A 144,179-nucleotide genomic window follows, 5' to 3' on the forward strand; every position below is an offset into this window, starting at 1 on the left:
GTATTGAATTGAAAGAACAATGTGGTATTTTTAAAGACAAATGTGGCACCTATTACAAAATAACTGCAGTGCCTGTGAAGTTGTATCTGCATATAAATGCATCTGTAACAGAACTCTGCTTAGATAACTGTTGTGATTCTTTCCATCATTCAGACAAAACTTTCTATCAGGAAAACTTACTGCAACTTTACAGTGGGAGTAGATTGTTATTTTAACTTTATGAAGAAAGGAAGATGGTGCAGAGAGCTGTGAAAAGCTATCAGCAGAACTGTGAATAGGTTCCAGATCTCTAGTCATTGCCCAACATTACTATTGATAAATTTTGTAATAATTTATGCTGATCTTTCTATCACATATGGATACATTATGAGATACTGGTGTACAGCAGTGCAACATTTGGAGAGTAATACCTGAAGGGGTATGTGACAGAAATCACCTATGGCATAGATGATATAGACATTAATTAATGGCTTTGGGAAAAATACGCAACATAATAAACTTGCAATGTATAACCTCTATCCAATTTCACAGATAGCCCTAGCTTATCTTTTACATATATAGAAAAAGCATGGGGCTCCACAGTTTGTCCAAAAGAGAAGACACCACCTGCAAAATAGTCTTTTTGCTTGAAGTCCCAGGGTCTCCAACACAGACATTAAGACAGAACACTTGGAAGTATTCCAAGTCTCATCATCTAGGACATCTGTCCAAGAACCAGCTCTCAAATATATTTGTTTCAAGGGTCAGCTTTTAATTTTAAAAGTATTCCATGAGCCTCTTTTGTGTTACTCAAAAACTCAAAAAATTTTACCTGAGAAGACCCTAGTAAACAGCATTTTCCTAAATTGTGGATCTCAGTGCTGCACGTTAATTTTTCAGTAGAAATACAACTGAATACAGCATGAGAAACTTTGTACTTTGATGACAAATGCACTGCTGTGCAATGAAGCAGAAGTATAATGGTCTGAGAAACAAGATATATTAGTATTGGCTGAACAACGCTTAGATAACCAAGTCACCAAACTCGCTCTTTCACAACATGCTTGGATATCCCTGCATGATATTGCATCATACATATATAAATCTAGCAAAGTGTCTTCAGAGGAGAAAACATCTTTATGGAGGCTCTATGACATATTTCCAGTATCGCTAGAAAATGACTGGCCAGTCATGTCTGACTATATCTAGATGCAAAACCAGAAAAATTATAGAATATTAAAATCAGTTTTCCCTAAAATATCAGGTGAATTATGCCTCTTCTCATTAAACTGATTTTTCTGGAGTAGTGAAATAATTAACTCTACAATTTAAGCAACATTTTCTGTGTGTCTGTTGTTGGACATACCTGTATGTGTAAACATACCTGAGAAATACAGAATTACAGCAATTATTTTTTTCAGTTAAGATTACTCTTCTGCAAATGTTATGGTCTATTTGTTCCACATTATCACCCTCACCTAAGACTAGATAGATAAATCACTACTTTGAGTTCAACTTCATTACAAAGCCATTGTGAAAGACCAAGCCTGAAATATCATTTTCACCACATAGGACTGTGAATCCTCTAGCAGAGTAAGAGTGCAACCTAAAATTTCCAACCTATTCTTAGCATATTAGTCGCCGTAAGTGAAAAGCATACTAACAGTGAAATTAACTTATTTTCCCTCATCTAGTGCGGAAAATGTAAACTGTCAACACTGAGCATTGCCCAATACAAAAGACCCAGGGAAAAATATAACAATAGGCTTGATAAATATTGAGCTTTATTCAGAATGCACCTATTTATCCTCCGTTTTGAGTGGTTTTCTGGTATAGATGTATGGAGAACATTGACGTATAGGAACTGCAAGTGATTAACAAGCTGGGGGTAATGCAAGACTGAAGTGATAAGTAAGTTTCATGCTGCCAAAAGTTCTGACCTGGCAAAACTCCAAAATTTCTATTACTTTTGCCACCCAAATTCACATGCAATCTATAGGCAGTCTCTTTTTCATTCCTATCTTGTCAGCCAAGTCTCTTGTTCTATATTATTCTAGTATGATCACTACTGAATTAAATGGTTACAGACTACACTTTCTAAAATTATTGCAGTAAGTCTACTATTTTACAATGTGTACATGCTTTAGGAGGCAGCATTTCATTGCCCATCAAAGGGGCAATGGCATTACATTTCCTTTTTTCTTTTTGGAAAACCTCTTTTCAGTAAATGTCAGAAGGGCTTTTGATGGAAGCATCACTGAAAACTAATGAAAGATCCACAGAAACCTTTGATTACAGTCAACTTGTTAGTCTAAGGATGTTTCTTTTTTTCTTTGTGAAGACAGCTTCTGTATTTTCGGCCTAAATAGATTCATGTTAACTTATAATAATTTGATCATACACCAACACTATCCTTTAAGGTTAATACTTTTTTTCTTCTATAGCTTATATTCTTTCGATATATTTATAAATAGCTAAAATATTCTTTAACAGCTACCCTTTTGCTCATGCAGTACCTGCTTATATACTTATTCGCCCCTCATTCTAGTCGTTTACACATTTATAAAGTTCAGCTGCCCTGATCATCACAACACAAATGTTTCCTTACTGTGCCATTCCTCTAGATAACATCCATAAAGATGTTTTTCTACACATACTGTATCTAATGAAGTCCCTGTAGTTTTCAGTACTGTCAACCAGAGACCCACTTCACCTTACAGACAGCCTTGAAATTCTCAGCTGCAACACAGTGAAGTGTTTTGCTGAATGTGGTTACCCAGTCTGGAATTTAAATAAAATTATGTATCCAAATATGTTACACTGTGGTATCTGCATGGAAAAGTTTTGTGGAACATTTCTGAGCCCTAAGAGATTTCTTATACTTTAAAAGGATACTGTAATAGTCAAAGCGAGAAACCTAGTGTTGAACTGTATTATGTACTTTTTCCTGAGGACAGAAATTACACAAGAAAAAAAGAAAGAAAGGATTCATTCTATGTCAAACCCTTGATTTAATTCTTAATTTTAAATTATTATTAAAAAAACGCATAGAATACAAAATAGCGTAGAATACTTTGCAAATTGAAAGGTGCCCCAGTCTTCAGTTATGAGATGCTAATGCTAATACTAATACTAATTCAACAGAAATTATTTCAACAACAAAATGCTTACTGTGTTTGTCTTCCATATCTCCTATGCAGCCCAGTGATATTACCAACAGCTGAGGTTGCATTTATTGCAAAGAGCAAAGAGAATTTTGGGGGAGCCTGATATGTACTGGCTGTGACTGCAGTCTAGGTTAGTTTTCTACTGGTCTCTTAGGAAACTCATGATGGAAACACACGCTCTAACACCGCTTTATCATCTGATTCCTGTACATAAATCCTCATTAGCATTAGAGTTTCCTTTTCGATCGCCAAGGTATTTCCAGGGGGGAAAAAAAAAACCAAACTAAAAAAAAAACCCCCAAAAACCAAAAAAATAAAACTAAAAAAACCCCAAACCCCCAAAACCCAAAAAAACCAAAAAAACAACCAAAAAACCCCCACCAAAACCCAAAAACAAACCAAAAAACCCAAACCAACCAACCAAAACCAACCAAACAAAACCAAACCAAAACAAAAAAACCAAGACCACAAACCGATGTCTCTTACTTCATATTCTAAAACATGCCTCTCTGGAGGTACTTTTTTTCTCTATACTTACACTATTACTACAGTATATGGAGCTCTGACAAAGAATACAGCTTTGTCAGCAGTAAACTGACATTATTACAACCTCTTCCACTCATCAGGGAAAGAGTATGCTACAAATTACAGACTATTTCTCATCAGACATGGAGCTTGAAAGATTTGCCTGGGGACATAGAAGGTAATACCAAGGAGTTATCGTGCAGCTTGGATGTTATAATAGTAGCTAGTAATCCAAAATACTATGAACTTATCTGTCCTTCAAAGAAAGGTGGAAAATGTCTATAATTAAATTTCATTTCCTATAGAAAATACTTAAAGGAAAGACATGAGATAATTAGCAATCACACAAAAAGAGACTTATTTCCAATCCTGTTGCAATTTGGTATGTACTTTTATTTTGCAGGTATTAAAATTTCAGAGATGTTCTTTATTGCTAAAATAGCATCTTTTTTATTAATGACTTTTTCTGAAATCTCTACATGGGGATAATGTTTAGTCAAAATATGTTTGCTCTACTTGAGCTTTCTTTGTATAGTTTGGCTTCTTTTAGTCAACCATCATGCTCCACTGACTGGTTTCTCTGTTTTACAGAGGTGGGATACATGTCATGGCTCTTGGCTTGATCGTCACACTTCCAGATTTCCTTTTATGTTAACTAGGCCACAAGTAGGAGGGAGATAATGCACTCCTGGGTTTTTTGGACACAAACACACATTTATTTCTGAAGAGGCAGATTGGGTGTTCCAGGATTATATATTTTAGGCATGGTTGCAGGCAGACATTGATTGCTTTCCTAAGCTAAAACTTGATTTCATTTTCTGAGAGCAAACTAAAAGCTACAAACAGAAGATTAATTTCAGTAAACATGTTTTTTAACTATTCCAGAATGTCTCACTGGAAAACTGATTCGGGTTTTCCCTGTAAAATATTTATTCAACTGCATAAACATGTAGAGTTTATCCTGTCAAATACAATATTTTTCTGTGGAAAAAAAGAAAGAAAAAAGCCACCAAACCTTTTCAGAGTAATGTGTATATTTCTCTGTAACAGCATATAGACACAAAACCCAGCTGTTTTGAAATTTTGCAATTACATGAAATCTCTATGAGTATGGCATTCAGCATCTAGAACAATAAAACAGAAGCATGTACTTTCATGATGGCAGAAGACTAAATATTCTGCAAGGCATAGTTTATCCTCTGAGATTATACCTGCAAGTTTAAACTGGTTGACTGTCTTCTCGTTTTACGGAAATTCTGTTCATCTGCAGTAACTGTTCTAAAATAACATTAAATGTCTAATCATTGCAGCTGTATTTTCTTATTCATTCAAGCATATGCTCCTTAGAATCTCATATGTTGAAAGAACATAAGGATTTCCTTTCTCTTTAACTTCTATAGCTTTCTTTTGATCTCTTTCTGAGCTCTAAACCTGCTGATTCCAGTGTTACCAGAAAACATATTACATTCATTTCTTTGACAGCATTTTCACAGGAAAGTGAGATTCTGAAAGATTGGAGAAGTATATAAAGACACACTGCAAATGGGGATTTTGTCAGTCATATTTGAAATGTTAATGTTTTCACTGTCATGAAATTTTATTATAATCATCGTAGTTTATATATGGAGTCTTTTTTGATGCAACAAGAATTGCTTGCTCTGTTTTCAATGGTTATATGATCTCATAATTTAAATTGGTAGATTCAAAACTGTATTAAAATATATACGAATGTATGTATGCCTATAGATGTATGAATGTGTATGTGAATATCTGTGGGGGAAAAAAAAAAATCCAACAGAAAAGCTAGGTAATACTTGTAAATCACATTCTGGTTGAATATTTCTAGTGAAAAATGAAAAAGCATTACTTGGAATGGAAATAGATCTCTTTAAAATATAAACCATTTATTCATAGAAATGTCATAATAGCCATTACAGTAATACCAGCATGCTAAGAGCAAATTATATTTAGGAGCAAGGCTGACCTTTTCTGTTACTGACTTATTTTTCATTTTCAATTTTGTTAATAATAGTTTTTCAGAAAAACAGAAGAAATATTGTAGAGTTGATATTGTAGCTTATCAAAAATTAAGAAACTGAATATCTGTAAGACAGCTGTTATTTCTTCTTGAGACTACCTGTGTGTCCAATTTAAGAAATATGTAACAAAAGTAAAGGTTTCTGAAGCAGGAACTCTTCTTTTGGAATAGACACACACACACACACACACAAGATGACAGGCAGAGCTCTGGACTACATGTACCTCAGCCTAAATAGCTGTTTTCCCCAAGACTGGAGCTGTAAACTCCCTTCTGAAGATGGGCATTAGAAATTACCCTTCTCCCTTGTCTTTTCTTTTGGAAGGGGAAGAGAACATCTACGAACCATCTTTTCATGTCCCTGAAGCACATATAGTTCATTATGTTGTAGAGATGGAGCAATCTGTCAAGAAGGGAAAGTAATCGTTAGAATTCAATTTGTGAATTCTCTGTTTAAGATAGGACTTGGGAGAAAACTGCTGTTCTTTTTTAATAGGGATATTAGGCCAATTTGCATGACAGGAAGTTGAAGAATGGAGACCACGCATAGGTCACATGGGTATGAACGGAAATACTTGAAAAATGAGTGGTCAGGTGTCCACAGAAAACTGTTCTTAAAAGAGATGTTTAGAAAATAAAGCTGTAAAGATTCCAGATAAGGTTTAATCACCCTGAACATATAAGATGGGGAAACAGCTTAAGCTATGCCACCCTTCATTTTAGGTTCAGAACAAAAAAAAAAAAAAAAAAAAAAACGGGTTTCTTTTTTAATCTTGGTTGACCAAATCTCATGAAATCTTATAAAACTTTCTTAGTAAGTTATGTGCTCTCAGTTAATTTTCACTTCCAAACAGAACTAAACTATTACCTCCTCCTCAACCATTTCCCACATTTTTTGCTATCCAATAACATGGTGTACATTGCTATATAGGTTACTTTTCCATGCTTCCAGCATGACTCTGGCTGTATCCAGCCATGGCCTCTTGACAAAGCATTGAACTTTGAGAGACCGTAGATAATAATTCTGAAAAGCGATCAGATAGATTTAAGAATGAGTCCAATATATTTTGAAGTTTCCTGAACTCACCTGCCCTTGTACGTTCCAGGTGATTGTCTTAAACATTAATATCTCTATGTAGTTGCTTCTCTTCATATAAATGAACAAATATTCTTGATTGAGAGAGAGAAACTGAGAAACTGTTCTAAATCTAGAATTCACTCCTATGAAGAACAATGGTAAGTTTGAAATCCCTTCTTCAGTTAGTATTTATATATGTGGAAAATTAAATGTAACAGGGGACACGGAGACAGACCTTTTCTGTTTGGACAGCTGTCTCATGTTTTGGGTATTAATTTAAGAGGCAGTTAGGTTCAAAAAATATTAGCTAATGGAGGATGGACAGGTCTCACTTTGGAAAGGAAAAACGTTTTCATGAGGAAAAATCCGGAATGTATGTTGTTTTGAATTGGTTTTTATTGATTTGAACTTTGCAATAAACTGTTCTCTCAGAAAGACTCTTTCCTGTTTCACTTACTGCATAGAAGTTTAGTTCTGAATTCATGAGAGTTTACTAACTTCTTGAAACAGTAAAATATTTTTGCTTTTTTGTTTTCTTTCTCTCTCTAACTCCAGCTTTGATGTCCCATGTATATACTGACACCATACTAATAATATCACAAAACATTTACAAAAATACCAATAGCATTCTGTGATAACCTGAACACAGAGAAGCCCAGAAAAGAACTATGTTAAATACAACAGGTTTCTACTGACAAAATTTACGACTAAATTTGCTGTGGGAGAACCTATTTTCTCATTAGCAAGTAAAAGAGCAAGGCATTTGTTAAGATGAAAGATAATCTTTCCTACTTAATAAAAAACCAAAATGTAATAGTTGCCATAACAAAAGGGGCACTCTAATAATGAAATTATGACATCTTTCATATTTCTGATTCTAGCACAAACAATTTCTCTTTTTTATACTACAAATTATTGTACATTTTCCCCAGTACTGAATATAGATAATAATAATGGTTTGGAATAAGATAACTTTTATATTCACTGCTTAAGAATAAAAAGGATAATGTTCATTAATTCTACTCAATATTCTTCCATATCTAAATCTGTACTCACTCCTCCTGATACTTCTTTTTTTCTCCTTTAACATAAGACTGTGTTTTCACTGGACCTGATTGAACTCCTGTACTTTTAAGTTGGACTTTTGTTACTGAATGTAAAAGGCTCAGGTTTGCAACCTTACTGTGTTGTGTGTAAATGTACAATAAAAGGCATATTTATGCAATTCATTTCACATCAGCTTCCTAAATTCAGCTAAAGATACATGGTAATGCAAAGATAGGAAAGGCAAGAAGCAAAAATATCTGATAAGGGAATATGGAGAAAAAAATGCCTTTCTGTCCAAATGTTCTGAGGTGATATTTATGACTGGCAAACAGCTGACAGAGAAATACCTCACAGTTTTCCATTAGGAACATGCAAATTGTTAATACAAAAAGGTTCCAGACCAATAAGTATGCTAAAGTCAACAATAATTTATTAAATAATTCAAAAATCTGACAGGAAGGCTATGCAGTGTCTGAAGGACAAATCTTATGCACTAGCAGTGGGTTAGTAGCATTGTGAACGAAATATGATAGAAATAAACTATGCTAGAAATAAACTATGCTAGAAATGGTTTTTCAGGTGACAATAGATATAGACATACTACAGCCTTAAACTGGTAAAACCATGCAGCAAATAAATAAGCCGCAAAAAATAAAAAAAGCCCAAACAAATAAATAAGCCACATATAAAATGTGATATTTTGGCTACAACTGGCTTCAAACTTTAATTACAATCTTTGCAACCAAGTCTATGCACTCAGATTTTAACACTCAACATTTACCATGGTTTGCTAGGGAACTGAAAAACTATTTCGTTAACCCATTACTTGTTAGCCATTATTACTACTTTATGTCTTCAAATTCCTTTCAAAACACTACACTACACCCTGTAATTACTAGCATCTCTTGAAACAGTAGAAGTTTCTTTGAAATAAGTAGGCATAATATAGAGGTAAGCAGTAGATACAGCATGCAAACTTTCCTCTCTCTCTCCACTACTATTGCAAATGAGTGCTAGCAATAGCTTTGCATCCTCAACCGATGTTTTTTTCAGTCTTTTCTCTTACAAACTGTTAGTTTGTTGACTTCTCCTCCATTACAGGTTGTATAATAAAATAATGGCTAATAGTTGATGGATGACAAGTTAGCCATCACAGAAGTGAAAACTGATCATCCTTTTGTCTTTACAGAGAAAAATGTTGGACATCAAAGAGCTATCACCTCTATTCACACACCAAAACAAAAAAAGTCCTTGAGCTGTCATATGTATATTTTAGATAGATGTTATGTATATGTTACATGGGTATGGATGCTGCATATATAGTAAATAAGCAGGAACACATATAAGTGGCAGAAACACCAGTGGCACATTACTGTAGCTGAGGCAGTCACTCTACACCATCTTTAAAATTAATGGATGGAAATAGGTATCTCAAGGGCAGTTAATTGCAGCAATTTTGGATTACTATGTTGAGATGAAACTCTTCTGCAGTGCCTATTTTCCCCTATTGATTAGATAGCATAGCTAAGGTGAATAGCTAAGACTTAGGTGTCTAATTTTCAAACACTTAATTTAGATCAAATATATACAATCCTAAATCATAGATTATGTCAGGGAATATACTAAATTATATTTTCTTTTGATAAAGAAACATGTCAAGCATGTACTGTGAAAATTATCTGAAGGGAAAGCAATCAGAATTTGGAAACCCCAAAGTCTTTATTTTATTTTTCACTTGTCCTAAGCAATTTCTTACCTCTTACCATGCCACATACCCTCCTCCATGATTTTTATGTGTTTGGAGGGGTTTTATGTGTTTGTATTTCCAGAAATTAATTAAATATTTACAACTTGCAAATATCACTTTTACACATTTGTATAATTATGTTTCCTGTTTTGCTGTACATTCCTTTGCTAATAAATCATAGCACTGTGTTTGGTTTCTAACCATTAATGAACATCAAACTCAGATTGTCAGCGAACTAACCAAAAAGCTGTCAAGATCTCTTTCCAAGTGGAAACAGGAACACTGATGCATGTCATTGTATCTATAGCTAGAATTGGTTTTTTTTCCATGTGTATTTCTGTGCAATTATTGCTGTTGAAATTCAACTGCAGTTTTTAACATTCAGTCACCTAGATCATTCTGCAGCTGCTCAGAATTAGCTTTAGAAACACTTGTAAGTACGCTTACATATTTGTCCTTCTCTTTATATGGTATTCTGAAATAATTCAGAAAGAGAAAGAGAAAGGTTTATTTCTTCAAATTCCTTACTATGTAAGCAGTTATATAATATATTTTTTTATCCAAGTACCACCTGCCCCTTGCTTTTGTTGTTTGCTTTTTTTTTTTCTTTTATTACCTCTCTGGCATAATGCTATTTTTTACTATTAGCAGGCTCCATTACCATGTTAGAAAATCTGCTGATAAAAAGCTATGTCATAAAATATGCTGATGTGTAATCTGGAGTTCTGTATTTACAGCTTTTACAATATATTAATATAGCTTATAGTGACAGCATATCCTTATCAATAGGAATTATTAATTTGTTGATTAGAAAAATCATCCCTTTCTTGGGTATAAATTACTGTTTCTGTAGTTTTTACAAATTATTAAATAAATGTGGGTTCAACTGTTACTGATCCTGTACATTTTTTCCTTAAAGATGAAATTCAAATTCAAATTACAAAATAAGGAGGTTCTAGAAAAGAATGATAGATTTATTATCCATGAGGAGAAAGGTCAAAGCTATTTGTAGAATGGCTTATCTTACACAGGAAGCAATGAAAAGCTTCACTTTACATTTCTGAAGTCAAGAGGGCCACTCCTTTGTTTAACTGAGAGACATCCATTGAAATTCTTTCTTTGGGTATGGTCATAACATAAAAAAACCCTGTGATGTGTGATACTTCAGCTGATTTATTAGCTAGCAAAAGAATGCTGTGGGTATACATAAGCAGGAAAAATGCCAGTGAGTTTACCACAACTACTTGCAAATAAGGTATGAGACATTTATGTCATCAAGGGAAATATCTGCAGCAAACATTCCTTCCCAGTTACTTGGAAATATGGCAGTTATTAAAATAAAATTCTGGGCCAAATTCAGCTACGGTATAACTAGGCCTATTTACATGATTACACATAATAATAATTTATCCTCATAGGAGTTTCTCAAAGTAGAATTTCTGCAGAATAAGACAGACATTTTAATTTCTGCTCTGAATTTCATGGAGCCGGAGGTTGGATGTGACGCTCTCTACTCCTCAGAAAAAAATCTATCTGATGTTGAGCTGTCCCTTTCCCTTTTATTAATCTGCTTTTTCTCTCTCCTCCCAAAAATGATTCATATTTGTCCTGACAAGGGATTCACAGAGTCTCCCAAACACCTTGAGTCAAGACATCTGTTGTGTGAAGTGTATTCTTTCCTAGGTGAAAAGCATTAATACAAAGGACATTTCACCACCAAGTCTCACAGCAACGCCTTCCAGTCCTTGTCAGTGCATTTTGGCCTTCTTGCTTCACCCACAGTGATATTTGTACACTTCATCTATGCATGTTCCCTGTCTTTTAAGATGCAAGGACAGAGAAAGGTTTTCCCAGTTTCACTGTCAAATAACACCACCTGTGGAGAGTGCCTTATTACAGTACAAACCAGTCTCTCTTGCTATCTGAAAATATCACATCAGCCCACCAAAAAAAGAGTATCAGCAGTAAGTTGTTTAGTTCCAAGATGGATTTACTTTTATATGAGAATTAAAAAGATGTTTTTATGGTCATTTAGAGCCAACATTTGTCTCTGCTGTTTGAGAAGGAGAACTGCACATAGGTGAGGAAATTAATTTCAATTATATTTCCTCATGATTTAGGGTCTCCAAGGCAGCAACTCACAAAACAGTAGCAAGCAGAATCCGGACGCAAGTGACGGTCTTAATAAATTTCTTGACTGGGTTGCTAAGGCTGATCATCATCATCTCATCTATACAGATCAGAGCTCTTTCTAAGCAAGACAGTTTAAAAGCCTTTTAATACAGTATGCACACACTGCACTAAAGCCAAGTTTATTGAGTTTTGTGCTAGCAACCTGCCATCAAAAGAAGCAGTACAGCACCATTTCTCCTACTTTCAAAGGAGACCTGGATTTCTCAGGTTCATTAGTATGTGATTGCAGTTCTTTGAGCTACATTCTGAATGAGAGGTTCTTATGGTACAAAGCTCTCATGATAGATTTGTTCTCAGATCTTCATCTTTAGATGTTAATGTGGAATGTAGAGCTGCCATTCAAGCTTTTCCCACTGTCATCTTTGCTAGTAAATAATGATTCAGTACCTTTGCAGATTTATATGGCTGTCAATGCACTAAAAAATAACAGCCTAGTGCTCCTGCCAGAAGTAAATAGAGTTATAGTGTGGTGATAGCCAAAGGAATTAAACGTGTTAAAGTTATATCTTATCCCTTCTTTCCAATTTGAGTTCTTGATTTCTCAGCAGACATTTGCTCATCCCCTTGAAAACTGGAATATTTCTCACAGTATAAAGCCATGTCCATGGCTAAAAACAGTGGGCTGATGATTTACCTTACCATGACAAAAGGCTTGATCAGCACTTCTTTGCTTCGGGCCATTATTCTGTGAATCACCTCTCCAGCTAACTCTCAAAAATTATAACAGAACTGAAAGGTAAAAGCACTGCATGGAGGATGATCTGCCAGTTCAGTCTTCCTATATTTCTACTCTACCCAATGCACCTGGTTGAGGGTGTAGTCTCAGCACTAAATTTGTCTTACTGAAATAAATAGTATAAGCATATAATTAATAACCACCTACACTCTTTTAAAAAGTGATTTAACATTCATTTAAACAAATACAGCACAAAACAAACAGCATGAAGTGTTGTGAGGACTATGACATGAGAAGAGATTTTTTTCAAGGAGTAACGATGTTCTGCATTTTTAAAACACTGTTACAACTGAATTTGAAATTAATTACAATTATTTTACTTTTCTTTAGGTATTACTTTGTTTTGTAAACCTGCCAAATGCAAAAGTCTCTAGTCATTTCTGTTGCTATTAGTGAATTGTCTACAATAATTTTCAACCAAATATACACAAGTAAGAGTAAGAGTAATAATAAGAATAAGTATAATTTGACAATCTACAAAATCATCACTTAGAATAAAATGATAATATGAAGATCCATACCCTCAATAAGAACTAATTAAACTGCCATATTTTCTATTCATATTCTGAATGGGTAGTTGTTATTTTATGGACAAATTGTCTTAAGACCTTTCAAAGAAACAGGATGACATTTATTTTCATAATTTTTAAGACAAATAGATTTGGCCACCACGGTTGGCCAAAGATGTATCAGTTCATTTTTAAAAATCAAGATATTTTTCTGTTTTACTGACATATCGCTGGACTCATTTATTACTTTGATCTTCTGTTTAAAACAAACAGCTGAATACAATGCAGTATCACAATATTAACATCAATAATCCTTCTTAAAGATCTACTGTGGGGTAGGATGAAGGTATTATTCCAATCTTTGTGATATTTACGGAAGTCCTATTTAAGACTCCTCTACACCCATTTCTGTAGTTCTTGGTTTATAACATGTTCATAGTTCTTTCTCTGCGCCTCTGTGCTCCATTTTCCTATTTTTCCTTCTATTTCTGCTCTGGTGTCTCTGCAGCATTCCCATTCTAATAAAATCTGCTAAACATGTATGTGTAAGAGAGAGTAAAATCATAGTTTACTTCAGCTGTGAAGAGAAAAAGCAAATATTTTCTGCTACCTTTGTTCAATCCTTGTTACTGAAAACAGCCTGATGTTATCTGCCTCTATCTCCTTACCTAGTCATGTTTGAACATTTCTTTGGATTAGGGGAAAATGAGCCCGGCACTAAAATGTTATCTCAATTGGCTATGTCTGCAGTGCTAAATAAAACAGGACTAGAGAGCAAGCTCAAACCCTGAACCCAACCACTCATACTACTTAATAATTAACAAACTCTCTGGCATGGTTTTCGCCCAAACCATTTAGCACTCTCCTACAAAATGTTTGGGATTGCATGACTCAAGAGCCACTCCCACACTAAGAGCTTTCTCTGCCCTGCTATCCACTACTAACTTACTACCCATCCCTCTCATCTCCAGCATCATTGCAGCAAGTCTTGTACCTTGAATGCAGCCACAAGCCCTGTCTATGACACCCCTGAACCTATAACAGATGCCCTCAGTTATGGGCTGCAATGTTCTTTCATTATCTCAAACATATTAATTGAAAAATAAAGAAAAAAAGGTCATTGTTATGTCTATGGATCCAGGGATACCATCCCAGGCACAGGCCCAAGGATAAGAATATTGCGTGGATGTGGCCAGCCTCTGTCAGTTGTTCCTTAGAGCTGTTTACCAGTACAGGTGTTACCAGCTGTCGCCAGAGTGGGGATGCAGGTCAGTGCTACTGGTGATGCAGAAAGTCACTCAACATGGCAAGGCTTAGATATTCATGGGCCACACATTCTCAATATGGAGGTCTGGAGGAGTCTAGAGAATAGAGTAAGGTTAATAGGTATGTTTGACCGATCACTTTTTTCCCTTTTTTTTTTTTTAAAGAGGTTTCTCTAAGCATTTTGGATACAGGTTCTAAGTCCTTTCCTTAGGCTAAACACAAGCAATCAAGCATAGCTCACCTTTTTTAAAATACATCTGATGGTACCTACTCTTTGAATGTAGCCCATTTTATAAATATATTGCAGAGAATTATTTATTTCCCTTCAACTTCAAAAAATGTAATCGCACAGCTTTCATACCTCAAGCAAATGCCCTCACAACAAGGCCATAGCTTAGCTCGAGGCTGACAGTGATATAAAAAACACCCTGTAGAAAGGTTAGTTTTGGATCTACTCCCTACTGAGTGAATAATTTATCTTCTTCTTATTTTTATTATTTTGTTTTAATCTCAAACAAAATTTAATGTGCGTAAGTTATATAGGCAGCAATGATTAAGACCCATATATACTACCTTCCACCAGAATTCTCCAACTTCTGAACAACAAGCCAAGTGCACGCACCACAGTAATCACATCTCTTTTCCCAGTCATTTTTTCTGAAGGAAGCAGTGATGGCTTGGCATATGTTGAACTCTCTGTTGCCAGTTCAAGAGGCTGTTCAATGTACAGTTACTAGATTGGATCCTTTGGGAAACAGTTTTAAGTTTCTAAATCCTAATGCAGTTTAGATGTAGAGAAGGCAACGCGGTTCAAGATGAAGTAATACTGCAACCATATATGTGTGTACCAAGCTTTAGACTGAAAGAGGGGTGCTAATTGAAGACAGACATCTCCAAAGTCAGAAGTAACAGAAGAGTGTGTGCCTTCTGAGATTTAAATATCAGGTATGGAAAGCAGGGAACCCAAAATTCAATCTAAGAGCATAATGGAAAATCAGTTCTAAAAGTCTTAGCAAAAGACATGGCTCCATCAAAATAGTATAAACGCTACTGTGTGAATTAGAATAACTGCAGGGAATAGGGAACTCACAGCTGAAGGAGATCAGAATTATATTCTTGGTTTGCATAGGAAATAGAATGGAAAAAAAGTGCTGGGAGGGTATCTGCCTGGCTTCTGTAAATGCAGCAAAGGATTATCAACTTTGGAGGGAATAGCTACTTGTTTTTTGGCAAGATTATTATGGTGTGCTTCAAAAATAGTTTTGTGCATGAGTCACCCCAAGACAATTATTAAATCAATAGCTGACTACTGTTGTGAATGGCCTCAATTAAGAATCACATAAAACTCAATGAAGTAGTGAAGATACTTGTATTCATACACTTAACAGATAGCTTGATCTTATTACATAGTGCAGTGAAGGAAAATATTTCACTCTCAAATTTATATTCCAAGGTCTTTGAATAAATAAGTTTTACCATTTCTTGAGTCAATAAGTGGCTAATAGGCCACTAATTACAGGGAGCAACTTGCTGCTTGAAAAAAAGAAAACATATCTTCAAAACAGAGGTCAGAATTTAATTTAAAAAGAGCATTTTCAAAATAAGGTAAATATAAATATGTGAATAAGGAGAGAGCGAAAAGAAACAGATGTGGTTGATATTGTACCCCTTTTTAATATAAAGAGATCATGACACTTAACAGAGAGAAGTTCTGAAAAGCATCTATCTGAAGTGAGGAGCTGTGGAAAGAAAATACTGAGGAACTCTGGGAACAAAAGTTTATTTTAATGTAGAGTCTAAATCTTACAAATTATTGTAACAACATAGTAATAGAGGGAGATTGAACTTGGTTGCCAAAGTTATCCTTTGAAATCCCATTTCTGATATCCCTAAAAAATAAAATGCTGATGGTGATGTATATGCACACTTCCTCTCGACAAAATTTTAAGTTGCCAGTAAGACACTTTCATAACTTCCCTAGAAAACCTGAAACTGCATAACCAAGAGTTCTTTTAGTTTAAGCAAATATAATTTACATCACTCATGTTCCTTCTTTAAAAAACAAGTTTATATAATATTACAGGTTAAAATGATCTCTTGTTTCCTCTTACTCATAGAATCATAGAATCATAGAATAGTAAGGGTTGGAAAGGACCTTAAGATCATCTAGTTCAAAACCCCCTGCCATGGGCAGGGACACCTCACACTAGACCATGTCACCCAGGGCCCTGTCCAGCCTGGCCTTGAACACTGCCAGGGGTGGAGAATTTACCACTTCTTTGGGCAAACCGTTCCAGTGCCTCACCACCCTCACAGGAAAGAACTTCTTCCTTATACCTAACCTGAACTTCCCTATTCAAGTTTGAACCTGTTACCCGTTGTCCTATCGCTAAAATCCCTGATGAAGAGTCCCTCTCCAGCATCCTTGTAGGCCCCCTTCAGATAATGGAAGGCTGCTATGAGGTCTCCACACAGCCTTCTCTTCTCCAGGCTGAACAGCCCCAACTTTCTCAGCCTGTCTTCATACGGGAGGTGCTCCAGCCCCCTGATCATCCTTGTGGCCCTCCTCTGGACTTGTTCCAACAGCTCCATGTCTTTCTTATGTTAAGGACACCAGAACTGCACACAGTACTCCAAGTAGGGTCTCATGAGAGCAGAGTAGAGGGGCAGGATCACCTCCTTCGACCTGCTGGTCACGCTTATTTTGATGCAGACCAGGATACGGTTGGCTTTCTGGGCTGCAAGTGCACACTGCCAGCTCATGTTCAGTTTCTCATCGACCAGCACCCCCAAGTCCTTCTCTGCAGGGCTGCTCTGAATCACTTCTCTGCCCAACCTGTAGCAGTGCCTGGGACTGCCCTGACCCAGGTGTAATCCAGGCTCAAATTCCATCCACAAACTTTTAAACCATCAGGTTATGCAAAACCACCAATTTTTATTTTTCTGTGTGTATGTGTGTATATGGGACAGAGAGAAGGGAGAGTATTATATTAAGTAGGTACTAATGTGGCAGGAAACAGGATCCGTTGTAATTCTGACTGATGTCAGAATTTTGCTCAGTCTGTGGAATACACTGAGAGACATGACAAAGGAATAGAAGGCTTTCAAAATAGAGTCTGAGAAGTCACTAAACTCCATGAGCAGAGAACTAGAGGGAGTGACTGCTGTGTTACCAAATTGCCCTCGTTCATACAGTCATGTTGCAAATTTGCCATGTACCAGCATCTTAACTTCTTTTTTTTCTGAATCTGCATTTATGCGTTTCAATTTAATTCTGTAACTGCAACATTTGGTGCGTTTGAGAAACTAGAAATAGTTCTTCTCCCCTTTCCTGTAACTGCAGTAACTTAGTAACATGATGCAAAATGAAGCCTACCCTGTATCACACACGTTTATTGTACTAAGTTCCCAAAGGTATCCTTGAATTCTGCTTCACCCTAATACATTGAAGGGCTGAGGCTAAGGCAGATGAACAGAGATGAGTAGAGATGATGATGATGTTGATGATGATTTTACAAAGTATATATTGCTCAAAAAAATGCAGTTTTAGTCACTTTGAAATGATGTGAATGCAAGCCAAATGTGCTCATTTGCAGAATTTTGAAAAATTCATTACACACAAATGTAGAACTATCATTATGCCTGCCTTAATCTAGTGCTCCTGACATTCATACAAAATTTGGCTGTCCCTGCTTAAATTCCCAACTTTCTCCCAGATCCTAGGTTAGCGTCCTAACTTCAGAGTATAAAGCACAAATGGGAGATCATCTTTACCTTTTGCTGTGCTATTTTGTATTAGTGCTTTTAAATCAAGTGGCTCTTGAAAGGTTTTCTGAATCCAATACTATCAAGTATTGCTCTCTCTGACTCAGTGATGATATCTTATAGAAAATGGAGTACCTCCAACATACGTATATCCTATCCATAAAATTCCCAGCCTTCGCATGCTCCACATGTCACCTGTTACGGTGTTTTTCTGACTCAGATCTGTTCTCTTTCTGATTGGGGGTAGGATTCTGAAAAAGTTTATTTCATAAGTTAAATTAATACATTCTCCCAAGGCTATAGGTATTCTGAGGGTAATGCAGAGAAGAAAGGTCAGACTTCTGTTACTAGAATTGTTCTTTTTACAAAATGATTCGCAGCTTGGCAATTAGGATTAGAGGAGTTTAAGGTTTAATTCTGCTAAAGTGAATTGAAAACAAAACCTAAGCTGCGCAATGCAGGTGGATGTTCTAACACTCCAACAGAAAGAAATATGTGGCTTTCTCCAGCAGCTTCATGTGGATATAGTCCATCTTCTTTGCTTTTCCTTACCTGCGTTCCAAGAAAATTGTTTGTACAAGGCCGCACAATGTTTCAATCTCAAACTAATTCATTTTTTTTCATCTGTTTGGGACCTAAGTAAAAAAAAAAGGAAACACAAAACACTGGCTTGTCAGAATAAAAATTATTTCTATTGCTTAATTCAGAAGCTACAAATCAATTCTTTGCACAGCCTTAAAACATAGTTAGTCTCATTGCCACAAATATGCTGAGATACACAAGTGAATTGAAACTATATTTCTCTATTAATGCTGAGATCTGTCACAAGTAATTTTAGAATCACTTATTGACCTTTCATTACTAAGATTTAGTAAAGCACTCATTTGCTTTTCATCTGGGCATTTCTGACTTCATTCACAATGAAAACATTACCATAACACCACCAAAATGAAACAGACAAACAGCAATAAATTACCCCAAATATTACTCCAGTGAGTGAGATTTTCTTCATTGGAACTTTTGCTGGTTTTGGAGGAGTCAGGATTGCAAGTTTGGGTTTTTTTTTTTTTTTTTCCTTTTTTAAGCCACTCTATCTTCACCCCTTTTATTCAGAATATTAACAGGAATGTATGACAAAAAATTAAACAAACACAGTTCTCTAAGATGCAAAATTAATTGTATAGTCATATATGCATAACATAACATGAGCGTTTGTTTATAAACAGCAAACCAGTCGCATTGTGCTTGATCAAAACAAACATCTATAATCTTTCCATCTTTCTCTCCTTTAAAAATTCTCACTGAGAAATAAATGGAAATTGAATTCATTATGTATACATCCAATTTGGTGCCCTTTGAAAATCGTGCCTTATTTTATAATTCTAAATGATCAGTATCGCTAGCTAGGTTTTTTTAATGAATATTACTCCTTTTACTGTATTTTTGCAACTATGTTTAGCTAAGTATTTGATCAAGGCTCTAAGAAACAGAGAATACAGTTTTCACATGTGGGAGAAAAAACTCACGAAGCACCAATATTTTCTATTAAAGCAGAAAACAGCTGAGCATCAAATACTTCTACCTGTGCCAAGGATGAGTACACTTGTCAAAGAGATGTTGCATGCAGGAGAAAAAAATATCTTCTCCATTAATATCACCTATCAGCTGCCAGCTATGGGCAGATCTGTTGTAGCTGCATTGCTGGCCTGGGTTCATCAGCTGTAGCTTTGGACTTGTAAATGCATAAAACACTCCTGCTCCTGCAGAGCTTTATGGGGGTTCAAGCCACCTGTAAGAAGATTCTTTATACCTTACAGAAATTCAAGGGCAGCAAAATTGTGCCAATTTTTTGTGCTTCTATTGTATATTACATCCACACTACAGGATCTATTCAAAGCACACTTTTCAAGTAATAGCCCATATGGAGCACATAAAAGTAGCAACCTGCAGTTAGAGTACAGTGAAGTGACCAACAAAGATTTAAGTCTTTATGTTTAGGGGCACACGCTCAGGGACATGTAGAATCAGGATGAAATTTCTCTTACTACATCTAAATATTGGGAAAGACAACACAATCCATGTCTTCTCTGTCCTTGTCACTGTTCAGCATTGGAGACTATAGGAGAATGTCCATTACTCGAGAAATGTATAAGTTCTTATGCATAACTTGATGGCTTCTTGTTTTCATTTTCTTCAGCTTAACTAATGTGCTTATTTAGTGCAGAACTATCAGCCAAAATTGGAAGCCTGTGATGAGTCATTGCACTGTGGGGAACAAACAGAGTGGACATAATGAACTATTGAGCAGTCAAAAACTAGCTAAAGGTTGATGATCAATTTTTCCCTGAAAAAAGATGGCAATATGCAAACAAGGGAAAGGTTAGGATGGAAGTCATTTCACTTAACTTCAGATTTTTAAACTGCAGATGTTTATACTTGTACTAACACTGTGGGTTGTCTTTGTAATCAATAGAGACGAATGAACAGTTCCAGAACACAATTCCACTGACCCATTTTAGACCTTTTTTATGAAATTAACTAACTGTGTACTTCAGATGCCTATTTCTAACCACTGAGAATAAAAGTAGCCTAGATGCCTAGCTCTGATGTAGCTCCTGCATTACAAAAGTACCGTTTGAAAAGTTCACATGAACCACACGTAAAATAACTGAAATTCAGAATGTGCCTGGCAGAGGCTTCCACCTGCAACTGAACTCTTTAATGTGCAGTGTTTGGGACCTTGGTGACCTTTCCTATGACCTTCCTACACACACAGAACACTACAAGCCCTTTGGGAGAGACTGCTGTGTTTCACTCTATCTGTCATCACAACTGATCCATGTTTGAAAGATAAAGGATAGGAACAGTGGCTTGCAGTCATAGATGACGGGTCATCTTGCCCATTCTGTCGCCCTCAGCCAAGATCAGGTACCAAAATATATATTTACATGAAAGTTGTTAAATGGTTGTATTAATTATTACTGACAAAAAAACAAACCCACACTGGGAAACCTAACTCTAATGTTCAGCTATCTTAGATTTATGAATAGGTAGGCTCTTGAGAATAAAAATCCTGACAAAGCTCTATTCAAAGACTGGCCATTCTAACTGCAGTAATTGTAAAATGTTCCTACATTCCATTTTATGGCTATGCTGATCTTCTATAAAACCTATATCCATTGTTCCAGTGATTTGTATGGGACAGAATATCTGTAGATCTATCTGGTTAATGTGCAGGATAATGGGAGCTACAGGGTAATAGTCTGCCCTTAATTCACTGACTGCTTTTAAAGATCCAGCTCTCTGTGCAGCCTATTAATCTACTAATGAGTCAAACCATTTCTGAAGTATACAGCCACTGCTTCCAGACTTGCTACAATTTGTTTGCATCTCCCTGGTTTTCTTCAATGTCAAAGTGCTATCCACAGCACAAGCTAGTCTATTTTAAGAAGTACTTTCAGAAAGGATGCCCTTATCAGGAAAGATTTTTGGATCTATGAAGAAAAATATACACAGTATACAGCACAAGTGACTTAAAATTTAATGAAAAAAAATTCTATTGACATAAAAGGAAAAGAAGTAAGGAGTTGTTTCATATCTGATACCATAGTTCTGTAGCATATTTTCATAATGGAAAATATAAAAGATATAGAGGACTGATTTTGACATCATCTGCAATCTACGGCTACCCCAAACTACCTGAGTACATGCTACAGAGAATAATGGGGAGCGTCACAGACAACTACAGGTTCTCTGCAGAGGTCTTTTTGCACTGTATTTCTTCTCCTCCTTTTCAGCTGTTTAATTATCTGGTTTTCAACAGGCCTTTGTGTCAGAGTCTGCAATTATTTTGTAAAGCATTAATATGCTTTATAAATAGGATAGGAAAAGTAGCATTTTCAGCTAGTGGAGATGTGCAGAGTGTATATATTATATCTGAAAAATGTACTTTCAGAGATAAATAAGGCTTTCATAAATAGTTTTTGCTTGTTCAAAGAACAATGGAAGTACAGGAGACACAGTATACCATCATGAAGAGTGGGCTAGTTCGGATACTAAAAACAATATACTTGGCCTTACAGATCCTAATTCCCAGCCAAAGAAGGATAACTAGGATTATCTTTGCACAAACCGAAATGTGCCTGTGAACTCATGGCCTTTCTTTAACGACTCAGCATATGATGCATTTGAGGGCAAAGATTGTTTATGATGTACCTAGTGTATTCAATTTTTGGAACTAAGTATGTCTCAAAAGCTAATATTTTAAAAATAGTTTTGTTATGAGAATTTCTATTTGAAAAGTTGCACAAGAAGCTTCAAGAACTCTGTTTTGAACTAGCTATTGTAATTCTTGTCACAACATGTAAAGTTCTTATATAGCTTGCTCATTCTATATCAGAGTACCCAATATCTGAGATTTAAGTCCTCCTCCTTTTGGCCTCACCTTCCCCTGTTCAGGAGCACTGGCTGGCTGCCACTGCTCTGCAGCTGTCTAGGATCCGCCTCTGTAGCTGCCCTGGGTCAGTAGCACCCTGTGTAACCTTAGTCCAACCATAACTTGGACTGTGTCCTTTGCTATTGGTTTCCTTTTCTTATTTGATAGTTGGATTCAAGCTTGCTCTCTGGTATATTAGCTGCTGGTCTTCAGATTAACCCAATGCTCTAGAACAGAACAGGTTGTTGGTGCTATCAGAAGTAAAAATCTTTAGGTTAAGGGACAAATTACTTCCCTTCCCCAATATATGCAATCACTACAAAGGAAACGAAAAACTGTTTACAGGAAAGTGTTTTATTTGCATGGAACAGGTAAGACAGACAGACACTGGAATTCAGAGTAACCTTCTGCATCAACAACTGTAGTCTCCCATTATTACAGGCTACCAACTCAAATAATCCTGTTAATATTTTAAGTGTATTGAATAAGCCTAAGAGATTTGAGAACTGGCATCACGGCACTGATACACATTATCAGGATAAAGGCACACAAAGATTACCCAAGATTGCTTTCACTTGGCCAAATACATGTTACCAGTTAGAGTACAGAGGTGTATGATATGCACAAATCACAGCAAATGACAAGAGAAGATTTGACAATTTCACATAATCTTAATTTACCTTTGGGAGAAACTCAAGAAAGTTCTTTTTACTATTTTTGTCAGAAACTCAGTGATTACAGTAGAATATTTTTCCGGTTTCTGGGAGATGCGTCCTTTAGATGTGTCCTCTGCAAGACACAGATACTGACGGTACATTTTACAAGATGACACAGTTTTATTCTGTGTTCAGATGGAGCCTAGAGAACAGCCCAGATCACTCTGCAACATATGCAAAGTAGTTTGTCAGCTGACAAGGCCATGTGGTGGTGCATTCCCCATCACTCCTTCCCTTCCATCCTATGGACCGCTCTACGACTTGAGGAGTACCCGTCAAACCTTTGTGTAATGACATTGACCATTGAGCATTCCTTGACCATACCACTAATTCTTGCATGACTCAGGAAGGAGGCACTGACCGTACCAGGGAGTCCTGTTGTGTGGCCAAGGTGGGAAGCGAGAGCAGGGATAATCAGTCATCTCCTGACAGCCTTGGAACATTTCTCACCTTGGTCATAGCCTGAGTCTAACAGTACCATTGTTACTGGAATTTTGAAAAATTCTGGTAATTACTGACTCAGGTTGTGGTCAGGATGGAAATTTACTAAAGCAAATCATCTTGCGACACTATACACAGTGGTCCTAAGTGAGACTCTTTGAGCTCTCCTAGACTGCAGAAGGCTGTGACCAGCACCTCCCTCTGAGCAGGATGCCTCTCAGAGCTCACAAACTCTCCAGGTCGTGAAAATTGCAGGACCATTGACAAAAGCTGATGATGGGACCTGGGCTGAAGACTCCCCACTCCTGGAGGCTCAACCCTCACCCACTGAGAAATGCTGAGACATTTGATGTGAATAATTCACTGAACTCACCACCTTAAAACTGCAGCCTACTGCTAGGTCAAAAGCCATGTAAAAAATCTCATCTGTAGTGATTTGGTACGATGATTCTTTAGGCAATCCTAATTGATTATACATGTGGCTCTAAACCACTCATTTCACGACAGGCACTGAGTAGGTTACATGGATTGCATTGACTCTGTTGTCTAGAACAGGATTTCACACATATAGCTTACACTTGAGTACTTCCATATAGATGCCTAGGGTGTCTTAACCTCCACTGGTCTCACCTTTGACCACAATAATTCAAGTCATTTGATAAGAAGTGGATATTTCAATACAAAATACAGTACTTGTATATTCAAAGACATTACTGGCAATGAGACAAAGACTCACAATAAAATGGAAACATGAAGAAAGACATTTTTATTACTGATCCTATGGAATAATCAAAACAGAATAGTGTGATTCCAAGGCACCACCAGAAGCTCCACCAGGCCTAATTGTTACAGAATAAGAAAGTCACTAGAAAGAAGTAAGAGCACATATGCAAACACCTGCAAACACACAGCCGCCATGCCTTGTATCTGTTGGGGAAAATAGGGTTTGGATTAGCATTCTGAGGCCTTCCACAAAAAGAGAGTTGACTTCTGCTTCCTCAAACTTCTCTGTAGAAGCACACACATTTGTGCTTCAATTACTGTGTGGTTTCTTCTTCAAAAGTCTCCTGGTGTTGATTTGTGTGTTGGGAGAAGGACCTGTTTGGTATATAGACCCCAAAACTTATATCACTATATCTGAAATCTTTTATAATACCTTTACCTTGCAAAACTACATTTTTTATCTAATCAATAAAGAAAGTAAATGCATGATAAACTGAGGATTTTTACAGTTTTGAAGTATGCAAAATTTTATTTAATAAACAATATTTTGGCTGCTTCTCTTTCATCTTTTTTGAAAAAGAAACAAAAATATGTAAGAAAGACAATTCTGCTACCTAAGAAGTTTTGTAATCTAATGAAGTCAGGCATATCTTATAATACAGGGGTAGCAATTTACAGTTGTATAACATCTAAAGTGAGAAATTGATATAAAAAATGGATATAGACTGGCCCAGAGTCTATCACTAGGATTATACTGGCATAATGGAAAGATGAATCAGGCCTCAAATTAACAAATGGTCATTTTAAACTTCTGATGTATATAAGCTCTAAAACTTTGACCTTTTCTTGTTTTAGCAGTCATAGAATGAGATATGAAAGGAAAAACACACTCAGTAATCACTACTTTGAGGCAGAATTTAGAAAGGCACACAAGTAATTCATGTCCAGTGGCATAGTGAAACAAATATTAAAACAATACATAAAAAATAAAAACATGTACAGCAGCTACTTTTTAAGAATTACAAAGACTGTTCAAACGACTCACATTATTTATGCAACCAGTAACACAGACACATTTAAATTTTTTTAATGGGTTTTTTGAATATAAGAAGTTGTTTTCCTGGTTAGGACTTTGACAGTGGTAACTAATACTCTAAAAAATATTTGTTGCACATGCTTGGTTTATGTCATTTCAGTGTAAATGTACAGGATTGTTTATAGTTGTTGTGGTACAGACAGATCTTTTTAAAGCATCTTCCAAAGCAAATTGAGAAGTTTTCTTTTTAACCTTTGTTGTTGTTGTTGTTGAACTCCACAAGAATTCACATTACACTGACATCAACTCCTTCCTGTGGTCCACCTGAGTGGTTTAACAAAATAAAGACAGATGTCAGTGGAGTAATTTGAGCACTTCTTTGGTGGAAAGATACTACTGACAGACTTTTTTTCTGTGTCCACTCTCACTAAAATATTTCCTGCTGCTGTTCCCCAACTACCAATGAAGTCATACAAGATCTCAGAACCCAACAAAAGGAGTTATCAAATGGCATCAGTTTCCTTGTGTGTTCATGCAAGATTTCACACTCACCATAGACAGGAATTTGAGAATTACAAGAGTGGCTTGATGAGGAAGATGTATTGCATGACTGATTTAATTTACAGCTACTAAGAACAACACATTCTTTTACTCATAGACATAAGCCTTTCCCTCTCTGTGCTCATAGTAGGGAAAACGGAATGTCTTAGCTATTTTAAGACAAGTAGAAATTACACAAAAAAGAAATCAGGTGTTCCGCAGAAAACCATGGCCAGTATGGCAGGAATACTACATAATGGTTACACTGGCACTACAGACACAGTAGCATGGAGGATAAGAAAGGGCTGTAACTAGTTTTCTATTCTGGCAACTGTAATTTAATAGAGGGTCATGGTGTTCCTGGGGTTTTGGTCACCTGTCTTTCAGCAGTATGATCCTTCTTCAATCCACTACAATAGTGATTTTTATAACTGAATATGTCAAACTGCACTTCCAACAGCATCTTGAATACTACTTCAGCGCTGGCAGGCATGGATTGCTACGGTATTTTCAGCAGTATTAGACACAGAACTAATGTGGGAGTTGACTTCATCAGTGACTTACCTGAGTTGTTACCTCCCCTCTAGAAGAGAGGTTCATCATCTCTCCCAGGTTTCCAGATTGCTTTTCTATTATCTATTTATCTTCTACAGTTCTGACTACCTGCTTCAGCTGATAACTGCCAGCTGCCTCAAGTTCTCTGTGATGCCTGGTAGAGATCTTCCGCAGCTGAGTCTATTGCTGTAGTTAGAAGATGCTGTGTTCTGTGTCCCCGGGAGCTGTAAAAGAAAAGAATTTTATTGGGCCTGGAATAGACAGGGTTGATGCTTATAGACAAAACTGTCCTCAATATAAAAACATGCTTTGGCTATATTTTATTGTGAAAATTCTACAGTCTATTCATACTTACATGAATTTTATCACAAAATTTGAAGTATGCATATCTCACTACAGAACTAGGATTAAAGTTTTATGCTAGTGAAAAAGCTATCTGCTTGAATGAAGGTAGAGTGAGACACAGACTGACAACGATTAGCTGTTGATATAAAGCCTACAAAAGCTAGCCTAAGTGATTCACCAACATAATTTTAATGATAATATGCTGCATATTTGCTGCAGATGAGGAGAATGCACACCACACCAGCCTGCATATGGACAAGAGAGAAGTCTGAATTGAATATTTATGGAACAGAAATCAGTCCAGAAAAAACCTAAACCAACATAATCAGAATGTAATCTTATGTAGGCCAGAACACCACAGTCATAAACATGCACCCCTTAGATTCGGACTCTGCAACTAGAACACATAACCTGTGATGTAGCAGAGGAATCTAAGGTTAGAAGAGGACCTGTAAAATTTTGGGTTCAAATGAAACTGCGTGACAAGTGCCATGTGGGGAAAATGGACTATTCCAGTAGGAAAATTACCCAAACTATTAGCGGATAGACTCACAGAAAATGCCATCAGGTATTCTACATTTGCAGCACTTTTTTCCCTTTTTTCTTCTTTGTGGTGAAAAATAATTCCTAAAACCTTTTTCCGTTAATATCACTAAAAAGACCTCAAGCTGTTATCAACAGGAAACAGGAGAGTGGATAACACACAACCTCCCAGAAGCCTGTCTCACTATCAAAAGGACACAGAATGAGTAACCCAATGTGTGACTTCTTTTCACACACATTCTAGATAGATATGTTTAATTTCTTCTTTACAATTAGATCACTGAAAAATGCGGAATGCCACCCTCCCATACACAGACGCATACACACATGCACATGCAGTTCTGAACCTTTGCTAGCTTCTCGAAATTCACAAGGAAATTATTAACTGCTATCACTAATACATTTTTAATTCTTACCCTGAGAGGTTAGCTACGAACATTTTGACTTAGAATAACGGACTTCCTACGCTGAAGATGCTCCAAGACTGGAAAGATGCCAAATGACAACAACAGGTTGTTTTTTGTTTTTTTTTTCAATCTGCAACTGGGAACCGAATCACTTCAGAGTCTTCATTCTGCAGCACTCGCAGAGGAGAACATTCACTTAAAACCTGATGTCACTGCACTCGAGGTCAGTATAAAAAATAGAATCATACATCAACTGTTAGACTGAGGGCTCATGGTAATTCCTGTCACTTTAAGCAGGACACAGACAGTAAGCTGTATCTGAACTTGTGCAAAATGTAGGCCAGAATCACACATTATTATATTTGCAGCTAGCTTATATTCAGTCTCTGCCTTGGACTAGAAAATGCAAAATGTGATGAAGTGCACAGCAACATTAAGTCAAGATGCATACACCTTTCCGAGACATGGTGTTCTGAAAGAGGTATAGAAAGAAACTGCATGAGGCACAAACATATATACAGAAAATGTATGTCTATGTCGTAGGTATAATCTACTTTTTCTATATAGGTATGTTCATGTATGCTGTAGTAAGATCAACACAAATTCATTATATATAAACACAGAATACATCCATTTGTACTGTATGTAGCACTGTCCTATATACAATGTGCAGTATATTCTATGCAGTAAGTAATGTGATACTGTGTAGTACAGTATGTGATATACCTTATCATATATATCGCTTTGCAAAATTTATTGTCTATAATATATAGTATATAGTTATAATTAAGAAAAAATATATAACTAGATATTTTTTCTAGTTAAGACACATCAACGGAGGAAACAGAACCATGCAATGAAAAAGTTATCATTTCTATCTTAACCTATTTATTTTTCAGGTCCCTTTGAAAATCACTTTCCTAACATTCTTTTAAAAAGTACGTAAATTGTAATATTTCACTGTAGAAGGCAATGTAGCTACGCTCTGCATTTCACAAGAACCGTCTGAGGTCCTATACGGCCTATGATTTTCTTCAGGGCATACAAAGTGTCTGAATGTGGAAGAGAACTTAACATCACTGTAATGCCAAGTTTAAAACTTTGATTCAAGCATTAGTAGCCTCTCTATGAAAGATCTTATATCAGATTTCATGCTAATTTATGTGTTTTTAATCCTGTAATCGTGGGCCTGCCTGGAAGTGAAGCATTTGTACCCAAGTTGTCTTTGCTCGTATGCCCAGGAGTTGCTGCTTACTGTTTGCTCTTCCCTCCGCTCGGCTTAGTGGGCCCTTAGAGTTCTTGCTGGTCTTCCAAAACCCATAGTGCAACCTGCTGCTAGGCAGACTGGCACTGACTCTGTGTGGGGATGCTGGGCACAGACTCCTTTCACGCACTTGCACAAGAGATGACACACCACTACCTAAATTAATGCAACTGTGACTTCCATGAGCTGCCCTCATAATCACCATAGATGTTTGCTCCTAAAAACGTCCCCGCACTTAGGTACATAACTCAAATATTACTTAACTTATGCAAGGGCACAAAAATAACTCCAAGCTGTTTAGCCTGTTTCTGGAATAAAAGTGTTTGCTGTCTCTACCAGTGAACTACTTACTACTCCTTATGACTACAGCACCAAAATCTGCCCAGAGACTGTAGCGACCTGGCTGCTTTACAAACATGTGACAAAGCATTCTCTCCTGAATCTGAAGAACTTGCAGTGGAAGCATGTGATATAAAATATTAGAACAAAAAAGAGAAGGAATGATAAAATGTTACATTACTGAGATTTCTGGGTCTGTGTCTTCCAGTTTAATGATTATAGTTTAAAACACAAAATAATTCCTAACACTTCTCACGTAAAAGCCAATAGATTCATAAGCCATGAAGACAAAGAAACCTGACTTCTACGAACTTGCGCTGCAAGATGGCAGTCCTCTGTGGATGGATTCTTTGACGTGTAATAGGTATTGCTATTCATGCTGCAGCTTTTCTTGAGGGGTGGCATGCTCCTTTCCAGATTATTTTTCCAAAAATTTTAGTTCATTGTAGCTGATGGTAGTTAAGGGATTTAAATGTTATCAATGGAAAATAAACAGACAACCCTAGCAAGCCCTTCCCTCCTCAACTAGCAGCTCAGCAAACTGCAATATCCTCAACTACAACCCAAGTTCTCCCTCCTCTTATCCATACACAAACAGTTTCAGCTCCTAACATGTCTGTAAAGATCCTATTCATAAGCTCTTAGAAACAAAGTACATGCCATAAAATTAAAAAAATAAATAAATAAGATAACCAGGTTTACTTTTGTACATGTTTTGCAACATAATGTCAACAACTGTAATTACTCCAGCCTCCTCACACTACTTTAAATGGTGCACATAATGTGCAACTTTTACCCATGAGAATAGGCATTATGATAAAGGCTTGAATTATGCAATTATATGATTATCTTCTGTCTCCTTCCCTACAGGATTTTAGCCTCAAGGACACGATTTCTGGAGAGTTTAACGGTCACTTTCATAAATACGTCCATGTACAAAACAGTTGGAACTTTGCTTTTTCTTAAGGGAGAGAGAAAGGGGGCAAAAGAAGAGGTGACCAAGATTTTAATCGACAACTCATTGCTGACTGGCCAAATTTCAGTCCCTGCTTTGGAAGACGAAGTTCCCGCGTTTAGCACAAAAATATGTCCGTTAATTTTGGGGTTCTTTTCCTTCTAACCCCAGCAAACTCGTGCCTTTTTGTAATCTTTCCGTGGAACAGCGACTGCATCAGCCTTATGGTGTGAAATACTCGGCATCCTCAGTCCAGAAGAGGAGGAGAACGGGGTGGGGCCGGGGGTGGACATGTCTTGTGCCGCCAGCAGCGAGGCAAAGAGCGCGACAAGGGGACGCCGGGGCTCCCCATGTCCCTCCACTCCTGGAAGAGCGCCCACCGTCCCGGCCGCGCCCCCCAGCGAGGGGTCTCCGCGCTCTGTGGCCCCTGGCGGGGCAGTAGGCGGAGAGCCCGCCGGCGGCGAGGGCTCACGCCTCCGCCGGAGGGCGCGGGGCCCCGGTGCTGCCCATCCTCCCGCCCCAGCCCGGCGCGGCGCGTCCCCTCCCGTCCCACGTCCCACGTCCCGCTCTGGCTCCCTCTCCCCGGGCCGGGTGCCGCGCCCCCGCCGGCCCCGCGGAGCCGGGTTGGGCAGCCTGGGAGGCGTCGCCTCCGCAGCCCCCGCCCCCCCGCGCCGGTGCTGAAGCGCCTCGGTCGCTCCCCAGCAGCACCCCCGGGACAGCAGCGTCCCGTCGGCCTCGCAGCAGCACCCGGGCCTCCCTCCTTGCCGCCCGGCCCGGGCTCTCCCGCCGCTGCTCCGCTGCCGAGGACACCTCATGGGAAATAAATAAATAAATTACCCCACTCATCCCCGCGGCAGGGAGACGAGGCGGTGGTCGCGGGATTAGATCCAGCCCGAGCTAGAAACCAGGTAACGTAACCTACCCGCCAGGAGGGAGGAGGAGGAGCAGCGAGGCCTCTGAGGTCGCCCCCGCCGGGGAGGGCTCCGGGGGACGGAGAAGGGGCTGCCGCAGGCGGGGCGGCCCCCGGCTGGCGGCGTGAGGGCGACTGCTCCCGCGGCGTGCGCGCCTCCCTGTCAGTCACACACGCACACACGAGCCGCCGCCCACGCAGGGATGGATGGACGGACGGACAGACGGACTGAAGGACGGACACCCCGCGGGCGCTGCCGCCCGTCCCCCCCATCCCAAAGCAGCCACCGCAGGGAGACGCCGTCCGCCCCTCCGGCCCTGCAGCGAGCGGCGCCCGGCTCCGAGAGCGGGGCCGGGAGGCGGGTGGCGGGGCAGGGCTGAGGCCGCAGCTCCGGGGGGGGGCGCGGCGCGATCCCGCCCCCGCCCCGCTGCGCGCATCCCCGCGAGGCGCTGAGGCCGCTCCCCGCCTCCCGCCGCATCCGCGGGCGCGGCGGCAGCGCCCATCCCGAGCGGAGCCAAGGTCCGGGACGCACCCGCCCCGGGGCAGCTCCGCTGGGAAATGTGGGCGGGAGCCACGGCGGAGACTGCGGCAGCGCTAAAACCGTGTTGACGCCCTAGCCGTTATCAGAACCGGGGCTGCTTGTGTCATAGCACTGTGGTAGAGATGACCTTGGCGAAGGTGGGCCTCATGGACCCTCCACTGCACCACGCCAGCTGCGGCCCTACTCTGAGCTGCTCTGAGCCAGACAATGCCGGCATTATTATCTCCAGATACTGCTGGCTTCAGTTAGTGTTTGTGTACTGAGCACCCGGAGTGACTGGTACCAGAGGTGGGAAAATACACCCTCTCCATCGTTGTCTTTACTTGGCCTCTGCTAGCACTCAGTGAACTCAAGGTCCTTGAAGGGAGTAGTCTGAAGAGCCTCATGGCGAGGGGCAATCATCCCAACAGAAAAGGAATTCTCTCTGCTCATAGAGAGCTCTGTGTCCTTGGTTCATGGTTGTTGAAGTGGCCCCTACAAGACACTGAAGCAATCTTGGGCCAAGAAGTTTCCCTGCTCACATTTTGGAGACTGGAATGTCCCCTGGTACCCTTGGGAGGACATATAACCTGTTTGTCCTGCAGGGACACAGAACCCACATGGGTTCTCCACTGCTATTCCAGTAAGGTGGACGGGAAAACAAAACAAAGTAACATTTAGAAATAGCTGTTTCTTTCAAATGCCAGCCTGAGCTTTCAGCAGAGGAGTCTTGCCGAAGTTATTATTGAAAGCTGTTTTGGGAAAAAGAAAGAAACTGAAGGAGGCTGATGCCTCGTGGAGGCATCCATTCTTGTTTCCACAGTGACATCCATCCGTGCCTCTCAAGTTACTTATCAAATAGTAATGAAAGAGGTGCTTGCAGCTTCCATTGCAGGAATGGGGCCATAAACTTAACAGCACACCAGTCGAGCCAACAAAATAGTGCCTGAGCTCTGCCTAGATGAATTATGGTACGGAAGTCAGATTTCTCTCAGAGAGAGATGTAGACTGATATTTAAAGGAAGCAGAAAACTGACAAATAGTTCAGTAAAAGTGGTAAATGTTTTTATGTACACCTATTCAATCTAGGAATAATGTATAAGTGATTCACTTCTGAAAGACGGGTCTCTCCTTCTTCCATTATTGTCTGCTAACTTTGAATATCATAATTGAGAACAAGTGCTGAATATCTACTCCTTCCACCTGGAGAAATAAATTCAGAGAAGAAAGTATACTCCAGATGTTTCTATTATTTGTGCAATTTGTGCAACTGTAACTCTATGCTTGTAACTCTACCTAAGGGCCCCGCTAGCTTACTTTGCGACATTGTGTTTGCAATGTAAATGTCTTCAGAGCAAAACAGCTCATCATTCTGAATAGGCAAAGGGTTATGGATTATGGGAGGTTATGGATTTTCTTTTATGGCAGCAGTGAATAATTTTGGTTGATGAAATCAACCGTATTTTATTTACATTATAGTGATGTGGAATGTCCTAAATATCAACTGTGGTCTTCATGGAAGATGGCAGAAAACTAAATTCACTGTTTTGTGGGTAGGAAAACTATCGATAGGGTTATATAGTAATACAACTGATCTGAACAGGCATTTTACATGTAAAGGGGGAGACTTTGAAATTCAAAGGGAAATATCAAAGAAAGATTGTGGCTCTGCAACTGCAGGGAAGAGAGGTGGAATTCTGTTTCAGTAATTTTCAGTGTGCATGCATCATTAATAGTATATAAAAAAGTCTCCTTCCACCTCTTGAACCTATTCTATCTGTCACTTCTCTGGAGTGAGTCAGGTATATTGGATTTAAGATCACTCAGCTCTTGCTATGGCAAAATCCTCATTCTAGAATCCCAGTTTTATGGAGGCAGGAGATCCTTTGGGCAACCTTAAAGGACATGCTGTTATTTAAGGGCAGGCAAGTTAAGGGAGATAAAAGAGCATTTCACCGTGAATCATAAGCTGGTGTTTTATAAAAAAAGTTTAATTATTCTTCTTTCTTGGATTTGGTTCACTATGTCATACTTCTCGTGTATATGTGTGTGTGTGTATATGTGTATATATATGTATATATATATTTCTGGCACCCACTCTTTTTCTTCATTTTAGGAAAAAAGTCCTCTTTAGTATCCTTTGTTTCTTAAGTAAATTATCCTGTCCTCCTTTTACAATGAGCAGGTGGTTTTGTTTCTAGTAACTCTGGTTATTATTGGACTGTTTCCAGTTCAAGAAAAGAGACTACAGCTCACCTGCTTTTATTTTTTTTTTTTCTCCCCTACTACAACGTCACAGGATGATTTTGCAATGTTGCATTTTTCTTGAAATGTTTGCTTTTAGCAAAGATGGCATCTGAATATAATTCTCAATTAATTGTATCTCTTACACCATTTGCCAGAGTTAAAGCTCTCCATTTTCCTATGTGAGGATCAAAAAAAGAAGAATGTTCTTGGGCTATGCTAATAATCTGTGCTGTTAAGTGAATTTTATGTTCAAGGTTAGTATGATTATGAAAATGTAATTCTGATTTTTATTAAAATATGGCTAGGTCATAACCATTAATCATTAATAGGGAATGTTACTGCATTTGTTCATGTAATACCTATGGCCTCATGTTTGCAGAGTACTGAGGAGCAGGTTAAATAGGAAAATAGGACCTCATTGACCAACTGGTTTATGTGTCAAATGAACGTGCTACATCCCACATATACATTTCAGTCCAAACCTGCATTCCTTGACTTGCATGTGTTTGTGAGCTGTTGTGCCAACTTCCATAATTTTATTGTGAATCTTGGAACATCTGAAGAAAAGTTTGTAGTATTCAAACAAAAATAATTGGAATATAGGAGTGAGGAGATAATATTCCATGGCTTGAGGAACAGAGACTGTTAGACAAACTGACCGGGGAGCTCTATTTGGCTTTACAATGTCACATATTTCTGATATTTCTGATAGCTCTTGGTCTTACAGTCAAACATTCAAAATAATGTTAAACTTTTTTACTGAAGAGCAAAAGTCTGGCAAAACCGGTCATGGTGGCTGACAAACTAGGAAGAGTCTCAGTTTGGTTTTTTTCTCTTGCGATCTCAAGATTTTTAATTCATAATATTTGTGTCTGGGGAGGGAGATTAATCATCATCAGCTTGTTCTTTGGTTGATTATATTTTTATTTTTAGTTAATGCAGTGTCTTTAAGTAGTTCCTTTATTTGTTATCTTCAAGGTCAAGCCCCCAATAATATACTAATATGTTTTTGTTTTCTGGACATGGTGCTTTCCTGTCTCATGACACTTGCAGTAATATGTAATCAGAGGTGTGCATTAAAAGCATTTGCTGATAAAAATGGAATAAGCATTTCTAAAAGGATATTAACATAAATAGGGCAATTTAAAAAGTTCCCTCAATTGAAGGAGGAAAATCTATGGAAAAAAATGGGGACATAGCATGATGTGCTCTTTTCTGGTTGTAAGACTTAAGAAATTGAATTAATGTTAATTCACAAAATCAGGAGGCACTAGAGAACAAACTGAAGCCTGTTTTATTTATTCCTTTTTTTAAATGTAGCTGTTGATGCATTTTCTTTTAACTTGGTGTCATGATTATTGAATGTGAAGTGTTGAATGTATTTTGGTTCCACCCAACAAGACAGCAGTGCTCTGAATCATAGTTTAAATTGTATAGAATTGGCTAATAACTTTAGACTGTAGGAAACTTTTAAATGAACTATTGATAAACTGCATAAAGCCCAAACATTTTAGAAGTTGGAATATTTCAGAATGGGTGGATTTGACATTCTTTTCATATGGTAACAAGGAAAGATATTTACAGTATGTGATTTTAATGGTCAAAGCATAAAACTCCATGGACTTGAGTTGCCCAAATGTACAGGATTGTTTAAACAGTGTTTGCTTTCTTCTAGCGTGAACATTTGTACCCCCAAAAGAACACTTTCCAGTTTTTTTGACAGCAAGCTTGGTAACTATTTTGCTTTTATCTCTCTTGAAGATTTTTCAGTGGAGGATTCAGCTGTAGGTGATGATCAATGTGCTGTGGGAACATTCAGAAAGCATGTTGCACATGGCTTAGAACGCCTCCTGTATTTCGTGGCTTTTCTTATCTTTATATATTTTTGAAAGTTGTGGTCCTTTAGAATAGCTCATCTTCCCACGCCTGCTAGCAGACTCCTGCTGCTGCTTCAGGCATGACCATTGTCTAGTGCCCTCCCATCATATGGCCTCAGTGATAGTGAACTGTTGGCAGCACTCCGTTTGGCACTTAGGCATACCATATATGACAAAGAGTTGTAATGGTGTTCAAAATGTGGTTGGCATCAAAGAACTTTTGTCATTTGTTGTCACTACAGTGGTGGTAATGACAATGCAATGATATACATTGCCTTTTGCATGTGTTCCATGCAATAGAAATCAGTAAAATTAGCTACAAAACAGCACTACATCATCCCAAAAGCTAGACATTTTTTTTTCCCCCACAGAAATAGATTACTTAAGATATTAGAATTCATGCTTGCCACTCATCACTTAGACACTCTTGCAGTCTATGGTACAAGCAAAAAGCAAACAAAAAAAGAAGAAATCGCAATTTGTCTCTGTATTAGATTCAGACTTACAGTGTCAGCTTCAGACTTGTACTTCTCAGTGCTTGTTTTCTGAATTCAAGAAATGCTGAGAAGAAATATGTATTTTACAGTATTAAAAATGTGAAGAAACAAACCAAAAAGAACTTACTATTTCTGTGCTAACAAAAATGGCAAAAGCATACATGCAAAATGCATATTTGATTTTTTAAAGAAAATGAGTTCCTACTGTAATGTATTTGATTAGTATTGCAGATAGAGAAATGTGTTTACTCTCAGCACATGCGTTTGAAATCGATTGTATTAGAGTAGGTTTTTAACATTAGAAATGCTTTGTGGCATTTTTTTAAAATCTCTGGTATAATGATATAAATATTTGGCAGCAAAGGTTAGAATTTTTGAAGGAACACAGGACTATGTTCAAACTACCAACTGTAATAACTTGGCTTTTAAGAGACATAGCTGCTTTTCTTTGCTGACCTATTGAGAGGTGGAAATTGGAAACCCTAAAATTTAGGACATCTGAACAGTTCACCATGCTATTGAATTAAAATGCCATTTTAACGGAGTTGCAATTACTAAATTGAGCTCCTATAGTTTGCCGCATTGGTGCGGGTTCGAAAAAAGAAAGAAAAAAAAATCCCCATCTTAATGATGTAAACTAGCTCCCCATGGGAATGTAGGTGTCTGATTTCTTAACCATCAGAATTTTGTATGTTAAATTCCTTGACAATTCTGCCTTTGCTGAGCACACTCTTCACTGGACAAATCTTTTCTAGAAGTTAACTACTTTTGCATGCTGTTCCGGGTTGGATTTGGGTCTGAAACTAAGTACTGAACCCTGTGTTCTCAGCAGTGCCTCCTGCTGGTGATAGAAATGGAAACTGGTTAGCTATAAACTGCAAACTGGAACTGAAGACAGGTTCCAGAGGCAGAAAAAATGTGCCTAGGGCAGAGACTCCAGCTGGCTGAAGAAGGGGGTTGCATGTGGGAGCAGCTGGAGAGGACAGAATAGACTGTGAAGGGAAATTGGTGCTGGAAGCTGAATGGGCCTATCATCCAATTACCAATCCTTTTTTAGGGTGTACATTTTCATAGTAATTTGTACATAGCATTAAACTAAAGGCTTCCTTTCTGCCCTGAAGAATTTGTGAGAAAGATCTCTGCTCATTGTCCTAACTCCCTGTCTTCCATTAGGCAGCCCTTTCCTTTCTTCTCACCAGCACTACAAAAGGCAAAGCAGGGGGCTCAATAGCCCATGATTAGAAGCCACAATATCAGATTTCAGCAAGGAATGAAAAAAAGCTTGTGTATTTTGGGACCTCTGGGTTGTATATTTAAGGAAAATAGGTAGAAAAGAATATGCCATAATAGCCTATATTTACAAAGCATGAAGTATTTATTGTATTTGTGAAGAATAAGAAAAAAGGAGATCCTGTTTTCTTGTTCAGATATAATTATGTTGGCTGGAGGCATAAAGCTTTTTTCTCATGCTTTTCCGATGTAGTTCTCCAAAAAGAGATGTTTTGATGTAGTTATGCTGGATATGAGGGTGCTTTATTTCAATTTAGCTTATTTTGTTATTTATACGTAACAACACTAGAGCATCATGAGTACCGTGCATAGTCTGTTTCAGTTTTATCTATATTAGAATAGTGAAAGAGGTTTATAAGCAAAGCTAATAATATAAGAGCCAAACTCACATGAGGTAGAGAAATCCAGGAAAAGCATTTAAAACTGAGACCAAAAGTACTGTGGTGTTTTCTCACAGCCAGATGTCTCAGTTTTGCTTGATTGGCATGTCCTCTGTTTCTGTGATTCCAGGTCCAAACTTGAGCTCCCTTCCCCTCATGGAGTTCCACTGGGTTAAAAGGGTTTATTCATGGTTTACACTCCGTGATGGCTGAAGAGACTCTTTTCACTGCTTCTCAAGATGCAGTTAGTTAAGTCTTTTGGATCCCTTGCTTTGATGTGCCCGATTAGTTTAAATGGAAATTATTTCTCATAATGATTACCAAAACGATTTCTGTTTCCAAACAAATACTTTAATGTGTCCATCTTGTCTGTCCTCTCTTCCCAACTTACTTTCTGTGAGAGCATTTTCTTTCTCCCCATGTATTAGAATAAAAATCTCAAAGTATCAAGTTACTATTGTACTTTGCTCATTCTGCTGGCATACTGTGTTTTCCACGCTAAAACTGGAAACTGTTGGAGAAATGCTCACTTGTAGGACAGCTTTTATATGGCACAGATGATGCTCCTCCATAGTAACCAGTATTTCTATTTTACTATGCTACTTTTATCTTTATAGTTACATATGTTTACATTCTTTACCCTTCTATTTTTTAGTTCTGCCTTTCAGGTGTTATGATTAGGGTAGAGAAAAAAGTAGCCTTAAAAAATTACAAATATGGAAGGTGAAATCAAAGTTAAAGGGAAGGAGACGTTAACCTGAGGAAATATTATTATTTTGAGGAATTTCACAGAGGCAAATGTCTTCAAGCTAGCAGAAGTGGAACAATGTGTCATATTTTCATTCAGAGCGGGTTTTAGTTGTCTTCAGATTTTTTTATCTTTTTTCTTTTTTTTAGAAGGGACTAGAGAGAAAGTTGATCTTTGCCTTTACTATTTCTGTGTGCTAATTGTAGGACATAACAAGGTTTTTGTTGTTGATGAATAGTTGTGTTGTGATGAATAATTGTACACAAAATGGGCATGCATTCTAGGCAGTGCTATTGTGTACCAGAATATCCGTCAAACAAGATGTTAATAAAGAAATGAGTATGAAATATGATATGAGAAAAAAAATAACAAACTATTGAGCACTACAGTTCTCAAGCATTAATATTGCAGCCTTGAAAATAAAAGGCAAATGTTGAGTTTTATAGTCATGGTTTAGCTTGGTGGTTGAGAATATCTCGAATTACAGAAATACCTTTCAAATAGTAAGACACATTCATGGCCATTAAATTTAACACTGTAAAATTAAATAAAGGCTAAAACCATCATCTTGAGTAATGATGGTCTCTCACCTCAGTGGGAGACAACGTGGACTCCAGTATGGATTTGTTCAGGTGCTTTGGCAGTGAGTGGGTGAAAACGGGATTGTTCCTACTTATGGCTCGTACAATGCCATGAAGCCGCCATGGCAGTGTGCAGTCTGTCAAGTTGACCTGTATGTGCACAGTCCTTCTCATGTGTGCCATGAAAAAGGAGTTCTGACATATGAAAAGAGAATATGTCACATGTACGTCTCTGTGTCCAGTAGCACCCAAATGCATATGGAATTTTGATCTAGTTGACAGTTTCCAGCTCAGCATTATTTTTGTAATTAAAAAAATAATAGTGGCTTCCACTGTTATGCTTAATAATAAAGCTGATTATTTCACGCAACCTGGAAACTGCAGTCATATTGTGATCATAATGTAATAGGATACAAAAGCCTTCCTTTCCACAGTTCAAATAGGTCCTTCTTCTGAATGTGGTAGCATACAAAGGTATTAATGAAGCAAGATGTTCTTACTTAACTAGGTAATCAGCTTCCACTTCTGGATATACTTTAGCATTGCTGAAATATTGTATGCATAAAATGATGATTTAATTCTTATTGTTCTCAATGCAAATGTATTTTAGCTATGAGGTCATGATATTTTTCTTTTCTTGTAGCTATTTTCGGAAAAATTAGCAAAGCAACATGTAGTTGCCATGTCCAAGCTTACTATTAAATTATTATACTTAAATTGCGAGTCTAATAGAATAGGATTCTTACAGAATACTGAAAAATGTTTTATTGAGGATACAGAATATGTTTTAAACATATTCTTTTTAATATATGTTTTAAACATTTTAATAAGATAGTTACAAATTCCTTCTTTCTTTCCTTCCTTCCATCTGTCCATCCATCCGTCCTCTTCACTGTGGTACTTACACTTTATATTGATCTGCCATGAGTACCATATATGCATGTAGATCTATTTTCCGTATGATCCTTTTGACTCTTTTGGAACACTTCTATGACCAGGTGCATAGAAGGAGTAGTCGATACTGACAGATAAAAAGAGTGTTTCATACAAGGAGAACAGTGTGAAAAAAGCATGGGAACGAAGGAGGGAAACCTGCATGTTGGCAGTATGGGAGTGTGAGGAGATGTGGAATCTGGACTCAGAAAACAAAGGGATGAAGTCCTTGGAGAAGCCATTTTACTGCCATTTCTTTGACTTAGCATATGAACTGTCAGAAGTGAATGGGTGATTCGTTAGTCAGTATTTGATAGTAAATTTAGCCCCCTAAACAATGAAGGACTCCTGAAATCAAGGAAGTTTTTACTCAGTCAGCCAAGCACTGTTTTCCAGTGCCAAGTGGCTAAGGTTGTTTGCTTCAAAGCTGTTCTCGCTGCTCCAGAGGGGAGTTTGAACTGTTTGGTCAATCCCTGCTGGGTTCATTAACTTTGTGTGTTTGTTTCTGTTACCCCATTGAGAAGGGAATGGTTTGTATTTGTGTTCCTAAAAGATTGGACCTGAATTATTTAACCAAACCCCAGTGAACATGGAACCTTTAGTATTTGGTTGAACTCGTGCTACCTGGGGTCATTTTCATCTGCTCCTCTGACCTTGCCAGAGGGAATCCCTGTTTATTTCTTCATGTGGTAGAACTGTTTATCTGGGCCCTGCTGAGAACAGAAATGGGCCGCCTAATTTCTGCAGTGAACGGGAATCACAAGAGACTATCTCTTGTCCTAAACAGAAAAAAGCTTATGGAAAACGTTTTGTGTTTTTTTTTTTGTTTTTTTTTTTTTTTTTTTTTTGTGTTTTTTTTTTTTGTGTTTTTTTTTTTTTTTTGTTTTGTTTTTAATATTTTCCTTCAGAGAATTGGTAATTTCTTGCCTTGGAGGGTGTTGCAATGATTCTTTAAGCAGGAGTAGGAAGGCTGGTGGCAGCATTGAGAAGATGCAAGGTCTTGAAAGTAAAGAAGGAAAGGTATATGATACAAGTTGTCAGGCTGGTGGGCTTTAATTCCCAGGCAGTCCAGCAATCCACCAACTCATTTTCTGCCCTGCTTTTGAGGAAAGCCGTGGTAGCATGCATTACCTGAAAACCCCTCAGTGCCTCAAACTGGAGGGAATACATAGTGCTGTCAGAGCAGTAGTTTTAATTTCAATGCTAAAATGCAGCAGCATGAGTATTAGAGCAGATTGAGCAGTTCTGTTGTGGACCATGGGTTGACTTCTGAGAGGCATTTTGTGTTACTGCTGGGATTACCATCTTTAAAAAACCATGCATGCACAAAATAGCTGCTGTAGAGCCACAGTGAACCTGCGCATTGATCTGAATCTTTTACCTGTGGTAGCTAAAAGTGTTGTATTTATCTCAAATAGACATACTCAGCTAGAGTAGGTGGCTAGAAAGAAGCTGGTTAGTCCGGAGAGCAAAAAAGAAGAGTGAGCTGTAAGGGAAAGTTGCTGCTGCTTTGGTATTTGGGCCAGCTGGGAGTTGCATAAAATTTATCTGTCTCCTGAGGAGCCTCAGTTGGCAGGATTTGTGTGGATTTCTGCCCGTAAAAATAAACCTGCTTTACCCTGGGAGAAGCTACAGCCAAGAGTTGATCCCTCAAGGGTGAAAGCTTCTGCCAGCATAGCTGCCCCTCTAGACAAAGTAGAAAGATATTATACTACACCCTTTAATCACCATGGGCTATATCTCTTTCTTGTCTTTAAACAAAATTATCAGTTGCTGAATATTTTTATCACTATGCTTATATGGTAAAGTAATATATACCCAAGTACAACTGTCATGTTCCCACTATAATATTCACCTACATTTATTGCTTACTCTTTTTAAATGCCTTCCTTAATCATGGTCCAGATCTGGCTGAAAAGCTGACTGCATCTCTGAAAAATAAAACACATATTTGGCAATTTATATATCTGTATGTAAATCACAAACTTTCAAGCTGGGGACCATCTTGCATTTTCTTACAGGCTGGAAACAAATAATTTTTGCTAAACATAATAATTATGCACCTACAAAGATTTTTTAAATTAAAGCTGAGTTACAGGCTTTCAGAAGACATATACCATTAAAAATTAAGATGGCAGTACAGGCAGTACATTCAAGCTCATTTTCGTTTTCACTTATATTTTGCAATGTCCTCATAGCATCCTGTTATCTCTATTGCATTCTTTTATTTTGTGTTCAATTATATCTATATTTATATAGATACATTTAAATACAAGATAGTGAGAATGACTGAAGAGAAATCAAGGCACCAGGGGAAACGTGAAATATCAGACTTGTGGTGAATAAACCTTAAGCCAGTTACAGAGTAGTTTTTCCTTACCGTGGACTTTGTATGCTGGTATGTTTTTGAGTTTCTAGAGCTTTAGAGCAAGAGCAATGAGACTGCCAGCCTTTGAAGAGGTTGGGGATTAGGCAGGAAGAGGGGAGGGAAGGCAGTGAGCATTCCCATGGGGTGGGCTGAAGCAGCACTTGCCATTGAGGAGGGTGGACAGACTAAGGGACTGCTGGGGGAGCATGTATTTTCACCACAGTGCTATTGCAATGAGTCCTAAACTGCCAGCGGTGAGAAAGAACCTACTGGTATTTCTCTTTAGCCTGTGTGTTTGCAACTTGTGCAGAGGCAGTTTTTAACCCACCAATGTGTCTGGCTCGTTTTGGAAGGTGGTGTACAAGAGAGGAGAGTTATTGCCATGTTGGAGACAGGTGGGAAAATCTCTGTGTTTCATATTGCCTAGGTACAGCAGGTCTGGTCCTGCTGTTGTCTATTCATGGTTCCTTATGGTCTTCTCCATTCACTCCTAACTATGCCTTGATGCTAACCACTACAAAGAGTGCTTACAGGAGAATAAGGCAAGAACCAGCCCAAAAGGCTGCGTGTTGGGCAATGTGATATGCAACATACCTTTCAGATTTGCATTTTCTTCATTCCTAACACACTCAAACTTGTGCACTGTCACACCCAGTGGCATGTCATATTACTCAAGCTCTTGTGTATCTGCAGTTATCTAAGTCAAAAAACCCCTCACGCCTGAATGATAATACTTTTTAAATAATTCACAGAGAATAGTTTTAAATTAATATTGCCTTTACTTTCTGCAAATGGATCTACTATGGAATTCTTGAGATTATTCAAAAAAACTTGGCAGTATCTCTGGTAAGGTTACTGTTTCTATGGTCAGTTGCGAGCAGTCCCTGATAAATATTTGGTATCTGCATCATCAGAGACAGCCCTGTCTACTTAGTTGTCTTGAGTAAAATGTATTCTGCTGCCACTACTCCAACATTTGCAAGAAATCATCTTTAATACCAGGCATTTTTATAGAATTTTAAAATACCACGTATTCAGCTATTATGGAATACAGTCTCACAAAATTCCAGAAAAATATGAGGCAAGATATTTATGTGTTATAAAAATTAATGTCTTATTAGCAATTTAATCCGTGTAGTTGCAAATTTGCTCTAAAAATGCTGCCCCTTCAATTCTGCATCGCTGGGCAACTGTCCAATTTTTACATAAGGTAAGCTGCCCTCTAGGTTGTTCTGTAAGGAATTGAGCTGTGTTTCAAGTTTTAGTTGGATGGCTTATGCAGTGACTTAGTTAAGTAAATTGTGAATTAAAATTGCACTCAAGAGATTTGTCACTGCTTTTTGTCTGTCAAGACAGAGATTTGCTTTTGCTATAGAAGATTCGAAGATTTACTTTCAAAAAGGGTAGTATTAGTTGTCTGTGGTATGTACATACAGCATGAGATAGTTTATCTGTACCTTCCATAAATTTTCTCCTATGCAGCCATGATAGCCGCAAAAACGTTTGTAGTGCAACATTCCTGAGTTGCACATTTTACAAACACAGTAACGAAGTATAGGCATTGTAGCACATGCTTTTCAGAGACTCATTACTCAGCTAAACTGAATATATTTTTCTCAGCAATACAGAAAAGATTGCAAAATTTCAGATTTCAACACTATGCTGTTAAGATGTGGATCTATTTCAAACATGGAAAAAACATTTTTAGGATCCAGAACATATATTATTCGCTTTCTTATTTTGTAAAAGTTAAATAAACAAACATGAAACCTGTCTTCCTACCTACCCCAAAACATTTGAGATTTAAAAACATTGGACTGGAGTAAGGAACTGAGTCACTATTTTCAGTCCCCTGCAATACCAGATATAGGGCTGGGTTCATCGAAATGCTGAGTTCAGCAGCATAGGTATGTATGATTGAGCAACTTATTTAGACTCACTTTATATAAAGGAGAGATATAAGCACTTGTAGGCCATGTATCATTTCATTACAGCTTAGAGGTCAAAAACAGGTCAGGGAGATATGTCCCAGAAGTTCATTTCTGCCTATTGACTGTAAGTAGAGCATAGGTCTCCAGATCACATGCAGATATGTGTTGATATCTAAATACGGCTATGATGCATTTCTCCCTTAAATCAGAAAAAGTCACAAATCATGTGTAAGCCAAAGAATATCTTGCAGAGCTTGATTACAAATTTAAATCTTCCCTAAAATGTGGAATGCTAGAAGTATATACTGGTAAGAAAACAGGAGAAATGGAGATTGTCACCCAATATCTGAAGTCTTGCAGGGGATTAGACAAAAAAATTATAAAGTCACACCAGCAGAAAACAGCTTGTGACCAAACCTCCATTATTAAAACAAACCGCTGCGTAGCTTTTGGATTGTGACTGAAGGAAAAATTGTGCTGTAATATTAATGATATCACTTGGTTGTCTGCAAAAGACATTTTTTTTAAGTGTCTGTTGATAAACAAATGTACTGAAACGGATGTTAATGAGCAGCAAATGTGTGCTGAAGTTCATATTGACATCCAGACTAAATGGTTATGGTGAACTTCAATTTTAGCAATTTCAGCTCATGATCCTGGAAGAAAACCTAGCCTTTTTCTGGTGCTTGGCACTCTTCCAGGAAGAAACAGTTAAATTTAATAAGTATGTGCCTATATGCGAGTGGGCAGCAAGGTGGAGTAAAGTAACTACATTTAGGCAGCTATCTCAGAAGATCTCTCAAGTAGCTATATTCGTGTTATATTTAAAAACCCACTGCCATTATTATTCATGAAATACGCTGCCAGATTAGTTTCATATAGTGAGTTGAGTAATAGCCCTCTTGGTATTCCTATGTTTTTACAGACAATGGTCCAAGAGAGCATTAACTTTTATTTTTGTCAAGTTCAAACTGACAGTGCACTGCAGGCCAAGTGCCTGCCACTGGCATGCCCTGTGCCAATTAGCTCTGTCACTCAGAAACACTCTTTAGCATTAGCTCTGACCTTCTACCTCATGCTCAGTTCCCTGAATTTAGAAGATCAGCCTCGATGTAGGCACAGATTTAAGCCCTTCTGTTTGCTTTCTGAAGTGGATGGACAAAAGGCAGCTATGGTCCGTTGCTGTAATGCCAAGGTGCTGCTGTGCTATGCTCACTTGTGTTGACCATGCAGTCAGCATCCCTAGAGCTGTGGGCTCACCTTTTAAGGACACCACAGTGGTACCTGCTGTTAATCCCTCTTTCTGTGGCTGCTTTTCATGGATGCAGAAATCTTGAGGCCAGAGGTGATTTTCTCTTCCCCTGCTGCGGTGGGATGGGGATCCTGTGGAAGGAAGGGCCTGCCCCTGAAGGGCACGGCAGGGGAGAGCAGCTTTGCTGACATAGTGAGAAGCCGTACCCAGGACCAAACGCAAGTTGTCAAAATCTAACAGGGGGTGTCCAGCACGAACAATGCCTGGCTTCCTATTTCTCTCCAATAATAGGAAACACAGTATTGTTGTCACCTCAGGGTCTCTCTGTGAGTTCAGCAACCCATGTTTACTTCCTTTTTGGTCCTCTTCTTATGTGCTTGTGTCAGCAAACATGTTCCCTTCCTGCCGTTGTCCTCAGTGCTGAGGAGAACACCCCTTGCAAATAGTGCTCCACACAGTTTGGCATTAGAGGTTTATGAATCACTGCAACATATTATCTCCATTATATTTCATTCTTCCCAAAGGAAGATTTCAGGTTCAAATTAAAGTTTTAGACAGTACAGAGATCAATTAAATGATAATATTTTCTTGTGATTAGGCTGAACTTTTTCTTTAAGCAATGCTCATACTGAGTGTGCCTCCAGTAGTTCTGGAGCTTGTCTCACTTTTCATATGAGATTGCCACAGGCCTTAGAAGTGCAGATCATCATTAGCATCATTTTTTTTAGATAAATTAAGAAATTCATTGAGAGAATTGCTTCTTTCCCTGTGAATATTCAAAGTGGTGGGCAGAGAAAGTAACAGCAGTTTGCTCATAAAATCTGTACGAGAGACTGCCTAAAAATCCCACATAAAGCACTTTTAAGAGCTTTGAGGCTTTAATATCAGTTGCACAGTGCATAACGTGGACAAGAAAAGGTTTGATTTTTTTAACCTGAGTCATCAGAATGCTTTCCCATTTCATTTGGCCATGTGTTTCATCCCTTCCAGCATTTATTGGGTCAAGGCAAGTATGGTGTGTGAGACTGGAGAAAAATAACAATTGTAAGGACACATACCTTTTTGTTTGCTTCTCTAACAAAGTAGTTAAGGTCATTTTTGCAGTTAAAAAGGAAAGGCTTTTGATGCGAACTTATAAAAGCATTTTGCTCAGAATTCTTGAGTGAATTTATGATCTGATCTAAGGTACAACTTGCCTTTTATATATGCATGTGTTTTATCATGAGTATTGCAGATGATTCATTTTTTTTCCTATACAGAAATGGTGAGTCTCTGTAAAATTTAAGAAGTAACAGAAAATAATTTTTGTGGCTCTGAAGCAAATTCTGCATTTTCTCCAGCCAAATGCAGCTTTTTAAATAATGTAGTGGCTAGGATTGCTTATTAATACAAAGAAGTTTCTAATTACTCCATAAAGCCTAATGCAGTATTTTACTATGCCTGTTAATGGAGCAGTCTAAGAGTCCAAGTTAATGGCATATTTACTGTTAATTGCTGGACAATTTTGTTCAAATGAGAAAAAAATTAGACTTCTGCAACAAGTTAGTTGCATTGAGTGCCTCCAATTTTGCTTTTAAGCTTTTGCTGATGATCTTTAGAGCATTTTTATTACATTTTTAATTGGTTGAACAAAATCATAGTAATGCTGATTTTAACTTACTATACATTTTAAAAGGCAGGTTCACACCCAGCATCTCAGTACGTGCTGAACTCCTGTGGCATTAGGCACAAACTGTGTTCAGGTGTTCCCAGATACTAGCACTCATTTTAAAGGCTCATTTTAAATATACTTTTGAATGTGCACAGAGGATGATAAGGGAAAATCCTACATGTCAGACAAAGAAACTGGGAAAGAAACCCTAAACAGGCTAGGTAATGTTTGTGAACCAAGGATACCTTTCTGTGGGATTGTATTCCGAATGCTGAGCTTCACCATAACCTCTTGCACCTCAGTAATTTGAGATGCTTGTTGGTTTGGCAATTGGTCACACAAAATAAACTGTCTAAACATCACATGTGATAATCAGCCAATCAGGTCTCCAAAGAGTCTTTAAATGTTCAAACTGAACTCACTCTGTATCTATCAAGTTGAGATTGTTGTCTTGGACAGCAGCTCTCTGCCAGGTAATGTGCTATTTTTCCTATTTACTTTTAGCTTTACTTAGTAGCAATAGGTAGTTTTAGATTATTGTGATAATCCATGCAAAACTAATTGACTAATTAAATGCAAGACAAGTCAATGCACCAGTGCATGTTGCACAATATTTGCTAGTGACTTTTTAATGATTACCTAGCATATATTAACAAAAGAGTGTGAAGCACTTTGAAGAAGAAATATTCTTTACGCTGTCTACTCCTAAAAAGTTATAACAAGGATTAATGACTGAATGGTGACTCCCCAGTCTTGTCAGGCTTTATACATTTGATTGACATTTTTTGTTCATGTATTTTGCCAACATTTCTGAGAAAACAGAGTTCAAAGATGGATCTTCTAAAGAGAAAATTTAAAGAAAGGGAAGCATCAGTGTAGCTCAGGTCAGATTTCAGGACTGGTGGAGGTGAAATGTACATCAGAGTTAGAGTAAAGGGTGTGCTGAAAGTGGTTTTGTGACTATGTGAATTAGAGGAACAATAGGACAGTGCTAAAGAGTGCAAGCAAGGTGTTTGAAGTGTTTGAAGATGCTCAAGAAGCTCACAGCTAATATGGAAAAACATGAATGAGGGCAGGAGAAGATTTGAAGACAAGTTGGACATAGCTGAGGCAACAGGCAAGGTAGATGATTGCTGTGGAAGCATGCGTGGAAATGAAGACTAGAGCCTGGGCTGACATGGACAATTAATCCCATTTGTTCTGAAGTAACATGTAATTTATAAATGTAATATCAGTTTTACTTTCAAGGCAGATCTTCGTGATAAACTTCTTATTTTCATAAGGATTTGGGAGGGCAGCCACAAAATAAGCGCCCTGCCTGAAACTGAGCTATGGAATGAAGGCTCTTCAGCTCTGCTGAGCACTTACACAGTCGGTTCTTCTGCAGTGCTAGAGATTTTTATAATAAAGAATAAGGGTTTGCTTTAAAGCGAGCAGTGTGGGTGTATACTTCACTGGCACAAGTAACTCTGTTTCAGTCTTTTGCAACCTCAGAACTCAGTGTCCTATGCCTCCTTTTAGCTGTAGGCACTTTAAAATTTATTAGATTTGTTTGACTGAAGCAAGTGCAAAAGTAATTTCCAATTCTGCTTTTCATATATAACAACCCCTCTAAAACCTCCAACCAACCTAAACAGTTTCGCCAATAGTTAATACACTGGTGGTTTTACAATGGCTGATTATACATGATTTTGGAGAAAAGTTTACTGAGTTTATTTCATGGAGATAACCTGATGATTTTTGGTGCAATTTTTGTCATCCCTGTTATCAGAGCTTAAACCCTCAAGGTCTAATTCTTTGCTTTCTGAGCTCAAAACTGAGTGCAAAGCTGGTTTTGATTTCACTAGAGTAGGCTGATGGCTTAGAGGCCAGAATTTTGGCTGTCATCTTCACAACTCTTCTGATGACAGCAGCACTGTAATGTCTTACCACATAGTAAGAGTATGGACTTAACTGGGTCAAACTGCAAAAAAAAAAAAATCTCAAAACTGGTTAGTGGTAATTTTTATTATAAAAAATGGGTATTTTTATACCTTTTTTTATTTGCATTTGCTCATTTTATGATTCTCTAAATCTACATGAAATGTTATTCATAAATTATTTATAAAAAAAAAATATTGGTGAGCTCAAAAAATAAGTGCTATTTTGGTTTTTGCCAGTGACTAGGACCCAGTGTATATTCACACAGTCCCATCCTCATGTAGAACTTAGCTATGGTAACTCTTCAACAGTAAAAGCAGTCACTTCCACTTAGAAGGAAATAACAGAAACGTATTCTTACAGAGTACTGGTAGGGAGGTCCCCGAATCCTTACACAAAGGAGTCATGTTTAAATAAGTGATTTTTCATGATGCTGCATGCAACCTTAGTGAAGTTTCAATACAAGGAAAATTCCTTTTGCTTTAACTTCTCTCCTAAAAAACTGTTTTTCAGTTACACAAAATTGATTTAGCAGCACAACTCCCTATCCCCTTAAACAGTTAGAAGGTAGAAAGAAATTGAGGGGAAAAAAACCACATGAGCCTGTCTCTTCTCCCCAGTCACAGAGAAAGCAAGCACTGTGCTTGACCCACGTAACAGAAGAAAGCAGGAGAGTGAAAGATTTGTGTGCAATGTAGTTACAGATATTATAAAACAATCACTGCATGATGTTTAAACATTGCTTTACAGTGTTTCCACTGAGATATTCCATTAGTATGTGATGATAATGAATCATGATTGTACTTTGCTGAGAGCTCTTGCCATGCCATAGCTGCATACTTATCTGATTTTTTTTTTTTTTTCCTTCTTGTGGGTTGCACATGGAAACAAGGGAGAGAAATTACTTGAAGAACATAAGAGGAATAGGAGTAGCCCAATTATAACGGTACTTAGAAGTGGAGAATCTTTTCAACACAGTTTTATTTCATTTTGTCAATTTATTTTTATTCAAGTTAGAAGTGCAGCTATAAATACAGTCCTGTGGGGAATGTGAGAGAATGCCTTTAAAAAATGTCCCTGGGCAGTGCATATGTGTTGACAAAAGTGGGGGATTTTAAATTCTTTTTTTTCCGCTTCTGTAGACGTAGCTTGTCTACAGCAACTAATTTGAGAAGGAATATTTTCAGCTAAAGAGAGAGAGATTGAAATAAGACAAGTACTTCTTTACTGGTGAAGCACTCAACATCTATACAGCGTCTCAGTTCAGCTGGCAATGTTTCTCCCAGATCTAACTCCTACACACTCACATGGTAAGTCTTTAGAGCAGGGAAAAGTGCCATCTGGTGATTCAAAATAATACAAAACTGATGGAATCAACTTTCTGTAGATGACAAATGGAACTGGTCATCAACCTCAAATAAAATTGCCATATGTGATATTTGGTCCTGAAGATCCTGGAAACTGAAAAATGCTCAACTATCCATTATCAGATTTTTATTTAAAATTCTGTTCTTTCATTATACTGCAGCAAATTAATATCAAATGTTTAGCAGCAGTAAATTCATGTGCTTCTATAATCACAAAAAAAGTCAGTGTATATGATGTATGCTGATAAAAAAGCTATATATGATATATATAATGATTAAGATTATATAATTATTATATATATTGTATATACTTTATATATATACAATTATATAATGAAGATTATAAACACGTTCTTATATTTGTGTTTTTACATTAGATTTTGGACTCTGATATAGGGTTTGTGATTTACATGGATATTATATAGCATATGTCATGTGTAAAACAGTAATATAAATATAAAATATATAAATATACAAAACCCCCATAATGTCTGATGTAATTGATGTCATTACATCATCTTTAGATTTCCTGGGAAGAGCCTTCTCCTGTATTCCACTTTATTCTAGGAGGCTATCTGTCGTGGCCATATGAAGTGTTAATTCATTTTTCCATTCTCCCTTATTGCTATCAGATTCATTAAAGCTGAAGCACTTGCCTTGGTTGACAGTAAACCTCCGGAATTACGATAGAAACGGATACTGCCAAATGGGGTACTTATTAGATAACATAGCATGAACCTTTTTGGCTTGTGTGTTTGTTTTGCAGCCTGCACTTCCTTGGGAATGCAGACATGGAGACACGCTGGTGCAGCCTGGGTACCCAGGTTATTGGTGGAAGGGAAGCCCTTGGCAGGCTGTACACAGCAGCCAGCGCTCCCAGAAGAAGTTAGGAGGTAACTCGCACACATGCCTCCGCTGCTGGCTAGCCCTTGCCTGAAGACATCTGAATTAGGGCTCCAGGAGAAGAAAAACCTTATCTACATTGTAAATGACAGGTGGATGTAACTTCAGCCTGAGGTCATTATAATTTCAGCTGACAACCTGATGGTGGTGTGCAGCTCAAGCAATCTGCACTGGTAGTGTACTAGGTCGAGAGAAGGAGGTAGAAAAGCAAAACTAGAACAGTTGAGCTGTGGGAAAGAAAATCTTTTTGAGCCCCTTAGGTTTTGTCCCTTTGCACAAAGAGAATGACAGCAGACATGGACTGAGGTGAGACCTTGAAACATGCTGTAGAAAGGCTAAAAGACTGAGGAGGTATCTGGGATGAAGAAAATACGATGCACGTGAACATACAACATGAACAAGGTTCCATGAGGGGCAACCAAAAAAACCCTTCCTTTTGGTGTTTTCTGGATTAGAATAATTGAGATGGGACTACTCATCAGAAGGAGAATCAGATCTTTTGGGGCATGGTTATCTGAGCTTAGCTACTCAAATGCTGAAGTCTTTAAGCTGTGAGAGGTAGAGCCACCCCCCTTCTCCGCAGATAGCTTTATAACAACTGCTCATCTTAAGAGTAGAAGTCAACATATGAAAAGACCTATTTGAATGAGGGAAAAATTACACCTACTGCAAATCAGAAGATGTAAGCATAGTGAGAGCAGGAAGCAACTTTTCATTTTATGCACCTTTATCCCCACAAACCAGGTATTTAAAATAAAGATACTGAATAGTGAAATAAAGAAAAATGGAAAAGGGAGATGAAATCCCACCTAATGACAAATCTGGAATCTTTAAAAGGTATTTTAACCATATTTGGCATTACATACACTTTAAATCACTAGTCATAAGTAGACTGTCATTATACTAAAATACTGGTATAATAAAACAACAATTTCAATGCTTTTGGGTGTCTATTTGTGTATCTTAACTGGCTTGAATTCATTCTTTCTTTGTTATTTTTTGCAAGACTTTTCAGAGAGTATGAGTTGAATTTTAGTATCATTGCAATACATAAGATTACTGATAAGTCCTCAATTTCAAATTCCAAACGAGTTTTTTCTGACTTGGAAGTAAGAAAAGAGGTGAGCAAGAATGTAAGTCCATAGAGTAAGAATTTTTTTTTTAGTAATGAACTCTTGTCACATATTATTAGGAAACTAATTTGTATCAGTCAGTATGAAATACACCATTGGAACAAACATTAATGATTTTTGCTTAGTAATTAATCTCTGAATTACGAGGAAGACTTTCTGTAATGTATAAAGATATTTAAAGAGTTAATTTCCCCCTGTACTCGGTGCTGGTAAGGCTGCACCTTGAGCACTGTGTTCAGTTCTGGGCCCCTCACTACAAGAGAGATACTGAGTTGCTGAAGCTGGTCCAGAGAAGGGCAGTGAAGCTGGAGAAGGGCCTGTGAGGAGCAGCTGAGGTAACTGGGGTTGTTTAGTCTGATGAAGAGGAGGCTCAGGTGGGACCTTATCACTCTCTACAACTACCTGAAAGGAGGTTGTTCTGAGGTGAGGGTTGGTCTTTTCCAAGTAACAAGTGATAGGACAAGAGATAACAGCCTCAAGCTGTGCCAGGGGAGGTTTAGACTGGATATTAGGAAAAAATTCTTCATTGAGAATGTGATCAGGTATTGGAACAGGCTTCCCAGGGAAGTGGTGGAATCACTGTCCCTGGAAGTGTTCAAAAACCATGTAGACGAGGCCCTTAGTGACCTGGTTTAGTGGTGGACTTTAGATTGGACTTGATGATCTTAAAGGTCTCTTCCAACCTAGTTGATTCTATGATTCTATGAAATTCTATGAAAGTCTAGAAAAAAGCCTTGTGGGATGCATTGAATCCTCCATGTAAGACAGATTGTTTTCTGTCCCTCAGTATGTACTTTATTTGTTCAAAATGATCCCAGGATATGAATTTCTGGCTTGGCAAGAATGATATAGATCAACAGTATGTACTAACATCTGGCCTCATAGTGCAGCTGAATTACTCGTGCGATAGCAATAAGAGAAGAAAATGGCATGCAAATATACAGAATTTTAGGCTCAAGGGCCCAGTATTCTTGTGCAATACTGGTTAAACAGCCTGACAGAGCAGAGACATTTTGAGTTGTGTTAATATGGGAAAATGTAATTAGTTCCAAAATAGAAGTTACTGTAATTCAAGCAGTAGATATAAACTGAGGAAAATAGTGCTAGCCCTTTGTGTAATCAAATCATACTGTAGGGTTGATGATTTTCCAGGTATTGTAGAGTTGAACTAGAAGATTTGAAGAGAAATTTCTGAAGCAAATCCTTCACAAATAGACGTCTTACACTTATCACAATGAAATATATCAATGACAGAAATGCAGCTATTGCAGTTATTGCAACTGTCCTATCAGCTGAGTCACCAAATTGCTTCTAAAGGCTGGGGTAACAGTTGATATCTATTCTTGAGGAGCATTTCATTTCTAACAGAAAAGTGTCTGAAGGGCAATTTAACCATAAGTTCATAGAAAAGTAGGTATTCATTAATTTCCTTATGTCACTAGGGGAACGTATTTCTTCAGCTAAATATAAATTCCTCATCTCTCCCTCCCAGCTACCTGTAATAGTGAAGAAGTTGAAACTGCTTTTCCTTGTCTGCCGATATTCAATGAAGAATAATTAATTTTCTTCTCAGGTATCACTTTATCTTTCTTTCTCTCCCTCTCTCTTTCTTGCAAGTTTGTTTTTTGTTTTTTTCCTCTCACACCTTTCTTCTCTTTCTTCATCTAAATACAGTCATGTTAGCCTTGTCCAAGCAAGATACTATTAAAGCTGCTTTTCTAGGTGTCACACAGCCCATTGTGTGGTTACCTGGTAATAGAAGCCAGTGTCATGAAAAGATGCCAGTTCCTACACCTGGGTCAGGGCAATCCCAGGCACAGCTGCAGGTTGGGCGGAGAAGAGATTCAGAGCAGCCCTGTGGAGAAGGACTTGGGGGTGTTGGTCAATGAGAAACTGAACATGAGCCAGCAGTGTGTGCGTGCAGCCCAGAAAGCCAACCATATCCTGGTCTGCATCAAAAGAAGCATGATCAGCAGGTCGAAGGAGGTGATCCTGCCCCTCTAGTCTGCTCTCATGAGACCCCACTTGGAGTACTATGTTCAGTTCTGGTGTCCTCAACATAAGAAGGACATAGAGCTGTTGGAGCAAGTCCAGAGGAGGGCCACGAGGATGATCAGGGGGCTGGAGCACCTCCCGTATGAAGACAGGCTGAGAAAGTTGGGGCTGTTCAGCCTGGAGAAGAGAAGGCTGTGTGGTGACCTCATAGCAGCCTTCCATTATCTGAAGGGGGCCTACAAGGATGCTGGAGAGGGACTCTTCATCAGGGATTTTAGCAATAGGACAAGGGGTAATGGGTTTAAACTTAAACAGAGAAAGTTCAGGTTGGGTATAAGGAAGTTCTTTCCTGTGAGGGTGGTGAGGCACTGGAACGGGTTGCCCATGGAAGTGGTAAATGCTCTATCGCCAGCAGTGTTCAAGGCCAGGTTGGACAGAGCCTTGGGCAACATGGTCCAGTGTGAGGTGTCCCTGCCCATGGCAGGGGGGTTGGAACTACATGATCTTAAGGTTCTTTCCAACCCAAGCCGTTCTATGATTCTATGACTCTATGGATGTACTAGCTTTCTATGAGATACATGAAATGTCCACAGAAAGTACAGACTATCATGATGTCTGTATCCTGATGGCTGCAAGTATGGGGTATCAGATGAAAAAGCATTGCTGGTGTGTCTGGTGATACTTTTAAACTGAGCTAGATCTTGGCCTCTGAGATATCCTTTTGAGGATATCTCAAAATGGCAGGTAAGAGAGAGGTGTTCTTTCACACAAAGGCTTACTCCCACTATTTCCTCATTTCTTATGAGGACAGTGACTGACCTTGCTTTCAGAGCATTGTTTGTTAATTTATTCATGGTGAGTATATAATTTCTGAAATATGTTGACTCTCTAATGAACTGGAAAGAAAATTTTTCTGAACTTGTAGCATGCATCAGAAGTGCTTAGCTACTGACATTTAGCCACTTCTCGATCTTTTCTTTTGTTGCACAGTAGGAAGAGTACAAATGTGATTCTGCCTACTCAGAGCTGAAACGGTTTGTCCAACATTAGAAGTGCTAGCTTTCCAGAGGATCCTCATGTCTTCATAGACAATGTTTCTGGGAGGAGATGTCAGGGAAAAATCTGACAGCATTGCAAGTTATAAAAACTATTTTGCATTACTTTAATATTGCCCCAAAGTTAGCTGTTGCTGTATCAGCAAATTTCCTCTATTTATATTTTTTTTTCTAATGCTGAATTTAATTTTTAAACTTCTGTTCTTTTTTATTCTTATTTGTGTTTTCACTTTGATTTCTCTTTCTTCCATCAAATTCACACATCTATATATAAATGACTAGAAGTGCCTTACCTATTTAAACAGGTATTGGGATAAAATTTTATTTCATGGACATCTCAAGGACACAGCCACTTTTTCCTGGTTTTGATCATTCTAGCATCTTTATGAATAAAGAATCAACTTTATTTCTTTCCTATGCACTACAAGGGAGGATGAAGTCCATTAAATATAATGGATTGATGCTATCATGATGTAATAATCAAATATCAACACAATCTTGTAGCCTAAAGCCTGCTTTACAGAATTCTCATTGCAGTATCTAATATCATATACATACATGTAATACTAATCAAAAGTATTTTATTGCAGAATCAGTAATGTACAGAATAACAGTCATGGAAATGCTTGGAAGAATAGCAGTAGTCCCAGCTTCAGGGAAGGAGTTATTTACTGTGACTTTCAACTTTTGTCACATGTGATTTTCACAAGGTTTCTTTTATTACCCTGTTCAGTTGCCATAATAACAGCATGTCTGTTGTTGGAAACCTCAGGCTGTGTTTGTCACAGGCATACCATGCAAGTAGGAAAATTGTACTTAAGCCTTGACATAGTATGGTATGACTTGGTTCGTTTATCTGGATTCAGCCAGCTGAGGGTGGTTCAGCATGTTGCTCTGTTAGTATAAAATTTGCTTCCTTCTCATTTTTGATGGATCATTAATTACCCGTCAGGTAGTAGCAAAGGGTTTTGTAGTGTAAGTGCTGCAACAAGTTTTGTAAAATGTAGGTTTGTTTCTGACGTGTGGAGTGTGAAATAAAACTAAATTAAGACTACTTTTGTTTTGGTTTTATTCCTTTGACATAATTTCCAATGCTTGTCACTGTGCTTTAGTTGCCTTGTTACTCACATTTCATAAAATACTATATACCATATGTGACGTTTAAAATTAATTTTGCTATATATAAATCAATGTCTTGGAAATGACATACTCTGATCCTATTCTTCATTTGCATTATCAAGGTGAAGTTTCACATATTTCCTTAGAAAGAAACTTTTAGTTTTGAAACTGGAAAGTGGACAGCATTGCTGCCTGATGAATTCTGAATTAATAGATTATTTTTAAATAAGATTCTTTTGCCTCATCATAAAAAGAAACCATAAGAAATTTAAACACATACAAGCACAAAAAATAATCCTTTCTAAATGCTATTTATTTTTTTATATGACAAAGTGATGAAATTTATAAATATTATCTAAACTATTAGAATAGACAGAGGAAGGGTTAATCTATGTATTTCTTTTCATTTGGGTTATGTCTTAGTGTACTGCATCTAGGAGATATTTGTACCCTGATGTGCAGATCCTTGTTTCTCATCTGGAAATGTTTTCAGGTCAGAATTTTAGGACTTCTGGCAATTATCCAGAAAGCTCAGATATGTCTCTTGTGGATGCGCAATGATCTCCTGCAGCTTGGTACCTGAGACTCACTGTTTCTTTTGCATATAAAACAGTTGCTCATATTTTTGTCCAGAAATTCTCAGGCAGAAATATGCCAGGCCTAGGCAGCATTAATCTAAAATCTGGATATTCAACCCATAAACAGTCAAAAGTCTGTTTTAAGCCTAAGCCTCCTATAATGTCTGGGATCTGATGATGGTGGGAGTTGTGTTTGCTTTCAAAACAGAAAAAGGTATGAACTGTTAAATTTATGTGAAATTCCATGTTGGTAAATTCTGTGAAATAAAACCAAGCAGTTTGGCCAGATCTAAATTGTTTCCTAAATCCATTGAATGATTTCAATGTTGAACGTTGTTTGGTATGGCACTTCTTCCCCAGAAATGCTGTGGCATTCTGCACTGGTCAGCTGAGGTGAGAACAACTATTGGAAAAAGTCCTGCAGGGTGACAGCAAGCCACAAATAGTTTTTTAAAATACCTGTGACAGTGCTATACTGTACAAAAGAAAGATACCTTAATTATTTGTGTGAAAGCACAGCGTTTTTCTCTGGCTTGACTAGAACAGAAAGGAAGAGGCAACTGAAAGACTGCAGAGAGAAGCAAACCCTACTGAGAGAGGAGAGCCAAATGCTTGTCAAAGAGGTGCATATGATTATACATGTTATTGAGCCTGCCCACATTTTCTTGTGTAATCCATTCCACCTCTTTGCATGACTTAACTCAGAATATAGTACAGGCAGATGCAGTGAGGGTAAATCAAAACCTCTAGTCAGGAGGCTAAAAGGTGACCTTGTTCTGCTGTGATGCCAGATATTTCATCTGAAATCTCAGCTAAGTCCTCCTGCGGTATCCTTGAGTGTGAACATAGATATTAAAATATTGGAGAAACATAAGACAGTTCAAATAATATAAATGTGATGATACAGAAGGCAGAATGGATGACAAATACAATCTAGGCTTCAAAAAATGTTATGCATGCCATACAAATGCCCCACAATGCTTTCCTGTTCTCTTTATGGCAACTTTTATTTTTTTTTTAGGAGTATGTAATACTTTGGCACAGAAAACATGCTAATCTGCTCCTCTTTCTGTGTCTTTTTAACAAGCTCATGCTGCAAATTACAAACAGACAATAGCTTGGCTGATGCTGAATGTATGGACTTTGCATATATGATTTCAGCTGAGCAATGTATAATACCAAAGCCAGCATTGATTTTAATTTTTCCAGTAAATCCTTACATTTTGGGATGAATACTGGATCTTTTACGGGTTGTTTCTTTCATTTGCAACAAGTAAAAGGAAAAGGTTATTGCTACATCATGATTTCAAATTTTCAAAATCAAGACATCATATTTTTCCAGTAGGAGAACTTGGACATTGGATTTCTACTTGGCCCACTGAAGATGGAATCTGCTGAATTATATATGTAAAACATACATTTCTTTGCCTAGAAGAGAGAAATAATGTGGGATAAACTGTAGGGAGAGTGTTGCTATCATACGATCAACAAATTTTCACTGCTACTGGGCTTCATTCACTCTCAAAAATTGATTGGCATTGAAATTGCCATGTTTGTACTGAGGACAAAGGGGAGTATTTTTGCAAAGTCTGAAACACTGGCTTTGGTATTTTATTGTTTCTTATATCGCTAAAAATTCTCTTCATCTTAAATGTTGATTTTAATGGGTTTTTTTTTGTCTCTTTTTCAGCTAAAAAAGACGTTATTGTTCAACTGCAAAATATATGCATCTATAAATCTTGAATGAGTGTGCTAGATAAAATAAGAAAGTTGCATTTAAAAATCTGAGGGGTTGTGTTGTTTTTTGTTTTTCTTTTTGAAAGAGGGTGAGAAAGGATGTTTCTGAAATAACCTTCTCCCCACTGAATTCAGGTTATTTGTGTAAATAAACCTTTGATGCTTTTCCATGAATATTGGAAAATAAATAAATAAATGCATACATACATACACATTAAGAAACTCTTTTGAAATTAGGGATTCCCCACTACCACTCTCATTTTGGAAAGTTTTGTTCAGAGCCTAGTTTTTTCTGCCTCCTTTGATTGTTCCAGAGAAACTTCATGGTATCACAGCACTAAGAACACATAGATTCCACTGCCTACCTGCAAATAGCCTGCCTGTTTTTTTTCAACCTTGGTACACCACTCTGGGGGCAGTGCCACAGTGATAAATGCTTTAAAAATACAGATAGATTAAATAGGTTTTGACCTTGGCTTGTACAAAAGGTAGTTTTAAAGGGCAAAAATAACACAGTGTTAAAGACCTTGCCATAGAGAAGTATACATATTCTCTCACACTGAAGACTGAAAGATGAGAGAAGCAGCCTACAGACAGTATATTCTACAACAGTTCCACTCATTACTGAATTCCCTTAATGGACAAAATAAACGTAACAAAATTGATCATGTATAGATGCTTAAGAGGAGAGATTTTCATGGCTGGAGAAAAATGGTTTTGATTGCTATTTGCAATCGGAGACATGTATTTGGCCAGTTCTCATCATCCCTCAATTCACTACAATAAAGTTTGATACAGAAAGGAGTATAAGCTTCATGCATAATGATAATAAATATAAACTTATGTATGAACTTCAGTAATCAAAACTTCAAAGACCTGCTGCATGGTAGTGCATGATAGTGAAGGCCCTTAAATTTCTTTTCCTAGTTGATTCGGAGTGCTAACATTCTGTTTCTCAGTATGGTCAGAAGTGCCCCAGCCTTGATTGTGTTTGAATATCTTACTCCCATTGGGGTCTGTTAAGTAAACAGCATGAGGTCATTTGATAAGTCTGGATTGTTCTACATTTTTAAAGGTACCTGGTCAATAGGATGCCATACTGTTGGTTGTGTTAGGTGACACTAGCACTTCTTTTTAAAGCATTTGCTCAATGATCAGAACATTACCTAACATTCAACTTCGCTTTCTATCCAAGAGAATTCTAGCCAAGATCTTTTCCATTTCAGGAGAGTACTTCGGTTGTGAGACCAATCAGGAGGATGTTGCCAGTCCATCTTGATAAAATTGTTCTATTTCAGAGGCAATAATCTCATATTCCTTGGCCACTGAAAATGCAAGTACTAGCAAAATTCAGCCTGAGCAGGAGAAATTTCTGCTTTGGAGGTGGATATGCAGACTTTATGTTTTCCTGAAGTGACTCTCTTTCTGCTACAGACATACTGACACCTTTAACCATCAACTAGTTTGCAAAGCTCTTGAGCCTGTTTTGTTTGGAATAAAAATGTGTGTATGTGGGTTCTTAAGCCCTTTGTTGAACTGAGACATGAAAGTCTTGCCTAAAATGATAAGAAAAGTTTGATGCAGAATGAGAGAATGTGTTCAGGTCACCTGAAACATAAGTCATTGCCTTGACTGGAAGGCATGCTTCCAGTCAGGCATGGAGTTAAAAATAGTCAGGTGTATACATAGTTATCATTGGTACACTCATATGATACATGTAGATCATGAAAAATACATCATTCAGATCAAAGAATAAATACAGTGGAATCCACTAAAACAAAGAAATTGCAAAACAGGAGGAATGATATATGTCAATCAACTTGACACGTACTAATCAACTCATACTGGAATGGATGTATGCTCCAGGGTGAAAGAGCTGATGTACGCCTTGAAAGACTTAGTACATATCTCGGCTTCATGTTCCCTGTCCTAGGTACATCAGCCTATTTGTAAAACAAACATCTACTTCAGAAAGCTGCATATTTTTCACATTCAGGTACTCATCATTGCTATTCAGAAGACACAAAAGTCTATAATCAGTTATTATATTTGAATTTATCTTGATGCCTCATTTTTCTGTGAAGTGTAATATCCTGGAATGCACATAATAATACAATTTTGAATAGTGATCTTTTGATAAAATATGTGTTTGTAATTGATAAGGATAAAGACTCCATCTTAGACTCTATCGTAGACACTTTATGTCAGTTCCATGGTGCAAATATGCCCTAGAGCCATCTTTGCTTTGCTTAAATAAGCACTTTATTTCAAGTACTTCATTGGCAATTCACCATGATTTTGGATTTACTTGGCAGCAAATGGTACATTATTTCACATCAGAACAGGTATGTATATTAGGGCAAATAAACCAGTGTTTTGCTCTGTTAACAGACAAACAAAATAATTTTAATTTGTAATTTGTAATGTATATGTCCTGCAAATGTATGCATGACTTTACAGAATGCAGCTAGCCCTACAAGGCAGGCTTAGGTGTGTTGCATAACAGAAGCTAGAGATAACTGAAAAACTCATAAATAGCCCGAGCTAGACTCCTCAAAGTCCTATTTTATTTTGCGAAGACGAGTCATAGCTTTACTCACATTTTGGAGATGGAACCAGCACTATTTGCTTCATCTTTTTGCACTCTGATATTTGCTCAGGAAATCTGAACAGGTACATTCGGTTACTGTCCTTTTTCACTTCCTAAAAATTCCAGGTTTATTAGTGCTGCATCTTTTAACAGTCAGCTTTATTCTGCAGGGACCAATCACACATTTCCTCACAAAGGGCAAATGAAAAATTCTGTGCATTCAAATTTAATTTCATAGGTACAACCACCTACATGCATTGTACCATTTTCTGAGGTGCACAGGCACAAACCCCATATTCTTTCTAGACATGAAAGCCATAAACATTTATTTGAAGTTAGTTAGGGTAGAGTTCATTTTACCATTAGTATAAACACCTTGTTTGCTGAAAAGATGAATTTTGCCCTACATAACTTGCAGGGGTGGGGGGAAGGGAACAAAACCCAAATTCCATGTTTAAGATACAAAATGCAAAATATCATGAAAAGATTGAACAGAACACAGATTTTGTACTTGAATCAGATTAAAACAAGTATAACCTCCCCTCAGGAATACCTTGCAGCACCTCCAGTAATATTTTGAGAGATAAGTGAAACACTGAAAAGTGTGTTTGGAAAAGGAACTGTAAAGAAAATGAAATGCTTATTTAAATGCAGTTATCCCAGAAGGTGATTGTTGTTTCATCTGCAGATGTTGACTGAGAAAGGATCTAGCTAAATGACAATTAGAAATATAGATTTGTAGTTCAAATCCATCTAAGCCTCTTTGAAGTCAGTTGGGCTGTGTGGGAAAGTAAAAGCCTATATATAGGAAGTCTATGCATGGTCTATGCATACCTATGCATAGGTGAGATAATAGTTAAGACTTCACTAGAAATAAGTAAAAAAGTTGTCTTTAAATGTTGGGTGTTTGTACGCAAAGAAAAGTATTGTCTTGAAGACTAAAGTGTAATTTTCAGTGGACTATAATGCCCTTAGGCTTTGAATCCTAGCATTGTATTGCTTTCTCAAGGAAAATTGAGATTTACAAAACTCCACTGCCGCTTCCTTGTTTTGTTATCAAGACAAAATGAATAGATGATAGGTGGAGTGTGCTGTACATGTTTTTAGATATCATGAACCAATATAATCTACATGTTTACATGTAAAAAGTTTGGCTAAACACTTGGTTTTATGTGTAAGTTGGCCTTCAGTAGAAATCGTATGATAACAAATGTGTGTATGTATCTGCTTTTCATGAGGAAAAAACACAACTCAATTTTTTGCCTCTGAACCACTTAAACTTCTGTCCTGAAAGGGACAACACAGTCATTGCTTAGATTGATGAGCTCATTGCCCTACAGTCGATATGGGTTACTTTTGATTTATTAAGCTTCCAGGTAAATATGAATTAATTATGAATATTTTTACTGTGCCCTTTTGCTAATTGGAAGCATGCAAATACCACAGAGATCTTTATATTTCTTGTCTCATTTGCTATATATTTTTGTAAACTGAACTGCTCTTTCTATTGCGGCTTTTCTGGTGAAATTTTGAGGATTTGAATTATTTTAAGCTAAATTCTCAATAACAAGAATAATGGGGGTTATATTATCTCGGTTCACAGGAGAACTATCTGAAGTGTAAAGCTTTTCTTGAGATGATACAGAAATGTAAAAGCTAGTGCTTATGAGTGTGTTTACTTTGGTGTGGTTTTGGCAAAGAAGGGTTATGCAGAACATTGGTACATGGGAAAAGTTTTACAGTCAGAGTCCAGCATATATCAACAAAAGTGTATCTTGTGGATTCGTCAGGTTGCTTTTGAGTAATGAAGCAGTGTTACTCCGTATTCTCTGTCAAAAATGATTCATTTACCTGCTAAACCAGAACTACTGCAATAGCAAGTTCATAGCGCATAATTAGCAGGCTGTTGCACTTCAGGACTTCAGTTTTCAACTCTGCTTTTTGGGTCTGCAACCTAGAGAGTAGCCTATTTGTATCATCTATTTGTAGTAAGACAAGGAGTTCATCCTGGCTTAATGTTTGAAAGGAGCACTTTTGCAACAGGCTAAGATAGCTGGTAAATTGTAGTCAAAAGGCTGGTTTCAGAAGGTTTATGATCCCCACTGTAAACTGGGGGAATGTATGTTATATAAGATAAATACGTAATGCTGGGATTAAATGGAAAAATCTATAATTGGAAATTCAAATATGGAAAATATTAAAGATATGGGGGGGGGGGGAAGGATTTCTAGATTCTTCAGAAATTCCTGATGCCAGCATGAGGGGGAAGGGGTATCAGAATTAGGTAGCACTTCTCTTGCGTCCTTCAGTGGTTGGTCACCTCTTTATCTCTTTGAATGTATCAAAAAGTACAAAACAACTTTTCAGTGCCACTGTGCCAGAGGAGAACCACAGGATTCATGTGTATATTCTGGACATTCCATGGGGATTTAGTAAATGGAAGAATAAAAACTTGCAAGCCATGCAGGTATAAACAACACTATGTATTTTAATCTCTTGATTAAATTTAAACCTTGCTGAAAATTACTCAAAGATTGTTTTAGCTGTAGCACTGTAGAACTACTGTCTGAAAGCTACAGCAGTGTGTTGTGCTCTTTGTATGTTGTGTACTGTATTAGGAAAAGGTGTCCTCCATAATAGATGAGAGGTTTTTTGATCTCCCCATGTCCAATTTCTCACAATGGGTGAAGGAATACACATCAGAATTTGATTAAACCGTCTTGGTCTTTAAAGTTGTTTTGTGTATATATCAACAGGTCACCTCATTAACACTTGGACAAAGTACACAGTAAGTTTGTAATTAAACATCCTCTTCCTTCCCATGGAAATCAAATACAATCATAACTTCTTCCTTCCCTGTATTTGTTTATGCTAAAATATTGTCATTGCCTAAATTATTTTAGTTTTGGTACGTACTTCAAATGAATTTTTTATCATCATGTTCCAGACTGGACAAATAATCATCATACATATACTTATTTTATGCAGGACAATGCCATGATACCCAAGTAGAGCGAAGTTGCTTCAATGGGATACTGAGGTAACATAGCTGTTCTGCTCCTACTAGCCATGGTTAGCCATCAAGAGACAGCATGAATATGTGTGTAGTACTACACTGTCCCATGTAGATATATACCTCCCCATTTTTTTAGCTGACTGCTCAAAGTTATGAGCTATCAAATAAGAATAGACCTTCTTTTACAATCTTTTACCAGTGTAATCAGCGTAAGAAAGGTTGAAAGTTGAGTGTGCTGGACATAGCTGTCTACTTTAAAGCTAGGTGGTTCGAGATCACAGATGTTACCTTCCCCTGCATATTCCTCAAGGTGCTATTAAAATCTGATTTTTGTACTTAAGAAGTGGCAAACGCATCTTCAAGGATGGCCCATGCATGGCCCCAAATACGAGCACCGTGATAGCATATCTGCATGATTGTCTATCTGCCTGGAACAGGAGACGGAGGAAGGAGCATATCTTGCTGTCTTGCTTTGCGTTTTATGTGCCATGGGTGTCACTGGTCATGAGATTAACAAAATGAAAATTAATGTGTCTGGTTTGAAAAACTCTCAGGTAGAGTATGTCTGTGACAAAAATGTTGACATTTTTAGAATTCTTCCACTTTGTTTTATGAAGCCGCACTGATTCAATTCTCAAAACACTTTTTATAAATCTATAAATCTAGAGATTTATAAATCTATAAAAAGTTTTAATCTCTGCTAAGTTCTGTTAAAGCAGATGAAGTTTCCCTCCCCTCCCCTCCTCTCTCTCTCTCCCCCTCTCCTCCCCTCCCCTACCTCCCCTTCCTTCCCCTTCCCTGCCCTCCCCTTCCCTTCCTTTCCCTGCCCTTCCTGCTCTTTCCTGCCCTCCCCTTGCCTTGCCTTGCCTTGCCTTTTCTTTCTTTTCCTTCTTTTGACCTAATGTTTTAGTAATTCTGGAAGAACCTCTGGATTAATTTATCTTTTGGCTATATTGTGCTTGGAATCAGTGGCTCACATTTTAGCTTTCACTGGCAGAAAGAGCTCACATATCAAGCCTTTATGAGCACAGCTGTATTGATTGGATTTTTCAGTTTGAATTATCTGTATGTTTTTAATTTTATTTCTTACAAATAGATGGCTTACTTTCTCTACTTTCACAGAGCTTTTAAAACCTACATTAACTGAATAGCTTCTTACTTATGACCTAAATCCCAGTGAGTTTTTTAGACTGGATACCTACAATTGCAGAAACTATTCTGGCTTTTCCAAGATACAATGGTTCCCAAGTAATTTCTTTCAAAAGCTATTTTCCTTATTGTTAGTTTTGCTGGTTCTGCCCATTTTCTTTTTGCCTTATTTATGTAATTTTCTATATAGTACATAATTAATTGTAGCTTTACTAACAGATAGTTCATAATTTGTTTTCCCAGTTCACAAATCTAAAAGTCTCTATGTCATCAGAAGTTCCTAACTTTTTCCATTTTATTAATACTATAAAAAGTATTTCTTAAACTAGTAACAGTTTCCAAACTGGCAGGAATAAATGAAATGTGAACCCTGTCTAAGCATTTGCAGTCTGGAGTTATTTTCCAGCCTTGGCCTGTTATGTGTTTCCCGTCATACGCTCTTAGGAATAGAATCCAGGTCAGTTTACTTCCTATTACATAATCTAAGTAGCTTTCACTCAAGCTTAAGTATTAGTAACTATTTCCACCCATGGGAGTCAATCACGTGCTGCTTGAGAATAGACAAAAAATATTTTCCCAGTATGTGTGAAATGATGAATCCAGGCCAGGATGTAGGTGACTGGTAGGACATATACAGAAATATAATATATTATATTGAATATTTTTTATATGTATATATCATATTGAAGTAGAGAAGACATCCAGGGGTTGGATTCTAATCTTGAGTGTACAGAGTAACTTTCGTAAAGTTTACAGAAATTAATGTCAGCAGAATTTGAATTGGAATCTGTTACATCTTCATAATGTCAAATATTAAGCTGATAGATGGATGTGAATGTTATCTTCAGCAATAAATGAATTAAATATTGCCACTTCCAAATTATATGATTATGTGAAAAGATATGAATTTTGATTTTTAAAGCCTTAACTAATAGCACAGCCTAAGAATAGACTAGCTTTTCCCATCATTGGTATGTTTTTTCAGTAGCTTAGTATTGAGAGAATGATATTAAAATGAATATTATGTTATTATTGATAATGGAAAATCTGCTGCTTTGGAAAAATTATGCTATTTATTTTCAAGCAATGTGCAGCAGCTGTGCAGACAACTCCATTAACACTGACTTGAAACCTTAGTTCTTCCATTTATAAAATATTTCAAATAAGTTGAAATATAACTCCCCATCTTCCAACATCAGAACTCTTAAAAATATCAAATATGCAGCTCCGTATTTACATTATTTTCATTATTCTGGGTATTGTTCTTTTTTATAACATTTACTCAATGTGAATGTTACAAAATTTTAAAGAAGATGAGTGTGCTGGAGTACTGAAAAGGCTTATGTTAACAAAAATGGTTCAGAATTGATCTATACAGAGTTAAAATAATAAGCTTATTGAACAGGTTGTAAAGCTGGTAGTTAAATATGAGGAAATAGGGCTAGAATTTAAAGGATGGTACAAAGTGGTTAGAAACAAATCAGTAAGTGGATCAATATTCTTGCCGTGTGGGAAGCCAACACTTCGAGTTATAAAGGATGGGTTTAGCTGAACTTAATAAAACTCATTCTTTAATGGTACAACAAGGTTTTGGGTTGGTTTTATTTGAAATGTTGATTAGTTTGATGGTTTGTTTTTTTCCAGACATGCAGAATTTTTCATCAGCCTCAATCAACTTATTGTTAGAACTGATTAATTCTTCCAACTGGGTCACTGGCATTTTCAACTTAGCCATCAACACTTCATTTCAGTAGACTTCAGTTTGGGTGGAGTGCCAACCTTTATAGGCTAGATATTCTATTGACTGCTTTTTTGAAGTAGTTAAAGCAGAATTGCAAACACTTTGTTTGGAGTTCATTTCATTTAACTTTAGTCATCTAGGCATTTAGTCAAACAGAGTAAGCCAGTCATTTAGGTTTCCCCTAAATTCAATGAAAAAGGGTAGTAACAGAAGACATGATGAATGGAAGTCCAACCCATGACTGTAATTGTGAATACAGGTTATGGTTTCCCAAGAGAATGTGGCAGCACAATATGTGAGGTTAAAAAAAATCAAACAAAAAAATCAACAACCGCCCCTTGAATATTAAATTCTGCATTAATATTAGTTTCTACAAATTTTGTTAGTCATGTCACTACTGACTCAGCAGTGCTCAAAATCTGATTTCAATGATGTAACAATTCCAATGTAGTTTCAATATAATTTTTTTTCAGATGGGGGTTCCAATTCTGTAAAAATCTGACTTTATTGACTGACTTAGTAAGAGCTTTTGGCCTCAGCCTCTGTTTAAACCATGATGAAATAGGGCCTTAGTGCAAGTGGGATTTTAATTACACTCCTCAGCATAATTTATGCATCTTTGCTTTTACAGAGCAATATCTTACAGCGATTACTTCTGTCTCAATAATCCTATTTTGAGCCCTCAAACAGGAAGAAGGAATTACATGACATGTGCCTTTATTCAACTTATTACACTTGGTAAAAGTGAATTAGACCCTTCATCATTCCCACAGCCATCAGGAACTCTCATCTGCAATCAACCTTGTTTAATTTAGCAGTTTTTGCTTTTATATCCAACTATCTGCTCAGCTGATGCTGTTACTAAGAATCAGACCATTATAGTGCCAGACCTTAAGAAGAAAGAAAGCTATTGGGATTGTTAATTTATTTTTATCTTTTAACATGCAACTTTCCTTCCCTTCTGCTTCCCTCCATGGAGCCTGCCTCTGCCAGCCTCCTAGGCATTTGGGAGAATGATATTAATATGCCTGCTTTGGATGTGTGAAGGGCTGTTACTTTCCCACGCTGTCTTCAAGCACATACTTGTCTTGTTACTGTTTCGGTGGGATGACAAGTATACTACAATATTGATTCTTAACTGTAAATTATGATTGGGTTGAATAACTCCATGTTTGTTTCATAGATATGAATATTTAGAACTAGTTCCTTCTTCTCTTCAAGGAAAACAAAAGTTTGGTTTTTCTCAATAAGATATAGCTTTATCCTTAAAATATCTCTAGTAATATATTTAAATATTGTTGAATATTGTGCTATTAAAGGCTGAAGTGAAATAGGCTTTAAAATTAAGGGAGGCTGGTGATTTTTGTTGGTTTGATGTTTTGGGGTTTTTTTCCTAAAGATTAGCCTAGGGTTTTAGCAAAACCAGTAAATCCTAATGCAATCCTAAATACAATTTAATATAATGTACTATATGTAATTTATTTTATTGTCACATAAAGGTCTAGAAAGCATTCACGGATACCGCTCTTTGATTCAAGCCTGTTGGATAAATTTTACAAAAACCCATAGCTTTCTAAAATGCCAGGTAGCCTGGGCAAATTTTAGCTGTCTTGGCCTCACACAGGGTGTATTTGTTCTGCAGGCTAGGCTCTAGTGGAAAAAAGGTAGTAAAGTCAGATCCTGAGTGTATATCTTTCATCTACCTAGGTTTCATTTATTGCATATCCCTCAGTGTCTGAATACAAACATTCAGAAAACAATGGAGAATATTTTCCTCTTTCAGGACGATTAGCCAGTTCTTTTAAGGCTGGATAACAGAGCTCATTAGCAGCTACTTTGCCTCCAGAACCGAGTAGTTAGACCTAAAAGCAGGGAATAAGCTTCATACCTTCAGTAAGAGTCTTTCCGCATCTTTCCTTTCTCAAAAAAAAAAAAAAAAAATCCCAAGTCAGAACAGAACCTTCTTACAAAGCTGACAATATTTATTTTTTCTTCAAATACTGAATATTGCTCACAAGATAATGACAATAGCTTGTAAAAGTTGGTGAGGCAATACCATTTGATGAGATGATACTCACTATCCTGCCATCCTGCTTGGAAATCGTTAAACAGCTGTTAATAAAAATATGAAAAATAATATTTTTGCAGCTTTTAAGCACAGATCTTTCATAAGAGTATAATTCCTATATAGCTCATTATTTTACTAATGCTACCACAAAGTCATTTAATTCAAATACAGCAATGTAATTAACATTCATTATGGGTAAGTTAGAGCAGCAGACTATTCAAACCTGTAAAGCAAACATTGTACTCCGCCTGTGCTCCTAACTCAAGTATTAAGCAGTACTATTTATCTGCATTTGCTACTTAATGAGTTTCTAAAACACACATGTACTGAAAAATCTCAGTCATAACTCGCAGCTTACTTGGACATTAGTCCACATCCCAGCTCTGCCACTCATTTGGGACAAGTCACAGGTTACGTAGCCTGTTATATTTGTTTCCTATGTCTGAAAGTGGATCATACTTCTCAATCACCCTGCAGGGATGTTATAAGACTGAATTTGCCCGTTTGCAAAGCTTTTTGCAATCCTTGGCTTACTGAGTGGAACTGGAATGCAGTACACATGTGCCAAATATTCCTACTATCCTACAGCAACTGGGGACAGATTTTTCTCGTGCCAGCTCCTTTACTCTGGGACAACTGGCTGCTGAGTCAGGTGTTGATGGGGCACACTGAGGACAAGGCAGACAAAATGCAAGCAGGAAAGCAAACAGTTACTCCAATGTTGCAGAAAAACAATACTGAACCTTCCAGTAAAATCAGGATCTCCGTAAACAAGAGAAGAACATAACCCCTTCTCAAAAGAGTCTTTGACAAGCTGTTATATTGATAGCTGATTCTGGCAGCTGGCAACTGCAGAATATTTATGAAGCATTGGTACAAGAACAGTCTGAACAGGTTGATTATGACTGACTGAAGTCTACAGTTCATGCTATCAAGATACATTATTTGTTTGTAGCATTTACTCTTAGTTTGACCTTGTTGCTTGCTTGCTGCTTTTTTCTTAATTTTTTTTAATTTTTCCCCTTTTTCTCTTCCTTTTCCTTCTTCCCTCCGTTTCTCTCTTTGTCTTTCATTCACTAGTTCTCATTTGCCTAATTAAGTTCAAATGTGCTGAGATCCATATAATAAAAAGTGTTGAATATAAGATGTTTTTAAAGTGTCCCTGTTACTCTCCTATTATTTGTTACTAGACGCATGCAGCTCTTACTACAGTAACCTATGTTCTTGTTCACTGCTTATATAAATGGGATTTATACAGGGAGCTAGAAGGAGCTTGGGAGAAAATCCTTGTGCACAGTCTGACTCAGGGTATGGAAAGGCTGAGCAATCTTTTGTATCTAACAGAGAGAAGGGAGATTGATATCCGCACTCGGGACGCACTGCAGTCACTATTCCCTGGCTGCTTCCCTCGGCTGAGGGCATGCAGCGTTCCTCACCCACTGCTTGCCTATAAAAGCATAGGTATGAGCATTGCTTGCTTTCTAGCTTGAAGCATGTGATGGAATTCATATGACTGACTAAAAACGCTGCTGGTGACCTTTATTTACTCTAGTGTTGCTTTTTATTTGTTTGTTTCTTTGTCTAGTACTGTGTCCTTCACATGAACATCATCACACATGCCTGTTTTCATGCTTTCTACCACATTTATTTTTATTCTTTGCAGCCCATAATAATCTCTGAGAGCTCTGGAAAGGCATTTTCCTTGGCATTGCTTCATTCCTCCCTCTTCTGCTTCTTCCCTTGTCAACATTTATATCCACCAATCTAAAATGCTGTTTTGTTTTGATTGCTAATGGATTTTGCACTTATCTATGCAAATCTAGGTTGAGATTAGAGCTAGGTATATCAATGTGCTAGACTGCTTTAGGAGAAGTTCAGTTTCAGGGATATTGAGTGCAGATTTTATCAGAGAAAGTTGCTTTAGCACCTGAGACATTATGGGGTATTTGAGATATTGGATTTGATGTTTCTGATAAAATGAGTAATTTTTTATGTTCCTTTGGTGCAAATGAGTATTTACTTTTTTTTTTTTTTCTTTTTTCCTCTTTTCACCTTTTATTAACTGGAGCTAAAATTTGCTATCATGATCATAAATGAACATCAGGGAAGCTATTATTAACTCTACTCTGTGGGATAAACAGGAGGTGTGAGATACAATGATCCAGGCTCTTTGTGACAGCAAAACGTCTAGTGCAGGTTAGCAGCAGACAGGGCCATGTAGTGGGCCCTGCAGCAGTTTGCCTCTAGGCTGAGGCATAGGAGCAGCCAGAGCCCCTTTGCTCATCTCCTTAATGCCCTCCTAGTTTACTGCGAGGCTTTTGAAGGGAGGAAAACACTGAACTGTCAGAGCCTGTTCTGCTGACGTAAAAGGGTGGATATAATGGGATCTTTCCAAAGCGCCGATGCCTTAGTGACATTCAGGAACTTTCAGCAGTCTTCCGACTAATGTGGTGGCAGTGATTTTTCAAAGTGGTTGTGTATTATTTTTAGGAAAAGGAGTGCTTCCTCAATAAATTGATAATCCCTTTCCATTTTTATGGAAAGCAATGCCTTGATGTCATGTGACATTATTAAATTTTATAGTAGAGATAGAAGTGTTGTCACATAAATATGAAATATGAAAACAAATATGCTCAAACCTTTGAAGTGTAACAAAACCACTGTTAACCGTTAACGGTAACAAGTTAACCATTTTTTTGGGTTTTGGTTTTTTTTTTTAGGAAATAGCCAAAAGTTTTCTCCGATGAGCAGAACAACAGCTTTCTGAGACAGATAGCAAACTGTTGTTTACTGTCACTCAGCAGAACAAGAGTTCTGCTTTTCATGCTAATTTGAGGTTTTGTGCTTTTGAAGGCCATCAATCATCACTATGTGTGTTGTAAGTTACTGTGGGCTCTCTGAGATACTCTTCCTTTTAATGAGTCCTGATTCAGCAACACAAACTGGTATTTAACTGCTTTGCCAAAGTTAAATCTCAGCAACCAGAATTGTCCATACTTGTCCAGCTTCTAGTGGCAGGCCTATGCAGAAACAAAGTACATGCCAGAGGTTCTTTCTGGACACACATATAAAAAGATTTATATGCTCTGTGTACAGAACAATAGATACCTACTATTGCCAGCAGCAAATCTATGTTATATGATGCAGAAGCCAAACTACCTGGGCTTTTGCAACCTTGCATAGGAGCCAGATGTTTTAGTGGTTGATTTAGCTTCCCCACGGAGGTCTGCCAATATCAGGGTGATGTCTAGAATCAGCTTCAGTAAAGTGAAGAGTCAGAAGTGCAGTGGATTTCTATTACAGGGCTAGCCTAGAGATAGATAATCTTAAAAGCAACACTTTGCCAGTTTTGCGGAATATATTGCACACGGTACTACATGGTGTTTACCCTGAAAGTACTCAAGGCACTATCCCAAGAGATTAATATAAGGTGACACAGTTCATTTTTTTAGTTTTTGTTAAGGTAATCATATCACTCCCACTGGTAATGCAGTTTGCTGTGAGAAATTGGAATATGCCATAAGTGGTACGGAAGAAATCACATACAGACTTGCTGGCAATCATAAGCATAACAGCAACCCACACACTGTTATCATCCACAGCTTTTGAAACTGGTGTGGCAGGAGACCAATCAGGAGTAATAAGCTGCTGAAGTGCCTAAGAAAGAAACAGGGAGGAATGAGAAATTTTAGTTCATGCTGTCTGTGTAGGCTGGATTACACAGAAGAAAACACAGTGGACTCCAGCTCTGTTTTTAATAATAAAGGGATTTGATAGTAGAAAAATCTCAGAATTACAAAATGGATTCTTGCTACTACATGTTTTCTAAAAACATTGTACAGAATGTAGAAAGCTAAAGTTTTTAGATACCAGGATGATAATAACACTATGAAATTTATTTCTGCCGTTAGGAGTTTTATGTGGATTACCTGTGATTTCTTGAGCTGCCTGAATGTGTTGGTTGTACCTCTCATAACTTCTATAAGATATCAATCTGGTGGCATCTATTATGGCAAATTCTATACTAGAGAATAGCTGTGGAAAGTTTGTGAGGTTATTGGTGAAAGACTTCCTAATGTCTTCTGACATACTGAAACAGAGCAAAAGTAGTACCATCAAGCTCCACCTTGTTCCTGCAAGTAATATCAACATCACTAAATGAAGATGAAAATTTTTAAAATAGGAGTACAATATGGGATTGTAAGATTTTGTATTTATTTTGTGGATACACTGGGAAATTTAAATCTCTGCTTAGAACCCACCTTTTAGATGTTCTTATTTGATAAGCAGGAGATATCAACAAGGTTAAAAAGTGGATAATGACAGCACATGACAAAAAAATGTGTAATGAATTTACTCCTTGCTGTTATTGTTGATGATTTTTCTGAGGTACCAGTAAATCTTACTAATACAATAGCATTTACTGATAAATTACTGTAAATTTTTTCTGTTGTTTCCTATAAGTCAAATTTCCACAATTGTGGGTTGGTTTTTTTTTTTGTTTCATTCCTGTGCTAAATCCATACTGTAGATGGTAGAACTATGTAAATTAACCCACACAAATACATCACTTTCCAATAAGTGATTAATTGCAAATACAACTTCAGTGACTGAGATCAGTAATTTGTAACAGTTGTCACATACTGAATGGGATATTGCAAATATTCTGCCTCAGCTTTTTTTGCAGAACAGATTTTGCTTTTAAAAACAGGTACTCGCGTTCTGTGGCCCCATGAAAGCTGGAAATTGGTCTCTGCTCTGAGGATTCTTTCTAATGCTTGCAGATGATGATTGAATACTGCAGTTTTCCAAAATGAAAACAAAACAAAACAAAACAAAGCAAGCTGTTTGAAACCTTGTGTCTTCTTTTCTTTTTCAGCGTAATTGGAGAAGAGACAGATATCAAATATGCCACCAGCAACAGCAGCACCAGAGTACCCACCTCCAGATGGAGGTTGGGGATGGGTTGTGGTCTTTGGCGCTTTTATCTCCATTGGATTTTCCTATGCATTCCCTAAAGCCATCACAGTATTCTTCAAAGAAATACAAGAAATCTTCCATACATCATATAGTGAGATAGCTTGGATATCATCAATAATGTTGGCTGTCATGTATGCAGGAGGTAAGATATTTGTGAAATTTGCAAATATCGTAAGTTTTTTTTTATTTTTCTAAGGTCTTAAAGTATTTAAGATTAATTGCTACCTGATTTTATTGTTATTACCTAAAGAATGTACCAAAACACATGCTTCCTTTTATATCATGCTTTATCAGAGACTACTGGTAGCCACATCATCATTAAAGTACTGTTTACTTTCTCTTTTAAAGCATTCTATATTCTCTTCCATTTTGTTTTCCCCTTAGGGCCTTTTGTTTGTTCCTCTACCTAATTCTATTGTGCAATTTTACCCTAAATTCAGTTTCTGAGAGTCAACAGTTTCCAACAAATCAATGCCTATGTAACTACTCCTGATCAGTATCCACTGTCTCGGTGAGATCGCTCAGGAGATCAGATGATGGAGCTTAAGCACAGAAAATTATAATGGCAGTGAGGGTTCATTAGTCAGACACAGGTATTCCTCTGTAGAGAGGGGTTTTGTATCTTGCCCCTATTTGCCCTAAAATAAAATCCTACTTTCCATTTAGGCCAAGAGTGATGTTTCATACATGCCATCTGTATGACAGCTAATGTATAGAAAATACATGTGAAAATACATGTATAGAAAATGAACAGTGAATATAAATTCTCTGATATCTTTTTTTCTTGTGAGAAAGCAAGTGAAGAGCAGGACAGATGAAAAAGGCTTTTAAAGCGTAAAGCCATGTTTAAGTACTAAGTGTCAAGCCTGCTTTGGCAGGTTTTGTGTCCATCAGATTCTAAGACTGTTAGATTTTGCTTGATTTCTTCATTCTTTCAGATTAATTTTTAAGTGTTGGTGGGAGCTAGCTGTTACTTAGGCAAAACACTTTTTCAGGCAAGTTCAGAGGTTTGAATAAGAGGTTATTTCAGGTAATAGATCTGACATTGCCCTTTCTTTGGATGTTACAAGGTAATCACTTGGAACACCTCAGACTGTTTGCAATGATGAGGCAATTAAATGCATGTCTTTATGTATATGTGTGTATGTATATGTATATATGTATAAATGTATATGCATAGAAACAGAAAATATTGTGCCAATAGCACAATGAGATTCAATATCTTTAGTCACTGAAGAGCACCACTCCAATATTTTTCAGAAGTGTTGTCTGTGTAATAGTAAAGTACGATATTACCAGGTCCAGTAAACAACCTATTGAAGGAAGCATGAAGTCTTAGTTTTTATCTCTGATTTCAACCCACCTACATTTTGACACCTGAATGACCCTACATCCTTTAGCAGTCAGGGAAGAGAGGTAAGTGCCTACAGAGAGGAAATCGGGCTACCTGAGTGGTTCTCTCTAAGTTGCTGTTTTCTCCCTCTGACTATAAAAATGAACCTGCAGCCAGCATAGCATTAGCTTAAGCACCTCAGGTAAATATTTTTCAGTTAATGGGATGGAGAAATGGATCCTTCTTTCAAATGCTGGTGTAGATGGGGACCTTATAAATGCACCTTGACAGGTGGTGTCAATCTCAACAAAAGCTTGCTGTTCAGATATTTTGATCCCTTTTTTATTCATATACTAGTAGAAAATAATAACTTATTCATATACTAGTAGAGAATCATGCAGGATTTTATAGGACCGTTAACTGTAACTGATTCACCAAAATACACGAGGTGAAGAAGTAACTTGAACTAATGCAATCAAAAGTGAAGTAAAAGAGCAGATATGTCCCATCACTTTCAGGTCCCCTCTAATATAGTCGCTTCTGAAGGGTGCAACAGCACTCGCACTGTGGAGTATAGATGTGTAACTGTAGAGGCCCCTGAACAAAGGCTGGACCCATCTGGAACAAGGGAAGAACACAAGTGTTGAAAAGCTGGAGTTTGTTTCTGCTTTCCCAATGCTGTGACTTTTGACCTGGACCCTTTTTCACCACTTTTTCAAATGAAAGTTATATTTTCTAAAGTCAGATTTGCTGTATAGTGCAGGTACTTTTGTTTTACTCTTTGAATAATGTTTAATTTATGCCATTTCTGTCATCCATTTCTGCCATCATTCTGACATGTGTGTTCACCCAAGTTTTATTAACAGTAGAGGTGCAAATTGTAAAATCATAGAATGGTCAGGGTTGCAAAGGACCTTAAGATCATCTAGTTCTAATCCCCCTGCCATGGGCAGGGACGCTTCACCCTAGACCATGTCGCCCAAGGCTCTGTCCAACCTGGCCTTAAACACCACGAGGGATGGAGCATTCACAACTTCCTTGGGCAACCTGTTCTAGGGCCTCACCACCCTCATAGGGAAGAACTTCTTCCTTATATCTAACCTGAACTTCCCCTGTTTAAGTTTGAACCCATTACCCCTTGTCCTATTGCTATAGTCCCTAATGAAGAGTCCTTCTCCAGCATCCTTGTAGGGCCCCTTCAGATACGGGAAGGCTGGATGTTTAGCTGTGGTCATTTTTATCTGTGGGGTTCAATGTGCACAGCTTTTCATGTAAAATACAAAACATTCAGTACTTCTGCCTTTTCTCTAGTACTTCTTTTTACTGTTCTGGGTACGAGCCTACTTAGTTCACGTTGACATTAAAAATTACAGAATGATTTTACGGTTCATTCTGCTAACACCTACCCAAGTCACTACGAAGATTATCAGTACAGGAACACTAGGCAAAGTTGTTTAGGTGTCTTTTTACAGACTTGTGGTTTTAAAATGCTGAGAATGACAGCCCTGCCTGATACAAACATTCTTTGAAGCCATAGCTTCTCTAGAACCACTTCCTAAAAAATAGGCCATTTAGACAATCACTGGCAAAATATGAAATAGCAATCAGGAAAAACATTTCTGAAGGAAATAATGCCATTGTTCTTACTGTCTCAGGGTGGTTTGATTTCTTAGCATTGTGCTGTAATGTGAAATACATGTTCAGACCATGAGTATGAGGTGCATTGTTTACTATGAAGTGTGATATGTATGCCTGTGACGAACTTTGTTCATCTTACTGCTAATTAAGGTAACCTGAAAACATCTAAGATCTGTCGTCCTCATTAGAGTTTAGCATTCAACCTATTAATCATCACAGTGGGGTCAGTGAATAAGTTGGAGTCTGCAGACACTCTTTACTTTGGAGGCTGCAGCCTCTTGCAGTAATTAGCTGGCATCTGTGTTTCAGTAACAAGGTATTAACTTACCTTTCAATGCCTGGAAAAAAAAACAAACACCAAAGCAAAAACCTAATAAAAGGCATCCAGTAAGGAGCTAAAAGAATGTTAATTATGTTTATCACTTACTTCATACTTAGAATAAATGGCATTAAATTATAGCAGACCATCTGGCAATCCATATGGTCTCCTGCAGTCCTGGTTAATTCCAGCAAACAGGTCAAGCACAGCATTCACCTCGTTAGGAAAGCACTAGGCAGAGGTGACAAATCTGATAAATCAAATCAATATGAAACTCTTTTCCCCTCTCTATCTGGCATAATATTCACTTTCATACTGGGGTTTGTTATTGGTTTTGTTTAATTTTTTTTTTTGGTTGTTTGTTTTCTTAAGCTCTCTCTTCTCCCCCCTACATTCCCCCTTATCTCCTGGATGTTTGTAAGAGTTTACTATAAAGCCATCCCAAAAAGCAAGATCCTGTGATGTGATCAAGATTACAGGTATTGCACAGATTCCACTGTTCAGCCCATGCTTGAAAAAAGCATCCTCTGGAGAAGAGCAGTAGTTCAGTCTCCATGGCAACTCCTCCTTCTGCCTCTCTTGAGCAGAGACTGTTGATTGTGTTAAATTAAGGTTGATGGTTTTGTGTTGGACTCCTACACCCAAGGGACCATGACTGAGACCACCAAAATTTTGTTACTGGAGGACAGGCACTGGGATAAAATGGAATTATGTACATTATCCTGACAGGGCAACCTGTGTTTCTGTATGTGTAAGAATATGTATATATAAAACATGTATGCATGTATATATTCTTATGTACACAAACCTTGTATTCACATACTTATAGAACCATATTTATGCTCTAACACACACAAGTATTAAGGAACTCAAGGAAAAGATCAAATACATTTGACCTCAAGTTCTCAGTTCATTCTTCTCTTCTTCAGAACTTCACCTTTCACTTTGCACAGCATTAACAGCCAAAGGTGATTAGAGAGCTTGTTATCAGAGCTTGATCTGTTTCCAGTAAAAATGTTTTCATTGCTTTCAGTATAGGTTTGATAGGAGCCTTAGTGGCAGCTATGAAAGCCATGTGACAGGTCTGGTGATTTCAGACACAGCTGACCTTGAGTTTTAGATTTCCTTAGGGAAAAAGCAGTTGGTTTGCTCGCTGGTCTTGAAGTCTTTTTCTGTCATTTTTTCAAGGACAATTTCAGGTTTGGGTTTGGTTTCTGCTGTTTTGGGTTTTTTTTGTTGTGTTTGGTTTTGTTTGTGCTTTTTTTAATGTTGTTTGGGTTTGTTTTTGTTTTTATTTTCCAAAATAACTTTTTGGATGTGACATTGGGTTATAGAGATTAGCTTGAGAGATGATTCTATGACAAATCCTTCAAGCCATACCCATCTGTGTACTGTGGTATAGTCTCACTGGTCTGAAGTTCAAAAAAAAAAAGGTTTGTTTAAATTCAAACGATATTTCTAAGTAAATAATTTTAAAAGCACCTTGGAAAAGCAACTTTGGAAAGATGCTATATAAGTGTGAGTAGTGGTCATTACCATTTTTCAAAACACACTTAAAAAATGAAGCATTTAATAACTTCCTCTCTCTTCTTCTGTATTTCTTAAGTTATTCAAGTTTGAGATTTAGTATTTCCAAACAGGAGCAAACCCTTAAAGGATTTTTCATGTGACAAGACAAAAATAACCTATAGACAAGTTCTCTTTTTGATTTTTCAAATATTAATTTGGAAAATAACATATCATATGGTATGTTCAAAATATTTGTGATTTTATCTCAGTGGGTGTTTCGGTGATATTGCTGTGAAGATGAAATGGCGTGCACAGTGGAGATGACAGTTGCGAAATCCATGTAACACAAACAACAGATGGTTATGGATTTTTACTTTTGGACAGGACCTGGACTCCTACACTTGTCTTCCTCCCTGGTAACATTTTCATATTTTGGTTTTACAAATACTGGCACAAGGCATTCAGTGGCCATGGATAAAGAGATTGAAAAGCTTTCTCAGTGACCTGTGTCCTTTGTTGTCAGGGACAAGCATTTTTCCCCATCAGAATATGCAAAATGTTGAATTTTAATAACCTCATTTAGAGTGTCCTTGAAAGAAGAACTTATCAACTTTCAGAATGCCTCGTGGGTATAAGGAAATACTTCACATTTTGCCTAAAATATACGTAAAACATCTATATCAAGTTAATTTGAGACTTGCGGATAAAGTAAAAGAACTCATAATGAGGTGACAGAAGAACAGAGCAGTGTGAATCTTACTAACAAATGGAGATAAGTACAAAAAAGAGGTATCAATAGTAACAAAAATATTATAAATTTACAGTAGTTCAGTTTTTAAAAAAACAAGACCTGAATGCTAAGGAAGCCTGATAAAGCTTCCTAAGGGTAATACAGCCACTTCTTAATGTTTCTTGGAAGGCTTTGAGTTTTAGTAAAACTGTACCTTGTAAGGCAACGTTCTGCAGTAGCAATGCCTGTTTTGAAGAGAGGCCTTCCCTAAAGTTTAGAAAACACTCTTTAAAATCGTCATGAGAAGAAAGATGATAAAAAGCTGAACTGTCGTAGATGGTTTTATACTATTTTTTTCAAACAGCTTTCTTGTCCTATCTACAGGAGCAAGCTGGTATTTTACTTGGCAACTTTCTGTGTTTGGCTGAACATACAAGATCTAACTGTTAAATATTCAGTGCCTTTTGGGGATCCTCTTTTGTGAAGTTTTCATGAGACTTAGTTTTTACTGGGATCTGTTGAGCCACACCCAAGAGCCAGTCTCAAAGTTAAGGACATGCGTCCACTGAGAGAAATAAGGGTTGGGGTTTTTTTGTCTTTTATTGTATGCTTACGTTAATTTTGAATAATTGTCAGAAAAACATTATGTGGTGAAGAATTCCCACTGTCCTGCTACCATCCTCTTTCCAAATAGGTATTCCAAAGGTATCCAAAACATAGGTTATTAGTAATGAATTCATGCATATCATGGAAATATTTGTGGTAATTTACATTTAATTAACTCAAGCCCTTTACTAAACCAGTTCTTATTTGTATACAAGTAGGCAATGTGAATTACCTAATGAACATTAGTTAAGTACTCTTTTCCTGTTTAAGGCTTTGTGTTTGTCTTGATCTTCGTTTGGTTTTATGCTGAGGGATTTCTGTAAGTAATCAATATTGATGGCTTTTTTATCTGCAGAAAAGATTCTGTTTTCTCTCCCACTTTGTTTCAAGTAATGGGTCAAAGTCGAACAATAATAAATAACATGCATCATAAAATACATTTTCTAAGGGGCTTAAACTTTGGGTTTGTTTAAGAAAGATATCAAGGGACGAACGTAGGCCTTTGATATGTTCATTGAGCTTGTAAATCTTTGACTAAAGAATGCTTATTTTCTGTGTACTAATAATGTTGGATTAGTTCCCATATAGTTTTTCATATCACTGGATCATACAATGGTTATATTCATGATGTGTGTCGGGTAATTCAAAGGTAATGAAACAATGGTCTTGCACAACTGGAAACCATGAGATCTTTAAGCAGATACCAGAGAAGTACTGTGGGGAAGGAAAAGCCTTTGTATAGCGTTGTAGTCACACCAGCACTTCAAATGAAATAATAAACCCAGCACTTTACAAAGAACTTATCATAGAATTTTACTGGTCCATTGTTTTGGAATGTCTAAGAACTATTCCCTTGTTTATTTTGAAGGGTATATTCAAGGGAAACAGAGTTGCATTGATACGTTTAGAAAAAATTCTAAGCCAGTATCAAATGGCAACAGCTGAGACTTTTACTGTGACACATGAAGACGTAAATCTATATTTGTTAACAGAGGTAAGTGGACCAGGGACTTAGTGATGGGTGTATGCTGATGCCAGGAAACTACAGAAATCAAAGAATGAGGTGGTTTTGAATTGTCTATTATGATTACTTTTAACATTCTTTTAATTGATTAACTAGGTTTGAAGATTTTTTGCAGAGATCACGTGAGACGTAGATGAACATGTGAACAGTTTTTGATGAGTCAGAACCTTTTCGTGTAACAGTGATATTCTATTAAGATTACTTATGTCGAAGAACATCTTTGGCAGGTAACACATGTTGGTGCATAAAAACAAAAGAAAAGCTTACCTTTGTTTTCCATAAATATTGGAAGGGATTTTTTAATTGTCAAGAAACAGTTAGGCATTTTCAGTACAGTGGTACCTGACTTTTGTTCAGGCGAATATGTACTACAACTTGACAACCAAATGAAAGAATGTGATTAAAATAGGAGACTGTATTGTGAAATAAGACGTTGATTTCCTCATCCAGTTCAAACACTTCTCACAACACTTTCCCACTGATGATGGGAACATGTGCCCTGTTTGGTTTTCTATGTATACTGCTTTGAACCACTTGTCATTAAATGCTTTGACTTTTAGAAAACTTTGAAAGAAATAGTGCTACCCTTACAGCTTTTTAACAATAATAGCTAGGGATTATAATCTCTAAGGATTCATATTTGGTCTTTCTCAGCCTAGGCACCTACATTTGATCCAGTTGTCTAGCCATCTGTTGTCAGTCAGTAAAACCAGGAATTTCTAATTCATCCCTTTCCAAGTTAAATGCTCAAAATACATCAAATAAATCTTGTTTTAAAGACTTCTGTGTCTTTTGAGTGCTAAAGGAATCTAGAGGAAGAGTTGAGAGTTCCATTTGGCACAAATCTGAGGTGATGCCACCCTAAATGGTTGTTGCCCTATACTAATACATTATATTTCACTCCTTAGAGACCTTAAATCTAAGAATGTTCCTGTTAGAGATATGTACCCATGGTTAGTGATTTTGAGCTTGTTCTGGTTAAAGTTTGATTTTTTTTCTTTAATTTACCTCTTATACATTGCATGGGTTGTAATTCCCCTATGTTTCAGTCACACTGATTCAGTTGTACTAGTTTTGTGCTGCGTTGCTTCAGCCAAGACTTGCAGAACTAAGCCAACCCCTGGCTTAGGGCTAGAAGATCACAGACACCAATATGGAGGATGACCAAATAGCGTTTTATTAAACAACAGCAGGTGCTTTATACCTTTCGGCCACACGGAAGTACCTGTTCTGACCCAATCAGAAGGGCAGGTTAACAATTTTTACCTTTTATGGTATTGTCCAGCCTAGCCCCACAATTCCCCTCTTCATGCTATGGGGCTTGTGAGAGTACCTAGGGAGGGGCTCTCTCTTTCCGTACATCGCGATATCTTCCGGCCGCCATACCTTAACTACCTACAGTTTTGATACTATTAAAAACACCCGGTATTTTTAAGATTACCTATTAACTTGTAAATCTTCTCTAATCTTACAGTGAGTTTCCTGATATCCATAATTCCCTTTCTTCCATAACCAGCTAAGAAAAAAACACAACCAGGAGAATAGCTAGTTTGTCTAATAATTGACCAAGTTTACATTCTTTTGTAGCTGATTGTAAGCTGATAGAAATCTATGGATCTGTTATATTTTCTTCTACTATGGAAATGTCTTGAAGGCCTCTTTGTAGCACTCCTCTATCAGTATCAGCTGGCAGTGCCAATTTTGTCAGTACAAACCTTACTCATACTGCTCTTCTGTAGAAGAATACTTTGCTTTTCCAGGAACTGAACTCGACTGAATTTTTTTTTACAAGAATGAGCTTCTCTGTCCTGCACATGCTGCTTCCAGATTTGCAGATGTGTCCTAATTATAATTTTGTTATTTTATACATTGTAAAATATAACTTAATGTTATGACTTTCCAAGGACTCTGCAGTGGCTTTAGGGTCAGACTGGCACAAGAGAGGTGGCGGGTGTCCTGTGTGGCCTTCCCTAGAAGGGGGAGTAATCTTGTGTCCTTGGAAGTCAAATTTCACTCAGAAAAGCTTCAAGAGCAGTTCTGTTCTAAATTGTTTGAATTATTGGCGTGTACCCAAATGGCAGAATTGACCCCTCCTAATTGTGCTGTTGCTAAGCTTTGAGTGCATGTAATTGAGTAGCTGAATCTGTTTTTATTTGCCTAATCAGAATATCTTTAAATTCCAGAGTAGCAAGTAAATAAACAAAGCGCAAGAAGTTTTACTTCTGGTTATTCTACTTAAAGACTGTCTTTGCAGGAACTATTAAATCCATAGGAAACCAAAACTCTATAACTGTTACCACAAAATGTTTAAGAAACATAATGTTTTAAAGCTGGTGAGAAGCAGCATAACATTACTTATGATGATATAACATTAGTTAGTTAGTTCGTTAGTTAATTTACCTGGACGTCTGCCCAGCAAAACATAGAAAAAGAAAAGAATTGAAGTAAAATAGATCCATTATTGATAAAGAACTTCAGGTCAGGTGCTACATAAGATGACAGAAGGAAAACTTCCAACAGATTCATTGGAATACATAGTGATGAGTGACAATTTTCACTGACAATGTTATGATTTTATTAGAGACATGTGAAATAGCTGCCTGGAACTCCATTCCAAGAATGGACACCATGGTTAAAAAGTTAAAATAAATTTTTCACCTGCGTAAAGTCAACATATAAATATGTTTATATATTTATGCAAATATGTTTATCCATAGGTATTTGTAATAACAGTATCTCTTGAGAGCGTACCTTTAAGGACTTAAGTGCTGCCAGAGGCACTCATTAAAATCACATTTTTATTTATATCATAGAATCATAGAATCATAGAATCATAGAATCGTAAGGGTTGGAAAGGACCTTAAGATCATCTAGTTCCAACCCCCCTGCCATGGGCAGGGACACCTTGCCCTAAACCATGTGGCTCAAGGCTCTGTCCAACCTGGCCTTGAACACCGCCAGGGATGGAGCATCCACAACCTCCCTGGGCAACCCATTCCAGTGCTTCACCACCCTCACTGTAAAGAACTTCTTCCTTATATCTAATCTAAACTTCCTCTGTTTAAGTTTGAACCCATTACCCCTTGTCCTACCACTACAGTCCCTAAGGAAGAGTCCCTCCCCACCATCCTTGTAGACCCCCTTCAGATACTGGAAGGCTGCTATGAGGTCTCCACGCAGCCTTCTCTTCTCCAGGCTGAACAGCCCCAACTTTCTCAGCCTGTCTTCATATGGGAGGTGCTCCAGCCCTCTTATCATCTTCGTGGCCCTCCTCTGGACTCGCTCCAACAGCTCCATGTCCTTTTTATGTTGAGGACACCAGAACTGTACACAGTACTCCAAGTGGGGTCTCACAAGAGCAGAGTAGAGGGGCAGGATCACCTCCTTCGACATGCTGGTCACGCTTCTTTTGATGCAGCCCAGGATACCTGAGAAAGACATTATCCATAAATGAATCATGTATTTTCCCCCAAATAAAATATAGATAAAATGTAGAAGATTAGCTTTGAGGATTTACAGTGTTTGAAAAAACTGGTGGTATTCACTTTATTAAAGTAATTTGATTAAACTTTTGACTTATTTGTCAGTAAGCTTATCTCTGCTTCATAAATAAAAAATAAAAATCTAAGGGCAAAGTACAATTTGACCTTAAGTATGAGTCTCCTAACTTCAGTTTTAATTTATTGGATTCCACAGAGTACCAGTGCTGCAAAATGCACTGAGGAGTGGATAATGGGGCACCGTGACTGTAAAGATCTTTCTAGTTATTCATTGAAGCAACAAACTATGTAACAAAACACTTTCAGCTAGTGACCTGAAATTATATGATTCTCACGTGAGAAAAGGATTTAGTCACATTAGAGATGGTTGTAGGTGCTGGTGGCCAGAAAATAATTTTTGATTAACACATTTTTATTGTCATAGAAAGTTACGGAAAATCTCAAAAAAAAAAGTTAGACATAAAACCCCTCAAAAACCCCCCTCTCCTATGGGCTGGACTTGCAGAAGGACTACACCTCCCAGAATGTGATGGGGCAGTTCACCTCAGAGTGAGGTCTAGTGTGTGTTATGTGACTGCATATACAATAATAAGCAACACAGTCCAGCAATTTGACTTGTACTAAATTAACAAACTGTAGAGCTGCAATTTTTTTAAGATGGTTTGGTAATGAAATGCAATATAATACTAAATGACCTGAAACAAAATGTTTGCAATTATTTTGATTAGCTAAGAGAAAGAATTACATCATGGGAATGCCAGAGGATAGTTATATTTCCTAATTTGTTTGTTTGTATGACAGAAGATGTTTGAGATATTTCAGAGTGACTTATTTGAAGAGTTTTAATTCAACTGAAAATTCTGAGACTCTAGATTTTTATTCCATCTTGGGAATAAAATGGATGTTGAAGCATAGAAGTGTTTTATGCAACGCTAGTGCTAATTTTATGTATCGTTCCTTAAAATCAAATACCATGTCACAAAGATAGTACATGTGGGAGTGATTCTCTTGTCTTTCACACAGTGCCATAGTTTATACCTGTGCAAAGAGTGTGCAAGGTTATATAAACCATTGCTATCGTGATTTAGCTTTCCATATTTACTTACTCAAATGTAGACAGTAACCTGAGTGCAAAGCACTTGACCCTATTCTCAGAGAAGCAGAGCTGAAGTGGCATACAGGATTAAAACAAGAACAAATTTGGTCATAGAATTTTTTATGGATCATTTCTCCTTATGTTATAAAAACTTTACCTGACAAGGTGTTCAGGCATACATGTTGCCTAGATCAGATAGTTTTCTAACCAACTGCTTTCAGTAAGATGTTAAAAGTTCCTAAAGAAACAGTTTCTGCTGTGGAAAGAAAATGATTTTTCATTAGTAAACCTAAGTAATATTCTCCTCACAGGCACACATGTTGAATCCTTAGAGAAGCGGGAATATTTCAGTGGATTATTTTAATATGTTCTGGGTGAAGAATATCAATATAGCTCCTTAGATGAAAAGTGGCTCCAGGAATGAATGATGTTTAGGCAGCATCTGTAATACAAATCATTGGAAGCCTATGTTTTAATGGGTACTAATTTATTTTGAATTTATGATGCATCACAATCATTATAAGTAAACTGCTTCACATTACTTGATGGAGAATAAGGTTTCTGCCAGTGATGGGTTGTTTTATTTCTTCACACTATGTAAGAAAATATGCCTGGATCAAAAGTCATACAAATACTATCTTCAAGTGCAAGAAGACAGCACTACATCACCAACCCACTTCATGTTGCATTTTGCAGCAGAGCTCAGGTATTCCCTGTTCATGGAAGCAGACCTGGTCTAGACTTCTTCCACTCCTCCACCCCCCCATTTTCAGAAGACCTTGTCTTTGGAGACATATCCTCTGCTGCTACAAGGGAAAGGACTGTGTAGAGAATATTATTGCATGTTGTTTCCTGTCTAGTCCAGGCAAAACACAAATCCCATAAAGACACAACTCCCCATAATATATTCCTTTTCCATGCTTAAGTCCCAGGCTGCCTCTACTAATTTTTCATTATTCTTTCACTCAGTAATTGGTCATATTTTATGAAATATTGCTTTCATAGGGAAAGGCATACTTTCCCCTTCCTTAAAGGAAGTCATCAAGTTTTGGTCAATAACACTCCATGGAAAGATGGAAGGTGTATTTGTTGATGTAATGCACAAAATGAATGGCATGTGACTATACATAGGAAACATGTAAAAATTTGCAAGATCCATCAGGTAAAGCTCTTTCTATTGTAGATGGATGAAAGTGTCAACTTGCTGACAAATTCAACTCTGATGACAGAAGGTATATGAGGTGGGTATGGGAATATGCAAATATCTGCTCATCTGAACACTTTCAGAATTCTGGACTTGTTCACTAAGTTGTCTCCAAATTTACCAGTTCCTCTAGGGTTCAATAAAGGCAACTGGTTCAGGTGCAGCTGAAATAAAGAAATACATTGAAAGACAGAAAACATCACATAAATCTCATTAATATTGTTGATCAAGGGCATCAAAAAAGTTATCTTTTGACAACTTTTGGCTTTGAATTATTCTAGGTTTTGTTGTGTTGTTTTGTTTTGTTTTGGGGTTTTTTGGTGTTTTTTTTTCCTTCACGTTTCTAGCCATTTAACAGTTTATATTGCTTTTAGTCATTTTGAGCTGAAAGACAGAATATTCAGTGTTACCTTTACATATCATTTTACAACTTAACAGATTTTCTCAATATACATACATGTTATTTTCTCACTTATCTAAAAACAGGATAACAAACCACAAACCAACCTCCTCAAAGATTCTCACTTTTACTTGACAACTGAATGTGTTCCCCCCACCCTCTACCCCAGTTTCTCAGTCTCTCCTTTTGTAAAATACTGGGAAAAAATGAAATTCTGTACCTGGTATGATCCCGTTAATATACTACCATTGCTTGCACTTACACTCCAAATACCTGAGGTGCCAAAATCTAATGAGATTGCTCAGTTCCCATGTTGTATGATATCTTTGAAACACAAATAAATTCCCTGCCCTTTCTCTTTCCTTTTCCCTTTCCCCTCCCCCTCACTCTTATTCCTTATTCCCCTTTCCCTCACTCTTCCCACTCCCCTGGTATGTTGTGAACCAAATATTGTTCACATATCTTGCGCAGTTCTTCAGACATGATCTAATTTACAGGCTGCAAAGGAATTTGGGTAATTACCATTTTTAAGCTTCTATTTGTTACCACTGGAAGTCACCATATGCCTTTTATTATATATTATTAAAAAAATTATAATGAAAATAATGATAAAATAATGTTTTAGAAAGATTTTTCTATACAGTACATTTTAAGCTGAATGATACATGCACATTAAATAGCAAATGTATTTGGAAATAATCTTACAATGTTTTGACAATGACCTAAATATGATGACTTCTCAGGACACTTCCAAGTTATAAATACATCTAGATTTATACTTCTCATTACAAATATTCTGACTATGTAGATGAGACTTAATGATCCATAATTCACAATAAGTGGTCCATGGAAACAGCATAGGCATTTCAATTTGTATTTTAATTTCAGTATTTTCAATTTGTAGTTTAATTATACAGTGCAAAATTGAGACCAGAAAAGAATATGATAAAGGAGTAACTAGGAAGAAGCATGTATCTTGTGCTTTCTCTGAAATTACATATTATTGCCTGTAACAATAAATATGGAATAATTTCTAAGTTGAGTTAGTTAAAATATTATTCTGGAAGAAAACAAACTGTAGGATGATGTGCAGGGTAAAAATGGGATATTATATGAACATTAATGTGATGGGCAATTTGTAGAAGACGACAGAGAAATACAAATAACAATATTAATCTTAACTGAAGTTGGCTGAATTTTTCACTGTGAGTGCATTATCTGAAAAAATGTAATGATTTGAGTTGCAGAGAATAAACCCTACATTCATAAGAACTACTGAATAGCCTGTGCAAGGTCTTTTGAAAGTCTGCTATGACTTTTTTCTCTCTGTGATGTCTGTTAGGCTTTCAAATGACAAAATATAGTTCTGATTCCAGGAAAAGTAGACAAAGATTTTTAAGAAGGTGTTTAAAAATCATTAATCATAATGGGGAATAATAAATAGGAAATTTTGTGTAATGAACATTTACAAATTTTTGTGTTCACATGTGCATACACAGATTTGTAGAAAAGACAGCCATTGGACAAAAGAGGAAGAAAGAAAAAAAGGAAATATTTGTAACTAGATAATGAAATGGTTTAGGAAGATGTCTGGGAAGAACTAAAATAAATATTTGCAAGCACTGCATGTTTTGTTGGTTTTGTTTTTCGTTTTCTTCCCAACAATTAGCTCTGAGATTAACAACATATCTATTATTTTCAAGTTGCTGTAATTGTAGTTGTGACAATGGTATACTGTAACTTCTTTCTTTTCAGTTTTATGATCTGCAACAATACAGTCCCTTTGTAACAGCAGAATATACAGAACTTATTTGGCAATCTGATTCACACAGTTAGTAAGCTGTAAAGGCAAATTTTATAGCTAAAAACTGTTATCTGCTATGGCAAGGCACAAAGTGCAAAACATTAAGTCTCAACATGACCCAGCAATGTGTGCTCACAGCCCAGGAAGACAACCGTATGCTGGGCTGAATTAAAAGGAGTGTGATCTGCGGGTCAGGGGAGGTGATTCTCCCCGTTTACTCCTCTCTCATGAGCCACCCCATGGAGTACTTCATCCCTATCTGGGGTCCTCAATGTAAGAGAGACACAGAGCTGTTGGAGTGAGTACAGACGAGGGCCATGAAGATAATTAGAGGGCTGGAGCATCTCTCCTGTGAAGACAGGCTGAGAGAGCTGGGGTTGTTCAGCCACAAGAAGAGGAGGCTCTACTGAGACCTTCTAGCAGCCTTTCAGTACCTAAAGGAGGCCTACAAGAAAGCTGGAGAGGGACTTTTTACAAGGGCATGTGGTGACAGGACAAGGGGGAATGGCTTTCAACTGATAGAAGTTATATTTAGATATTAGGAAGAATTTCTTTATTGTGGGGGTGGTGAGACACTGGAACAGGTTGCCTCAAGAAGTTGTGGCTGCCCCATCCCTGGGAGAGTTCAAGGCGAGGTTGGACGGGGCTTTGAGCAACCTGGTCTAGCTGAGGGTGTCCCTTCCCATGGCAAGGGAGTTGAAATTAGATGATCTTCAAGTTCCCTTCCAACCCAAACCATTCTATGATTCTATGATAAGTGCTTTCTATTATCCCAGAGAAAAACAACTTATTTATCACTAGAAGCCCAACAATCAGGTTGTTTGGGGGTTTGTGTGTGCGTGTGTGTGTATGTGTGTTTGTGTGAATATAAGGTCTCTATGTCTGGGCATAGCAGATTTTTAGTAAGATTATTTTTGAGATAGAAAAACTAGTAGAAATACTAGATGGCTATATTTGAACCTCTAGTTTCAGATTAGTGTTAGTTTTCCTTCGTTCCCTGAAAGCAGCCATGTTAGATAGGATTCATTTTAATCTTTTCAGAAATGTGATTCTTCTTTCAGTACAAGTGCTCAAATACAGATATCACCAAATTAAACTAAATATTTCACTTGCAACCATCCACAGAGGAAGAAGGAGCAGCCACTGAGATGAATGCGTAACACTTCAAGGATGAGCTCTCTAGAAGAAAACCACTAAATATTTTCCTTGGAGCATTTCTATATTTAGAGTTATGCCTCATGAAATTCTTGGCAAAACCCTGAAACTTATATAATTTTAGTGAAGTTTATTATTTATACCTTCATATTAACTACTGCTATAATTTTATTTACATATATTTATATATTATTATCTTTACCGTATTTCCAGAGTGGAAAAATTAGTAAGTCCTTGTTTGGTTTTTCACTTGAAGGAGAAGTAACCTTTAATGGCCCAGGTTCATTGTGTGTGTCAACAGTAATACTATCTAAGTGAAATGCCCAACACATTTTTGGGGTCTGAAAAGCTGTTTTAAATTTAGATTCATGCAAGCCTATGAGGTCCTGAGGAGATAATTGAGGCGAAACACTAACCTTTAGAAATTGTCTTTTGTTCTGCAGGAAACAATCATTAATTCTTCCAAGACCTCATATTTGTCACTGAATTTTCTAATGTTCATGTTGATACACTACCTGACAGTTCCTGCTTAAGTTACAAGTTGGTTGCATCAGTTTCTGAGAAAAAAGAACATTTTTCTGAGAAGAATGTTAGTGATGCACGTATCATGTGCTGATGCTGTTTTCAGCTATCCTCTTTACAGAGGCATGCATGACACTTTGGGAAAAACATGTGCCTGGTATTACGATGTCTCTATTTATTGCGTCTCTCTTAGAGGTGCTTTGGTTCCATTTTAGCATTAGCTGGTTCCCTCCTTTCTTTTTTCTTGTTTCTTTGTTTTTTTCCAAGATCTTCCACAGAAAGATGAAAGACTAGGTTTTTCAAAGATCTGTGCATGGGCTTCACTTTTTTATTCCTGAAGCTAACAGGAATACTAATATAAGGATAGTTTAAAAAATGCTGAAATATTTTGCTGCATTTGACTACATGCACAATAAATGTGTCAACATGAAATTTGGGCAATTAATTTTGGGACAGAACTTTTTTTGTAGTTGGTGACCATAAATATTTCTGAAAACTGCTGACTGTTCAGCAGCTCATAGAATTACACTCATTTCCTATTACATATTATGAAATTCCATATTGCTAATTTCAAAAGAAATGTCATAAATAATCTGAAAGTCTTCTGCTTTGTGATGAAGTGTTTTAGCCTTTCATGAAAAAAATTCTGCAGCAGAGCATGCAAAAGATGATTAATGTAAAGCACTGATATGTGTCCATGTAAATAATAACCAGCATGGCTACTCCTTGGTTAAAAGCTGGGCAATTTCCCAACTTTTTAAAATTCATAGAGTAATTTGCTAACTTGAAGATGTTTTCTAAATTACATGGTCCATAACTCCATACACTTTTCCACCCTAGCAAACAAGAAAAAATCCTGTAAGCCAAACAACAGCTTGAATCAAAATACTTAGTACCCTTGGTTCATGTTTCTGATGTATCACTGGGGAAAAAAAGTAAAAAATACTAAAACAGATCAAGAATCTCTAATTTCTACATAAAAGCAATACATTTAGAGCAACCACCAGCACCACTGCTCACTTATGTTGTTTTTTCTGAACATTTCAGGGAAAAGACAGCTGATATTTGCAGCCAGACATATATGTTCCTGACTTGAGCGCATCAGTTCAAAATTATCAGATGTAACCTTTTGGGAGGAGGAACCATGAAGGAACCGGTGTGTTGAGGCACTCTACCATCAGCCAGTCTCCTATGGATTACCAAACATGTTATTAATGTATTTCTTACAAAAGTCCTAAGAAATAGCTGAAGGTCAAATTAATCTTCATCAGTAATCAAAGGATATAAACTTAATAGAATTCAAGGATCCTTCAGGACACAAGTAAGAATGTATGCATTCAGGGTAATGACACTGAGGAAATGTAGTTAGAGGAGGGAAAGTGGTGAGCAAAGTGTGATGGATGGTTGAACGACTGACTGCTTACTCCCCAGAATGCTGTGCTTTCAGCTGCTGAGCTATCTTAACTCATAGTTTAGTGACCCTAACTCAATGTTAGCAATTTCTTTTTGGTGATATTTATTGTAAGAGCACTTTTTTTTCTCTTTGCTTTCTCTCAAGGTTACTATATCATCTAGGTTTATGGAAGCATTGCAGCCAGTTGTAAATGTTATATGAAATGGAAAAAAAAAATACTGTCAAATGCACGGAAGAGCTACAGAGAAAGCTTTCCAATGATTGTTGAGCTATGTTACCTTCATTGCTGTTACACAAACACATAGAATATGTCAGAATAGCAGTTTGCTATTCCCAGAAATATGATTAAGAATCTAACAGAAAACCAGTGGAATGACATTTTAATATTTTCAAATTCATCAATATATTTTTTTTTAATTTTTTTCACTCTGCCTTCTCTAAATGCCTGTCCAAGCGTACTAAAAGTATTTAGCCGAAGGTTTTTGAACTAGAGATAAGACTGTCACAGAATGCTCAGTATTATGATTTAGTCCTACTTGAAAAAAGCAACATAATTTTCAAGTGTTTTCCAACTTAACGAACAAGTTTTATACATGATCAGAATCAATTCTGGGTTTGGTTTGCCTCTGGATACCAGAAATGACATTCCAATAATAGTACTAAAAATTGCTTAAAGTCTTTGTGGTTGAAGGAATTGTTTTAAAGTGAAAGATAGGGCTCTACTTTAGCAAAATATTGGGTATTCTTTGCCAAACAAAGCAAATCAGCTCCTGCATGTGGATTTAGTGAATAATAAAAAAAAAAAAAAGGGGGGGGAAAAGAAATTAAAAGCAAAAGGAAAAGAAATGAAAAACAAAACAAAAAGGAAAAGAAAATTCTGACTGATGTTAGCAAGTAGTTTATCCTAAAGTTGGTTATTGAATTATTGGACCTCCTCAGGCTTTTCTAGCCTTGTAGGAAACAGAAGTAAAAAGTAAAGCTGGACCAGAAAAATTTCTGCATTGACTCTTCAGAGCAGATGGCTGAAAATATACTTGTGTTTAAATCACTAGTCTTGACAGGATGCAATCTACAATATTGCATTAGTGCAACTTGAATTATTATTATTGGATTTATTTTCAACTTCTTTTAGCAATTCATTTTATTTAAATAAATGTCATATCATTCAGACTAATCATTTGAGGTTGCTTTAGATCAATGGCACTATGAACACTGTTTGACATTGTCAATATATGCTTAAGAAATTACCTTTTTATCAGGAAGGTTCATCTCTAGTTTTGTACTAAAAATAATTCAGGCAGCAAAATAAAAGGTATAAATTCACTGGCTGTATGTGAAACAAAGTACGAATGTGGATGATCTTTAATTACATCACTGTATTATAGCAGTGAGAAGTCAAACCAGGACAAATAAATACTAAAACCTAGATTATATATTTTTGGAAGAAACTTTCATCCCTACAGTGAATATAAATATAGAATAGACCCAATATGATCTCATTATGGACATAATGGCACATATGGACGTAAAAGACAATTATGGCAGCTTGATACTGCTATTAACCAATCCCTACTATTGTAACCATTCTGACTAGTTATTATACATTTAAGTTGCAGAACATTTTTTGATTCTTCACAGAAAGTGCTGTCTATTTATGGGAGAACTTTCTAAAGTAATTTTTTTTTTCACTTGGCTATGAAAAAAATTGTTGAAAAAGAGAAAAGCGGCAAGAATTCTATGTCCTAGATTCTCTTCCTCTTATAAATTAATGGAGTGTACCTAATATATTTGAACTTACAAATGTTATTCTACCTGAGAGCTGAGCAAGATACAGATTTTAAGCCAAATAAATCTTCCTTTATTCTATTTCATGGCCTTAAAACTGATCTGCTTGTACTATTACCTCAAGGTATTATGAAATGGAAATATTGTTATCTGATTTGCATCCTTTCAGCTTTTAGAGATACTAGATATAAAGTCGTTGTATTGTCTCCAGAGTCAGATCATTTTTTGAAGTGTATCTTTTCTTAGGGCTGGAAAAAGCAAATAAATGGATAGATGTGTGTATATCTGAAAATGTAAGTATATGAGAAAAAGTATTAAATTTATACTGCATAGTTTGAGCCTTCTATTCATTTCCACAAAAATAGCAAGCAGTACATTTCTTTAAAAGGAAACTTTAATGTTCAAGTTATGTTTAAACTATATTAGCACAATAAGCATCTTCTAAGGGGAAATGGTGATTATTTCTTCAAACATCTGCTTTTTAAATTACTTATTATTCAATTATGTAGTCTTTTTTATTACCTTTCATTTATGACAGTATGACTTAGCAGAAGAAGGAAAATTTAAATGGTGATTGAAAAGTTAAACTTGGAAGAGAGAGGAAAATATGGATTATTGCTACCTTTATTCTTATTAGAGATAATTAATCTAATCTGTAAGCAATATATTTCTTCCAAGAGGTCTTGGTATTCACTGAAGACCAGCGAAAGCAGCTTTGTCCTCACATTTTACACAATACAGATACACAAGTGAATGTTCTGCTGAGCCATCATAACAGAATATAGGTGTCACATTATTATAGGATTTGTGTAAAAAGTCATAAACAGCTCTCAAATGCATGAGCCAGACTCTGATCACATAGCTGAAATGACTTTTACCATCTTTCCCTTGACATATGACGAAGAATGTGAAAACCTGCTTTTTTTTTTTTTTCTTGTCATCTTCTAAAGTATTTGTGTCCTGCTGCACAGTCCTTTGTGAAATTCTTCTTCATCAGCACTGGTACAGTTGCTGTCATTCCTTTTCATAGTCTGGTCATTTGCCTCAAACAGAAGATATAAAACAAAAATACAGCCAGGAGACTGTAGGTGTATTATGATAATGGTCTTAAATTTGGTTTAGGGAGTATATAGCCCTTTGAGGCAGATAGTTTGTAGATGCTAAGGGAGAGATCAGAGTAAATATTCTTGTGGGCTTCCTGACTTAACATCTGCTACATAGTTACGTTAGGCTTTGGGAAAGTAGACTCAGAGATCCAGCAGTCCTTTAGTGCATTAACATGCATTAATGTATAGCATGATTTTGGCAGTGTTACAGTACTTGAACAGCTTAATCTTCCTTCTGCTAAAAAGAAAAAAAAAGTGCAAGGAATATAGATGCATGCTGGCATATGAGTATTGCTTAAATAATTGTAGAAGCTATTAGATGAGAAATGAAATTTGTGCATGGCTATAAAACATATGATGGCAGGCAAACAGCTGGAATTTCTTTAGATTCATATACATTAAGGTATGAATATGCATAATTTTATGAGACTCCAAACCCAAGTATACACCCAGATGTCACAAGAAAATATTTAACCTACTCATCAGATGGAATGATTCCTAGATAACTTAGGGAGTAAGCTTGAACTAACTTTATGGCTCATAGAATAATTAATATTTCCCACACGCATAAATTTTAAATCATAATACTGGAATATACTAAAAGAAACCCCAAAATTAAATGTTGCTGTAGTGGTAAATACACATCATTAACTAAGGAAAACATCTCAAAGAAAATACTATGTTTAAGGAAATTTTAATTTCCTAATACATTTCATTTAGGTCATTTGAAAGTACAGAGCTCAGACCCATCATAGAATCATAGAATCATAGAATAGTAAGAGTTGGAAAGGACCTTAAGATCATCTAGTTCCAACCCCCCCGCCATGGGCAAGGACACCTCGCACTAAACCATGTGGCCCAAGGCTCTGTCCAACCTGGCCTTGAACACCACCAGGGATGGAGCATACACAGCCCCCCCAGGCAACCCATTCCAGTGCTTCACCACCCTCACTGTAAGGAACTTCTTCCTTATATCTAATCTAAACTTCCCCTGTTTAAGTTTGAACCCATTACCCCTTGTCCTACCACTACAGTCCCTGATGAAGAGTCCCTCTCCAGCATCCTTGTAGGCCCCCTTCGGATACTGGAAGGCTGCTATGAGGTCTCCACACAGCCTTCTCTTCTCCAGGCTGAACAGCCCCAACTCTCTCAGCCTGTCTTCATATGGGAGGTGCTCCCGCCCTCTTATCATCCTCGTGGCCCTCCTCTGGACTCGCTCCAACAGCTCCATGTCCTTTTTATGTTGAGGACACCAGAACTGTACACAGTACTCCAAGTGGGGTCTCACAAGAGCAGAGTAGAGGGGCAGGATCATCTCCTTTGACTTGCTGGTCACGCTTCTTTTGATGCAGACCAGGATACGGTTGGCTCTCTGGGCTGCAAGCGCACACTGCTGGGTCATGTTAAGCTTCTCATTGACCAACACCCCCAAGTCCTTCTCCACAGGGCTGCTCTGAATCTCTTCTCTGCCCAGCGTGTGGCAGTGCCTGGGATTGCTCTGGCCCAGGTGTAGGACCTTGCACTTGGCTTGGTTAAACTTCATAAGGTTGGCATCGGCCCACCTCACAAGCGTGTCAAGGTCCCTCTGGATGGCATCCCTTCCCTCCAGCGTATCAACCGAACCACACAGCTTGGTGTCGTCGGCAGACTTGCTGAGGGCGCTCTGAATCCCACTGTCCATGTCGCCGACAAAGATGTTGAACAGGACTGGTCCCAACACCGATTCCTGAGGGACACCACTAGTTACAGCTTTGTCTTCTGGTGTCTTCATCCACTGCCTACCTAAATTAATACATCTGCATTTCACCTGAGTTATAGGTCTTATAGGTGAGGCTAACATTACATTCTTTGATCTGAAAAGCTGTAGTTTATAGTCCTGGCTTAACTGCCATAGTTAAGATCTGTAGAGATGCAGTTGACAGGCTGAGAAAGTTGGGGCTGTTCAGCCTGGAGAAGAGAAGGCTGCGTGGAGACCTCATAGCAGCCTTCCAGTATCCGAAGGAGCGCTATAAGGATGCTGGGGAGGGACTCTTCATCAGGGACTGTAGCGATAGGACAAGGGGTAATGGCTTCAAACTTAAACAGGGGAAGTTTAGACTAGATATAAGGAAGAAGTTCTTTACAGTGAGGGTGGTGAAGCACTGGAATGGGTTGCCTGGGGGGGCTGTGGGTGCTCCATCCCTGGTGGTGTTCAAGGCCAGGCTGGACAGAGCCTTGGGCCACATGGTTTAGTGCAAGGTGTCCCTGCCCATGGCGGGGGGGTTGGAACTAGATGATCTTAAGGTCCTTTCCAACCCTAACTATTCTATGATTCTGTGATTCTATGAGAAGGAACTATCTGCAAAATTATTTCCCTCAAAGAAGAGGGAAGCTTGCCATTTCTGGACAACCCCCAAAAAATGCAACCAAACACTAAAAATAACCCCTTTCCCCAAACCCCTAAACGAACAAAAATCTTCCTCATTTTCCTGTCCTACAGGAGAAGGGAGAAAGAGTTCATGGAACAGTATTAAAGAATATTAATATTATAGTCATTACTCTTTTGGGCTGAATATTACAGCAGAGCTCATCTCTGTCCTTGATTGTGGTTGGAAAACTGCAATACTGCCTTTTTGATCCATAATTTTATTTAAAATGCTAACAACATAGCAATTTTGCACAACAATATATTTTAATATCATTCCCCTCTTTCCAACACTTCATATTTTGCTATGTGTGGATTTACCTCATCTTTTTAATTTGGTCTCACACCTATCCTTCTGGCTTTTCACACTGTCTTTGTTTAATAAGAAAAGAAACATTGCTAACAGGTCTATCTACGTCATAAATGAAGTGTTTATGTAAGCGTATAATCCATGGTGCTCCCTGTAGTGAATAGTATAGTAAATAGTAAATAGTATGATCAAATATTTCCCTGCTAAGATGCCTCTTTCCTACAGTTTTTCCTAAGGATCAGCAAAGGAACATTTTATGTAAGACGACAGCAAGGCAAGATTAATTGTAGCAGTAATTTGGGGGGAGATCATAATGTTAACAAATCAAATTTTTAATTTACAGTTTTGTAAATACATCTGTCTCATTACAGGAAGAAGAGCTCGAAAATAATTTCAAAGATAATTTTTTTTTTAAGATATCTTTGAAGTGAAATACTATTAGCAATGATTATTTTTTTTTGTAAGAAAATTGCCACAGATTTTATTTCTTTTTAAAAAATATAAATAATACTTGATATTTGGATGTAACATTTTCCTGAGTTAAATAGAGAATTCCAATTAAAAGAGGGTGGGTTTTTTTGACCCAGAGAAAATATTTTTATTGTTCACATGTTTCAAAAGGGCTTTCTTTCTAATTCAGACATGAGCCAAACTACTGATTGTCCAAACATAGCTCTATAAACAAAGAAACATGACTGAAGTTATGCTTCAACATAGTTGTGAGAGCACAGGTATATGTAATCCATAAAGAAATAAGCTAAAAGTTGATTATTTGGTATACGCATAAGAATTTTGTTGTTGATATTCAAGTACTAATTAACATTTACAGTACATCCATAATAATACTTTAGTACATTTAAGGTAATTCAAACACTGGAGTCTAAAATAATACCTAAGAAAAAAACCGACTTTTAAATTTCATTGGATTTGGCTTTTTCACATCAAGTAGTTTCGGTCATTTCTTCCTTTAGATATTTATCAAAAGAGACTTAAAACTGTTACCAGTAGAGTGAATGATTTACAGTGAAATTAGGTGCAGAGCTTGGCATACCACTTCATGCTGGATGCCTGCTTTATCTTGAGTTTGAAACTTATTGCTTTTTATTATGGAGTTTTTATTTTTTAATTGGATAAGTTTAGTTATTGCAAAAGCAAGACTATTTGTAATGGTTTGGGCCAAATATAGTGCAGTCAGATGGTCTGCAGGTTTACCTAAAGAGCTTTGACAACCTCTTAATCTTGATATGTAACACACCATCTATTCTAGGCAAGGTCATTTAAAAAACATATAATGCATGTCATGCTTAATTGCATACTAGCTGTTTGTTTAGTATGGACGTAATTACACCATAAACTGAATTGCAGTTGAAACTGAAAAACGGACCTGTAGCAATATTTTCAAAGTTTATATGTCTTTATGCTAAACCACATCTTAGATTTTCCCAGACAACCTATAGTTATCTTACTGCCCATCAACACTCCTTTCTGGATGAGGTAAGGAAAACAAGCCTCAGGTGCCAGAGATTTACATTCCAATTTGACAGTATTTTTAAGTCTATCTGTAGTTTTAAGTAGGGGTCCAGGATGTGCTACAGTATTAAGGTCAGTTATTAGTTTGCTTGCCTGGAAATTCCTCCTGCTCTGTGGAGTTTTGATATCTGTCTTATGCTTAAAATTCTTCAGTCCTTGCACTTTCAAAACTTCCATTGACCAGTATCAGTATTGATTGCTTCTGAACTGTAACAATCCCTCTTGCTTTTCTGATGTCTTTAATCTTTTTATCCATTTCTATGACTAACCAATATTTATTACCATGGAGGCAATATATCCACATCCAGACTCATTTGTCTCCAAACTCACAGAGTGTGACAGACAAATTGGTATAGAAACAGCTAAACATTTGCCGTGATGGAAGAGGAAAGCATTCCAACACATCCTAAATACAAAGACATGTGTGATGGAGTTACCTGTAACCTGTTAATGCATTTTCTGTCTACTGACAGGTCCCATAAGCAGCGTTTTGGTGAATAAGTATGGTAGCCGGCCTGTGATGATAGCAGGTGGTATCCTGTGTTCGTTTGGAATGATTGCTTCCTCTTTCTGCAATAGTGTCCTGGAACTTTATCTATGTATTGGTGTTGTTGGAGGTAAGAGTCCTGTTTAAAAGGTATTGTTATGTTATGTTATATGTTATTTCTAATACTGTTTTACCAATGAGCCTTACTGATCAAGAACCTGCTGTGCAAGAACCCATTGTACAACTGCAAACCAAGAAGGTAGCAAGATCACTTAATTTCACCTACATGAACTATCTAATCCTTTAAATTAGCTGGTATGATGTTAAATTATTTCTTAGGATATTTCAGGAACAACTGATGATTTTATTCAATAAATGCTGTATGTATGTACCTTTCCACACTGCACTGTAATTATGGTATAAAAATTGATCGGCTCATGACAGCACTTATTACAGTCATTTGTGTAGAATTTCACATTCATTCTTGTAGCTTTCAATCATGGTGCACTTCAAACAGGGTGGCAGAAGCTAGCAGAATTCTAGTAGAAATGCAAAAGGTAGTACGAGCTTTCTGTAGGTTTGTACATATACTCTTACAGAAAAGTATAACAACTTTCAGTTCAGTATCTTTCTGTTTAAAATCCCCCAGGGTCAATCCCCAAGTAAAATTACTTACAATCTCCATCAAAGGCCTGGATATTGCCTAAGGCTATGAGCTAAAGTGATCATAAAGCCAGTAAATTAAATCTCCTTGTCAAAAGTTGTGTTATTTTGGTTTTGTTTGGTTGGGTTTTTTTAAACTACCTCCTCAGAATAAGGAAGGCAAGCAAGATAAAATTGACAGGTAATAAATGCATAATACTTGTTCCTATATTCAAGCTGAACTTTCTTTATGTTGAAACTAAAGGAGTCCTTTGTTCAGTGATTTTTTCTTATAGCTTTTTTTTTATATCATAAACTTGGGGCCACTGAAAAAATAAAGTCAGGATGCACAAATGGGCCTATCGGAGAAAAAAATTTCTGTGCCACCCAAGAGATGCATAGCTACTTAGACCTTATTGCCTAGATGTCTTAATACAGAGAGAAGGCCTAGAGGTTATATGCTCAGTTGATGTGGATGGGTGATCTGCTCCCATGGCTGTCCTCTACCCTTTTCCACCTTTAGTAGTGACTTCTGTATCTGGGGAAGTGGAGCTGTATTTGTCTCAGAATAATTAGTCATTTGAGTAGAATTTCACATTCATTCTTGTAGCTTTCAATCATGGTGTGCTTCAAACAGGGTGGCAGAAGCTAGCAGAATTCTAGTAGAAATGCAAAAGCTAGTACCAGCTTTCTGTAGGTTTTTTAAGCTCCGATTTTGGGTAAAAGTTTTATTATAAATAGGGCTGGAAATAAGAAATGAGATTTATGCATTTAAATACATCCTGAATTCATTGTAGCTGAGGTGGCATTTAATAACTTTTGTGAAATGAGCTAAGGGAGAATTGCATTATAGCTTAGTAAATATAAATGGCGAGTCAAGGTCCTGATACCACCATTACTCTGTGATTCCCCTGTCCCTGTCATTGCTGAAACACAACAAGGAGTTTTGGCTTTTATTGCAATGCTACAGGGGGAAATGGCAGAATGCTATCATGACACATTCTTGGCATTAACACACGTAGACAGCAATGAAACTGTATTTTTTTCTCTGATGCTAGTTGGATTCTATCTTCATTGGGAATCACTGGATTAGATACTAGTCATTTTTAAAATAACTTGAAAGAGGTGTGTTATGTTTTTCACTGCATGATCTGCAATAATACTGTCTTTTATGTGTTGTATAGGTCTGGGTTTAGCATTCAACTTACAGCCTGCCTTGACCATGATTGGCAAGTATTTCTATAAGAAGCGTCCTATTGCTAATGGATTGGCCATGGCTGGAAGTCCAGTGTTTCTGAGCACATTGGCACCTCTCAATCAATTCCTCTTTAATGCATTTGGCTGGAAAGGAAGCTTTCTCATTCTGGGAGGACTTCTTTTGAACTGCTGTGTGGCGGGGTCACTTATGAGACCTGTGGGACCGAAAACAGTCCGTCCTGTGAAAAAAGATGTTGAAAAAGGCACAGGAGATTCTACCTTGCACAAAAACAACAAGAAGTCTTTTTGGCAAACTATGAATAAGTATCTAGATCTGTCCCTCTTCAAACACAGAGGGTTTCTGATCTATTTGTCAGGAAATGTGATTATGTTTATTGGCTTCTTCGCTCCGATAGTATTCTTGGCTCCTTATGCAAAGCACAAGGGAATTGATGAATATTCTGCTGCTTTTTTGCTATCTATCTTAGCCTTTGTAGACATGTTTGCTAGGCCTTCAATGGGACTAGTAGCAAACTCCAAGTTTATCCGGCCAAAGATTCAGTACTTTTTTAGTTTTGCTGTCTTGTACAATGGCATCTGTCATGTCTTGTGCCCTCTGGCAACAAATTATACTGGCTTGGTGATATATGCTGTATTTTTTGGGTTTGCATTTGGAATGGTTAGCAGCGTTCTTTTTGAGACACTGATGGACCTCGTTGGGGCTGCCAGATTTTCCAGCGCGGTTGGACTTGTCACCATAGTGGAATGTTGCCCTGTGCTCATAGGTCCTCCTTTAGGAGGTAAGAATCTTCTTTATTCCAGTTTTTCAGACATTACAGCATAATCTTGCAATTTAGCATTGAATCAATATAAACATTGTTCTTAATATTATTTAATTTTTTCACTGTGACTAGGAATGTACTCTAGCAGCAGTGCACTGCATCATTTATTTCTGGGCTTTACAGGTGAAGATCCACATGAGAATCTAAAGGGATGCATTGCGTGCATGTGCAATAGGTAGATTAAGAGCATATCTCTACTGGCCCATAAATCCAGGTGATAAACCTATGTTTTCATGAGAGCACAATACTGCTAACTTTGCAATCTTGATTTACATGTATTCAGTTTCACTTTGCTCTTTGCCAACACAGTTCTTTCTTACTCTCTTGAATTGGTCAAATTCACTCACAGAGTGGCTTATAGTTTCTCCAGCCCAGTGGCAGCTAGAGGAGCACTTGCTTAAATTTAAAATAGCAACTTTGATTAGTCTAAATGCAGAGGACTGGCATTTCTAGAGGGCTAGCAAGGAGGTGCCAGAAAGGACAAGGCATGCTCAGCAGCCTAGGAAGGGTGTATGCATGGTGGGTTTCCATCACAAAGCCATGGAGCATTGTGCCCTGGCATGATTTCAAACCACAGCCATCTCACAGCCGGCCTTTAAGACTGTTTCTGTAGCCAGCAGATATGTGTAAACCAATTCAGAGTGTAAACTGACTGAAAGATGATAATGTTGCCACTTTCTCTTTTGAGTGTAAGGGGACCTTAAAAGGAGCCTAAGTGCATAGCTTGGACTACATTCATAACCTTTTGGCTTCTAGCACCATATTTATGAAGAATCTTATCTAATCTAATGTATTTTCTGTTTGCTAGCATTTTAGCCACTGTTTAGTAATGCTCTTGATAAGTTTTATAATCATAAGGTTTCTAATGATATGAGACTAAACAAATAGTTGTTCAAATCTTACTGAAATGTATTTGTTAAATATATGAGTATATGTGTTACAGTCTAAGCCCAACAATATGAAGATATAAAGACTATAAGATTGCCAGCCTGGTGAATGTACACTATACCCACATAAACAGTGGCACAGAATTCAGCAAGATTATGTGTGCCTAAAACCATTTATACATATCAAAATATTTTAACGAATACTGTCAGTATTTCTATGAAAATAACATTATTGAGTGAAATTTTAAATATGCCAAAACAATTCTATTCAGTTCAATACAATAATATTTGTTCAAGTAATTGTCTAATAGTCCTCAAGATATTCCATATTTCCCTCATCTTTTAACATACAAATTCATTTTGGTAATGGTAGAAGAAAATATATTCCTCTCACACAGACTCTTCCTATGCCACCTAGTGGGGGGACTGAGCCTGTGACTGCTGGAGTCCAGCCTTGTCAGTCAGGTTCTGAAATCAATATTAATATTAACTCTAAAGACATTAAATATAATATTTATGGAGAAATAGCTCATGCAACTATTTATTTTTCAGTATATTAGCTTTGCAGGAGTTTTGAAAAACATTTGTTTGTGCTATAACTGTGTGAATAATTGATTTATCTTATTAAATAGAGACAACAAAGAGGATGAACACATGGAAAAGCTAAATTCCAGTTTTAATTAATTCATATTCTTTAAAACATTATGCTGAAGTAATGTTAATGCAGAATTTAATTTTTAATCATGAGTTTTATGAGACTATGCAGCGATAAAAACCAGTAAATTGTACTATTTACACTAATAGGTGAATTATACGCTTGCAGTGCCATTTGAGTTTTTCCTAATACTAGGCTTCTGAAATAAAGAAAAGACTAAAATAATTTGGTGGCTGGTAAATGTGCATCAGGTGAATAGGCTGATATTATGGCTTCAACCCAGTAAAGGCATCTAAATGCATACTAAATTGAAGTACACAGGTCATCCTGTGAATTTCAATGATAGCGTAGCAGAGTTCAGAGCTAAGTACTTGGATACGTGCAAATGTTGATTTGGGAGTTGGGAAAATTTAGAAAGAATGGCTCGTAAAGTGGAAGAACGGTTACATTTTATTTTCCTTGTCATGACCAAATTAATCTCAGAGGTGTGGATGTGAGTTTTAAGTACTTGCTTCGTAGTATAAAACTCAACAGTTAAGCATAATAGCTGAAGGGACACGCCTTTCTCTCTCTTTCACCAGTCACAGGAAAGTAAAAATGAAAAGCAGGCAGTTGATGTACTGTGACAGCAGCCTAAAAAGGCACATACCTCTTCACCCTATTGTCTCTATGCAGCCTCCATGAGTGTCAGTCACTCCAAAACAATAGGAAACAAAATTTGGAGGGGAATAAAATAATAAGACAGTGAAAGAATGAAAATGAAAGAATTAAAAAACTGTCATTATTCGTTAAGCTTTACTTTGTTCTTCAATATTTTATCACTGTCAGAGATTCCAACAATTGTTAGCTTGACTAATAGAGGTTTCAGTGGAGTTTTCTGCTATATATGTTAGAAAATTTGAACATGGTGAAAATGCTTTTCTACTCCAACTTCAAAGCCAAGCAATATATAGGTATTTTTCCTAGGAAAAGATCTGGAATGTATTACGTATCCTATTCTAAAGGCTGTATTTCTCCTTGTGTTTGTATTTCAGGTTGGTTAGTGGATGTTACTGGTGAATATCAGTACATGTATTTTGTCTGCGGAGTGATTGTGATTGTGGCAAGTATCTGGTTATTTGTTGGAAATACCATTAACTACAGGCTTTTGGCAAAAGAAAAGAAGTTAGAAGATGAGAAGCAGAAAGCACAGAAGAACGCTGACTCAAAGGAAGCGGAACCACTAACAAACAATGAGAGTGACGATTCTGCCAGGAGAGCTGATAAAGCTCTTGAAGATCCTTCAGAGAGAGAAACCAATATTTAATCTGCAATATAGCTCAGAAGGCAACATTTATGACCTCCATTAGAAATATGTCTTCAAGACACAGGCCAGGTTTTGTAGTAATAATGATCAGTCACAATATTGGGTGGGAACAGATTTTTGCCCCATTGGCAAGACTCTAAGTTAAATTACTATCTATGGTTTATTTATTTCAGTGATACAAAATTGAGATTACAGAGGTAGTGACTCCATCCAAATAAGTCCATGACACTATGACTCTGGACAGTCAAGAGTCAGGTAAACCAGACTATATAGCCTTCCAGTAACAAATGGTTTCGTTTCAAAAGTATATCTAATGCAAAAGTATCTCCTACTCTTGTTTGTGAAGATACTTTGTGTTCATCTTTTGAGAATTGTTAAAGTCTGTTGAAATAATGTGCCCAAACTGTACCTACCACTACTGTTAAAAAGAATACAAGCTCAAAGATCTTTTTCAAAAGAGACAGAGTACCCAAATGAAGCACACTGAAACTTTTTTGTATGCCCACTAGATCAAAAAGATACAATATGTCTGTATAAACAATTATAACATGGATGTAAAAGTTAAGTCTGGAAGACAAACAATTGGTGGGCACCATCTCTAAAATACAATAAACAGCTGAATTACAATATATTCTAGAAGTTGTTTCCTCCTGTGGTAGCTGACTACATTGTACTTCAACATATACATTTGAACACAAAGTACATTCAGACCTTAGTAATTCAAACTAAGCTAAAATTTGCCTGTATGTAGAAGGATTTAAACCCAAGATTTACATTGTTAGCAAAAGTGCCAATTAGTTTGTTTGCTTATGTTTTCCTGTGTGGCTGAAGGATCTGGATTAGACTGTGAAGCGTTCTTCCTAAAGGGACTAGGTTCAAAACCCATTGATGTTGAACGGGTACTTACCTTTGGCTTTTGTGGCCTGAATCAGTTACATGGCAATGACTTCAAAGTAGATGCTTGGGTTTACTGGCAACTCATTGGTTGGTTGATAGTCTACTAAGGGAAGATTAAAGGTCCAACTTTAGGTCTTTGCAGACAGGTAACTTGATACGACTTCTCACCTCCCTTTCCCATGTATTTAGTAAAAATCTACTTCTTTGTAATGCCAGTTAGACAAAAATGCTGCAAGGGACATCGATGGAAGTTTTGAATTGATGTATCATTCTTGTGCAGGATATTTGGTCTTGTGTCCAAAATTTCTCATATCAACTAAAATTTACACAATTCTTCCTGTTCTTCAGGCTAAAGAAAGTATAAGTCTACAATTCTACTTTACATAAATCATTTAGCATTGCACTTGAAAGCTAAAAGTGAAAGCTTTTGGAAGTATTAAGTGAAAATATTTCTGTTCTATTTGTAGGTGAGGAAAGGTGCTATTCATTTTGGAGAGATGCATATAAATGCCTCAGAAGTTGTGAAAATTAAGGGTCAGATTCATAAAACATTTATGCACTGTTTATGCAAGATACACATACACTCAATTCTCAGAAAAGAATAGCATTCATTTTATCCTTCTTTTCAATCTCAGAATGTTGCAAATACATTTTACTGACAGCTAGCTGTGTTAAGCACACTTTGAAGCACCAATAACAATAACTAGTAAAATCTAGCAGATATGGGAGTGCTTTTAAGAAAGCCATTTCTTAATAGTAGTGTTCAATATTATTATTTTCATACTTCTAAAAATTTTGTTAGTGCTTGCTTCTCTTTTGCTGGGTTATCATCTTATATACTATGAAGTTCCACAGTAATGCTGAACTTTTTCATTATCTCAGCAACGTTTTGGGGGAGAAGCGTCATGAATCTACTCACAGCATGGTACAGAAATTAATACCTATTTTTTACCTATTTATATGTAGGAAAAACAAACATCATCTACAAGGCCAGTAATTTTATAGGCTCATCAGCAAGAAACTGTGCATTTCAGAGTTTTGGGAGAAAATATGGGTTACATGCTCAGATTTGAACAGCAAACTGTGTAAAGGAGAATGACTTAGTCCCAGTAAAATTACAGTTCCTTTCCCAGCCCCCAGCCTCACAGAATAAATAAATATATTGAACCTCCTTGGGAACCATAGCTCTGCCAGCACCCCATGTGGTAAAAGCATTGCTCTGTTTTTGGCTATACAAACATACCGGGTGAATTCCAGGATCTGTGAAGGTCCTACAGACCCAGAGCCAGAAAGTGATAAGGAGTTTCACAGACACTAAGCTTTCATATAATGAGGAATATAAGTTATAAATACTGGATTCTGAAAGATGAACTGGAATTTTAGCTAAAGGGTAGTCATCAGGAACATCACTCTGCTCTTGACAGCAAGTGGTAGAAAGGCAGAGATTATCTGAAAAGAGATAAATATAGAGGCTGAAGCAAAATGTTTGAGGCAAAATTCTAGGTGCTTATTATCTCTTTGCAAAAAACAGCATGATTAAGAATAGAGGGTAGAAGACAGCAGGTGTCAGCTTTTGACTTAAGTCTGTTAAAAGTTGCTGTTAGGTAAATAAAGGACCCACAAAAAAGACGATAAAAAAAGTCTCTCAGGAATCATGCAGGCAACTTACCCATTCTATTCAGGATTGCAGAATATGATGCAACATGGCATAGGAAATAAGGGAAAAACAAGGTTCCTCAAGCCATAGACACATCTGACCACCAGTAACAAAAAGTATGTTACTATCTCAGAGGAAATACTAGATTATATAAATACAACCCTCTGCAGAGATACCACTGTTTTGTCTCTGGTCAACTATGTTAAAATTAATAGTAATGAAAGAGCTACTTTATCACCACTCACCAGTGTGAATTATTAAGCCTGTAAAGTAAAATGGTGTAGCAGGCAAATGGAGCAATATAAAATAGGAACTGGGTCAAGTTACTTACACTTCTTCCATTATGTTTCCTGTTGATACTAACAACAAAATAAAAACCATCTGAATACTCTTGGTATTAGTGAATATTAAAGAAGTTAAAATTCAGAGATGACTGAAGAAAATTGGTACCATATCTATGCAAAAACTGCCAGGAATTAAAAAAATGTCTTCCAAATAGCAGGTCCTAATGGGGCAATTGCCTTGGATAGGTAGCTCTTATTTCTAAAAGTAATAATAATAATAAATTGCCTTGAATCAACTCTATACTGAGCAGCAAAGTAGCAAAACGAGTATAACTTGCCTTCAAACCCCTGAATATCACCCTTAATTGCACTGAGCTGTAATTTGTACTGCAAATCATTTAATCATTACACTTCTGCTTTCAGGATAATACATGGGTATATACCATTTCTCTAAAACCTCCTGGTTTCTTTCAGTTACCTCACCCACAGTCTGGACCACTGCAGGACTGAGATGCCTTTGCCCTACAATCACAGAATCATAGAATGGTTTGGGTTGGAAGGGACCTTACAGACAATTTAGTTCCAAACCCCCCTGCCTTGGGCAGGGACACTTTCCACTTGACCAGGTTGCTCAAAGTCCCATCCAGCCTGGCCTTGTTCCAGGGGTGGAACAGCCACAACTTCTTGAGGCAACCTGTGCCGGTGTCTCACCACCTTCATAGTGAAGAATTTTTTCTTAATATCTAATCTAAACCTCCCCTCTGTCAGTTTAAAGCCATCCCCCTTGTCCTGTCACTACACACCCTTGTAAAAAGTTCCTCTCCAGATTTCTTGTAGGCCCCCTTTAGGCACTGGAAGCTGCTGTAAGGTCTCCCCTGAGCCTTCTCTTCTCCAGGCTGAACAACCTCAACTCTCTCAGTCTGTCTTCATAGGAGGTGCTCCAGCCCTCTGATCATCTTCATGGCCTTCCTCTGGACTCGCTCAAGCAGGGCCATATTGCCAATGAAGAAACATACTCTCAAACTTCAAGACATACCACAAACATCTGTTATGCACTATGGAGTCTATAGTCTCTTTCAGCTAGTGCAAGCAAATCCTTAATTGGTCTTAATCTCATTTATACTCATATACTTCGTCCTTTAGATTTCTCTGCCACAATATCACAGAGCCGAATTATCATCTTGTTCTTATTCAATCAATCAAGAAAAATAATGCCAAAATTTTAAAATTAGTATAAAAGGGGAGAACGTTAATATTTTCCTATCTAACATCAAGGTTAAATTTCAAGTAGTTTCAGAATACACATCCAGATACTTTTATCTCTTTGGGGTTTTTTGACATCGTACCCTCTAGTTGGCAGGTTTTTCTGTCTTGCCCTTTCCAACTCCAGAGAAAGACTTCTTGCTAATAATTCTCAGTACTTTTTCAAGAACATATCAAAATCTCACCCCGCGCTCCTCTCTCTCTATTGAACTGTGGCTGTAACTGTTGCCAGTTCTGCATAGGAGAAGGGGTAATGGGTTCAAATTTAAACAGGGAAAGTTCAGGTTGGACATAAAGAAGAAGTTCCTTACTATGGGGGTGGTGAGGCACTGGCACAGGTTGCCCAAAGAAGTGGTAAATGCTCCAGCCCTGGCAGTGTTCAAGGTCAGGTTGGACAGAGCCTGGGGCGACATGGCCTAACGTGAGGCGTCCCTGCCCATGGCAGGGGGGTTGGGACTAGATGATGTTAAGGTCCTTTCCAACCCTAACCGTTCTATGATTCTATGACTTCCATTAAATTCACAAAACTATCTTTTGATATGAAATCCTGTAGCATAAGTAGTCAGACTACAATCCTTTTATTTCAGGAGTGTGATTTGTGAACTGTTTTGACAGAGCAGATTTTTTGTTTAAAATGATGCTGTCCTTATGAGAGGAAGTTCAACTTTACTTACTGCTGAAGTAAATGGCAGCAATTTCACTAACATTATGATTCAAAATTCACATGAATTTTAATGGTCTTTTTGCATATCAACATCCAGTGTGCTTAACAAACATTTGGCAATGTGTACATAATCGTTCCTCCCAGATAACTCGTATTCCTCTTGAAGGCTTGCCACTCCCACCCCACACCCCATTCTCCATTTTGATGCAACACAAAGGTTTTGGACCTGGAATGTAGTGACTTTTCTTAAATTTTGGTTTGTTTTTTTTTATTTTGTTACTCTCTTTCCTCAAATGCCTAAGCAACATTTTTCACTTTCTACTTTCAGGTCCCGATGGTTGTGAATATTAGTGCGGAGTTATTATTCAAATATACAAGCTACAGATAGCACATACAGCCAGATTTCAGGCAGCCGTCAGGGTTTCACTAAACAAAGCCAGTGACCACTTTTATAGATGAATATGCTGCAACTGATGTTAACAATTTTGCTTATAACAAAACTGAATCAAAGAAATTTTTGTTAGTTTCTCTGTAAGAAACTATTTTTATATTCACAGAGAGGAATATAAAGGGAATTTTTAAATAACTATTTTCAGAGGTGGCATATCAATTTTAACAAGGCTCTCTGGATTTTTTTTGGGGGGGTGGGTGCTTTTCTGATATTTGTGCATTTATATATTGAAAGTGTTTGCAATATAGACCTTTTTGATCACATTTTGCAAAAGCATTGCTATGTAATTTCAACGTAATTTGCATGTTGTTATTTTGCAGTTCAGATTTTTCTTGTCATCTACCTCTCAGTTGAAGTTTGGAGACTTGCGCAACCCTGGAAAAATACAGTTAACATAAAGCATAATGATAAAACCTGTACAGACTATTAGAAACTCTTGCAAATCTTTGAAGCCACTTCCAGTTCTATTTTTAAGGCAGTGCATATTTATCACCAAATTTTTTCTATCAATTGACATAGTTTTATTAAGTCTATAGACTTAACCCATAGCGGTCTAGTTTTTTACATCATTGATCTGGTATAAAAACTCAATGTACCAAAGTCTATCGTGAGATGCTGACCCTCCTCTTTTTTGGGTTTTTTTGTTTCGTTTGGTTTTGTTTGTTTGTTTGTGGTTTTAATTTTTTTTTGTTGTTGTTATTGTTTTTTGGTTTTGTCTTCCCATTTCTGAGTTAGAGGAATTAAATGGAAACTTTAAATAGTTAATACATCCAAATGGTTTTTAAAAGTATTACAGAACACCTTGCATTTTGCATCCCTGAAAAAAGTATTTCTTTAGTTTTGAAATAATACAGACATGTAGCTTGCTTTGAGGTAGTTGAGGGAGATGGCCAGAAAATGTTGGATTGGGGCCAATGAATAATGATTGTTCTTCTTATGTTCTTTACAAAACCAGACATGATTGTTTCTTTCAAAATATTATTCTTTTTAGTCTGCAAACCATTCTTGCCTTCTAGGACCTAGGACAAAGTCCACCGAAGCCAGCATAAAAAAACACCATCAAAGAGCTTTATTGGACATTGGAGGTGATGTGGCTCCAGTGGGGGCTTCAGCCTTATTTTCTCCCTATCAAATCTCAGGAGTAACGTATATAAAACAGAAAATGCAGGTTTTGTTGCAACTGGCAAATTTAGCTATGCCTGCATAATATTCCGAATGAATCAGTCCTTAATTTAAAGCACAATATGTATTGTTTTAACAGTCTATGTAAATAATAAAAAAAAAAAAACCAAACCACCATAAACTCTGAATGTAGATTATAAAATATAGAGGATATATTTAAGTAAATATCAGAACAAATCTGATTAACCCCAAAGTAAATTATCTATTTCCTTTCAAGCCTTTCTTCAGCAGTTTATAATCTTCATTTTTCTTATTTCCAGAGAAAATGGTTTATGTCTTTTAGGAATGTATATATAGATTCTATATATAAGGGAATATATATGCATATGTGTGTATATATATATTTATTCCCCTATATATAAAACTTTAATTTATATATATTATATATATTTATGTATATATAAAATATATATAATATTTTAGAGTCAAGTTGCATACTGTGCCTGAAAAATGAAATATATCTGTAAGCAAATAAAAAACTTCAGCAAATCACAGAAAAATTCAGAGATTTTTCTGGAAGTGTATATGCTGTTACTTTTCAGTTTCTGCTGGTTTAATTTATAGCAGAAATTCATTCAGAGAATGGCAATATTACATAATGCTGGTATTTCAACGATAACTCAGTTCAGAGTGGCCTGAGATCATTGAGAATGTTCGTCATTGTTAGACTGTAAAACTTAGATTGTTGGTGAAGGGGCTGGTTGGGTGTTTTTGCTGTGAAAGTATTAACTAGATCATCTCTGAACGGACTGCAATACATACATAGACTGAATTTTCATCTCTTGTAGTATGTATGACAAGATCATATGAGGTAGTGATGGACATGATAGTGTGGTAAAAAGGATGGAAAATGAGAATAATTAAAGCCCTGTAAACTATATCCCTATTAAATTATTATGGGAAAGTCTCCAGATCACTAGGCTCTAAAAACACTGACAATTTTTCATACCTTTTCTAGGTTTTGGATTTTTATTTTTTTTTTTAATTTCGTCTGCAAGTAGGCAAGCCCATGAAAAGTCTACATTTGCCTCTGACTCTTTAAAAGTTCTACCATAAAGTTACTGAGATATTTTTTCAGAGTAGTACATAAACCACTTACTTACTTGCTTACATAAATAACCTTCATGAAGTGTGACATAGGTGTGTTTTCCACTTATAGCCTACTTGGAAAGTTCAGTCTACCAACAGAACTTGGTATTGCTATGCAGTAATTGAACATACAGTAGCCATTGTTGTTCACTAACAATTTTGTTTTCTTCCTTTTTGTATTTTGCAATACTGTATGGTTTTTACTTGAACATATTGGCTAGATTTTTTTGTTTCTTTATTTTGACAATCATTTATTAGCTAGAGGTGCTATTTATGTTCCAAAGAGATCTGGGTGAATGATAACATTCTAGATGCCAAATCCATTTTTTGACCTGACCAGAGTTTATTGTTCATAATGTATATTAACCCTGTAAAATGCTGATGAACTGCATTATGTTGTGTTTAAATGCATTTTTGCCCATTAACTTCTATTCCAGGCTTGTACTAGTGTCTAATATGTCAAATTTGTCCATATGTATTTACAGAAAATTACAATGAAAAATGTGTATGATAAACAATGTAAAAGAAAAGGAAAAAAAGAAAAAAGAGAATAAAATTTCAATGTAAGGTTTCTGAAAGGATGCAAGTGCTGTTTTTTTTAGACTCAGTAGTAAGTTATTTACGGTTTTAAAGTGTGCAAATATTCATAGATATATTAATTGATTCATTATTCAGATTTAGGTTAAGATCTCAAAAATCACTTCTATTTGCATACAGAAACAGAACTGAAGATTTTGTGTGTAGGAAAGGTACTACCAGCAGCAGAACATTCTACCAGCTCTTTACTATTCCCAATTCCACCACAATTATGATTTATTCTCACACATTACTCAAATACCATCTAGACAGCCAGGGTTTTTTCCCCATTATTTTGATTGGGGTGTTTTTCTATATTCCATGTACATGCGATATCATTCATTTATCATTAATACTCATTTTCGTACAGAAGAGGAATTTAGGTAGCTTGAAGTCGTAGATGGAGATAACTACATTTCAGCTCATCTTTCTAAGTGTTCCCACATCCTATGTTTTTGTCAATGGACTTAAGGTTATCATTGCTTGATCCTGTTAAATAGGTGTTTATTTATAGAATGTGATTGGATATTAGAGATAATATTAGAAATACTAACATCCTTTGCTACACCTTTTACACCTTTTTTTTTTTTTTATAAAAACAAAAGATATTTTCCAACCACTTAGAAAAGCAAACAAACCTTCTCAGATCTCATGTGATAAAAAGCATCTCTGAAAAATTTCTTGGAAATGGCCAAATTTCCATAAAGAAAATATTGAATCAAAATGCACGCCTAGAGGAAATACTGTTCAGCATTTGCAGATATCATCCTAAAATCTTGCACATATTATTTCAGTTAAAGATAAAAATAGAAGCTAACGCCTGGAAATTGTAAATTTTAATGAATACATTTAAGCAGTAGTATTTCTATAAGGGCTTCTTTTGTTTTATTACAAAAGCTATGAATTTTCTTTCTATTGATATGTCTTTTTTTTTTTCCTCAGTTTAATTATATTTTTCTGTTTGGAACTTGTGTAACTGTAGGTAATCAAGCAATATATATTTTCTGTATAAAACTATTGCAGATATATTGTGACAGCTGAAGAGTTTTGGTGCCTTCTATACTAACTATATACAGCCCCAGTCAAGTCTTATGGCTGTTCCCTTTCCCACTTCCCTTCATATAATTTTTCATAAACTGGAAATGTGCACAATCTATTTGAACCATTTAATGTCTGTGAAATTGGAATGAGAAATTTGCTAATGCCACTTTCTTTGTTTCTTAAATTAAGACACACAGAAGTTCCTCTGCACAATCTGGTTTGATTTTATTATCCTCATCAAAGTTAATGAAAAACCACAAGAATTTAATAAAACTCTTTAGATGGTATCAGAATTCTGAGCACAAAAGCAATGTGAAATATTTAGGAAAATGTGTTATTCAAACATCTTAAAACTCTCAAAGGTTCCTTTAAAATTAAGTTTAAACTGGATAATAATAGAAAAGATTTGTCTTACATTATCTGGTTCAGATATCCATAATTTGTATGTGCTTGTACGTTCCACAAAATATTTTCAGAAATGGTCCTGTAGAATCCTAAAGCTGTAGCTAGATACCAAAATAAATGGCAAAGTTTACTGAAATACCACACGTGTTTTAGTTTTCAGTGACAGAGTTTATTTTGGAAAAACAGTGATTCATTTTGCCAGGCATTATAATATACTTTGATTAATAACTGCAATTCCAGTTTGGCCTGAATGATAGATGAGTAGCAGTTAGGCCCTATAATTATTCAGTTCAATCACTGAACTGAATAATTGGGAAAAAATGGTAGGGGCTGAACTGAATGGTTTTTTCCCCTCGCAGAAAAAATATTTCTTGGCCTTAATTACAAAAGAAAGCTTTTTGATTCCATTTTGGACCTTCTGAATGGAAATAAAGGGAGAGTTGGATAGGATTTATGAAACAGCAGAATTCAGCAATGATCACATTATTCATCAGACATACAGAGAGACAGATTCAGTTTTTTCTTCTGCTTGGCTTGAAGGAATCTACAATTCCCTCTTCTCAAGCTGCTGAGGATTCAGGAATGAGTTTCTGTCCTGCTGATAGTTTTTGCTGCCACAGACACTAACAATCTTGGGTTCCATTTCACATGGCCACACTCTAGCACCTGGTCTATATGTATGTCTTCCAACAACAGCAGGTATTTTGAAGGAACACCAATAAAGAAATTGCTAGTACCTGCGCACCAGTAAAATCCTTTGGATTCGTGTTTGGGCAATATCATAGGAGATGCATTGGTTTGAAAAGATACAATATCCATAGTTTTTGAAACACTGAAATAAAGTAGGTTGGCATTGATAATCTCCTCTTTCTTTTCATTCTGCTGATGTGCACTGCAAATAAAAGGTTTTATTGTTGGATATTAATAAAATCCACATTAAGCTGTTTTGTGTTTACATGGACACTGAATTTGTTGTATCAGAGGTACAGTCTGAGTTGATTGAAAATGGCGGTCTCTAGATATTTGTCTTCCCATCCTTAAACTCAGAATTTCAACCTGGATACAAAAAGTAACTGAAATGGGAAATAATGCCCCAAAGAAGCAATTATTTTCCAAGAGAGTTAATTTTTTCTAGTAACACTTTTACCAAAAGTAACAGTGTCACTACATGGTCTTAAAGCTGGGTTCCACTCAGGTTTATTAAAGCAAGATTTTGTCTTGAAATTAATCAAGCGAAAACACATTAAAAACTCATTCTTAAACTCTGTCTTAACAACAGCAGCAGCAGTAACCTGGAGATTTAGTGCAGCTGGCAGAGGGTGGCAAGTGGGCTGTTAACAGAAGTATATATTCCCAGGGGCTCAAAAGTGTGACATACTTAATTGGTCTCAAGAATTTGAGATTAATAGGAGCTTGCAGTCAGAGGACTGCTTTAAGTTCTGCAGATGGTATCAGCAGGCATCAGCAACAAGCATGAAACACGGTGGAACCATTTACAATTCCATTTTGTGTATCAGTTAATAACTTATTCCCACATCTGTGTCATCAGACTCAGAAATGTGTTTTCTGTTTACTGAAGCAACAGTCACTGGGAGGCCTCCACGACAACCTTTCTCTCACCTTCCTCCTACTGCAGACCAGACAGCTGACTGTAAAGCCCATGTGGAAATTGTTTGCCTCACACTTTTTGCACAGTCTCCAGATTAGTTAAGCATCCACAATACACAACAACTAAGTAATGCCTTCAGTGCTGCAAGGTGCTCAGTTCGGGGGCTTATCTCACTGGGTTTTGTGAATAATTATCTGCTTTGAACACAAGTCTGAATTCTTGTTCTCTCTGCCCCAACACATGTCAAGGGGTGACCACAAAATGTTTAGATTGCACAGCTTGTGTGGTTCTTCGGTATATGTAAGTTTCAGTGTGCATGAATAGTAAGTTTCAATGTGCATGAATATAATCCACAGGGAAAATGTAAAGTTTTTAATTTGGGAACTTCTCTTTCTGATGGATTTTTCTGAAAACAGCTCATATGGAACCAATCAAAATGCTTTGTGAACAGATTTTTCTACTTCAGGATGCCTGTCCTTAGGAGGGTTTCTCTGCCAAGAAATTTTCATTCAATTTATGGAAAAATATATTCAATTCATGGAAAAATGTATAATTTTTTTGACCAACACATGTGACTGTGAAAATTCTAAGCAATCACATACTGGAATTACCTTCAGGTGGCTCGAAGGAAGATAAAAGCTTCAAATGTAAGAAGGCTCAGGAATAGCATATTCAGGAGTCTTTATTCAACTCCTGAAAAGACTTTCTCTTTTGATACAGACTTTATGGGAAAGCTTGTAAATTTAGAAAGTTGTCCCTTTAAAATACCATCACAGTATAAATAAAAAGAAATGAAAATGAAAGATAACTGGAATTTGTTTCACATCCGTCCTATTTCTAAGCAGCTTTCTAGACTTGATTTGTCTCTATGTTCTTACATTTCTAAGCATACAAGAAATCATGTCTAGAGACCTTTGCTAAGAAAGGTAAAATCAATGAGTTTAAGGTGTAATATCAGTGATTAATATTTTTATGTGCTCAGAACACATCCTGTTTTCCTTGCCACCTTTTTAGCAGCTGAAGAACCACTTCCTCTGTTACAGAATTGCAGGCAGTAATAAGTTCTCAACATGAGATTCCTAGCATCCCTGAAGAAAAAGTACCACACAGCTACTCTCTTTCTAACATTTCTGGCCTAGAAATAACTTCGTAGTTCAGAAAAACTCAAAGCTACATGTCAAATTAAAAGCAACTCTTTCTTTACTTGGCTGCTTATTTCTAAGTGCAGTTTGTTACCATAGGAAAGAATAAATATGGACATTTGAACTGTGCTAATGGATTAGATGTCAAGAACATATAATACTCTGTGAAACTAAAAATATAAATCAGGCACCAGAGTTTCAGGAACAGTCTAAATCTGTCTGAAAAGTCAGCTTGCTCACAGTCACCATATCTCCTTTTCTACTATGAAAAGTGTACATCCAGCTGGTTACCCCTACATTTTATTAATTGGTTAACATTATACAGATTTGTGGACCTGCAGAGGATGAGGAGCAAAGAGAAGGTCCATACAGCCTCCTACTCCTTTGGTCTTTCCACACTATATCTTTTCCTCCATTTCCCAAGAAAAGGCATTCTCTCTCATAGTTTATAGACTCAAGACAGGATGCAAAAAAGGGGAAAGGCTCTTCTTTCCCAGCAATGAGTAGCGCCTACCCTAAAAGCAGTAAGTGGAGTCTAGGCTGGTCCTTATCTGGCTTGATCTTCTCTCACTTTTTGCTTTCACAGGGTCTTTCCAAATGCACTGCTGTATCTCTTGAAATGCACTCTGGCTGAAAATATGTGTGATTGTTGCTGAGCAGGAATAATCTTATTGCAGTATGGTTCTGCTACTCCATGACAGATTGTGACATGTAGTCATTCAGTGAAACATTTACAATACAGTAGCCACTTGCTTCAGGATGGAGTAGATTACTTACCTCTGCTAAGATATCATCCACATCATCTCTGTTCAATCTGCTATACTTAAGCCTGGCTGATCCACATCACCAAACAAATAGCTCTCTAAAACACAACTTATTTTGCTGTTTCCATCCACTTGAAAGCAGCAACTTCCTGTAGGTGAGCAACCTTGAACAGAGTGTGTGTGAGGAGTCCTCACAGGTAGCATACAGACTGATGAGCAGTACTTCAAACTAGCTTCTGACTCTTCATTATTAAGAGTACAAGGTAAGAGAATGGGGAGGTCTTCTAGCACCACATGCTGATTGCTTCTGCTTTTCTAACCCATGTAAGCCTGTACATGTGCCTGTGAGACAGTCATAAATGAGTTGTCTGTTGGGACACTACAATGAAAAAGATGGTGTCTTCTCAGGATCAGGAAATAAGCTGTTCTGCAAAGCCTTCTTTTCAACAGCACAAAGTTAAGGAGAGTGGAAGAAACAACAAATGCAATCCACAAAGGACGTGGTTAGCTCTGTTTGTTTCTTAGTTATTGTTTGATTTCTGAAGTTCAAATTGTAGCAGTCTCTTCAGTAAACAACAGTGTTTCTAAAACTTTTTGTGAACTGATGAAAATCACAATAAGACTCCTGCCTTCAGCTGCATTACATGACAGTGACTCTCAGGTGCAATGCAGTTTCTGTCTGCTGTGATGTAATTCTGAATGGATCTTTTATTTGAAACATGATTTCCATCGCATTGTAGAAGAGTTGAAACAAACAAACCCCTAAGAGACTAGTTTATGGCCTTCTACAGTGAACTTTTAATATAGAGCAAGAATGAACATGCCCATTGTGATGTGCATCCAAAACTAGCACTGTATTTACAACTGAAATTCTGATTACATATGAAAAGTTAGGGTCTTCATGGAGGTCTGCAAATTTTGGGCTTGTCCAACAGTTTTGTTGCTTGTTTGCAACCTATTTTAAATGAGTTGGTGTCTCTCAACTGGAGATGTCAGGAGCAACATTGAAAATGCCAGCAATATATTTCATTCAGTAAATCCTACCATTAAAATCTACTAGTTGGATAGGCAGGCAACAGTTCTGGAAAATAACTGTAACTACAGTGAATTGCAATTTTAAATTAATTCCCAGAAATTTATTTGTGTGTATATACATATATATACTTATATTATAAATACAAATAAAAAGTATATAGATACATTTGTAAAACTTGTTTTCACATTTGTACACACATTTTATTTATTAATGGTTAATACCTTGTAAATGCCTCTACAGACAAAAGAAAGAAAATAATTTGCTTCAGAAAGAAGACACATCTCAGAGTTACTTACTTGGTATCTTTTTACATGTAATGAAAATAGGGTTTTCACTTAGCATTAAAAAAAAAAGTTCTCATCCCAATCAAATAATTTAAAATCCCAGTACTGGGTACAGCTTTTATGTCTCTTCACTTTCATTTTGCCTAGCATATATACATACAGGTCCATAGAAATCTGCTGTACTAAGTATATACTTCTGTGGAGCTCTCCAGGTAACTTTCAGCTGAATTTCCATTTGATTAATTTCAATTTTAAAATAGTAATTATTTAAAAAAGTTTCATATTTCAACTTTTAAAGCTCTTCTCATAGAGAACAATCCTTATTTAATTCAGTTAGTTTCTCTACATTCATAATTAACTGTCTGTTTCATATTTCATCTCCTTAAGTTCTTCTGTTAGGAAGAATTATTAGCAAAAGAGTATATATGAAAGTGTCAGAAACTTAGTCTGCTTGTACTGACACTAAATGAGATCTATCCTTATAATTTGAGCCATCAAGAGTATCTTCTCAGGTGATTAAATGAGTGGACCTGAAATATTCAGGTAATTGAAGTCACATAAATTCAAAAATCATACTTGCTGCTCTGTTCATTAAATTCATACTTTAAAAAGAGAAATGAAAGGCATCCATGGCCTTCTCAAATTTCAAGACTGCAGCTTAGATTTGAACTGAGGAGAATAAAAACTTAGGTTTAAGCCTTTAAAGAGTGATGCAAGTCTTCCTGTAAGAAATCCAGTTGGAGCTCTCCATCTTTTAAAATAGTTTGAAAAGGCACACTCGAGTACAACATATTTAAAGCTCGTCAAAGGTCAGCTTAATGTGCTGAGGAAACTCTTTATGCAGTGATCTGGGAATTTGCAACTTTATGGCTGTCTACAGCTTTCTGACCCTTCAGCATGTGTCTGTTAACCTGATCTTCCAGTGTGCTGCCCATCACATTGCAGTAAATACCTGTGCAAAGTAGGCAATCCTCTGATTCTTTTGTTTCCAGGTCATTATGGAAAACATAACCATCATGACTTTCACTTAGCAATAGCTTTCCTGCACCCTAGAGGCCTATGCTTTTCAATTCAATTTCTTGGCTTATTTCTACTATATATTTGTATTCAACACTGTGAAGGAAAAATAAATTGTTGACAGAATGAAAGAAATAAATAGGTTAAAAAATAAGGTTGCCCTCCCAAAATTAAAAGCTATTTGACTGGTATTTAAAAGAGCTATGTCACCTGATATTTGACCATTTGAGGAGTTTACCCTGTAAGTCACACATCATCTAGAGCATTCCAAGCCTGGTGCTAACGGGTGTGAATTCGACACAAATAATTTGGGGAAAAAGTGAGATGATTTGATGTGTCACAAGTCTAAACTGTGAAACTGATTGAATATATACAGAAAAGTGAAAGCATGTGTTAAGTGAAAATAGATTCAAGTAAATCCATAACACTTGATTAAATAATGCTTTTTGAGAACCCTCATCCTCATCTGATGTAAATCAGCACTATTCCTATAATTTTGCACAACAAACATAGCGTATTTCTTTTTTCTTATTAGTTTTTTTACTGTGTAATAATTTCACTCAGTTAACAAGAAAAAAGTGTCAAGGTTACACCACAGGTTTTGTGAAGTTTAAAGAAGTCATAGTAGAAAGCATTTAAAGAAAATAAATGGATCTCTTAAGTGTCCATGAGCTCAATAACAAAATTCAACCTTTCACTATGAAAGTATTAGCTAAACAAGATCTGACTTTGTACCCCTATTCACAATAAACCTAATGGTTATTTATGCATGTGTTGTGCTATTGAAATAGTTTTACACTATTTGAAAGTAGCTCTCTACTAGTATACTGTTTATGTTTGGTAACTCAAACGATTAACACATCAAGTCATTTTTGGCTCTCTTGTAATTAATTATAGAAGGGGATTTCTGCTGTTCTGTGATATCTAAGTAAGGTGAGATTAATTACTTTAGAGAAACCTGTCTCTCTGCTCACTGCGACTGCAGAATACCTCTCCCTCACTCCTTTTCTCTCTTAACTCTAAATTAAGAAAAATTTAGTTTTTCTTCACGCTGTTCAAGCTTCACCGAAAAAAATACAAAAAATTGTTTTGATCCATCATCAACAAAATAATCAACAAAAGCCTTATCAAAGTGAAAAATCCTGTAAAAAATACTTTTTTAGCAAGCAGTAAGATCCAGTATTATCATAAACTCAGTTTACCCTGGGATAGAGCTAGATCAGGCTGAGGTTCCTAAATTTGTTATTCACAGAAACCTAATATTGATGGTGTTTTGCACAGACCAGTTTTCCTGAACTGTTTTTCGTTCCTGTTAGGAATGGTCTAATGTATTTCAAAGCATGGTGCTCCCAGCACCAATGTGATGTGATAGCATAAGTCTGATCTAGAGGTCTTCTTCCCTATAACATTGGCAAGTAGAGGAAATAATGTAATAACCTTTACATTGGTCCTGTATCTTTTGAAGATCATCATGTTTAACTGTTAGTTTTTTCTAATTTTTTTTCTTACCTAAATTCAATACTATTCAGCAGACTGAAAGGAAGTTATATGATATTCTGACATTGCCATTGAAATATTAAACTGAAGTTCTACTTTTGTTTGTAAGTAAGTTTACTGTTCCCTGTAACTTTACTGGGGAAAGAGATGGCTATAGATTCCTTACCTTATTACAAATAATCCTAGAATCCAAGACAAGATGTAAATGGGACTACTGAAGAGTAATGACTACTGCATTTGCTTCTGTATTTTTAAAGTAATTAAAGTATATATCTTTATATATAACACAATATTGAAAATAAAAATATCGAAAGTAAAAAAAAAATGGAGTTAAAAACTTTCTAAAAAAATTAATGAAGCTAGAATTTCTTCGTCACTTATGTAGTAAAAGAAAAATGCATGTATTTTCTGACAGTATTGCTAGCTGTATCTTAAATAAACAATATATTATTTACAGAGAAAATTTCTGTTGATAAAGCCAATTAAAGCAATCACAATTAGGAACATTTAGACCTGGACTTTGAGCTGACATTATACTTATTAACTATGTCGTCTTCATGTTTTCTAAAGTCAGCAAAAGAAGATACGGCTGGACATATTCCAGCCAGGCTGGGAACACTAATCAGGCTCCTAAAATTTTTAAAATCTAAAGTAGCTCTAATTGGGCTAATATGTTGATAATCTAGAGACAAAGCCATTAGCACAGCTGTCCAAGGGTCAACAAATGAGAACTGCTGCATCCTGTGTGTTTTGAAACTAATCTGCCTAATTGGCTCATGGAGTCTCACTTCAAAGATGTACATTTTTGTGATAAAAGACACATAATTACTAAGTGTGAGATTGGTCAGCCTTGGTGAGGAGCAGGAAGAAAACCAAAACTGCTTGGCACCACATCTAGTCTCATTGTCACTAATAATGACTGAAATCTGTGTCATCATTGCAGTCTTTTCCAATTTGTAAATATTCTTCCATTTCTCCCAGACATGTTGCTATACTTGCCTACATTTTTTTTATTTTTATTTTTGGACTTCATCTTCCTAACTCTACAAGTATGTGCTGTTCTTTATATAATATCTCAGAGAATTAACGAAAATAATGGTAATTATTGTTTCCTCATGATTATCGGTAAGAATAATATTCTGCTGAATCAAGTATGTCAGTAAAAAAAAAAATCTAAAATAATAGAGGAATCAACTCATATGTATGTCTTCAAATCAGAAAGAGACAAGATCTTTAATTTTCTATTTGAAAGTTTATTTCTAGTAACTAATTTTCTTCTCAGTTTATTCTTATGGATCTTCTCCTGTAGAGTTCTTTCCAGACTTCAATCTCACTGAAATTATTTTCTCAGCATTCAGTGATGTTTTATAATGTGTGGAGATACTGAGGGGGGTTTTTGTTTGTTTGTTTGCTTGTGTGTTTCTTCTTCTTTTCCTTCAGCTAGGAAAATAAAATGGATAAAGGGCAACTGTTTCAGGAGTTTGGTAGAAAGTATCCTATCATGAAGAAAAATAGCATGTTAATCTCCCTTAGAGATGTAGGCTGTACCTTGTGGAATCACAATTCTTGGGCAGTAGAGCATGGATACAGGGTGATTGAATGCTGACAGCAGGAAGACTAAAGTGCTGGTTGATTTGTTGAACTTTCATTTGATAACAGGTGCTTAAATTTGTCCATTATTTCATTTGAGAAGAATAACATACCTAGGCCAGGTTAAATCATCATCTTGAATGGGACATGATGAAAGCCAAATCAGAGAATTCACTTAAGTCATTTTTATGTATTCAAAGGAATGTGAGAAGCTTTTATTTGCACTTGTTCCTAATTCTTTCTTACTTGTCACTCACACTTCTAAATGAATGTGGAGTGGGCAAGGACTGAGGGGTTTGAGAAGGCAGAGCAAGGATAACTCCCATCCATGTACTGCGCTCGAATCTCGACATTAATAGTTGAAAATCTGTTTCTCATCACTGGCCTTTAAGTCACCCCTTCATAATTTATCCAATTCAAACCCAAAAATAAATCACAATCCTTATATCTCTTAAGGGAACATGTGCTTACAAAATACAATTTACTTTTATAATAATCAGAATTATGTAAATCTAAAATTATTACAGAGTAGCATGTGGATGCATTATAATGCTTATTTAAAAAGATATAAGTCTTCCTAAATAACCTCTTTGGAGATTACCTTCGTTTTTTATTAATATGAATATTAGAACATTATCTTGGATATGGTTCTCAAGAAAATCCGAAGGAACATCCCCTAAACAAAAATGCTTTTAGTAGAAAATCCCTTTTATTAGTTAATTAATGGATAAGTGATCTACCAACTCAGATGTGATGAGGTTACTTCTCTAATTTTAATGAACTAGACTTATACAAAAATGACTATTGTTTTATACTTAATCTTCTCTCACCTATTTGTTTGGTTTTAGTCTATAATTTAATTTCAATATTTTTTCTTTTTAATAGTTTTCCATTATTTTAAAAAAAATATTATTATTGACTCTAATCAGCCTCTGCAACTTTTGATATAATTGAATCTGTAAGCTTTTGCCTTCAATTGTCAGTAAGTGCAGAATGCACAAGATAAATCATCACATGAACATAAATATATAAGCCAGAATCGAAAAGTTTATTATCAAAATTTCTATGAACTGAAAAAAACAAGTACTGAAAAAAACAAATCCTACCTAGAAAAAAAATTATAAAGAATACATATTCTTACTTGACACTTCAAGGAATGGGCAAAGGTAAATAGAGGAAAAAAAAATGTTAATATTTCTAGGAGCATTCTTTTATGTCCCGGAGGGGTCCACGTAGATGCTCAAATATAAGATCTTGATTTACTTTGGGAAATGTTGTCTCACCAGTTGCATTTGATGGGGTTGAGAAAATCGCTTTCAAGACAGGACAAGAATATTACATTTGCAAACTGTATTTCTTCTTTTATCCAATCTAAGAAAACCATGCCTAAAGGATAAGGCACAGATACTTCTCTATTTGCTAGCTAATTTACGTTAGCTAGGAACAACTAAGTCTAATCTGAGATTTTTATCAAACTAATCCATAATTTGAATAAACTCTAGAAAAGACATCTAATTATTTTTACTAACTGCATATATTTTAAATATAAAATCTTCCTCAACAGGTTCAACTACTATAAATTGATGTAAAATGTACAATTAGAGTGGGAGGAAATGGATGTAGCATGCAGATAAATTCAGGAAAGAACTGATAAATACTATATGTGCTGTGCTAATAAAACTGATTTCTTAATTGTAAATTGATATGCAATAATTGTAGAAATTGAATGTAATAGGAAAATTTAAAAATCTCCCATATATTTTTACATTCCTATAGAGAAATGAAAGAACTTGACACCTATGTCTCTCCCTGTCCAGTAGCCATGCCTAAACATTTTTAGGGCCAGAATGACCAACAGGGCTTTTGAAATAAGCTTTGTTTAATAGAACGCTAAAAAGTATAAAAAAGTTATGTGCACTCTTTGCATTTAGAGTCAAAAAGTCATTCTTAAGAAAAGTGGGTATTAGTCACAAACATTCCCTATTGGTAAGCACCTCAATGAAAAATAGAAATATTTTGAGCAAGCAAAAACTGCTAAAGAAAGCAAATACATCGCCTGTCAGGCTTACAGGCTTCATTGTAAAATTGATTAGAAGTGTACAACACGTAAATCAACAACTTAGTAACGCAGTTAACAGCCATTCAGCCTTTAGCAAGTTACTCTTCAGGCACCACTGATTTCCCACTTCTTCCTGAAAAAGCTTCAATTTTTCACACCTACTACCATGTTTTTTCCCGGAAAATGAAGAAATACTGGGCTTTCAAAATATGCCCATGCTCCTGACTGAAATTGCAGGAGCACCCAAAATATTCTACCTAAACAACAGATGTTTTTTGCATGTCATCTTGCTAAACATTTTTTTGTGAGTATAGCCAAACTTTATTCAAGTACCTCAAGACAGAAGTCACACAAAGGAGAGAAAAAAAAAATCTCAGATGTCAGCAAACAGACTTCATCGAATTTTCTCCAGTGACATGAGGACATCATGCTGACTAAACCATACATCTAAAGCCTATAGTTGATGTAAAAAATGAAAAAAATGACAATATTTTCTTTTTTACAAAAGGTCGTTATTCTAATCTTCTTTCCTCTCATTATAGCATCAGGCAGCTAATGCAATACAAATTTATATGCAGAATGAGCCAACTGCTTTTCCAATCCAGTTACTATATCTGCTAGTATAAATCCAGGGTACATTAACTGATTGGGGTTTGTCTGTGTTTCAGCCATTGAAAAGGGATCAGTTACAATAGGTTGGGTGGATTTTAATGATTTGGAATATTATATCACTGATTTTCTTATGTTTCTCTATGAAACTGAATAGTATTATGGGTAATTCCACGAGAAACATACAGAAACAGCTGCTGTATTCACACCACATGTCCATATTTCCCAATATTCTTTATGATCATGGTCAAATGTCTATTTTCAACTAGCTTTTCCAGTACATAAGCCAGATTTATTGTGCTAGAATTTCTGGGAAGCCTCCTGAACACTTCTATAACTAACCTCACTTTTTATTGACTATCATTTCATATTGAAGCCAACTTTATGAACTGAATACACACACCACTAACTACAAAACGACTGTTAGGAGTCTGACAATTAATTCTTTTAGCTTTTTGTGGCAAAAAAATCTGGTTGTGATGATTGCTATGATTGCTACTATCAATGCTACTGATATCTTCTTTTAAAATTATACGTATTAAATTTGAAACAGACCCTCCACTCAGCACATAAAAATATATTCCATGAAGGAAAATACAAGGAAATGTATTGGCTCTTCACTTGTCTCTTGTAAGACTCTTCAAATGTCTTTCCAAAAAATTTTGACTTGCTTTTGATGTCATTACTAAATTGCTTATAAACAGCCTTTTAAATTAATGCATTGCATTTTTTCCATTTAACTTTTTATAGTCTGTGTAGTTTTATAGTTCTGGACAGAAATCCCAGTCTTTTTAGGCAGTCATTTTATATTTAGGATCCTCATTTACACTTCTTTTTGCACAGGCTGCCTTTAGTTGTGTCTTGTTGAAGATAGTTTAGATTATTTTTGGAGGGTTGGTAGTCATTAAACATTCTCAGTGTTGCATGAAACCACTTTACTCATTTTGATGCTTATTTAAAACTCTTCCTCATTTTGCCAGATTTCTTCTCTTAGAAGTTAATCAATAATATAGTGGATATTTTTGATTGGTTTCCAGTTTTATGCAGCTAACTAAATTTTGTAAACTGTGCTCACTAAATGGTTATAAACCAGTTTTCAACAAATTGCAGTGTATAAATTCAGACTTTGTGATTAATACCTTCAAGCAACAGTCTAAAATTTTATTGCTGAAATAAATTTTATATTATTTATCCATATAAATATCTAGGTCTTCCAGTTATTATTAGGAATTTTGTAATTTAAGCTTGCCAGATGCACAGTCACTTCTCTAATACTTAATATTACAATTTCTACCTCTATTTGGAAATGTACTTCATGCTAGATTTTAATGCAAATATAATACAAATATAATGCATTGATTGTATTTGACTAAGCTCTCTAAGTGTCAGCACTGCTTCTTGTCTACTAGCTCTGTTCTGTTATTCCTACGCATTTCGTGCAATGGCAGTATGGTATTTTGCCATTTGTGTTACTGGCATTTAAATACACTGTGGTCAATATACCCCGCTCAAAGTGACTTCATTTGCTAAGCCTCTTCTACAAAGTTCAGATTTTAAACATTTCTTTTTCTTTTTTGCTTGAATTTAATTTTAGAAAAAAAAAAAAAGATGCTGTCTTTACAGAGGACATATGGTCATGTAAGTCTTACAGGCTCTAGGAGGGTACTACTAGGTCTCCCCAAAGACTTCTCTTCTCCAGTCTGAACAGGTCTGGTCCCCTTAGCAGTAAGGTGACATGTCAGTCTGATCTGTTGCTTCTAAACCACACTTTACTTTCGAGTCCCATAAACTTTCAAAAGCTTAGGCATCAGAATGTGTACCCTGTTTTGGTTTATCTGAATCCAGTCCTTTTTAGAAAGTCTCAATCTACTTCAAGTTTATCCATTATCTAAACCTTCATAAACAGTTGGAAATCATTTCATAAGAGGTAATAAAGCATGACATCCTTGTCTCTAAACCGGAGAGGCATGAATTTAACAAAAGGACCACTCGGTGGATAAGGAATTGGCTGGATGGTCGCACTCCAAGGGTTGTGATCAACAGCTCAAGGTCCAAGTGAAGGTCAGTGGAGAGGTGTCCCTCAGGGGTTGGTATTAGGGCCAGTGTTGTTTAACATCTTTGTGTCAGCCTGGAGAAGAGGAGGCTCAGAGGACGCCTTAGAGCAGCCTTCCAGTACCTAAAGGGAGCCTATAAGAAATTTGGAGAGGGACTTTTTACAAGAGCATGTAGTGATAGGGCAAGGGGGAATGGCTTTAAATTGGCAGAGAATAGATTTAGATTAAACATTCAGAAAAAATTCTTTACTATCAGGGTGGTGAGACACTGGAGCAGGTTGCCCAGAGAAGTTGTGGCTGCCTCATCCCTGGAAGTGTTCAAGGCCAGGTTGGACAGGGCTTTGAGCAACCTGGCCTAGTGGAAGGTGTCCCTGCCTGTGGCAGGGGGGTTGGAACGGGATTATCTTTAAGGTCCCTTTCAACCTAAATCGTTCTGTGATCCTATGATTAACCATTTACAATTTTGTCACAGATTCAAATCTGAAATGTAAAATTCCCCATTTTGATAATTTCTATTTCACTGACTATTACCACAATCTAGGGCATATCCCAAAAATGTGAGCCATATACACAGTGCCAGTGGTGCTTGGTGAGCTGTTTCTTGTCTAGTGAGCCACACACTGTGCATTTCCCAGTCATGGGCTCAGACATTCAGCCTGCCCAGTTGTTTGGCCTGGATCCTCACTCTCCCCAGGTGCCTCCTGCACTACCTCCAGCACATGCACCTGTAGTAGCTTATGCATCCAGATACCCAACTCCTAGTCCAACCTCCTGGCCAAATGTCCTACTTGCTAGTTCATCCAGCTTGCTGTTGGCCAGGGTCACGCACTGATTGCGCACCACACTGGCACCACAGGCACATGGGACTTCCACCCCTGCTCTACCCCTGGCACTCAGCTCCCCCACACACACAGGCACACAATCCAGTGAACCTCACACCTGGGAAAATTACTAGACAGTGAGTTTAGCGAAAAGCTGGGAAAGACTGTGCTGGTCAGGTACAGGCATGACCAGACAGGCATCCATCCCAGCACCTGCTTGCACAGGACTGGCTCCTTTTCTCCCCTTCTCCCTTTGTTTTCCCACACTTGCTCCTCCCTACACCACTGTGATCGGTCCCTTTCCCCACTTTCATTACTTCTCCTAAACATCCTATAGTAAGTCCTGTGTAGTCCCAAAATGCTCTTCCCTGAACCCCACAGCAAGCTCTGTAGCCCTGAGAGGTGCCCCCAGCCTGAGGAGGACCCAGAGAGCCTCCTCACTGACTCCTGGAGCTGGGTTTCCCCTGGCCCATGGGGTTGGGGCTGCCCCTTGAGGCCTGGTCAGGGGCTCCAGTATCTGACTGGGGCACTGGGGGTGCCTCCTGCCATCACATCTCTGTGCTCCTTTGCAGCCATGGGTTTGAGCCTTTCATGGGCTGACGGATTCTGTGAGGCACTTGGAGGAACTGTGCAGGATGGTACTGGGATTCCAGCAATTGTGGTGTTCTTCTGCACTTCCTTGTATGGGGATCACAGCTTTTGCCAAGTTAGCTAACAGGGGACATTTTGTGACAAGGATGGGCAGCATTAGATGCATGAACTTCTCGGTACAGAGTCGTGTGTTTATTGTCACAAGTATGCGACATGAAAAATCCCATAGAGGTCAAAAGTATTTTCCTCTTGTCACATAGAGCTATGAAAGTCTGAATTTCCTGAGTCAATTTGCCAGTACCTGAATGATGTAACAGGGTCTAACTCCATTGATTTACATATTAGTATGATAAAACTCTGCATTTTCATAAGAAGCAGCATATTCTCCAAATCCAGACATGTGCAATGTTAGGGACCAAAGGCACTGTCAGTCAATATATCTTATTTAATCTCCAAAAGCCTTTGTTCACATGCTGTCTTTGTTTAAAAATGAAAATGAGACATTAGTGTTTCCAACATAATAATTCCTTACAGCTACATCAAAAGACCCTGAGAAGACATTTGTGTCTGTTGCATGTCCCAAGGATGAATCACACCCCCAGATCCCAGGCAGAGTCTTGTGGTTGCCTTCAGCAGTGCTTGCACTATGTGGCAATGTGCATTGCCAAACTTGTTGAAATTCAATTTTATTTCCAGTTTAAATCCACTGACATTACATATTGTAATAGTAAAATGGTACAACTCTTTTTTTTTTTTTTTTTTTTTTTTAGCCTTACTTTATTAGGAACTAATATTTTCTTGATTAAATGTGGTTAAATGTGGCTTAGTGCCTTGTTGTGGACTTGTTAGAGATACAGATTATGGAAAAGATAAAAGTTTCTGAGAGTTGTGCCGCTGAAGTCGAATAAGCAAAGTTATTTTATGGAAAAATAGTAGCTTGACATGTCTGTAAAATTTATAGGAATGGAATAGTCTTCATAACCTCCTAGGAGTTGGAGAAGGAAATTGCATTTGATATAATGGGAAACGTTTGCAATTTTTTAAATGCAAGGCAATGTGTTCTACATGCTTGCTATCAAGAAAGTTTTCCAATCTTCTCCTGCCTTTGGGATGACACTTCTCATGACTTTTAAAATGAGAGAAGTCTTACTCTATATTAAGCACACTGGAATACCTGTATGTTTGCAGTAGAAATCTGCTGTTTATTATGAAGTTTTACTGGGAAGTCCATTAGAAAGTTTTCTTACTTATAATCTGTTTTACACAATTGCAGAAAACAATTCGATTTTGATCAAATCACATTTATATGTGATTGTGTCATCAGTAGGTGAGTATGAAGAAGTAAGAATAAAGATTACGTATTTTTAACAGATTTTTCTCTCGCAAGGATTTTGTGGGGGTTTATTTATTTAATAAATACTTTACTAGTATTTAATAAATACTTTACAGTTGAATGAAAATAATACATTTTGCTGTGGAGTTCTCTTGCATGTAGATCAAATGTTTTGTGGGCCCTGGTATATATTGAACTGGGTAGATATTTAACCTTTGACTGTCATAGTTATGACTTTAAATTGTTCTTGAAAATGAGTTATGAATGCAAAACTTAGATTTACCTTTAGGTGTTGATAATACAATTTTTAAAAAGATGTGCGTGTTTGCATAATAAATGCTTTTTTTTTTAAATATTTAATATGATTCTTTACTGTGAAATAATAAAACCCATATAAGATTCTGTTAAGCTTTGTAAGAGGCTTATTGAATTTGAATATTAAAATACAGATAGTATTCCTTTAAGATTAGCCAACGATATAGCTGAATGTCCATAGTTGTGGTCATTTGTTCTAAGTACTTCCATGTGAAAACATAGAAGGGAAAAAGAAAGAAAAAAGAACGTGTTCATTTGGAAGTTGCAATACTGATGTCCATGAATTGGGGCAGAGTAAGGCTAAAATTCATCACTAATCACACATTCAGTTGTTAATGAATCTTTCTGGAGACTTTGCATCCAGAGAACATATGTTACACCAAAAAATGGTTTCCGAAGTTCAGAATGACAGGCCCTGTTCATGCAATATACTGTTCCTTTTTTTCTATCTTATCCAGGGACAGAGCTAGTGCAACTACTAAGAAAGCTATCCTGAAAGTTGTGTTAAAAAAATAAAACAGTCTGTTGTACTTATGAACGTGGGGGGCTTTTTGTTTGGGTTTTTTTTTTTTTGTGGACTCCCTCACAGTTTTAACACCATATAAATAATTAAGATACCATTATTAACATTTTACTGTTCTTTTTCGCCTCCCTCATCAAAAACTTCTGAAATTTCATAGCTGTTAATTTTATTGATGTTTCATTCCATAGCAAAACTTAAATTAAAAACCTAGAAAAATATTAGGATAATCTTTTCTACTTAGCACCAAAGGGGGGAAAAAATCACCTTCTGAGCTGATCTCACAGATTTAAACATCTGAAAATAACCACCTTCCTTTCTTAAACTTTAAATGCTTACAGATACAAACCTGACTAATCGGAGACAGTTCAGAGAAGAGTTCCCATCGCTGACATTTAATAACCACAGAATAAATCATACTAAATATAAATAATACTGCAATAAACTGGTGGATGAGGGATCTTACCCTAACATATCCAGATACTAAAAGGGGTATAAATAAAAAGCAATTTATTTTTATTCTCTACTAATTTCCCATTAAATTATTTTTCTCTGATAAAATGAAGTCTACCCTAAATTACTATTACTATGAACTAGGTATGTTGTTCATTAACAAAAAAAAAAAAAAAAAAAAAAAATCTGCGAAAAGGATATTGCAAGAAGACTTTATTTTCTTGCATGAAATAAAGCAAGGATGGGTCTAAGAGCCAGGTCTGCTCATGGCAGGCTCTGAGAGATTTCTTTTAGAGAGAGAAAAGCTACCTGTACTGTGTAGAGATGAAAATAAAAGATTCAGAATTTCAGTTGTCTCCATACGAGTAACTCAGGAGGATTGCTTCTGGTGACCTACTAGGAAATGGAGTAAACTGCTAGGGTATGAAAATATTCAGATTCATGCTCCTCTCCATGGCACAGGCAGCATGGGAAAGGCCTTTGCTGGCTGCTTGTCAAATTCTGTGTGGTCTTGCCCTTTGAGGGGCAGAGTTTAGACTTTCTCCTCCTCAGCTTCTCTTGACATTTGCTGCTTATTTGGCTGATGCTTCTGATTTTTCCATTTTGACTCCTTTGAGCACTGCAGAGAGGGGACCACTTCCATGTGGGCCATGAGGCAACAGAAAAATAGGTGTTAAAAATTCTTGGAAATACTACCTTTAATTTTCTATTGGGTCATTACACTACCAGTCAACTTCCAGCTGTACACTATCAGTCAACTTCCAGCTGTGATATACCTGCACAGACCTCTGGAATATTCAATTTCTTTCCATTCTTGGGTTATTTAATTACCTCAGTTACTAAAAGAATACCATCTGCATCTTTTGGTCCATTTCTTCATCCTAATGCCAAAGCCGTTCAGTTCTGATGTTAAGGCAGGAATGCCAGCTGAGTTGTAGATATGGCATCAGCACGAACTCCTCACACATCTGCGGTTCGAGTTGTACTTGCTGTCATCAAGGCACTGAGCCTCGGTGGAGATCATGTTTCCAACTACAGTCTACAACTACTTGGCTACTAGCTGCTCTTTTAGAAGACTTGGTAATGACAGTAAGATCTGATATAGATTGTTTATGCAGGGGATCTGCTACAGTAAATTTTACACAGTAAGGAGGTTTGACTGGTGCATTTCACCACAAAATTGCATCCAAAGCAAGAAGTTAGTTGAATGAAATAATATAGCAAATTTATTCTGGGTTTGTTTTTGGGGTTTGTTTTGTTGTTGCTTGGTTTTTGGGGTTGTGGGGTTTTGGGCTTTTTTTGATGTTGTATTTCTTTGTTGTTTGATTTTTTTTATTGTTGTTATTGGTGTGTATGGTTTTTGCTTTTTCAGGGTTTAGTGTGTGTGTGTGATAATGTTGCTAACAGATTCTACAAGGATCTGTTCAGGATGCCTGAACTCCTACTGATTTTATGTCATTTGACAATGGCAGGCTTTTGAAGCTTTCTTTACCTAAAAGTGGCATCTTTCAAACAGAGAATTGAGACAACAGACAGAAGTCCTAGTTAATGTTTACTATTCATTTTTCATAGGAAGAAAAAAGAGCACAGAAGACTCTTAACACTATCATCTGAACAAGAAGATACATTATCGTAAAAAGCAACTTGCTGTTATTGCTGGTATTATCATGAACAATGTATCCTTTATCAGTTTGTAGAGGGCTTCTTATCCTGTTATCTTGCTTTGACTTTTGCAAAGTGTACTTCTTGTGGAGGGCTTGCTTATTACTCAACTTGTGGTATGCTCCTGTTTTTATTCAATGGCTCTTTCATCTGGAGAAAACAACAATGAATTTTTTGGTTAAGGGGCAGAAAGGTCAAGTTATTATCTATCTATCTATCTATCTATCTTTCTCAAACGCTTTATTATTGTAATGAGTTCAAAGATGAAGAAAAAAAATCTGATGCAAGGTAAAAATGGGAGTTTTGAGGGGATCTTATCTCATGCCCATCTTGCTGCAGAATTTAGCTATTTCTCTGTGTCATGGAAAAGATCAGAAGTTTGTTTTAGCTGTCAGCACTGCTCTACCTATTTTGTCCTGTTGCTCTGCTCTCCAGAGCATTATCTCTGTTTCACAGCTGACCAGCTAAGGAACAGCATACTTTGGACAAACTTAGGCAAATGATAAGAGGTAAATTATTTTATGCAGGCATCCTAATGATCAAGTCATTTATCACAAAACCATAGAACTATTTGGATTGGAAGGGGCCTTAAAGATCATCTGGTTCCAACTACGGACGGGGACACCTTCACTAGACCAGGTTGCTCTAAGACACATCCAACCTAAACTTGAACATTTCCAATTTTGTTTATTTGCATTGCACAGACTGATGATGAAGTCCTTTATCAGGGCATACCCCATCTTTTAAACACGATAATCCTCTGCTCAGACTGCTGCTCCTGTTTACCTTATTATTCATGGAAAGAGAACTAATGTTAGGAGATAATGTACAGCTGAAGAAAAGCAGGGTTCAAGCTTTCATGTGTCTTGATGTCAATAAGCTTCTGCTTCTGCAAAGCATGCTTGGTTTATTTTATTTAGTTAATTGCATGAGTTACCAGAGGTAGAGCTCAGATGCTGTACCAGCAAGCCCATTACATTTGGACATTATACTAATTGCTGAGGTATGCCAGATATAAGGGTTCAGTGTATCAGGTTGCTAGAAAATAAGCTGGAATCATCATGCTCATTTTACTTGTAAAAATCCAAGCTGGCAAGAAGCAAAAAGCAGAACAGTAATGAAAGGCAGTTGCCTAATTAGCTCAGCAACAGAATTTCACTAATCTATTTAAAATATAAAAAAATAATTAAATGTTGTGAACTGTAAGCATTAAACACTTTCAAATTAGGAATTCATTTAAGGGAAGTTCTTTTATAGGACTTTGTATGTGTTTAAGGCTGTTTTATTCTGTGAAGAATATTTCAAAATTCTGTCAGCATCCTTCGAGGCAAAGTATTCAGAGCAATCTTATTTATATGCAGCAGCGTGTGTGGGCCAGATTTGTGACTTTGTATCAACGAAGAACCATGGGGGGGGGGATCGTGGGACAGCAAGGAAGGTCAAAGAGAAAATTCCTCTGGCATGGAAATTCTCAAGTGTTACTGGAAATGCTTGACTGTTACTTACCCTGCTCAGTTACAACGTAGGAGCAGTGCTCTGTGCAGCCGCAGAAGCACCTAGGCTTCTCTGAACAGCACAGGGGGCTCAGGTCTGTCCCAGGAATCGGGAGACAAAGCATGAGCTCAGTATCATGGCAGTTCTGCAACTATACCCCAGGGTGTCTTCTGTCCACCTGGGCCTTGAGGTGGGTTGAGGTGCTCCTCCTTTATTAGGCAAATCACTCCACACAACTGCTACTTCTGAGGGGGTGGTGAGGCAGCTTCCTTAACCTTGCCATGGGCAGTGTCTGTTGCAGACCTTATAGTGCAGAACGCATGTGGGCACAGCGTTTCCTCTCCTGCAAGGAGTGGGTGTTGTGACCTGTTCCAGCCAGGACCACCAGCTGAGGGAACGATCACCTCTCAGCAGTCAGATTAGCTCACTGACTTTTAGTCAGTTCACCAATAGGTAGTTTAAGGACGTAGGCAACAGAACAGTGAAGAACTATTCTAATTTACTGTGTGACTGACTCAAAAGTGCAAACAGGGTAACACACCATGTGTGACTTCAATACCAAAGACTACAGGACACAATATTTCCTGCCTTCTGTACTGAAAATAAGTAAAGCGGTGATTGAGATTGAGCTGGTGTTATCTCTTGTCAGAGAAGAATCCAGATCCTGAATTATTTCTCAGGTTTTTGTTTGGCTGGGGAGTTTTGTTTGTGTTGGTTTGGGTTTTTTGTCTTCATTTTGTTTTTATTTTTCTTTTAAGTCTTCTTTTAAGTTTTCTTTTAAAGGTTTCTTTTAACTTTTTTTTTTCTCTCTCCTCCCTTCTCTTTTCATCAGCCCCTTGGTTATGCCAAATCAGCTTTCTATGCCCATCTGAAGCTTTGCAACATACACCACAGCACCCTCTTCATCCTTCCTCCTACCTTTGCATGGTTTTGTATGTGTGTGTGCACACATACTATTTTGGTCTATGTAAGTAGTAGTATAGATTGAATAAAAGGCACAGGTTATATATTCGTTATTACAGAATCAGCTTTTTATTTCCTTTTCTGACAGCTGTCTGGACAGGTTATTTTGGGACATACATAGCATCTCAACTTCATGGTTACATCTAACTTCAATATACCATATAGAAAAGATATTTGCCTAAAGGCACCTAAACTGACAATAGAAAAGACAGCATTCTTTTGCGTTTCTGTGCTTGCAATGATGGGTATTCACAGCTCTCTGAAAATACATTGTAGGGTTATTGTTCTAATTTAAAAACTTTGTTAAAATATTGGAAATATTTTTTTCTAAAGTACTATTTGGGAACTAACTGACCTGCACTTCAGAAGATGAAATAAGAACAGTATGATAAAGTATTCAGCAGCCTTTATATTGTCGGAAGAGTGTTACACATAGAAGAAGTTATTCAGTTTCTATAACTGCCTTTCCTCCTTTCTTCTTGGTTCTGCACTTCTTCCCGACAAAAGACCTGTGTATGCTATTTCTCCTTCCCATCACCTCTTTGACTAGCCACACTAGTCAGGAATCCCTCAGCCCGTTACCATATCTGCGCAAGTGCAGTTATACAGAGTGCATATTGTGCAATGTCTAGTCTTTCAACTTGTGTTATTATCCAGATACGCAGAGGACTCTGAAGAAGAACAAATGCTCTCCAGCAAAGGGCCTTGTGTGCAAAGGATAATCCTTACATTCCTCCTCCTTCTAAGTCATTTTAATTGATTGTTCAGTGGCTTGGAAAGCTAACTTCCTGTTGTAACACATGCATTTCAAAGCACCTGAGGAAGGTATACAGTGAAAAAGCCAGTGTTTGTACCCAGTTTTTGTACTGTGACATGTACAAGATGCAGATAAAATCTCTTCCTTATATATTCTTGTAAAAAAAGAAAATAACCACAAAAACACGTGGCATAAATTCCAGTGGGAAAATTATTAATCTCAAAAGCACAGGTGAATTAAAATAAGAAGGTACTCATCAATAGTTTTTTTAAGTCTTGCAATATCTCTACAGTTTGTTATCTCTCAGTAAGCTGAAAATAGAAGCATGAGGTACTTGATTCATAAAAAAAAAAAAAGGTTTATTTTTATTTTTTTTTATTCTCAACTTATGTTTGTGCTACCAGAGAATTAAATGCCTGTTTTCCTGTCCCCCACACCAAGACAGCAACAAAATTTGCTTCTCCTTAATTGGCTGAAGAATGATGATCTGTAAAACAATCAAACTTCCCTCGAGTAAGCAGGTTTCTCAGTTTGCTTGCTGCCTGAGTGAATCAGACTTTCATAATAAGCCAAATTATTCCATTCAACAACTGAGTGGAACACTTCACATTGCTTCATCTCTTGCCACAACAGCTTTCTCTGTGGGGTAAGTAAATAATTCCTTTCAGGTCATCTTCAGAGATCTTTTTTTCTTTAATTCTTTTTTTATTTTTCTTTTTTTTTAGTGGGAACTTTAAGTATTGGGAGGCATGGGGGAACATTTCTTTACAACCTGAAATAGAGGAACTCTGCAAGAATTCCAATAGTTCCACTCTTCAGTTATATTACTAGACCAGAAGTTTTGACTCTTTTAGTGTTTTGAGACAATGAAAACTTAGGAATGAATGAAGATCCTAAAATATACCCTCAGTCTAGCATTAGAACTTTATGAAATAATGAATACAATTTCTAACAAACCCATCTCAACCTCCAAAACACATATCAGCATCAAGTCATCAGTATCATGTGTTTCATTCTTGAAGATCCCCTTCTGTTATTCTGATGACTTGCTAATGTAAACAGAGCTGGGGATGGCTAAGGTTCCCCAAGAGGATCTTAAGTACAAACTGGCCTGCAGTATTAACCTGAGTGCAACTTTTTTAGCAGTAAAATTTAATTCTCAGATTCTAACTCTTCTGCAAGTGTTTCAATTGAAAACAGGGACTCTTCTGATTACAAAAAAACCCAGGGTGTGTAGAATCCGGGAAAGTGACATAAACTGCACACTGCAAATCACTTCTTCTGTGGAAGGCTGCCTGTTGCTTATTAGTACTATGCATCAAAAGTCTAATGTGTTTTTGTGATCATCATAAGCTGGTCTGTCACATTAAATACAGGAATTTTTAATTTATTTTTTTGGTTTAAAGCTTCATTATCAAGGTGGCAGTGTGCCATCAAGATAAAGAAAAATAGAATCTGAGCCCCTATATACTGATTAAGCCAGATGGATGCTTATCCTAGAACAGATATGATCAAGTATTAGTCATTGGAGAAGCTACAACTGCCTGGAGTCTCTTTCTTGGAATCAGTCCACATGTATTATGTTGAGTACACCAAAAATCATCAGGACAGAGATAAAATAGAAAAAAAGTCTCTAACTGCAAAAATAAATATTTTGTAATGCTATTTGAATTAATTACATACCTGGAATGCACGATAGGAGATCTAGATGCTGTCTCTGGATCTGACTTCATTTCTTGACCTTGTGCTAAGAGACAGCATGGCCACAGATATGTGAGTCTCAGTCCTCTAACAGACAACAGGATCTTCAGAGTGATACAGTGTTCTTAGAGGCTTGGCAGGGAGCAGCTACAACAAGCCAGTGAGAAAGATAAGGCAAAGAACATATCTAAGGTGATCTCTGGTGCCTTGACAATTGATTAAGAGCTTCTCATTAGGCATCTCTTAGCTAGGTTTCAGAATAGGCATAGGAAATTTGAAGAGTAAAATATCCTGCTTTTGACCATTTGAAAAAAATAGAGAAACTGCCATTAATTATGGGTGATGGGGACTCCATTGGTCAGAGAGAGTTCAAACCCTCAGTTACAATATTATTCTTCAGTTACGGGTGACTCCGAGACAAGCTGTCATTTCCCTGCCAAAGGCACTTCTGCAAGCTCTGCAAGATTTATGGGGCAAAAATAACAGTAAACAAAACCAAGTTTGAGTGTATCCATCCCAGTGACCTGAGAACTCCAAGAGTTATGGTATCTTGGAAATCCTTACACATACCGTACTGTAGAAAAATATGCATACCCTACCGTGGACACAGGGGCAAGAAGTTACTCTTGGAACCACTCAGTGAAACTGTTTGTTATGCTGCCTGCTCTGGTTGTTACATATTTAAATGAAACCACTATGACTGTGAAATCCTGGACATCTGCGCTTTAGAATGAACTTTGCCCTTTCCAGTGGTCTTAGCCTTAGTGGAGACATAATCAGTGCTTGTATACCTCTCCCAAGCTATCTTTGAATTTTGATGTTTACAAATAGACTAAGTGGTTGGATGGTCATATGCAATAGAGTCTTTGGGAGTCAGTGGGAGGGAAGTTTGGGATCCAAAATCAGACACTTTTTTGTACTTAAGAGTGTTACCAGGGGTCAGAGAGGTAAGGGAGAATCTGAAAGCTTTTACGCATACAAGGAGCCCTATCACAGACCTTTCTCTGAAGTAGCTTTTTTGCACATTTTTAACTCACTGTTCACACCTTGAGCTTTACAGGTACTGATATTATGCCCTTGCAAACATAAGTTGTTTCGAATGAGTAAAATTGGAGTTTCTTGCTACATGACTAATTGGCATAAGCAAAAGCAACCTCTTGTCTCATAGCAACCTAGATCTGATGATGAACACCTGCCAGCCCAGATGGTTTGGGGAGGAATTTTCTAGTTTAATAAAGTACTGTTGCTTAGCTGTCTCAAACTATTATTTAACAGGAATTTTACAAGAAGTCTGAAAAGTGATTATTGTGAAATCTTAACAAATAAGAATCACCAAAATTGCCATGCTCATCTGTCATCACTTGTCAAGGCATGGTTTTTAAATAATGCATGGCTGTTACATCTTATTCTGTCTATGTGTGCTAACAATGGTGTTGAATAGGCATAAATTCAGGAATACTGCAAAACCAATAGTACCTCTAAAGTTATAAAACCTGTTGTCCCATTATAAGATTTTCCATATTAATTGCAGTGTAGTTTTAAATTGTGTATAAACAAACTTAATGAGTTCTAGTAGAAGATTTTTATAAAACTTCGGAGAAATTTTCAAACGTGTCAATTTTTAGATGTTTATTGAATTGAGGCTTGTAACTTATAGCAACAGTTCAGTACGGGTGTGGAGAACTCCAAATATACTTGTGTGCTATATTCTGTAGATATTGCTGCAGAAACCTCATAACTTACTGCTGAAATTCTAATCTCTCTGATGCCAGAAATACCAAAGTATCGTCCACCAACTATGGGGAACCTTAAAAATATCAACAGTTTTTTTGTTATCTACAAAATATTAATGAAGATAAACTTTTCTCAAGCCCTTTTCTTAATCCTGTTTATGCAACTTTGAAGAGATTAAGAAAGCTCTGAAGAGAAAAACATTATTAATTTCAGTGAAAACACTGTGCAATGGTCCCTTCTGTGTTTTAAAATCTAACACCAAATTTGACTCAAATTAAAAGATTGACTTCTGTGGCTGCATACTTTGCTTCAGTTTTAACAGTATACCTAGAAAACTGAATATTTAATAATATATAGAGGAAGTAAATTCCTCTTGGAAATCTTGTGTAATTTGTCTTTTGTCCAGGTTTCTTTAGATGATATTAAGTAATCAATATTGGTGTTTAATTTTAGGCATGGTGAGGCAGACTGGAGATAAAAATGCTTAGGGTTAAAAAAACTTTTTTAATTATCATCTCACTTGCCCCTGTATCTCCTCTTCTTGTTTTAAAAACATTCAATATGAAATACGAAGAGCTTATTTCAAAAGAGTAGTTTACTCTGAAGCTCCAGAAACAAGTTTGGCAGGCAATAAATATGCTAATATATTCCCAAACCGGAATTTAGCAGTTCTAGTGATCCATGAGTCAGAAAAAAACCCTACAACAGTTTTGGTTTGTGATTCAAGTATGGACTTTGCAGCATAACAATAAAGCCTTGTTTTTTCTCAGTAGTCTAAACAGAGATCCTTGAGAATATGCAAGGTGCATAAAGGCTTATGCATCAGTTTAGATTCCCTTCCCTGATGGAATCAACACTTTAAGTTCTATGTAAGATTTGAAGTGAGAATGTTTCACCATTCACTTACCATTCGCTGCAGATCTAGTGTACAATTTAATCATCTCCTAACATATTCCAGAGGTGTATTTGCTAACAGCCTTCAACTGAGAAGGAAAGATAGATCATATCATTGGCCACTTAGTACTGAAAGAAGAATATCTTCATAATATCAGAGAGAAATACTTAATTTTCCCAAAACACTATCAAACCACAAGGCGAAAGAAAGAGCTACGCTGACAAAAAAAGGTGCAGAGGAAGCTGTGCTGTATCAGGCTGCCAGACTAGCTCAAAGCATTTCTGTTGGAACATTAAAAATATATTTTGGCTAAATTGCAGCAAAACTAGCCAACTTTCACTCTTCAGCTTATTAAACAACTACCACAATTTACATTGAAGGATTTTGTTTAGGAATATTTCCTCTTTTTTCCCCCGTTCTCTCTTTTGTTCTTATTTTTCTTTACAGGAGAGAGAAAAAAACCCAGAACCATATCATTTTATATGATTCTGTTTTCTTCTCTTCATTTGTTTTTACAAAAACAGCAGGTATGATCCTATGATCCAGAAGTGATAAATATGGAATTCAAGGCTCTGAGATACAACATCCGAGCCACTGCTTTGCTCATTAAGGAATAAATCAAGAACCATGGTTGTTCTGAAACACACATCATGGTTCTTTCTTAAAATATGTATGCTAAATTTAGAAAATACTGCGTGTTATTGCTTACTAATAATTTTTATAAAAAACTTACAGTAGTGAGAAAATTACAAAAGTGCCATTAACTTTATTTGCCCAGATCAGTTATTTTTAAAAAAGTAAATAAAAAAAATAAAAATAAAATTGAAACTTCAAGACTAAAGGCTAGATTGATACAGAGATAGCATTATAATTGTAAAGATTCTGAGCTGGAGCTGACAGGGAGGTATTTTGTTTCCCACTTTCATGTTAGCTGTCTTGCTTCATACTACTTATCTCATTCTTAGACTATTTGATGACAAAGTTTTCTCAGGTTTCATTTAAATTGTTGCCTCAAGCACGCAAGACAAAGTAGATGATGTCATCAAAATGAATCCTGACAGGTATTTCAGAAGGGATATGATGAAAATAGTGTAACTGTCATCCAAGTATTTCTTCAAATCAAAGTCCTTGTAAATGGCAGAGGCCCTCAGATATGCATGTATGTGCATGGGGGGTGTATACACATATACACTCATACATACACATCTGTACATATTTAACATACAATAAAGGGAGATTAAGGGGAGACTATTCAGAGCAGGATAAGCCAGTTTATTTTGGATGGCAGAGGGCATTGTTTAGGTAGATAACGTGACTAGGTGCTGAGATTTCTGAGCAAATCTGCAAACCTGATCTATTTTCTAGCTCTGTATCAGGTTAAAAATTGATCAAGAATATGAATTTTCTCCTGAGATGAACAGGCTGGTATAACATCTAGCAAGAAATCCATTATACCAGCGTATGCAAATTCTTGTATAAA

The 144,179-nt window shown here is 36.9% G+C and overlaps 1 protein-coding gene and 1 long non-coding RNA gene across 4 annotated transcripts; one reads left to right on the plus strand and one right to left on the minus strand.

The window, feature by feature from the left end:
• Positions 1-22,818: 22,818 nt before the first annotated feature.
• On the minus strand, positions 22,819-31,728 carry LOC115605202. Its single transcript, XR_003990535.1, has 3 exons — positions 31,272-31,728; positions 26,506-26,720; positions 22,819-25,725 (listed from the first exon to the last, which is right to left on the minus strand). It is a non-coding gene; the product is annotated as an uncharacterized LOC115605202 (long non-coding RNA).
• On the plus strand, positions 31,031-107,332 carry SLC16A7 (solute carrier family 16 member 7). 3 transcript variants are annotated; one of them, XM_030479287.1, is made up of 6 exons: positions 31,031-31,257; positions 74,785-75,027; positions 100,748-100,891; positions 102,588-103,400; positions 103,566-103,656; positions 106,019-107,332. In XM_030479287.1, exons 2-5 carry the CDS (start codon positions 74,814-74,816, stop codon positions 103,619-103,621), a joined length of 1,227 nt encoding a protein of 408 aa, XP_030335147.1. In that variant the 5' UTR covers positions 31,031-31,257; positions 74,785-74,813; the 3' UTR covers positions 103,622-103,656; positions 106,019-107,332. The 3 variants fall into 3 exon arrangements, with proteins under 3 accessions (XP_030335147.1, XP_030335145.1, XP_030335146.1); XM_030479285.1 differs by lacking the exon at positions 103,566-103,656; XM_030479286.1 differs by lacking the exons at positions 31,031-31,257; positions 103,566-103,656 and adding an exon at positions 64,950-64,971 and having other exon boundaries at positions 106,019-106,921.
• The last annotated feature ends 36,847 nt before the right edge of the window (positions 107,333-144,179 follow it).

The sequence above is a fragment of the Strigops habroptila genome, chromosome 3 (assembly GCF_004027225.2).
Source record: "Strigops habroptila isolate Jane chromosome 3, bStrHab1.2.pri, whole genome shotgun sequence".
Lineage (NCBI taxonomy): Eukaryota > Metazoa > Chordata > Aves > Psittaciformes > Psittacidae > Strigops > Strigops habroptila.

Coding starts and splice junctions, on each gene's coding strand:
- SLC16A7 (XM_030479285.1), top strand. CDS start 74,814: ATGCCACCAGCAACAGCAGCACCAGAGTACCCACCTCCAGATGGAGGT. Junction 75,028..100,747: donor GGCTGTCATGTATGCAGGAG/GTAAGATATTTG, acceptor GTCTACTGACAG/GTCCCATAAGCAGCGTTTTG. Junction 100,892..102,587: donor ATGTATTGGTGTTGTTGGAG/GTAAGAGTCCTG, acceptor TGTGTTGTATAG/GTCTGGGTTTAGCATTCAAC.